At 42.9% G+C, this 144,179-nt stretch overlaps 2 protein-coding genes across 7 annotated transcripts; both read right to left on the bottom strand.

The window, feature by feature from the left end:
- Positions 1-12,520: 12,520 nt before the first annotated feature.
- Positions 12,521-45,664, bottom strand: LOC142496018 (dihydrofolate reductase-like). 6 transcript variants are annotated; one of them, XM_075602248.1, is made up of 9 exons: positions 45,481-45,580; positions 38,587-38,721; positions 24,870-24,950; positions 22,550-22,664; positions 19,090-19,139; positions 17,887-17,992; positions 15,994-16,120; positions 15,021-15,136; positions 12,521-12,639 (listed from the first exon to the last, which is right to left on the bottom strand). In XM_075602248.1, exons 4-9 carry the CDS (start codon positions 22,654-22,656, stop codon positions 12,546-12,548), a joined length of 600 nt encoding a protein of 199 aa, XP_075458363.1. In that variant the 5' UTR covers positions 22,657-22,664; positions 24,870-24,950; positions 38,587-38,721; positions 45,481-45,580; the 3' UTR covers positions 12,521-12,545. The 6 variants fall into 6 exon arrangements, with proteins under 6 accessions (XP_075458363.1, XP_075458361.1, XP_075458362.1 ...); XM_075602246.1 differs by having other exon boundaries at positions 24,870-24,968; XM_075602247.1 differs by lacking the exon at positions 38,587-38,721 and having other exon boundaries at positions 45,481-45,585.
- Positions 45,665-58,855: 13,191 nt separating this feature from the next.
- On the bottom strand, positions 58,856-90,378 carry CRY1 (cryptochrome circadian regulator 1). Its single transcript, XM_075602252.1, has 14 exons — positions 89,789-90,378; positions 78,505-78,613; positions 78,100-78,242; positions 77,443-77,627; positions 74,713-74,801; positions 73,067-73,207; positions 69,490-69,801; positions 66,981-67,132; positions 65,556-65,758; positions 64,915-65,013; positions 63,371-63,466; positions 63,139-63,207; positions 60,538-60,642; positions 58,856-59,491 (listed from the first exon to the last, which is right to left on the bottom strand). Exons 1-13 carry the CDS (start codon positions 89,944-89,946, stop codon positions 60,542-60,544), a joined length of 1,857 nt encoding a protein of 618 aa, XP_075458367.1. The 5' UTR covers positions 89,947-90,378; the 3' UTR covers positions 58,856-59,491; positions 60,538-60,541.
- Between the last annotated feature and the right edge of the window lie 53,801 nt (positions 90,379-144,179).

Genomic DNA, 144,179 nt, shown 5'->3' on the forward strand with positions numbered 1-144,179 from the left:
GTGGCGAGTAGATTTTTTGGTTTGCCGACGAGATTTTTGGGTGATTTGTCGACCAGTGCCTATAAGCATAAGCCTGCCGTATTACACAACTTTCCAGCACCGCTTGGGTTAAAGAAGTGCATAGCCAGTAAACCTACTCACAGACAGCTGTTTAGACCTTTTGGGTTTCATTAGTGCGAGGTTGGTTGCTGGCTTTGCAATGTGAAGCTGGTGCGTGGGCTAGGTATGACCAGTGAAGTAGAAAGCTAAACCTCTGAGAAAGCAGTACAGAGATTTCCAGAGGGAAAATAAGCAGAGGAATAGTACAGTGATGTCATTATGCCATCTAGTGACGACTTTGCTACATAACAATAGTAAATACAAATAATATGCAGGCCTGTCATAGGAGACCAGGTTATTTACAGCTTTTTACCGGGACCATTCATTGAGCAAAACAAGGTAATAAAATAAATTGTAATTTATTCTGCATAAAATCGCTTACACAATGATACACAAAATACAGGCAAAAAGACACACTTACTTTTGGACTGGGGTCGAAAACTAGACTTTCCCAGTTGCAGGGAACTCTAAATAAGAGTTTTACCCTGACCGGGACTTAGCCCAGAATCTCCTGGAACCCAAATTGGCATAAAGTTCCATACGCCAGCGCTACATTCTCATCTGAGAACTTGGTCCCTCCTGGCCGCAAGTTAGTCCAAATCTCCTGGAACTCAAATCGGCATAAAATCCCAGCTGCGTCCGTTACGATAGTTTCTGTGAACTTGGGCGCAAAAGTCAGGACTTAGACTCTGGCGGGCAAGCTTTTCAGGCTCAAAATCGAAGTTGGTTGCTCCGCTATTCGCACAGAAGCAACTTTGAAAAGCCCGCCCGCGCCCTTACTACCGGAGACTCCGTATCTGATTGGCTCATCGAGTTTTATAAACAAAAACAGACAGGCCAGTGCATCATACAAAATGACACAACATATTGAGCAACATCGAGTTTTATAGTATTTTCAGTTTCATTCACAAAACTGAACAGCCAATCAACGCGTGGGAACTTCCCAAGCAGCCAATAAGAGCCAAGCCGGGCCAGCGGGAAATCCAAAATAGCCAAGAGACATGCACAAGCCTGACACCTCTCTCCCTGGCTATCTCAATGCCACCCTGCTGGGCAGGCTCCACCAGGTCTGGCAGAACAAGTGGCATCCCAGAGGACTGCCATTGATCTCCAGGCCTGGTACTCCGCCTTTCCCTGCTGATCAAATGCTATTCACACCTCTGGGCATCGTCTTGCCGCTTTGAACTCCGGTGTCCAGCAGATTTACCGGCGCCTATGGGTTAGCTCAGCCAGCCTTTTGGACATCGGTTCTGAATGTAAAAGGCGCGTTACATTATATTAAAGTATATTTTAATACCCTTCTGAGTCTTGGGGGACAGGGGAAACTTTTATTTCTATCTGCCTTATTCCCCACACACTTTCCCTTGGACTCTCAGAGACCCCCCTCAGCCTTATATACATTTGGGGCACCCACAAACCCTATACTGGTGGTGGGTCACCTTGGCACTAGCTGGGGTTCCCCATTTAACCTAGGGATTCCCTCAGCTACAGGAATACATGTTTTATCACTGTGCCTCATTCTCCTTTCTGGGCTGTGCTGTAGCAGGGTACCCTATTGGTGAGTCGCGCTTGCGTTTTCAAGCGGCGGTATTGCTGGGACAATATGCCTACATGTATCCGAGATTCAGGCATGATTCCAGGGTACATTTATAAGGGAACCGACAACTCCGGACCCCAACCTCCTAGGCACATTCTGTCAACGGTTCCTCTGCACAAAAAAAAACCCTTGAAACTCATACCCTAGCAATCCCTGCTTGATTGCATGCCCGGAAAGGAAAAAACACAAAACATACTTTTAATACATACAGTATAACACAGTGATTCAATGTTACTGGGTCCAAGAGCTGAGTCTTCGGGATCCTTATACACGGATCAGGGGTAACCAAAACAGGATTGACCTTTATTAGAGAGCCTGGTTATCCCCACCCGTCACACCTCCCCCTTCAAGATGAAGGCTCCAGGACAGTCACCATATCAGGTGGCTTGCTGAGCCTGAAAAAAAGTTGAGGTTCTTGGGGTAGGACAGAGTCTCTCTGGCTGGTAAAGTCCTCCAGCATGGTGGTATTCCTTGCCCGCTCTATGGTCCACATCCATCAGGGCACTGCTCCGGTGTAGCAAGACACTTGTCCCCCCCGCCACCCGAGGTATTCACCCCTGGGGTTGGAAACACTGACCACTGGGGTCACAAAAGGCTGCATGGGCTTGGGGCTGCTGACTGCAGCAATGCAGGACCATAGCTCTTGTACTGCCAGTCCATCCTCTGAGGGCCAGGCTGCCAGCACCCATGCCCTCTGGTCGGTCATCTTAGTCAGGGGGTCTGTCAGGACATTGTAGCGGGTCACTAAATCCCTATAGTACTGCTGTGTGTCCCTGTTCTCCCTGTCTAACCTTTCCCTCCCCATCAAGACACTGTACTCAGACTGATGGAGGTGCTGCTGAACCCCGGGGTCTACTGGGCTATCAGTCCACTGGGTCCCGCTTGGCTCATCCATAACAGGGACACTGTCTCCCTGATACGTCTCGCTTCCACTCCCAGAGGGGAGCTGTGGAGCTGTCTCCCCCCGCTACGCAGAGCCTTCCCTATACTTCCAAGGAACCACTAAGAGGTCCCTTGCTGCCTCTGTGCTAGCCGGAGCTCTTGGGGCTGAGACCCAGACAGACCCTTGTCTGCAAGCAGATCGGCATCTGCCCGCACCACCTCCCGGTATAACGCACTGAGCTTTGATAGTTCTCTGTCTGTCACACAGTTTTAGCAGAAGTCACAATGGGAAACATCACATACATGGGGGACACTGGTTAGGCATGGTCTGACTAAGGCTGCGTCCATGGAAGGACAGGCAGCGCTGAGTCGTGCAGACGCTCCGCGCTGAGCCGTGCAGATGTTCCGCGCTGAGACCCGGCATCCTCAATGAGGATGTCTTGAGAGGGGACTCACGCGAGCGTCCGCAGGCGTGCTGAGGAGTTGGGTTTTTCAGCCGACAGCCAATGCTGTTTTTCAGCGCGCTGTTGGCTGAAAACCTCCAATCACAGCAAAGCAGCGTCAATGTCACAGCGCTGTGATGTTGACGTTGGTGCGTCACGGGCTATTGGCCTAGCGACGTCACTGCCCCGCCTCCTGGTCGCGCACGCTGGCTCGCCTGCCAGTCCATGGGATCGCTGCTGACCGGGCAGGCGAGCCTCAGCGTCAGCGCGGAGGAGCGCGGGCTGAGGCTCTATGGACACAGCCTTACCTGCCTGATCCCTTCGAGGTCCTCTGCATGTGGAAGCTCCAAAGGTAGGGGAGCGATGGTCTGTGGGTGGGCTACAAAAGTTGGGGAGCATAAACTACCTTGGTGGGCAGTGGTGCCGACTGCACCTCTGCCTGGCAACTGCACGCTCTTGGCTCTCTGTGACTGGGGTCACAAGACCATCCTCTCCAGGTAACTTCACCGGCATCCCCGTCTGTGGGTACCGGTGCCCTGGGCAGACCCTATCAAACTGCCCCAGGGGTACCTTGTCGCAGGGGACCCCCAGGCTGACTGCCTGCCTATTGCCTGGGACCCATGGGTGCAAAAGCAAAACTTTGGGGACTGACGGCTGTATCTTTGCCTGAAGCTGCTGCACAGCTGCTGTCTGCGCTATCTTGGGGTACAGCCTCTCACAAGACATCCATCCTGTAGCTGGGGAGCGTTGCTCCAGACTGGGGTTACTGGACTCCGCAGGGACCTCTGGATCTGTTGGTCCCAAATGCAGGGGGACGGTGACATCCTCAGTGGGCAGGGGTACCAAAGGCTCCCCTGCCTGGGCAAGTGCCCTGCTTTTTCTCCTGGTGATGGCTGCTACCGGAGCAGTACCCTCCAGAAAGGAGCAGATGAGGTACCCTAGGTCGTTACCGATGTGGCATCAATATAAGTAAGTTACATTAAGCTATTTTACTTCAGTTTTCGGAATGCCAATAGGAGGAGATAGGGAGAAGCAAAGCAATGCATCTATTATATTGTGGCATATCTAACGGGTCTGTCCCTTTCTAGTGATCCGTGTCAAATAGAAAAATAAACTTGGTAAGCTTCACATACAGGGCAAAAAGGTGTGGGGTTTTTTTAACTACTAATGCCATTTTTAATGTTATGATCATTATTTGCTTTCTACAGCAACCATGTAGAAAATCATATTCACTTCCTCTTTTGAAGCATGCTCAAATACACACTTTTTTTTAGCTCTGCTCTTTGGCAACAAAGTATCACAAACACATCTGTTGCGGTTTTCCAAACAGCAGACTGTCTATTACTCTGAAAGCTTTAACAATATTGTGTTACACTAAGCAATATAATGTTACATATCAGATGCAGCATTTCACAGACATGAGCACAAAGTTAGAAGGCAGCCATTTCGTTGGGCACACAATCAGGATTTTTACAGATTTATAACAGGAGAACCAAATGATTGCCAGCTTAGGTAAGAATGTACAATTAGACATTGTCACATGCTTTAAATATAAAAAATAAATAAAAAAGGGGGAATATAGTATTGCTGCTTTAAAGCAAACTTCTTTTTTCCCCAAGTGAATGGAAGTTGCTTAATCGTTAACCGTTTGTTACCCCTGCTTCTCCAATGAGTATTAGGCCGCGCTTATAGTGCAGGCGACGGCAACACGGCCGATGACATCACCCGTCGCCACCAGCGAAAGTTATAATTTTATTTTCAGCGACGTTACGAAAGGGGGCTGGCCGCGGTCTCTCATTGGTTTAGAGACAGTCACATGTGGCGACTGTCTCTAAAAAATCAAATAGACCCGGCTTCAAAATTTTGGATCGCTCCATCACCGTCGCGCTTACTATAAGCGCCTGCAACGGAGCCAATGTATATGATTCGGAGCGACGTCGCGTCGCCTTCGCCAGGCACTATAAGCGCAGCCTAAGGCTTTACTTCTTTGAGGGCTGTGAGACACAAATAACAAAAATGGCATCACTATAATATGTACACCTAAAAAGATAGAGGCATAAATGAGACATGAGTCAAAAACCATAGTAAGTGTACTGTGTGAACAGTAATCATTTCATCCCATGGACTTCTTGTGTGGCATATACCTACTGTGGATCTGGGTCCCTTAGAATGTACATGAGAAAGGAATATCATCAAAAAAAAGGCTGGACATCTTTTTAGAACGGAAAGGTACAGCTCAACCCCCTTATAACGCTGTGCTTGGGGTCCAAAGAATCACATCATGCTATAAGCGGATCGCTTATATTCATAAATACAAAAATTGGGAGCCACGCTTACATCGCGTTATAAGCGGATTCGCGTTGTAACGGATCGCGTTATAACAGGGTTGACCTTTATATACCAATCAATTAAACATGGGAAGAATGTTGATCCAGGGAGAAGTCTGATTGCCGTGGTTGGAGTCAGGAAATAATTATTTTGTTCCCTTTATGAGACATCATTGAATGATGTTTCACTGGGGTTTTTTTTGTTTGCCTTTCTCTGGATCAATAAACTGCAAATAAAAAATATAGGATAAGGTATATGTCGTCTAAATTTAACACAGGTTGAACTCGATGGACGTATGCATTTTTTCAACCTCATCTACTACGTAGCTATGTAACTTTCTTGGGGGAAATTAGCTGTAGGGCTATTTAAGCCAGGTAAATAGGAATCCATATACAAATAAACAGTTCTAAGAATCAAAATGATCTGAGCAGGCTGTGAAAGTCCGGTGTCTTTGAATAACACCGATATACCCTCCTGAGATATTGAGAGGATTTCTCCTTAAGGAGGGGGCAGTGTTTGCCTTTTTAGATTTGCCCCTCACATGTACACAGGAATCTCAGGAACAAGGTTGGGCACCTTTATGTGTTACCTCAAACAGACTTTCCATGCGTTGACACCCAAACGGAACAATCATACAGTACATAGCCCTGGTACAATATGCAGTTCTCTGCTATCCTTCTAGCGAGGGAGGAGTAGAAGATAAACAATGGTTCAGAATATTAACACAGACCTACTTCTGTCCTCACCTCCCAGCAGACTGCCTATGTAAAACAGGGTAAACACTTTATAGAGGGGTGCAGCATAATGAGCTCTGTGTAAGGGCAGAATATCTTCTGGGTCATCAATTATGTGGAAAATAGCACAGGCTTCTTTCTTGTATTTGGGTCATGTGTTCTGTTTGACCTGATTTGTATAGAGTGAGTCTCATGCATTGAAAGTATCATTTATTCCTATCAACAGTCTCATAAACTTCCATAGTATCGCTCTCATTGCAAGGTGCATTCATATTTTAAAGCAGAAATCCTACCTACCCGCTTTTTTTAATTCTTCTTTTTTTTTTTTTAACAGAACTGGGGGGTCCTCTGAAGCTGATCCGTGCTATTTTTTAGCTTCAGGAACCCCCTGTTGCTGAGATACTTACTGGTTTATTTTGCAATGTTTTCTTCCCCTGCGGAAATCAAATTGGTCATTACATCTCACTGGCCAATAGGAAGTCTATTGGGGAACCGTTTAAATGTAACACTGGCAAGCAACTAAACCTGTAAAAACCTTGTGAAGCAGGCAGGGTCGTCTTAACAGCATTATAGGCCCTCGGGCAAAGCACTGGGCCCCGCCTGCACCACCCCAGCCGTTAATTGCCTCCTGCGAATCCGTTACAATATTCTGCTTCCATAACATTGCAAGCAATAAAAACGGCAACATTTCTCTCGCGAATGCAGACATGCCAACTCTCCGCTGCAAGTCGTAATTTTTCTCCTTTTACCGAGTTAGCGGGAGATTTGAATGTTGAGGCGGGTGAACGAAAAATGAGTGTTAAATTCTGGTCTGTGCATAGATTAGCGTGGGGCCCCCGGGCAACTGCCCAGCGTGCCCATGCGTTAAGACGGCACTGGAAGCAGGGGTTCCCAGAGTGACAAATAATAATAGCATGTTCTTGTATAGCGCTGCTAGTTTTTTACATAGCGCTTTACAGAGACATTTTGCAGGCACAGGTCCCTGCCCCGTGGAGCTTACACTCTGTTTTTGGTGCCTGAGGCACAGGGAGATAAAGTGACTTGCCCAAGGTCACAAGGAGACGACACCGGGAATTGAACCAGGCTCTCCTGCTTCAACCTCAGTGCCAGCCCGTGTCTTTACTCACTGAGCCAGTCCTGCGCTTTTTGTTCCCTGTTATATAATGGAAAAAAATGATATTGAACTTTGAGGGGATTTGCTGCTTTAAGGAAATCGAGACATACTAGAATGAGGGGCAACGTAATGAAGACTGTTCAGTGGCATCATGCCTCAAGGCCTCAGTTCAGTCTGCATTGAGAATTAATAGCATAATTAGAGATTTGGAAAGATTTGGAAAAGGAGATTGAGCCATTCTTCCATGTCAGAGATTACTGAAATTAAAAGTATTGGGAAGTTAAATGAAGGCTCTGATCACAATGTCTGAATAAATCTAAGGCGTTGGGCCATAAAATGAGGCAATGGAGAATTTGATGTCAAGAGCTATGCATATAAATGTAATTTGGTGTAAGCGATTAAAAGGAGAAGTTCGTTCTAAATATAGCCTTTAGGAAACGAGCGAAAGTAGTTGTGAACCAAGTTCTGTTACGAACACAAAATGATATCTTTAAGAAAATAATTGGAAGTTCAAGGTGAATTTGATTAGGTTAAAAAATCCCTGCTCCCTGCTCCGTGCTTCAAAACTCCTTCAACCCTGCTACAGAACTCGGACCTCCTGCAAGACACCCTCCTACAGAACCCGGACCTCCTGTAAGACACCCTCCTACAGAACCCGGACCTCCTGCAAGACACCCTGCTACAGAACTCGGACCTCCTGCAAGACACCCTCCTACAGAACTCCGTCCTACTGCAAGACACCCTCCAACAGAACTCTGTCCTCCTGCAAGACACCCTCCTACAGAACTCTGTCCTCCTGCAAGACACCCTCCTACAAAACTCTGTCCTCCTGCAAGACACCCTCCTACAAAACTCTGTCCTCCTGCAAGACACCCTCCTACAGAACCCGGACCTCCTGTAAGACACCCTCCTACAGAACCCGGACCTCCTGCAAGACACCCTGCTACAGAACTCGGACCTCCTGCAAGACACCCTCCTACAGAACTCCGTCCTACTGCAAGACACCCTCCAACAGAACTCTGTCCTCCTGCAAGACACCCTCCTACAGAACTCTGTCCTCCTGCAAGACACCCTCCTACAAAACTCTGTCCTCCTGCAAGACACCCTCCTACAAAACTCTGTCCTCCTGCAAGACACCCTCCTACATAACTCTGTCCTCCTGCAAGACACCCTCCTACAAAACTCTGTCCTCCTGCAAGACACCCTCCTACATAACTCTGTCCTCCTGCAAGACACCCTCCTACAAAACTCTGTCCTCCTGCAAGACACCCTCCTGCATAACTCTGTCCTCCTGCAAGACACCCTCCTACAGAACTCTGTCCTCCTGCAAGACAGCCTCCTACAAAACTCTGTCCTCCTGCAAGACACCCTCCTACAGAACTCTGTCCTCCTGCAAGACACCCTCCTACAAAACTCTGTCCTCCTGCAAGACACCCTCCTACAGAACTCTGTCCTCCTGCAAGACACCCTCCTACAAAACTCTGTCCTCCTGCAAGACACCCTCCTACAGAACTCGGACCTCCTGCAAGACACCCTCCTACAGAACCCGGACCTCCTGCAAGACACCCTCCTACAGAACCCGGACCTTCTGTAAGACACCCTCCTACAGAACCCGGACCTTCTGTAAGACACCCTCCTACAGAACTCGGACCTCCTGCAAGACACCCTCCTACAGAACTCGGACCTCCTGCAAGACACCCTCCTACAGAACTCTGGCCTCCTGCAAGACACCCTCCTACAGAACTCGGACCTCCTGCAAAACACCCTCCTACAGAACTCGGACCTCCTGCAAGACACCCTCCTACAGAAATCGGACCTCCTGCAAGACACCCTCCTACAGAACTCTTTGTCTCCGCCTGCAAAACTGGCTCATCTTACATTTATTTTTGTTTTTACGGTGGAAAACCAGTAATGAAACAGTTACCGCCTTTTCTGATTTGTCAGTCATTAAAATGATTGAAATGAATTACTTTAATGACATTTTCTGATTTTTCATTAATTAAATTAAATTGCATTTGTCAACCTTAAAGCCAGGAGACTCAATCAATGCTTCGATCAAACATATGCAGAACCGCGAGAGTCACGGAAAGAAAAGTTGTATATCTATAAATCTAAGGTATGTGGAAGACAGAGTTTTGTAGAAGGGAGGACGCAATTTTGAAACAGGGAGTTTTGCAGGAGAGAGGATGGAGTTTTGTAGGGGGGAGTTTGGCAGGAGATATTTTTAGAGGAGGAAGGACATAGTTTATACCAAGAGTTTAGGAAATGGGAGTTTGGGAGCAGGGAGTGTGGAAGATGGATTTTTGCAGGAGGGAGGACGGATTTTGCAGGATGGAGGACAAAGCTTTGTAGGAGACAGAAGGGAGATTTGAAAGTAGGAAGCACAGAGCTGGAAGTTTTGCAGGGTTGAAGACCGAGTTTTGCATGACGAATGAGGATGTCGTAATATGTACACCGAACTTCTGACCCATTAATCTGAATGGCCTGGCAGGAGTCTTATGGAATACCCGAACTAAATCCATGGTAGCTAGCAGTGTTCCTGTTCGGAGGGGGACAATGGCATTAAGTTTGTTTAGCAGGTCGGTGGTGTCCTGGATATAGCTGGGTGTGTTCCTGACATGTGGTTTTAGAATTCCTTCCACCCAGCCAGAAATATTCTTAGTCAGTGTGCCAGATCCAGAGATAATAGGGCGCCCAGGGTTACCCTCTTTGTGAATTTTAGGGAGCATGTAGAAAGTGGAGAACAAGGAAAAGAATCCCAAAAGATGCACTCACTGGAAATTGGAACTCAAAATAAATACATTTTAATGATATCAAGAACAAAAATCCTAATTAAAACCTAACACAAGGAGCGCATGTTTGTCACAGTGAAGTATGGAGTGCTAATTAAAAGCCTGTTCCTGGGTAAGACACTGTATTAGTGATCCAGGCAGAAGGCATAGTAGTGGTGACCTGGTGGTAGTGATGGTATAGGATGGTATCTGCTCAGGTAAGTATGGTATATACCTTCAGAGGTCAAGGAAAAGCCCCACTCTTTATCAGTTCCCTTGTGGGAAATAACGCAGACCATGAGAGGCCACAGTTACACAGAGGCAGTTGGACGTCACACGGGACATCATTGGCACGACCGACTAGGTAGTAGTCCGGTCAGTTTGTTAATCACAGTGTGGAGTGCAATTTTCAGTTTTAGCTAATATTGATGTGAGCCAAATGCGGATCCCACTAGCTAGAAACAGGACTACCTGTGTCACGATCTGGTGAAGGATTCCTGTGTGATTTCACCCAGCGCTTCAGGTACTCTGCCAGTGATGTGTTCCGGGGTATGAGGGGTTCTATGACCTACTGCCTCTGTGTAACTGTGGCCTCTCATGGTCAGCGTTATTTCCCACAAGGGAACTGATAAAGAGTGGGGCTTTTCCTTGACCCTATCTGTACCTGCATGCAGCAGAGCTAGACGCCTATACTGCTAGCAGGTAATAGATAACAGCAACACTACGGCTGTAGTGTCGGTTAACATGCTCAACACCTGTCTCTCACTTGAACAGAGGGTTTCTTAGGGCCAACTACATTGACCCTCCTCTTCCCTGAGGGGGAAGTGGCACTTCAGCACTCAGTTCGGCTCTGTGCACCTGCCCCATTTTTGATCTAGTGTGAATACCTTCATGAGTACCTCTGAAGGTATATACCATACTTACCTGAGCAGATACCATCCTATACCATCACTACCACCAGGTCACCACTACTAAGCCTTCTGCCTGGATCACTAATACAGTGTCTTACCCAGGAACAGGCTTTTAATTAGCACTCCATACTTCGCTGTGACAAACATGCGCTCCTTCTCTTAGGTTTTAATTAGGATTTTTGTTCTTGATATCATTAAAATGTATTTATTTTGAGTTCCAATTTCCAGTGAGTGCATCTTTTGGGATTCTTTTCCTTGTTCACCAGTATATGCCTTTATCCCTGATAGCACCACTCCAGTCTCTACTGTCATATTCCAGTGGCTGAGCGGGGTTATTCCACTTCTCTCCCCCTCCCCCCAGTAATTAGCATGTAGAAAGTGCCAGGTTTTGGGTTAGCTGGTATCAGGTCCAGAATTTATTCTCTTGTGCGGATCGGGAGTGTTTTAATGATCCTGTTGAGTTCTCTCATGTATTTTTTAGTTGGATCCTCCTGCAGTTGGGTGTAATACTTTGAATCAGAGAGTTGCCTGTGCACTTCCCGCAGGTAGTCTGTGGTGTTCATTATGACCACTGCTCCTCCCGTGTCTGCAGGTTTGATTGTTATGTTGTGGTTGGCCTTTAGCGATTCTATGGCTCTCCTCTCCATCAGTGTCAGATTATATGTTTGTTTCCTTACTTTGTCCAGAATGGTGGATTTAGCTCTGTGTCTGAAGGTTTCAATGTACGGTCCATTGTGGGGTTGCGCCCAGTTTGTGGGATACAGTTGGATTTTTGCTTCTCCCTGCTCATGTGCAGTGGCTCTCCTTCTGCAGTGTTGGCATAATCTTGGTTGTGTCTGTTGTGGAAGAACTCCTTAAGACGCAGCCTTCTGAAGAATTCTTCCAGGTCACTGCACAGCTCAATCTTGTCCATAGGCTTGGTAGGGCAGAATGTGAGACCCTTTGATAATACTGAGGACTCTGCTTGATTAGGTGTGTAGTCTGAGAGGTTAACAGTGCAGTCCTAATGTTGGTGACTGTCAATGTTTGTGTTATTAGTGGTTGTGCTGGCTTCTGGAGAGTATCTCATTCTTAGCCTCAGTCTGTGAAGTTTCTTTTCCTTGATGCTATTTAGACCCTTCAGGAATGTTTCATGGAATGTTAGGAGTCCTCTCCGTGTGTCTGTGTGTATTTCTTGTGTGTGCAGAATACTGTCGATTGTCACCTTTGTCTTTCTCCTGCTGCTGTAACAGATGCTAATCAGATGGTTCCTTAATCTTTCAGAGCTCCTGGTGCACAGATGTTGGGAGAAGTTTGTGTTGTATGGGTTCGGAAATGGGTTTTTGAGGAAGAGTAATTTTTGGGATCAGATGCTCCTTTTTGCATTTGCTGAGGAAGATGATATCACTGTCTAGTGATGTGACCTGACCAGCATGCGAGCCCGGCGTGGGACAGTACAGGAGAGAGGCAGGCAAGCAGCTGGGGAGACGTCGGGCCCGTTGGCAAAAGAGGCCCGACCAGTGCCGTCCGGGCTCACCCACAGTCAACGGCAGGATAGTGAGGGAGAGAGAGCAGCTAGGGGTCGGCAACATACAGAGAGCCACAAGTAGGAACGGAAAGAGCCGCATGCGGCTCGGGAGACGCACGTTGCCGACACCTGGCCTAGTTGAACATGTTACTATGAATTTTATTGGCTTTGGACATTTACATCTCTTTGAAAGACTTGAAATACATATTTGATCCCATTTTCTTCCTGAATTCCAGAGGGAACTCCAGGATACCTGAGAAGTAGAAATCCTCAGTTAGCCATGCAATTTGTAACAATATGTTACACATATATGACAAAACATGATTAAATCCAGCGTGGTTCTGACAGACTTATTTGGGAATAACCAAATACAGAAATCTGCACAAAATATTAAATTTTAGAGACATTAGACTAAAACATATCACTACCATATAATATCAGGTAATGTCTGGAAATGTCAGCATTGTCGCTGATTGGTAGGATCATAGATTTCTCTTAAAGAGGCAGTACTGGCAACACTTTTTTCTGAGGCGCGCTGGTACTTACCAGTGAGCCCCTACAGCCGCAATGAGAGCGGCTTTAGTAGGGGCTCGCCTACGCTTCCGCAAGCGCGCGGAAGTGTAGGTCTTTAGGAAATTTTAAAATCAAGCGCTTGCCGGAGCCCAGATGGGGCTACTCGGGTCTAACAATATAGCGGTGACATCATTCTTTGCAGCTTCTTATTGGCCCACGTGACACGTGACATTTAAACTGCGCAGAGATAATAGAACCCACTCCCGACGCAGGGAGTCCACGGCGCTGAAATTAATGCTGTTCAGCGCCCCAGATCCCCTGCTTCAAGTCATCCCAACAGGTCAGGTTTTCAGGATATCCCTGCTTCAGCACAGGTGGCTCAATCAGAGGCTCAGTCGAGCACCCCTGTTCTAATCCACTGTTTTCTCCAAATCAAAGCATTATTTTTGTTCTCTGCTAACAACTTGACCCACCAGCAGATTTTTTTTTAACAAGTGACAAACTGATCTATATTTACATGCGTTCCTCTCTCATTACCTTCATTATTTAATTGAGACACCGTTCCCTCTCTTAAACTCATTTCTGCCACAAGCATTTCTTCAAAAGAACACTTAACCTAAATTAACTGCTGCATTACTATAGCTACATTATTGCAATGATTCCATCTCTTTTTATCTGCTGCATGCCTTACAGCAGGGGGGCACAATCTTTTTCCCCTGCACCCCCCTGCTGGCTTTTCCCCTCTCCTCACGTGCCCCCCCCCCCCCTCTTACCTTGATTCAGACGTCCTGGCATCATGACATCCCGTTGTCATGGCAACGTGATGTCACATGACTCCACAGCGTCATTTGACACCGTGTTGCCATGGCGACACGTCACCAGGAGCGTCTGAATCAAGGTAAGTAATGTTTACAGAGGCCCTGCAGCTCCCCCGGCATTAATTTAAATGTCTTCGGGAAGCGTGCGCGGGGCCTCTGTAACCCCCCCCCCCCCCCGCAGCGCTCCTCTGCCTTAGAGACCAGTGGTGCTCAATTCCAATCGTCAAGCCCCCCACCCCCCCAACAGGTCAGGTTTTCAGGATATCCCAGCATTCCACTGAGCCTCTGGACCACCTATGCTTAAGCAGGGACAGATTGAGCCACCTGTGCTGAAGCAGGGACTGTTTGGGCCACCTGTGCTGAAGCAGGGATATCCTGAAAACCTGACCTGCTGTTACCACCTAATATATTGTAACTTTTTGGTGTTTTGTAACCTACTCTGTACAATCAGTGAAATGGGACATGGTGTGGGATATATGTGACAGCATAAAGCATAAAGCATTTTCAATACAAAATAAGGTTACCATTACTTAGTTGTCAATGGTCAGACTCATGGTAACTCAACTGCTCTTGTGTTACCATAAAGTGGATTTAGATCCAACGTGTAGTCTCTAAGTAATATACATTGCACAGTGATCTGGGAGAATGTTGAACAAGCATGGCCTGCTGCTTCCCAAATCAACAAAGTTCCACAGTCATTTCCATTTCTTTCACATCCCCCATTTCAATATAATGAACAGTAGGGTAATGCATGGCTAAAGATGGAGTCATTTCCATTCACTTGAATGGAAGTTAGTGCATTGTTAGCTGTGCATGACCCTGCTTCGCAGTACATTAAATAGGGACTACGGACTCCAGTCTAGGCCAATCCTCAGAGATGCTCAAGTGAGAGATGTGGCTCCTAATAGAGGACATGCCAACTTTGCAAACTAACCTCTGACCTAGCTCCTACCATACTTCATACTGGTTCTACCCACCAAACCGTTTTCACGTTCCAAATCTATTCTACAAAGGACATTAATGAAAGCCATAGTAGTTAAGGCTGATGTCATTGGGAGTCTGGGCCCCATAACCGCCTGCACAGCCTTTTCAGACTCTATTGAATCAGCCCCAAAGTGTCTTTTGTCAATATTATAATGGCCATATTTTAATGGCTGTGCCGCCAATGGCGCCCGCCACTGCAAAGCAATATTCTGCCGACAGAAAAGTTAACCTTATATTACTGAATGAGTGATATTGTTACATACTACCTTTGGCATTATTAACATGTTTATTTTGTGAAGAATAAATAAATATAACTTACTCTTCCATCAATTTAAAAACCTCTCGGTCAAAATCTGGGAAAAAGGTGTCGCAGTCAAAACGTGCCATGATTTTAGTGAAGTATATCTGATCACACCACGGATGCTGCATCATTGCCTGTGAATATAAAGAACATCAAGAGAAGGTCTATAGGAGAAGACAACAAATACCTATTTAATGGACCCATATAAATCTGAGATATTAAAGGTGCAGCTCACATAGCCAACCAGAGAACCTTTTATTAAAATAATTTAAAGGGACAGTTCACCTTACCCCTTTGTTTACATGGATAGGAAGCATGGGATCCGCAGATCTAACCCTTCCATGGATCCTGAGATACTTACCACCGAAAGTAGCACCGGTATGTAACCCTTCCATGGATCCTGAGATACTTACCACCGAAGGTAGCACCGGTATGTAATCCTTCCAGGGCAACAGAATGGAGGCTTAGATATCCTGTATCACGTCGGCCAATAGGAAGTTGCAGATTCCTATTGGCCCACGTGACGGGTGATTTAAACACAAGGAAGGACCGGTGGCACCTTTCCAAAGTATATACAGTATCTTGGAAACCAGGGGTTCCCCCTGGCTGAAATTATCGTGATTCAGCTCAGAAGACCCACTGCTTCCCATCCATTTAAAAAAAGGTGTGTGTTTGGGGGAGAAGAAAACTGTTCCTTTAAGTCTAATTGGCTTCCCTAGCCATGTCTAACCATGTCAAAAGCATAGATTTTGCTTTCAGGTTTTTTTGGGTAGTTAATTACAAGTTCATTTTTTTAGAGCTCTATTAAGTCTCCGTGGCCCCAATTTAATATGCTGTTAGACGTCTTCCTCCTAGTGGAATTCAAAAGAATGGAGTTTCCAAGCACTTGCCCCCACTTATTACAAATTCTATGCCTAGAAGTTCTTGTGACCCATTTCTCTATCAGAACTTCCCAGCCCGTAATATCAAAACGGCAGTGCTTTGTACTTACTTTGTAGGACTGAACACCTCCTACAATCCATATGGTCTCAATTTCGTCCCTGAGTGGTGGAACTGAGGCGAGTTTTATTACTTCTTCTTCGTCGCGGCATATATACGTTACATGCTTTGGCACTAAACTAGATATAATATTAACACAGTATTCCGTATTATCAATAGGTTATATGACACTGTTGTACATGTTAATGTTATGTGGTAAATGCAACAGTAGCATATGCATTATTTGAAAGTGTGAATGTCAATTACTACATTATCAGATTAATATTCAAAACCAATTAGATGACCTTGTGGAAGTTGTCTCATAATTTTTATTCGGTTAATGCATTGATTACATAGGGGCGGCTTGATGGCGGTGCAATCGGTGTGACTGCATCGGGCCCCTCGCTTGGAGATGCCCCGTGCTCTCCCCCGGGATGCCACCTGTGGAGTGGTTCCGGCGGCGGTGGTGGAGGGAGCCCAGCTTCAGTGTAAGGCTGCCGCAGGTGGTCTCCTTTCAGCGCCACCACAACTGCCCCACAGGAAGGACTCCGGGGGGCGTAAGAGGACCAGCACTCACAGTTTGCACCGGGTCGCCAAGACTTTCCAAGCCAGTTCTGCTGCCTCTCATACATGCAATTCTATTCCATACATTGACCCAAACATAGTCACAAATAGCACTGTAACACAATGATGTTACCAGTTATATGCACACTATGGGGGGCGAGACTAGACAGAATCATTATTTTATGGGACAACAACAACATGCATAGAATTTCCCTATAGAAGTAATACATTTAAATTTTCTTTGAACGTAGGGGCAGATTCATCAAGCGCTGGTACGGGAAGTTAATGCCGGATCAGCTACGTTAACCCATAAGGACGCTTGAAACTGTCCCATCTGCCTGGTGGGTGGGGGATTTAGGTATGGGCTCGTATGGGTCTATTGTGTGGGAGATTAGTTATGGGTAGGGTGAACATAAGTCCCGGTTTAGCTAGGACTGTCCCAGATTTTCATTAAACGTCCCGGTGTCCCGAAAATGTTCTCAAAATCGTTCAAATGTCCTGGGGTTTTTTTTTTAGCTGTTGCCTTCTTGGATTCACTTAATACTCTTAAACCCATAAAAATAAACACTGCATGTTTTTATGTGATCGATCATATCAAAGAGTAAGCATATCAAATACATTGGTAAACTCAAATTAAAACGATGTATTAATATAAAACGAACCGTCATTTTTCTAAACTCGAAAGTTTGTGCTACGTTAGGAAAATGGAAATATAATAATAATACAGCATAAATGGGGACACTATTAGACAAATACTATTACAATATTTATTTTTAAATTATGTAATTTGTTTTATAATTATTATTTTTAATATGTCCCAGTTTCTACTTTTGAAAATCTGGTCACTCTAAATATGGGCTCTGAAGGGTATAGGCATGGTTATTAGCTGTGAACCTGGGGAAAGGGGTGGGAGTATGGGCATGGGGGTTATATATGGGCCGTGAAGGGTATAGGCATGGTCATTAGCTATGGACCTGGGGAAAGGGGTGGAAGTATGGGCATGGGGGGTTATATATGGGCCGTGAAGGGTATAGGCATGGTGGGTGGGTGGCTGGGATTACGTATGTGCCCTGGAGGTAGATGGGTCTGGTAAGGTACAGGCCCACAAAAGGGTATCGTCCTGGGAGGATTAGGTGTTGTCCCCGGGAAAGGGGGGGGGGGGTATGGGCCTGGGTGGCATTAGGTATAGTCCCGGTGTAGGTGAAACACTTGTCCTTGCTCGTCCCCTCCTCCCCCCCCCCCATGTCAGCGGCCCTGGAACAATATTTTTGAGGTAGAATCACCAAGCTATTTTTAGTGGGAGTTATTTTTGTCTCTGTGCAGGTGTTGATCAGGTAGATACCTTAGCTCTCTGCTCAAAAGAGCAATGACAGTGTTTGGAAGGGGTAACATGCTCTCCTCGAATGATTCAAATGATCGTCGACCCCACACAATTACATTTTTCTTGCCTGCATACAGAATAATCAATAGCGTTAGGGTAATATAATATATTTGTGCACTGTAGCAATGGCATAAATTCTATGGAAAACAAGGTTCAACAGCTCATGTCTTCATAGCGCTATGAACTGTGGGTGAATGCTAAGACAGATGTCAATACAGGAGGGCATTTCCATATTTAATCCACTTTTGTGCCAGAATAAGTTGCAAACCATCGCAAATTATTATTACATTGCAGACCCATCAGACAATAAAGGGGGGGGAAACACCATATATGTATGTATGCCTCTCCGTATCTGTACAATGTAATACAATGTACAATGCACAATTTAAGAGAAATTCATGCAGATTCCTCTGCACATAAGTTAATACAAACAACAAATGAATGATACAGTTTGAATGTGCTTTAAAGCACATCATAGTAAGCTCCCTTTCAATATACAGTAGGTCATTATGGGAGAAGCTGCAGATTTATCCCTATGAGGAAGATTTGCTGCATGATCAGATCACAAAGCCACCTTGAGAAAGGCCCCACTGGAGGACCGAAACATCGTTTTTTGTGTCTTCTATCAAATATAGAAAATGTATGATCTACTTACCGGCGTGCTGTCCCTTGATGTCGTGTTGCAACCAGTATCGTATGGTGTGTATATATATATATATATTTATGTATCTGCAGGGGGGGTCCACCACAGCTTATTGGGGGTTCCCCAATGTCTGGGGATTTTCTGGTTCTGGAGAGGTAAGCCTGGGGTGGAGGAGGGATTCACCGGGTAAACTGGAAAACAATATGGCTGCCAGGGTCGAGGCTTTCTTGACGACCAGTAGAAAAGCAGCAACATTAAATTGGTGACCCTGGCAGCCATGTTTGTAGTCCATCATATTTGTAGTCCTTACAGATAACGATGAACACAATTTCCCCTCACAATTTTGAGAGCATTACATTGTTTTGAATGGAGCCACTCCAAAATATTGCAATTTGTATTACAATACAATGTATTGTGCAAATACAATTTTGCTATGTCAAACTTGATGCTGAGGAAATTATATAATATTAAAATTCACTGATACATTTGAAACTTTTACAATGTTGTAATTTATAACTTACCAGGTTGTGTGACTGAAGTTATTTTGTCTAAGAAATATCTGAATTCTTTCCTGCATCAAAGGTAAATTACACATTGTTAATGTATATTTTGGTAGGGGTCCTATGTTTATACAGTATGTTTAAGAATATATGCTCCATTTTTGTCAGCTCAGGTACAATGTATATAGCTGTAGGGAAAAAGTATGGGAACTCTGTTTTAACACAGAGACCAGACGTCACTTCTAATACAGTTGCTCCCTGCTGAGATCAAGCCCCATATATCCTGTTTGACTGGAATCCTAAAATATTCAAACTGTGCTTTCAGCAAAGTACGATAGCCACGGCAACTGGGGGTTAGCTGAGAGAAAATGGCAATGTTAAGGATAACTATAGCAACGACAGCTGGGCTGGGTTTAAACTGAAAGGAATATGGCATTGTTAAGGATAATTATAGCAACAACAGCTGGGCTGGGGGGTAACTGAAAGAAATATGGCATTGTTAAGGACAACTGACTTCTGTTAAGTGTACATGGCAACTTGGCAACCTGAATGAATTACATATATGTGACAACGCCCCGAAAGGGCTATAAGAACTGATGCATATGCCCATTAAAGCAGACAGTGAATGAGAACGATACTGTGTGTGTCTAAATTATTCACTTGTCTCCAGACGTCTGTCCAGCTATCCTGTCCAGCACATTGAACCTGAAAGGGACCTCCCGGGAGGCAGCCTTGAGTCCACGGGGTAGACCTGCTACAGTACGGCAGAAAGCAAACCATATTTTCACACATTATTTCCTATGGTTTTTTTTTTATTAACTATTTATATGTATTATCATGAAAGAATAAATGTTAAAAACGTATACACCAGCAAGCCCTTGAAAAATGCATCATTGATACTAATTAACCTTTATTTTCTTTATGATACCAGTTTATGAAACTTCTTAATTCCACAACAAATATCTTGATACACTGAAGCTAAGGGAGGAGATTTACTAACTTCTTTGCACCCAGCGATAATTACAGGGTTGAACTGCTCATAATCTAGAGCATTAGTGGGCAACGGGCGGCCCTTGTGGTGTTTCACGCGTGGCCCCCAACCACTGGCCGCTCCAGCAGCCCACTCTCCCTCTGTGTAATGGAAATACCATGGAAATATTCAGTATTTTAATAAACTGGGACATTAACTTGAGCTCCAGGTTGTCTTAAAAATAACGAAAATTGGTATTACGGTAGGTCAAGTCACTGACCGTGTCATTTTGTTGTTGATCCCATTTAATATGTTTTTTATGGTGTCAAAATAAATATTAAAAAAAAGAAAGGAAGTAGACAAAAAGGGGGGTGTTTACTAAAGTCTCCCAGCTACAAAACTGGAGTAAAAATAGTGCAAAAAAACAGGTAGAAAATAAACAGGTAAATATTTCTTGTAGAAAAATATATATGTGAATAATAAATATATTTTAAGTGGCCTTAGTGAAGAGTATATACTGTACTGTATATAAAGTATATATTTTTTTATGTATTATTGCACTCACTATGTGTTGATTCATTTCCATTGACAACCATTTACTGTCCAACCACAAGAGGGTATACCCCTGATGAAGTCGCATTACGCGACGAAACGTGTTGGGTAGTCCTAGTCAGGATGTCTTTTTGGTAACAGCACTCTGTGATGCTGGAAAAGGGGTGCAGCCTATCCACTGGGCACCGTATGAAGTGAACGCCATAACCAAGCAGAGTGCTGTGAATCCTGAACAGGGTGGAGCTTTTACAGATGCCGATACAGCACCATTCTCCTCCTGGTTAACATTGAATCCTTGGATCTCCCAATCTCTGGTTACTATACGTCAGCTGGTATGCTTGAGCTGATACGGATTCTGCGACCTTTTTAATATTATTATTATTGTCAGTGTATCTCTTATCCTTTTAACTCTATTTATGCTTCATTAAATTATTAAATTGTTTTACACTATGGAGGGGGCACTCTTCCTTTTTATGTTATTTATATATATATATATATATATATATATATATATATATATATATATATATATATATATATATATATTGAAAAAAGAAGCTGTGGGATGTTTCTTGTAAATAAGGTCCAAGGGAAAGGCAGAGGGGGGTAAGGGAATGGTCTCACCAGGTTCATCACGTTTACACTCATCTGGTGAGACCGTTCCCTTACCCCCCTCTGCCTTTCCCTTGGACCCTATTTACAAGAAACATCCCACAGCTACTCACGGCTATATCTACCTTCACATTTGTTATATATCAGAGTCTCGCTACTCCCCACTGTTGCTTCAATCACCATCTTGTCGGGCAATCAGTTATTTATTTCAATCGAGTGCTAATCCCTCACAATACAATTTCTGGACATTTTTTGGACACTGTTTTGGACATTTATTTGTTCCTCTATTTTGTATTCATATGTATATTGATATATTGTTTTATTGTCATGCTATTTCTGTATTTGTGTCATTTATACTATCAGTAACCAACCTTCATTGCCTTTATTAAATTTTCCCTATATTTTTAACAGCTACATGGGATTGCGCTTTTTTCTTTTTTTCAATTCTTTAGGATAGACATATCTCTTTAGAGATGCATCCTATGTTACATTCTCCTGACCAGTGCCTGATATTCTTTACACTATATTATTATATTATTATCACTTATTGATTTACTTAGTGCCATTTCCAGCGCTGATTTGTTTTTTTGTTTTTTTTAATATATATATACACACACACACACATACACACACACCAGATACGAATGCCAATGATAGACTATGGGGACATAGTATATGGCACGGCATCCCATAAACACCTTGGCAAACTAGACACCCTCTACAACTCAATATGCAACTTTGTCCTGCAATGTAATTACAACACACATCACTGTGAAATGCTCCAAGAACTAGATTGGCCATCCCTTGAGTGCAGACGCAAAGTAAAAATTTCCTGTCTCACCATCAAATAATTTCTAGGTAAGAAACCCGCCTACCTGAATAAGCTCCTCACCGCTACCACACCCAGCACTTATCATCTGAGATCTGACTCCAAACGACTGTTCACAGTCCCAAGGTTCAACAAGGAATCCGGTCGCTTATCCGCTTACCATGCACCGCACAACTGGAACAATCTACCAGAGACTCTCAAAAATGCCTCCAGTTTAAGTAATTTCATAACATTAGCTGTCTCACATTTTAATCTGGTCTGTAACTGTTATATATATGCCCATAATCATACCTTATCTCTAACGCTCTTGAAATATCTGTGAATTGAATGTATGTCATTTAACGTAACCATGTATTGTCATCATACCTCCGTGCCGTGCCCAGGACATACTTGAAAACGGAAGGTAACTCTCAACGTATTACTTTTTGGTAAAACATTTTTTATAAATAAATAAAGAATTAAAACGCTCACTACGTTGGTGCTATGTAATTAAAAATACGATGCAATGCAATACTTACGGTAAATTCCATGGCAAATTCCCATTCCTTCCGATTCCCATGTTGCTACAAGCTGCGGTAATGAGTCTTACTGGCTTGGGAACATTCGTTTCTTCTGCTTTACTCATGTTGGTTACTAACAAAGAGTAATTCACAGAATAAAGAAGAATACATGCGAATTGGAGAGCTCGATTTCAGCACATTTTCTAGATCAATCCCTGTAAATAAATAAATAAATAGTTCATACGGTTTTAATTTCTTCCTAATATTTATATATAGCACACAATTATGTAGAAGAACCATTTCCAGAGGAGCTATTTTTCCCATTCTATGAATCCTGAAAAGGTACTTAACTCTAACTGGTATCCTTAGGATTCAATCATCCTTAGGCAAGGTCCCCACTGGCTACTGCAGCGCTCGCTATGGCGGGAGCTGCGGGGACAAGAGCCGCCCCTCAATGGGGCTGGGCCTGCTGCGAGGGGCGGCTGCCACGCTGCGCGCTCCGTTTTCCGGGCAGACAGGGAAATTGTGATCAGCTCTAGTGACGGAGCGCTAGGCCACGCCCCCCGGCAGTTCAGCCAATGAGGGCGAACCTGCCGGGTGATGTCATGGCCGCGCCCCATCACGCCCCCCTCTGTCTTACCCCCTGCAGCTCACTGCAGACCGGGGGACTCGGCTACCCGCACCGCCAGCCTTGCAGGCGCGCGTGCAGCGCAGACACTGGAGCCATAGCCTTACTGTCCTTTTAGACAGTAACATGCCTTTCATTTCTCTGGGTCCTCTGAAATTCATGCTTATCACTTCCATACTTATTCTCATACTTCATATGCATCTGTTTGGCTAATGATAGTGCATAACCATTAGGCCTACTTTAAAGGTGCAATCAATGCAATTTCCTATGTGTTTTAAAAAAAATCAGTTTTTTAGTATTAGATAATACTTCCAATTTTGTTTTTTTTTTATTCAACTCAACGCCATTTTTAAAGGGTTTTAAAGAGGCAATCCAAGCCCTTTTTTTTCCTTTCATTTTTTAATACACGTTTGAAGCAGGGTTTGTCTGGAGTTGAACCCCATTCATTTCAATCCGGGGACCCCGCGTTCACTAAATAGATGCTATTCCGTTTCAATCAATCCTTTAATCAGTGTAATGCCGCATGTATTCTTATATTACTTAGGTAACATTATCTATTGTTACAGTTTGCAGCTCAAACTGCTGGGAACATTTGCAACAAATTATCAGAAACAGGAAAGTGTTGCAAATATCTTGCATTGCTGGGGAGGTGGGCTAAAACCGCTGACTGCCTCTCCCATTCCTTCAAGACGTCTGTGTGTCTCTGTGTCTCTCTGTATGTGTGTGTGTGTGTGTGTGTGTGTGTGTGTGTATGTGTCTCTCTGTATGTCTGTATGTGTGTGTGTGTCTCTGTGTGTGTCTCTGTGTGTGTGTGTGTGTGTGTCTGTATGTGTGTGTCCCTCCATTCTCTCCCTCCCCCCTTCCTTCCATTCTCTCCATCCCCCTTCCCTCCATTCTCTCCCTCCCCCCTTCACTCTCTACCTCCCCCTCCATTCTCTCCCTCCCCCACTCCCTCAATTCTCTCCCTCCCCCCTTACCTACATTCTCTCCCTCCCCCTTCCCTCCATTCTCTCCCCCTTCCCTCCATTCTCTCCCCCTTCCCCCCCCCTTCGCCGAGCGCCGCCGTACTTATTGGGTATCACTGAAGTTATCTCGCCAAGCACGCTCAGTGGCAGCGTGGCTGCAGCATAAAGTAGTGCAGTCTAGTGTAGATACATGTAGTGTAGATAAATGTATGCTATTGTCTGCTAGTTAAAAATAAGTTCCGCACATTTAATATAGTGGGGGTTTTCCCCCCAATTTTTTTTATTAAGTCAAGGGTGCGTCTTAGAATTGATGGCATCTGACAATTGAGGAAATAGGGTATCATTGTATGGATTGTATTGATGTACATATTAAAGGGGGGAAAAATAAAAAATAAAAAAATGGCAACTTGGACTGCTTTTTTAAACGGTACCTAACTCCCTACATGTAATATATTAAACAAGATACTGTCCTTAGTTTATTTTGGTCTTAAGTGATTTCGCTCCCCTTATTGCACTGTCAAAATTTTATATTGGGACGCTTTCCGGAGTTACCCTTCTTCCCTTCTCTAGGTTTTTTTGTCGTACTTTAATTAACGTGGGTTAATAATGGGTAAATGCAACAGCCAGATGCCAAGCTAAAACCAGCAATAGCGCATTTTTTCACGTAGCGTATTTGTAAACGTACTTGACTTAAGTAAGCCCCAAATATTGTCACTCTTCATAAAACATTTGTTTTAATTCTTACCTTTTGTGGGTTTCTCGAAATGTTTGTTTTCCTTGAAATGTGGTATGTACAGCGTGTCAGGAGCATCCGCATGCGAGTCAGCTGAGGAGGGGAAGTGAGCTACAGATGTTTGACAAACGGTTTATTGCACAAAGAAGATGTCCCAAAGACTTACAATTGAGCATGTGTGTAACTGCACGTCTGAGAAGTTACACTGTTCTGAGTTATCACAAAACATGTGCAGCTCATAAAAAGACGAAACTCAGTGTCTGTTTTTAACTGACTTTAATGAAAACCTGATCTTCACATTATACTTTATTAGACTGTATAGCATAATGGTTTCACTGGAATACTTATTTTGCTACAGACGTTTGTACAGTAGGCGGGGGAGGTGCAAGACCCCCGCTGATAAGCGGAACATAGCCTTTTGACTCCCATACTCATGCATCATCTCTACTCAGAAGCGAAGATTCACGCTCTGCGGCTTACTGTGAAAGCAATTCTGCGCTAACACTCATTGGAAGTTGGTTTCGGTCTTCTTTGCCGAAGCTGGAGCTCCGGTGTATAACTAGACCTGGCGGAAGATATTTGTGGTGGTACCGCAGGTGAAGGTTGCCCAGTGCACAGCGGGACATCCCGGGGCTGCTGTTTTTGTCATGGTGACCTCATGATGGCGAGTTACTGCAGAGCCGTGCAGGTAAAGAGAGCCAGGACATAACACCCAGCAATGTGATCTATCACAGCAAGTGTCTCTCTCGTGTTCTGCTGCAGGCCATATTAGCGGAAAGCTGAGAAGCGGAACGCCGAGAAGAGGGGCCCTACTGTATAGTGACCATGACTTTAATGTCCTGGAGATATCTCTATTGTTTGTTTTCTTTGTGGAGAAAAAGAAAATGATCAAAGAAGAATATGATTTTATATACTCTGTGACACTCAACAACTGAGTTTTGTGTTGTCGTTTTGCTCAAACGCTAAATTCAGCGATGTAACCTTTCTAGTGACAGGGAAACCAGCCCTAAAGGGGTTAATAAAAAATTCTATCTAGTGTTTACAACAAATAGCACACCAACTTGAAAATAGCTAAGTTATAAGGAGGCTAAACATGGAGCAATATCTCTGTACATTCAACAGGTCACTCTAAGGCAGGGATGGCAACTCCAGTCCTCAAAGGCCACCAACAGGACAGGTTTTCAGAACATCACTGCTTCAGAACAGGATTGCTCAATCAGTGAGCCAATATCGGCGTTTATCGGACTCTCCTACAGCAGGAGTGTATTAATGGAACCTATTCATTCTCTTTCTTAGCAATAATATTTGCGTTTTCTATATTGTGTTTTATTAAATGTGTATTTTATAACTACCAGTCACCTGTCTGTTCTCAGCATTTGTTGTTTGTATTGTGATTTTGTGTATGTGGGTTTATTTGATTTGTTTATCATACAGTATTATGCTATGTTATTTCATTTATTTTCATTCCATGTTTGATCATCAACACGTGGAATACTCCATTGGATCTACCAGTGCCATCAATTCTGGTTGTATATATCCTTTATTTATGTGTTGATATATGTGCTGAGCGCCAGGGATATAACACTCTTTCCACTCCATCTTTTTGACCTGGGGTCAGAGTTATATCATAGGTAACCAGCCATTCTGTTTTAGAAACTAGCGCTACCTTATTCGTTTTTCTATTACTGAGTGCATGTTACAGGGGCTGTTTTCCCAGTGCCTACTCTCCCTCGTTGGAGTGTTGCTAGGGCCCTGGCTTCTACATACTTGTTTGTACGTTATTTCCCCTAGTGTACCCTGATCATTCTATAATAGTGGCTGAGCGGGTATCCTCTTTCTATTGCTTAAAGCAGTGGTTCCCAAACTTTTTCGGTTCAAGGCTCCCAAAGGCGATCAAGATTTTTCCACGGCGCCCAAAGTGAAAACAAAGTTGTATATACATACCTACACACTCTCTCTCACACATACTCTGTCTCTCTCTCTCTCTCTCTCTCTCACACACTCACACACTCTCTCTCTCTCTCACACACTCACACTCTCTCACACACACACACACACACTCTCTCACGCACACACACACAAACACTCACGCACACACACACACGCACTCACGCACACACACTCACGCACACACACTCACGCACACACACTCTCTCACGCACACACTCTCACACACACACACTCTCACGCACACACACACACACTCTCACGCACACACACACACTCACGCACACACACACACACACTCACACTCATGCACACACACACTCTCACGCACATACTCACACACACACACACACTCTCTCTCTCTCTCACTCTCACACTCTTTCACGCTCACTCACTCTCTCTCACGCTCACTCTCTCTCACTCTCACTCTCACTCTCACGCTCACTCTCACGCTCACTCTCACGCTCACTCTCACAGACACTCTCACAGACACTCTCACAGACACTCTCACAGACACTCTCACAGACACTCTCAAATACACAGGGGGCCATCAGAGTAAAGGGGGGAGAAATCAGAGCGGGGGGGTGGGGAGAAATCGGGGCGGGGGGGGCAGAAATCGGAACAGGGGGGGTAAATCACACACACACACACTCTCTCAGACACACACACACACTCACTCAGACACACACCCATTATCTCCTCACCTCAATCCTGCCCCCCTCCCTCAACCCCCCCCATCATTTTTATCTCCCCAGGCTGGATGGTGGCCCCCATGCCCCATCATTTTAATCTCCCCAGGCTGGCAGGCTGGCCCCCACGCCCCATCTTATCCCCCCCCCCATCATTTTAATCTCCCCAGGCTGGCCCCCACGCCCCAACCCCCCCAAAGAAAAAAAATAGTCCTTACCTTATTTCCAGCAGACGTCTCTGACTCTGAATCTGGCTTCGCCTCCGTTGTTCTCTCCTTCACTCGACAGACAGCGCCCGGCCACTGTCCTCAGGTTAGCTACAGCATACCAGCTTGCACCTTCCGCGCTAGCCCCCCCCCCCCACACGCGCTCGACTCCCCACGTGCTCGCCCCCCCAGACGCGTTCACCTGCCCACCGCTTGGCTTGCCGATGGCCGCCCACAAACATTGTAATCATTTTCAACTGGACAGGCATCAGAATTACCGGTCTGTCCGGTTGAAATCGCGGTGCCCCTCTAGCCAAGCCACGGCGCACTAGTTTGGGAACCACTGGCTTAAAGAAAAAGTTTAATGATGTTTTTGCAGGGAAAATGTAGAAGATAAATGGGCAGTCTGTAGGAGGACGTGCGCAGAGGTATGCAATGGAGACTTTTTTAAGGTGAAATTAAATAAGGCTTTTATTGCGCCTGTTTCTTAAACATAAGAAAATCATCCAAAGATATGCAAATAAGGGGTCAAACAAAGCTTCTGTTCCAATTGGGAGTATTTCTAGTGAAACCTATGCAGTCCACAACTCCCTTTAGATTAGCATGTCTCCCAGCCCCAAACATATATCTTGATATGTGCAGATATACAAAAAGTCTTATAAAGGAAAGTCTTATCTGTTTCTTGTAGTTGGAGGGAAAGTCTTCTCTGTTCCTGAGTTGCTGCCTTTTTCCTCAGGCTATATCAGCATTCAGGTTTAGAGGTGCTTTCCCCTGTGTCTTGCAGGCAGCGTGCAATTTCTTCTGGCAGGCTCAAGACATCTGTTCCTATGGTCAGTCCCACAATTTGTGAGACTCAATAAACCTAATCAGCCAGGTGGTGTTGGTTAATTGACCATCAACAGTTTACCACCACACTGCTGGATTAGAGGCACATTTCCTGAACAGGGATAAATCCCGTTACATACCTCCCCTGTTTGTGGGAAGCTCAGGCTTGCCACGGCCAAAGCCCATCCTTCCACTCTTTCGAGATATATCTGTGACTTGAATGAGAGTGGATGGAGGAAGAGAACCCTCAGTCCCACTGGGATTGGAGCCCTTTCTCCAGTTTTTTCGTGTCTCCTCCCGAAGGTGCTTGAGATCAGCACTCCTTAGTCGCTCGAGGAGGACTTTTTCCAGGTATAGTCTTTTTACCGCGTGCGCGGTCATGAGATTTCCCTCGCGTCGGGTGCTTGTCTTATTGTAGGCAGACTGTATAGCAACAGTTGCAGAGCGTTTAAAAACAGCCCTTTGAGTTTTCCGCTCTTGAAGCTGTCTCTCTGCACTTTTTCCACTCAATGGAGTTGCTAGTTCAGCTTCTTTGGGATTGAGTTGCAATTCCACATACACTTCCAGAGAATGTCCCATCTTTTCAGCTTCATCAGCTAAGGATTCTTCTGGTTTTGATTCAGCACGTGTACCTTTTTGTGTTGCCTGTTGGGTGGCTGAAGGTTTTGCTAGTGCTTGTTTAGGTGGTTCAAATTTTGCAACCTTGTTTTTCAGACGAGCGGTATTCCCAGCTTTCACTGTACCCTTGTCTTCATGGGTTTTTGTGGCTGTGGGATACTGACGCTTAGTCAGGGTCAATACTTGTCCTTGTAGAACTGTAATCTCATCCGTGAGAGATCCCTGTTTTTTGAGTGGGTCTTGCAAGTCTCTTCTCAGGGAATTTATCTGCACACTTTGCTTTCTCTGAGCTTGCTTCCACATTTTCATTGTATTGTGAAGCACTGTGAATTTCTTTGCTCGGGCCACAGTTACTTTCTCAGTTTCTGGACCTTCTTGTGCTCCCTTTTGTGCCGAGTCACCTGGGTTCTAAGCTTGGCCTCTAGCGATGCTTTGGTGATGCTCAGGGTAGCCTTCAGTTTCTCATGCTGCTTTGCGGGGACATACTGGGTAATCAGACATTCCTGCAGCACTTGTACTTCTTTAGCAGCCTGCAGATTGTCTTTCTGCAGAGTTTGCTGCTTCTCCTCGGCCTTCTGGAGGTGCGTACGCAGACCTTGCAGTTGGTTCTGCAGTCGGTGCTCTGCTTCAAACTTCTCATCTTCCAAAAGTTTATTTAATTCTTTAAGCTCTTGCAGCTTTTCATTCTTTTCCTTGACGTAGTCTGTCAAATGAGAATTTTCTTCTTTCAGTTTTAAGTTTTCTCTTTTTAATCTTAAATGTTCTCCTTTTTCAGTCTCTGTACTATTCAGGGCCTCCTTGCAGTCCTCCTTCCATTTACGCTCATCTGCTTTGAGAATGACAATCTCCTGGCGTGAGATTTCCTTCTCTAGGTTGAGGGTCTGAAGCTCCTTCTGAGAGACTTTGAGATCTGTATTAAGATTGATAATAGTTTCTTTAGAATTGTCCAGCTCCTCAGCGAGACTGTGTAGTTCCTTTCTGGAGACTTCCAGTTTTTTGTGGCCGCTGTTGATCTCATGCTGTGAGGCATCCAGTGCTGCGCGGAGTGTATGAACCTCCTTCTGGGATACGTCCACCTCTGTCCGGACACTGTTGACCTCTTGTTGTTAGGCATTCAGTTCTAGGTGAAGACCGTGAACCTCTTGCTGAAAGACTGTAATCTCCTTCAGTGCATCCTCATACTTCCGCTTCAGCTTAGCCATCATTTTATCGGATTGGCTAAGCTTTTCTGCCATGGTGGCATTATTAGTGTTTGCAGCATTTAGCTCGGACTTGAGATCATTCAATTCTGTTCCAGATTCAGAGTACATTGCGAGCATCATCTACTGTAGCTCAGCATTATCTTCCCTCTCAAATTTCAATTGTTCCCGGAGCAGATCACAGTCACGCCTGGCAATTTTCAGGGCGTCTTCAGGGCTGGTCAAGGGATCGTCACTCACTGGTTCCGGCTCCGCTTCCCTGGGATGGTTGATTGAGGGTTCCTCACTGTTGGCACCGGACAGACACTTCTTTGGGTTACCCGACTTCTGCCTTGTGCCCTCTGGATATTCAGTCATCCGCATGACGAATCCTCCATTTTCTCTAGGCTGCAGGGCATCTCGGTCCCCCTTTTTCTCCGCGGGATCTGCGGACGTCTCTGTTCCTTCCACGGTACGTGAAGAGCCGCTTTTCTTTTTCCGCCTTTTTGTTTTGGATGACTCCATCCCATCAGGAATACTGGGGTCTCCTTCTTTATTTGATACTTCAGCAGCTTCATTATATACGCCAGGCTTTTCTTGCAGTTGCTTTAGCTGACAGAAATATTTGGTGATCTGCTGTTCCCGCTCTTTCTCCTGCCAATCATATTCGTCATCATAGAGAGCGGTCTTTTCGGTTCGTGGTGAGTTCAGGCACCCCCCACCATTCTTGGGGTGTTTTGTGGGTGTGACTCGGTTCGGGTTCCCCGTAAGAGATGTCTTCCTCTTTATTGGACTGGAAGGGCCACTCTTCCGTGGGGTAGGGTTCATTACAGGAACGCTGCAACTTGTCCTCCGTTTTGGGGCTATCAGGTGTAATTTTTCTTCCTGACCTCAGGAGGCGCTATTGCAGCTGTTGCCACTGTATTTGCTAGAACCCCCAATTGTGGTAGTCCGACAGGTGGGTATATTTTGCTTGTAGAGGTCGTAGCTCTCACAGGCATCTCTGTAGACTTTTTTTTTCTTTCCTTGGGTAAGTTTTACAATATCAGCAGTACTGTGCACGCATTCTCTCTCATTAGGTGTACTGGATGTGCAGTTGCTAGGTAAAAACTTCTGTTTGCTTTACACCATTTACGTGCTAGGTGCAATTCCTCCGCTTCAGCCAAATAATGTGGTTTTCTGCTTGAGTTCAGTAATTTTCAGTCTCAACTTTGGGTATTATGGCATTCACTCTTCACACTTTGGGTGCCTGTTTTACTCTAAAGATACATAGACAGACATACTTGCAGAATTTTATATTCTTTGCAGTGGAATATTTCTTTCACTCCCGGCAGGGCAACTTAACACTCAGCAATTGGCTTTGGGATACCTTTTACATAGCTCAGCAATTCCTTTTTCCCCAGTAGGGCAATTTTACCCTCAGCACTTGTTTACTGAAAATTCCCCTGCTTCAGCACAGTCTTGCATCAATTTTCACACTTTTCTGCATATACTCCATTCACATCTGGTAGTCCTACGCGGTGTGGCAGCCTTTACTTGCAGAATCAGTACCGCTCGTGGGTCACCATCTGTATTCATTGCTTCAGCGAAACATTTGAAAACAACAAACGCCTATCCCTTTTAAGGGCTAACTTACTTCTTGAACCCTGGCTACGGCTGGAAGGCAAAACCCCTATTTCAATGACCATATTACACTTTATTGTGATAGGCAAATAAGGTTTACCTGCTTCAGCACAGTCTCTCTCTCCTCTTGGAATCGGGGAAAAGAGTCTATCTGTGGTTTTGTGGGTTTCAGTGCAGTGTAGATTTCCTGCCTGGGTGTGTATCCCTTTAACTCTGGTCTCTGCTGCATGAGATCTTTGTTTATGTTGCTCAAGCTGTTTGTAGGCAAAAAGCACACAAAAAAAATTTCACAGGCAATCTCCAGGGCCCCTTTTAACTTCAAGGGCAACCTCAGTCCCAATTCTGACACTATATGTAGGAGGACGTGCACAGAGGTATGCAATGGAGCCTTTTTTAAGGTGAAATTAAATAAGGCTTTTATTGCGCCTGTTTCTTAAACATAAGAAAATCATCCAAAGATATGCAAATAAGGGGTCAAACAAAGCTTCTGTTCCACTTGGGAGTATTTCTAGTGAAACCTGTGCAGTCCACAACTCCCTTTAGATTAGCATGTCTCCCAGCCCCAAACATATATCTTGGTATGTGCAGATATACAAAAAGTTTTATAAAGAAAGTCTTATCTGTTTCTTGTAGTTGGAGGGAAAGTCTTCTCTGTTCCTGTGTTGCTGCCTTTTTCCTCAGGCTATATCAGCATTCAGGTTTAGAGGTGCTTTCCCCTGTGTCTTGCAGGCAGCGTGCAATTTCTTCTGGCAGGCTCAGGACATCTATTCCTATGGTCAGTCCCACAATTTGTGAGACTCAGGAGAATCTCCCTTCCTGCCTCAAAGGCCGGATTTTCTAATAAACCTAATCAGCCAGGTGGTGTTGGTTAATTGACTATCAGCAGTTAACCACCACACTGCTGGATTAGAGGCACATTTCCTGAACAGGGATAAATCCACGGTTACACAGTCTTTAAAACATTTTTAGAAGAGCACACTTATGTATCAGTGTATTCCCTTGGGTAATAAGTATAAAAGAAATAAGTCAAAACCAATGTGGCTAAATAAACAGGTAGGGGAGGAAATGGAAAAGAAGAGGCAGGCGTTTAGATTCTTGAAGTCAGAAGGGACGGAGACATCATATCAGAATTATAAGTCTTTGAGAAAGCCCATACTGGGTGAAACGCGTTAGGCGCAGGGGTTTGTTCCCCTCCTCTTGGTTTTTAAATCCATGTTTCAATAAAGTATTTTTATAGCCCAGTCCAGCCTTTTGCAACTCTTTCCTGCACAGTCGTGCCTGCTGATCCACCTTCCCCCTCGGCAAGGGTGATTTTGTTTGCATCCATACACAGCAAGGAGCACACAGATCCGGATGGAAAATGGACTTATGTGAGTACATCATGATTATTATTTGAAAGTGGGAGCTTCCCCAGGTTCACTGGATCACATAGTTGCTGGATTTATATAAGGGGTCTGGGTGGGTCTCAGGACTTCCCCCAGACACCCCTTTTTATCCTAGCCAGACAGTGTTCCAACTAGGGGTTAATACACACAGCTCCACACAGCTTTTCATTATAACAAGTGATCCGGATGCAGTATTTATTTATTTTCACAAGTGGTTCAAATGCTCTGTAGCACTAGCAATTGAGGGTTCTACCTCAATATTCCTCAGAATTATAAGGAATGAAACAAAAATTGCAAAAGGGCAATTAAATTAGCAAAAATGGATAATGAAAAAATGGGTTGCAATAGAAAGTAAGATCAACCCTAAAAAGTTATTTAAGTACCTTAATAACAAAAAAAAATGAGAAAAGAAAAGATAGGAGCCTTTCAGTGTGAGATGGGCAGGCAGATTATTGGAGATAAGGCAAAAGCAGAGCTATTAAACAAATTCTTTGCCTCTGTGTTTACCAGGGAAGAATCAATTTCAATTGTAGTGCCCCAGGAGGACACCACAACTCTATATTAATGAACAATTGGTTAACCTAGGAAGAAGTTCATGGGCGGCTTGAAAAAATTTAAGTAAATAAGGTACAGGCCCCGATGGCATACATCCAAAAGTTCTCAAGGAGTTAAGTTCAGTAATAACCAAACCATTAAATTTAATATTCAAAGACTCCATTTCTACAGGCTCAGTACCACAGATTGGCGTAAAGCAGATGTGGTGCCTATATTTAAAAAGGGAGCTAGATCACAAACGGGGAATTACAGACCTGTAAGCCTGACTTCAATAGTGGGGAAGCTACTTGAAGGTTTAATATGGGATAGACAACAGAGGGCTCTCATAAATGTAACTTTTTCAGGTTTGGATAAAGTCGTGAGTGGAGTACCTCAGGCATCGGTACTGGGACCCCTGCTTTTTTTTTTTTATAACTTGTATTTTATTGAAATATTTTTTTGCGTAAGAAATACAATAAAACATACATTACATAGTTACTTTGTGCATCTTAGTAAAATAAATACAATCTTTGAAACATTGTGCTGTATATAAAGTGGGGGTTCCACGACTTTTCGCGCCCTACTGAGCCGTGGAAAATGGGGTTGAACCGGGGTTGAGGGGGGAAAAGAGGGGGGGGAAAAAAAAAAAAAAAGGGGGGGGGGAAGGTGGGGAAGGGGGAGGAAGGTTAGGGAATGGCAGGGGGGATAGGGAAAGGAGGTAATTGATTACTAGATGTTGGTATCGCCGGGTCACGAGAGATACTCCAGTTGTCAGTCGTAGAATGAGTAAGCTGGTGCCTGAGTGTTGAAGTATATAAGATAGAACGGGATCTTTGAAATCGCTCACTCCTACAGGAGAACGCATCTACCATTATCAATGCCAAATTGTGTTACGCTCAACCCCGGGGATGTCTGTCTTTGCTAACCAAGGCAGCCAGACGTTTAGATAATTGTCACCAGTGTCGTTAACCAGACTCGTTAACTTTTCCATCTGGCAGATAAACCATAATCGATTCCGAATCTTTGGGATGTTTGGTATGTCGGGGCGTTTCCATAGTGCTGCGATCTCACACCTCGTTGCAATTGCAAAATGAGAAATTAATTTATTTTGGGATTTTGTTAGATCTTTTAGAGGTCTGTTCAGGAGGAACAGCCAAGGATCTGGGGGAATAGTGAGGTCAAAAATCCTCTGTATCCAATTTCTAATCTTGTCCCATATTTGGGCTATTCGTGGGCAAGACCACAGCATATGTAACAAGTCGGCCGTTCCTCCGCACTGTTTGGGGCATAGGGGGGAGGAACCTGGCACGAACTTAGATAATTTGAGTGGGGTGAGGTACCACCTCATGAGTACTTTATATGCGTTCTCCTTTAGTGTGGTGCAAATAGAGCTTTTGGCTGTGGCTAAAAATATGGTGTTCCAATCGTCCTCCTCTAGAATCTCTCCTAGGTCCGTCTCCCAGTGGTTTCTAAAAGCAGGGGTGTGTTGGTGTGATGCTGAGAGATCGACTACTTCTTTATATATCGTTGATATAAGTCCCTTAGTGTCGGTTTCTGCCCGACAGAGCTTTTCGAATTTAGTCAGGGGGGGGTATGGGGCCAATTTGTTGTAGAATGCTCTTATCTGGAGATATTTAAAGAATTCTGAGTGGGGGATATTTTGTTCTGATCTGATGTGTTCGAATGTTTTAATTTTAAGATCAAAACCCTCTAGGTCCTTGATCCTATTGTATCCTTTTGATCTCCATACTGAACAATTACTGCCTATTAGACCAGGTGCGAACCTCGGATTATTCCATATGGGGGACATTAGGGAGTTAACTGATGTAAGAGAGTTCTTAATTTTGGAAGCTTCCCAGATCGACAACGAGTTAGTCATTGAGGTGAGCGGCAGATCTATGTGTTTTCTTGAGTTTTTAGGTAGCCAAATTAAACTGCTAAGGTCCAATGGGGAACTAGCAGCACCTTCCAACTCCACCCATCTTTTCAATTTAGGGTCGGAGTGCCATTGTATAATATGACTTAATTGAGCCGCTTTATAATACGATAACAGGCAGGGTACCGCCAAGCCTCCCGCTAACACAGATCTTTTCATATTTATTTTATTGACTCTCGGTTTTTTCCCCTTCCAGATGAATTTGGATATTTCAGACTGAAGTGAGAGTATATCCTTTAGTCTGAGTGGCACTGGCAGGGTTTGGAAGAGGTATAGGATACGGGGTAGTAGGTTCATTTTGATGCTATGTATCCTACCTATCCATGAAATTTGCTTGGAGGCCCATCTGGAGAGGTCTTTTTTTAAGGAACGAATTAGGTTGGGATAATTTGCGGAATAGATATTTTTAGCGTTTTTTGTAATTTGAATACCTAGGTATTTTATGGATTTCTTTTGCCAATTAAACTGGAAGTTGAGCTTTAACAATTTCTCGGTGTGACTAGGGAGATTAATGTTTAGAGCTTCTGATTTGGATTGGTTGATTTTGAATCCAGAGACTTTGGAAAATCTGTCAAGTAGGTCAAATAGGTTTGGGAGGGAAGTGAGGGGCTTTGAAATTATTAATAAGATATCATCTGCGTACAGGGCCGCCTTATGAGTTTGTGAATATACGTTTAACCCTGAGATATCTGGGTTGTCTCGGATGTGTGCCGCCAGAGGTTCAATACATAGGGCAAACAGGAGAGGGGATAAAGGGCACCCCTGTCTCGTGCCGCTCTGAATCTGGAATGGGAGAGAGGGGAAACCCTGATGTATAACCTTGGCTGTTGGGCCTGAGTATAGAGACATAATTGCTCTGCTCACCTGATCCCCGAATCCAAATGCTGCGAGCGTTTCCTTAAGATATGGCCAGTCAATCCTATCAAAGGCTTTTTCTGCATCCAGACTTAATAGCATACTTTGGGTGTTATTTTTATTTGCCAATTCTAGCAGATCAATAAATCGTCGGGTATTATCCGCTGCCTGCCTTCCTTTTATGAAGCCGACTTGATCTGGGTGTATTAGTCTGGGTAGGATTGTACTCAATCTGTTGGCCAGGAGTTTAGCGAATAATTTGATATCCGTATTGATTAATGATATAGGTCTATAACTTGTACAATGCAACGGATCTTTCCCAGGCTTATGTATGAGAGATATAGACGCCCGCAGCATATCTCCGGGGATTGGGGCTCCCGCTAAGATAGCGTTGAACATGTGGAGCAGCCTTGGGGCAAGTAATTCTGAGAATTTCTTATAGTAGAGCCCTGAAAAGCCATCCGGACCTGGTGCCTTTGAAGATTTGAGTTCTTTGATAGCCTGTGACACTTCTTCCAATGTGAAGTCAGTACACAGCTTGTTGCTTTCGCTCTCTGTTAATCTCTCTAGTTTTGAGCTGGCTAAGAAATCTCTTAGAGCCTTGCTCGTTTTGCTGTTATGTGCCACTTTCTTCCCATCATATAAGGAGCCATAGAAAGAGCCAAATTCTTCTACTATCTTTTGGGGGTTGGATGTGTGGATGTCAGATTTTAAGCGTAAAGCTTGGATATTAAACTTAGATTGTCTATCTTTTAGCGCGCGGGCTAGCATCGTATCCGGCCTGTTAGCTTTTTCATAAAACTTCCTCTTTGACCAGCTTAGTGAGTTGTCGGCCCTGGAAGTTAATAACATGTTTAGTTCAATTTTGGTATCTTTTAATGTCTGAAGTGTTTGTTTGTTTGGGTGAGACTTGTGAGATACTAGTAGAGAGTGGAGTTTGTCTTGGAGAATAATAATTTTAGCGTCTCTCTCCCGTTTTCTTTTAGCGGTGATGCTGATTAGTAAACCCCTCAGTGTAGCTTTGTGAGCTTCCCAAAGAGTAATATGGGATTCCACAGAGCCTGTGTTAAGTTTAAAGAATTGATCAATATCTTGACCTATAGCATCACAGAGTGCAGGTATCTTTAGGATTGATTCATTTAGTTTCCAGTTCGCCCCTGGTCTAAAGGCCTGAATTTTAGTGCACCGTAGCTCTATAGGTGCATGGTCGGACCATGAAATATCATGGATCTCAGAACGAGCGACCATAGGGACCAGTTGACCCGAAATGAAGAAGTAGTCGATTCTGCTATATGTTGTGTGTGGATGGGAGTAAAAAGTATAATCCTTACTCGTCGGATGTGTCTCTCTCCAAATGTCCATTAATTGGTTGTCTTTTAGGTTTTTAAGTAGGGAGGAGTGAGCTTTTTTGTTGTCTGAGTCCTTTCCCCCTGATCTATCTAGGGAAGCTTGTATTACTATATTGAAATCACCTGCGAGGATTATGCTGCCTTGGGATATTGAGCGCAGAATTCGGAAAAATTTATTGAAGAATGCAGCATCTTGTACACATGGGGCATATAAGGATGCTAAGGTGATATGTTGTTCGTGTATAGTACCTACAAGGATTAGAAAACGTCCTTCCGCGTCTTTTTTCACTGTTTTGGCTACGAATGGAGTTTTATTGCTAAAGAGTATAGCTACACCGCCTTTTTTGGTGGGCGCCGAAGCTGTATAGAACTGGGAGAAGCCCTTGTCTAGGAATTTAGGTGTATTGTTTTTACTAAAGTGTGTCTCCTGGAGGAGCAATATTTCAGCCTGTTTTCGTCTATAATCAGAGAAGGCTAGTCTTCTTTTAATTGGGCTATTAAAGCCTTTAACGTTGTGTGAGATTAAGTTTAATGCCATTGTGCAATAGGGAGGAGGTACGATGTGTCGTATGATGGGTACTTACTGTTATCAATGCCCGAAGTGGTCTTAGCTTTGTCTTTTTCTGCCCGCGTCTGGAGCGTGACCCTTGGATCCTTGAGTCTTAGGAGTGTGGTTGGGGGGGGGAGGGGGTGGGGAGAGGTTGAACATACTGGGAAAGCTACATGGGGGAAAGAGCAAAATAAATTAAGTACTGTGCAACATATGCAAAGTAAAAAAAGGTAGGGGAAAAAAGGGAAGACAAGAGCTCGCCTCGGGGGCCCCCGAGGACGGCTCCTGCGCCTAGAGGGAGGGACTTCAGGTCTCATCACCTGGATGAGCCTGCCTCCAAAAATGGAGTCAGATCTCCCTAGGTCTTGAGGTTGGTCCCGTAAACTAGGGGACCAGGTTAGAGAAGGCATATGCCACGACGAGGCTGGGCCCGCCGGCACTCCTCTATTGGGAAAACAAATCAAACTTGCGGCAAATAGCTCGAACATATTAAACAGGTATTAAACAGATTATATACCCTAAACTGTGAACTGTAAGTACAGAATTTTGGCTCTTTCTGTAGGTGAGTATAAAGCGTATTGCGAAAACCGCCCAGATCCCGCCAGAGTCTTTGAGCCCAGACCTCCTACAGCTATGATTAATCCCGATTGGGAGAGTAGCCTAGGTAACTGGAGAATGTATTAAAGTATATTGTCTGTCATCTGGCTCCGCCTAAGTATACATAAACCTACCGCTGGATAAACAAGCATGTGTATACATACTAAAGTATGGGGGAACGAACGTGAGGGAGGACACCTAAGGACTGAATATAGTGATAGCTGCTTATTGTGGGATCAGTATAGATAGTAAAATTTCCTGCAATAGAAAATGTAGTTATTGTGTAAGTAATGAGTTAAGGATTGGATTATATATTTTGGAAGCCTTGGGGAGTATAGTTCATGAAGAGATTCCCAACCCATCTGCGATGCAGTCGAAGAGAGAGTGTGCCTCCTCGGATCTCTCCCTGCTAGGTAAAAGCCAGATGTTTCGGCTATATTGTGGTGATGAGCCAGAATCAAAGTATATATCTATACATATATATGTGCATAAATGCACTCTTACATGCACACATACATACGTACATACGTATCCACATATATACATCACACATATCCCCGAACATACAAACTCACACATATATACATACATCTGTACATATATATTCATACATAGGCACACCTACACATATACATATATACTCACACATACATATACATACAGACATATAAATGCATATATACGCTCATGTACATACATATATATATACATATCCATACATGCACACATACACACATACACAGGTATATATATACTCACACATATATATAAACACATATGTGCACATATACATACACACGCACATATATACAAACACATATACTCATATATACACACATATATACATATGCATAAACATACACGTGCACACATACATACATACATACGCACATATACATAAACATATATACTCATACATATACATATACATACATATGTACAAATGCATACATACCCACGCACTCATACTTATATACGAACGTATATATACATACACCCATATACACTCATATGTATATAACTATGTAATGTATTAGATTATTAGTTTATTAGTTTGTTAGTGTGTGGTGTACAGTGTAGGTGTGAGTGAGGTGGATACTGGGGAGAATGCCGCTATGTTGAATTTCTTCTTCTCTCTGCCCGTCTGGCATCCGGCTTCCTCCTTTCAGCTTGGGCTCTTCCTGCATCCGGGTCCTCGATGACATCAGCGGCATCCAGCGGCAGCCATCTTGGTGGTGGCGTCGGATCCCTTAAGGAAACTCCGATCTCGCGAGACCTCGATGACGTCAGCGGCAGCCATCTTGGTGGTGGCGTCGGATCCCTTAAGGAGACTCCAATCTCGCGAGTCCTCGGTGACGTCAGCGGCATCCAGCGGCAGCCATCTTGGTGGTGGCATCTGATCACTCTAGGGAACTCTGATCCCGCGAGAGGGAGCAGCGCGACGGCGACGTCATACCTGGCTTCGCGCCATCCTCACTGCAGCTCCCGCGCCGGACCAGGGAGGACCAGGGAAAGATGGCTGCCGCTCGAAAGTGGTGTGCGGCTCAGCTCCAGGCGGCGATCAGGATTTTGAGAGCGTAGGTAGGTCGGGACAGCGGCGGGGAGGGGTATTCTGCGCCAACAGTTCAGTATTTGTATCAGGAATCAGGGAAGCTGGTTTATTCTGATCCTGATGCCTCAGGGGCAGTCATCCCCTTAGGTTTGTTGGTTCCCACTTTGGACCAGGAGGGGCTGGTAGATGTGGAAGGGGGGTTTGGTAATGGGGAACCCGGTGTGCTTCGGGTGGTTCTGGGGATGCCTAATTTGGTTAGGAAACTCTCCCCATCCTCCGGATTCTTTAGTGTATGGGCTACTCCGTTCTTGATGCTAAGAAGGGCACAGGGAAACAGCCACCTATATTTAATGTTGTTGTCTCTCATTACACGTGTGGTGGGGGCCAGGGCTTTTCTCTTCAAAAGGGTAACTGGGGCTAGGTCTTGGTATACCTGAAGCTTAACTCCTTCAAACTCCAGTGACCTGGCCTCTCGGGCAATTCTGCACACTTCTTCCTTTGTGCGGAAGTGGTGAAATCTGGTGACAATATCCCTGGGGGGGTCCCCGCTCTGCGGTTTCCCACGGAGAGCTCTGTGGCAGCGGTCTAGCCTTAACTCTGCCTCCTGTTTGTCCGGGAAAAGGTGCTCTAGCCACCTGAGGGTGAAATCTTCTGGGTTATTGATGCTTTCTGGCACTCCACGTAATCTAATGTTGCATCTCCTGTCACGATTCTCTGCGTCTTCTGCTTTATCCTCCAGGAACTTAACTTTGTCAGTCAGAGAGGATATTTGTTCTTGTGTATGGGAGATGGCAGCCATTGATTCATCAGCCTTTGTTTCAAGAGTGTCAGTTCTTTCACCCAGGGCATCAATGTCTTTCCTGAGGGCCCAAAGTTCAGATTTGAAAAACTTTTTCATATGTGAACAGAATTCTTTTAAGTCCTTTCTTAAGTCCTTTCTGCGAACCACTTCTTCATCTCCTTCATCTTCCGTGAAGGGATCTGCCTCTGGGTCATCCATAGCAGGGTGGGGGGGAGACACCATTTTATTCTGCTTATCTGCTGGGGGCACTGCTTTCCGCTTGAAATATGTAGAAACTGGCTGGCTTTTGGTGCGGGCAATTCTGCCTGAGGCCATCTCTGCAGGTTTATAAAACTTTTGCTGTATAGTGAGCCGGGGAGTGATTGAAATTGCCGCTTTTATTATGTTTAAGAATGCCGACGGGTGAGGAGCTCTGGGATCAGGACTCCATTCACCTCGGTGTAGCTCCGCCTCCCATCGGGACCCCTGCTTTTTAACTTGTTTATTAATGACCTTGAGGTTGGCGTAGAGAGCAAAGTCTCCATCTTTGCTGATGACACTAAATTGTGTAAGGTAGTAGAATCAGAGCAGGATGTAATTTCTCTTCAGAAGGACTTGGAGAGACTGGAAACTTGGGCAGGTAAATGGCAGATACGGTTTAATACAGATAAATGTAAGGTTATGCATTTGGGAAGCAAGACTAAACAGACGACTTACAAATTAAATGGGGATAAATTAGGGGAATACTTGATGGAGAAGGATTTAGGAGTGCTGGTAGACAGCAGGCTTAACAATAGTGCCCAAAGTCATGCAGTAGCTGCAAAGGCAAACCAGATCTTATCTGGCATTAAACGGGCAATGGATGGAAGGGAAGTAAACATAAATATGCCCTTTATAAAGCATTAGTAAGACCACACCTTGAATATGGAGTACAATTTTGGTCCCCGCTCCTTAAAAAATACATTACGGAACTAGAAAGAGTGCAGATAAGAGCCACCAAATTAATAAAGGGGATGGACAATCTAATTTATGAGGAGATTCTAGCTAAATTAGATTTATTTAAATTAGAAAACAGGCGTCTAAGAGGAGATATAATAACATATACAAATATATTCGAGGACAGTACAAGGAGCTTTCAAAATAACTATCCCAAGGACAGTACAAAGGACTCAGTGTCATACCTTGAGGTTGGAGGAATGGAGATTTCACCAGCAACAAAGGAAAGGGTTCTTTACAGTAAGGGCAGTTACAATGTGGAATTACTTACCCATGGAGACTAAGATGGCAGATACAATAGATTTGTTAAACAAAAAAGGTTAGACATCTGTCATGGTAATGTCATGAGGTAATAGGTATTTTAATCCCTCTGGTGCTTAAGAGGTTAATGAGCTACATTTTGAGTTTAAAATACACGTGTGGTTGGTCTTTTCAGAAATCTGGGGGCTTCAAAAGGCCTTAATTGAAGTTGGGTGCCTTAATTGAAGTTGGGTGTGAAAAGTACAAAGAGTGGGTTTATTGCATGTTAACACCTTTTTGCAGGTAGAGACAGATAAGGGCAATGTCTGGAGATTTAGGTGTAAAATATAGCTTCTGTGACAACGTTCTGTACATCGGAGACCGAGCTTCAAAGCATTTCTTGGCAGGGGGTGTATGGATGGCCCTGGGCGTGGCTACAGAAGGTTTCAGACTGAGTGACCTTATTAAATATGAGAATATCATGAGACGTCCTCTGCTGAACGTGCAAAAAATTACATGTGTGTATCCGTGGGACAGAGTCGCACATAATGATTACAGGCACGTGAGGTCCAACAGGTACTAAGAGACATATATTAACATTTCTCTTAATTTTAGGATTATACTGTTATATTTAGTCTCATTGTGTCCGCCACAAGGGCCTGAATGCATTAATGTGTCTTACGTGTGAGTAAATATTACAGAAGTGAAGTTATGAGTACATTTAGATATGGAAAGGGAGTTTTAAACGTCCTTTGGTGGGAGGTGTTTTACGCTGTTGTAAGACTGTCAATCTCACCACTGATTTACGACAGGGGCTGGGTTTAGGTTGTGTTCAATAGAAAATAATGTATTTAAGTCTGGACAAGTATTATGAAAATCAGATGTCCATAGAGGAGTATTTGAGACCAGATACAGGATCTTTCATCGTTTCTTACCAGTGACGTCTCTGGAGAAGTGGGGGGGATCTATGGCATTTGGTAAAGTATAGGTTCCCTTTTTATGGTTTCTACTTTTATTTTAAGAAGCTCTTCCGCCTATATTGTAACTGTATGTTTTTTGTAATACCTTTTCTGTAATCTAAGCACTGTGTTTTTATATATATTAAAACATTTAATAAGTAATGCTTTGGGCTCTGAATGAACTGATTGCACGCTCTGGGGCGAGAAATCATGATTCGGACACATTTAGCTACAACTGATTTAAGTGTGTTAAAGTGCATAGTTTTTCTATAATAAACAGGGACCTGAGGCCCTGGCAAATATTTGAGTCCGAGATCTTGTATCATATTTGCATACCCCAGGTGATGGCAGTGGATAGTTATGATTTGCAGTTGAGTAGGGGTTAATATTAACTTGCTGGTTCCTTGCAGAGGAGAAAGGGGGGTTGGCTAGAGTAGCCGTGTGTATTAACCCTGGTTGCATATCTAAAGTCACGTGCTCACTTGTGAGCTGTTCGTGGCGGTGGTATTTTGGGACGGCTTGAGGAGAGATACAACTCATTTGAGGGACATTTGCGGAGATGAAGAGTGGGGCAGCTTGCGGGTTGTGTATTGATCCTTGATCCTGTAGAGGAGAGATACAGTCCATTTGACGGACCTTTGCGGAAGTGAAGAGTGGGTGCGATTGCGAGCGTCAGTATTAACCCTTGTCCCATATCCAGGACGCGTGCTAGCTGGGGGTCGTACGTGACAACATCTTTTGAGAAAGGAAAGGTATACAGAGATATATAAAATAAGTAAACATGAGAAGCATGTTGATCCAGGGAGTAATCTGATTGCCAATTCTGTAAGTATAGATATAGGATAAAGTATCTGTTGTCTAAGTTTAGCATAGGTTGAACTTGATGGACACATGTCTTTTTTCAACCTCATCTACTACTGTATGTAACTATGTAACCATGTAACGACTCAGCACTTAAAAGGTATTAATTCAATTTTTCTGATGTTTGCTTCTGAACAGTTACAGGATACATGACAAGTGAATGAAGAATATTTACAGTAAGAATTTATCTATTGGATCTGCCTATTTATCTTTTGGGCTTGAATTTCACGTCAGTTGACAACTTATAGTGACTAGACGCGTGGTTACTGTCTCTGAAAGAAGCAATCCCCCAAAATGAACCCCCCCTCCTCCTGGTCTCTGAGATACTGGTGCAGTTACCGTTATTACTTCCTGGTTTTTAAAGGCTAGGCCTGAATAAAATATCACATGGCTGCTCTGATATTGGGAAGTCTGTGGGATCTAAGAAATAACTAATAAGGTGGTGGTGGAGGGGGTGGGAGGGGGTATTAGGCCATAAATCTGAGACTTCAGCACGTGGCTCAATCAGTTCCTGCTTCCGCACAGGTGGCTCAATCAGTTCCTGCTTCAGCACAGGTGGCTCCATCAGAGGCAGGAGCCACCTGTGCTGAAGCTGGGATATCCTGAAAACCTGACCTGTTGGGGGGGGGGGGGGGGGGGGAGGTTTGAGGGCTGGAGTTGAGCACCCCTGGTCTACAGTACTGACAACCCTGATTTAAAATGATCCCACCTACTATAAAAGGGTGATACACCTGGTATAGTAGACAACTTATTTTGTGTTTTTAAGCAGACCTAATATTTTCAATAGTATTGTAGGAATGAACTAATTTACAAGATGAATAATTCAATAGCAGATTGGTTTTTTTTTCCTACTGAATAACTTTCTGTTTCACTTTGTGCCCTCCGACACCAGATACAACATGTCATATACCACAGCAGAGTCACAAAGAAGTTTCAACTTACCTCTTGTTACAAGTCGAGTCAGGCAGGGATTGAGTTGCCTTTTGAGTTGTTAGCCTCACCCCATGAAACCTGTAACTTATGAACCGATGCATAAAAAAAACTTCGTGCTAATGATTAACACAGAAAATGTTAGAAGGCACCAGCCTGTCTCCTGTGATAATAGAGCAACCAAACGCTACAATTCCATACAATATTTGCTTGGAGTCGGCACTTGGCAAAACCTTTATTTTTATGGGTTGTTTTTGTCTTTATTTTTATGGGCTGCTTCTGTACACAGGGTTTATTCTTTTTTCATTAGTCTTTTTGACTATGACAGATGTAGTCTCTGCCAAATCTCAGTCTCATTTCCTCTGACTAATGCCTGCACTCTATGTAACATCATCACCTCTTTATGTTGTTGTGATATTTGACAGCTTTTGCAAACATGCATCACTGACCCCTTTCAAGTTTGTCCATCCTACTAAGTTGAAGACTGTCTGGAAGTCTAAATCCATTTTTCTTTAATGTTCCTCAGTTAGATACGTAAACAAAGTGAACAATGGAAAGACACAGTGTGTCTGCAGCTACAGGGGAAGAGATCAGATTCAAGATCTTGTATGAATCTCAGTGTTTTGATAAACAGCGTCAAAGTCATTTATTAAAGCTGCAGTTCAAGATAATAGGTAAAAAATGGTTTTAACTACAGCTCAACCCTGTTATAATGCGATCCATTACAGCGCGAATCCGCTTATAACGCGATGCAAACATGGCTCCCAATTTTTGTATTTATCAATAATTTACAAGACGATTATTGGTGTCTTAAATACTTTATTGTACAATGCATACAACTGTACATTATTTCTAACGCGATCCGCTAATAGCGCAATGTGATTCTTTGGACCCCAAGCACAGCGTTATAAGGGGGTTGAGCTGTATTAATGTCATTGACTTCCAAGGAAGGATCTGTTCCCTGTAAAGTATAATTTTCAGTTATCTACATCCATCAAACGAGTAACCTTTTATTTCCGCCTGGATAACAATTAGCAGAGCACATCAAAGCATATACCCTTAACTTTAATTTTATTTTTAATCTATATATGCTGCATCACTAGCCAAACAAAAGAACAAAGGAAACAAAGATTGGATTGAGAGGTTACCTACAATATCTATAGTTTACAGCAGCTTAAAAACAGCGTTGTCACAAAAATGATTAGGTGAAGATTGTAAAAACACTTCAAAACATTTGATTACTATTGGGACATTAAAAGTATAAAACATTATATTATATTATAGCCTGGAAGGGCTTGAGGTAAGATGATCCTCCAGTTTTCTGTTTTTGGAGGAATTTTTTTTTTCACTTGACCCTTTTTAGTTGCCCTGGGCCAATCCATAGGGTCTGATATTCAGACCGTCTGTACAAAAGGGCCCATGAGTATTTTCAAGGAGCTCTTCAAGTCCAAGAAAGACTTGTGTGCCTGGTGTCTAGCCTTGACCTTGTCTAAACACTGAGGCCCAAATAGATGTGTTTTCGAGGTTGGGAAACCCAAGTTGGACAAGTCAAGGGAATTTAACCAGTGGGACCTATTGGCACTAGTAACATATTTAAAGCTCTGACCTATAATTAGTGTGGCCTTGCTAACTTGCTTCAGGAGAACTACCTTTGATTCTAACAGGACCTTCCTAGATAATTGAGGTCCCTGGATACCTTCCCTCTCTGCATTGTCCAACATAAATAGGAGTGAATCAGCAGCATCAGATATTTTGAGTTGAATTGTCTGCAATAACTGGTCTGACCTGTCACAGGGAAGGGAGGAGTTACTCATAGCAACTAAGGCCTGGTCTGTCTCTAGCATTATTAGTGCCTAAATATCTGGCATGCCTGTATGGCTTGTTAAAACTAGATCATCCTGTTTGACAAGGAATAAACGGATTGCCAGACTGTTGTCATACAACTCTTGACTCGGTGTCAATAGCCCATTGGGTGTTATGTACCGTTGAGGGAAGTGTCTTCCCTGTGAGACTGACTGCCACCATCTGGATGTCACTCCTTCTGCCTCGTTCACTAGAGGCAGTGGACCTGGACACTTTTGCGGAGTCCCAGTTAATCATCACTGGGACAAGAACGAGGATGAAATGCCAGCTATGGGCTCCTTTTCTGGAGCATTCCGTTAGGCAGCACAGCGAGTCCTGTGCCAGCTACGCGCATCTGCTATTTTTTTTAGCTGGTGATTTTTTGTTAGGTTTAACACCAAAATGGGAAAAAAATCTCCTCTTCTTCCATTACTATTTTTGAACAAGTTTTACAGGATAATTCTGCTCTTTTTCAGAGCTGCGACTCCTCAAAATCATCCGATGAAGAGGATCTTAAGGGCCTTCAAAACACTGTTTTCTTTTTAATGGGTATTTGTCCGCATGACCTGGTGTCAGAAGAACATCGTGTTTTGGGGCACTTTTTACATTTCTGTGTAGAAGAAATAGAGAGAGACTCCCATTAACGTGGGCAAGCAGCCACTACAAAAGCGGCTTCTTTAACCGTTTTCTTCGGGTGGCCTGCGTTTTCATTAGCTGTTGGCAAGCCTCCCAAAGAACAAGTGGTGTTTCCAACTTTATTTCACCCAAAGCATTTCGAGAGCGTAACTCACTTCATCAGGGGTATGCAATAGCTGCTCTTTTAAGAGCATCCTAGTAAAAACTCCATATATAAAAGACTTGTATGAAATGTAATATGTAAATGTATTGATATGTTAATAAAATAATGGAATAAAAGGGTTCCCACACCAGTTAATTGCAGGTCAAACATACATTTGAATTTACGACCGTTGCATGAAGTGTCTGCTTACTTAAAGCCTCATTTTAGACAGATCCCTTCCTCTTATATCGATAACTGTGTTCTGAACCTAATAGGGTTAGACTAAATTGATATTTATCTTTGATGTTGAAATGTCTGAAAACAAAGTGTGTCTGATTATATTTCTTCTGTGTTCCACGACCTCTGCTGTAATGGTCTAGTAGTTAATCCAATAAATTAGAGACCATATGGGCATTGTAGTAGATGATAAAGTTAGTGCAGCAATTGATAAAGAATCTAATTGGAAAAACGTTGCCGTGATTGATTTAAATGGTTTGCTTTTTTGTACCATATAACATACTTGCATGTGTTACAGATGTTACCCAGTATTATACATAGAACAGAGGGTGCTACGTAACCCAAATGTGAATAAATATGAGTAACAAATTAGTGTCTAAAGCAGGGGTGGCCAACTGCAGTCCTCAACGGCCACCAACTGGTAAGGTTTTCCGGATATTCCTGCTTCAGCACAGGTGGGTCAATCAGTGGCTCAGTCTTCGAGTTAATTCCAACTCAAGGCCCAATTGTCATATCTCATATTTCTGTAGAGAACTTCCCAATGGCAATCAGGCCTGCTGACAGTGGGGATCGCAGGGACATTTGTCCCAAGCCAAGCAGTCTGAACCCAGATGTTAGGCCACGCTGGCAGTCTGGCCTGACTTCAGTTTTCCGTGGGTATGACCTGGACGGACCCTGCATGACAGGTATGGCCAAGGGGTAAAAAGCAGTGGGAGAGAGAAGGGGGAGAGTGAAAGGTGGGCGGGGTAAAGGGGTGGTGAGAGAGGTAAAGGAGAGTAGGACAGAGGGGGAACATGAGAGAGGTTTGGTAGGAGGCAAAAAGAGAAGGAAGGGCATGAGGTTGAAGGGGGTAGAGGGTGAAACAGTAAGAGGTGGGAGAGGGTGAGTGAGGGGTGGAGAGAGGGTGGGAGAGGGTGAAAGAGTGGGAGAGGGTGAAAGAGTGAGAGGGGGGAGAGGGTGAAAGAGTGAGAGGGTGGAAAGAACGTGAGTGAGGGGTGGAAAGAGGAACTTGCAGGGCCGCTGACGGGAGGAGCGGACATCCCCCTTCCCAACAACCCGGTGCCCGTGGAGACTCATGTACTAGGTCCCAAGAAAGCCGTTGGCGGCCCTAATGAAATGAGATGTGTTATAATTAAAAAAAAAAAAATAGCAATCAAATGTAACAATGTCAACACCAACACACATTTTAGTGTTCACAACTTATATCGTTATACTTAGTCGAGTGTCTTAAGGCATTGTTCCAGTTTTTAAATCAGAAGCACTTTGCAAAAATGTTGTGCTACACTAAAATGTTTAAGGCAGGGGTTTAAAAAAAATAAATAAAATGAATTAAATAAACCATACTACTGAATTAGCTCGTGTATCTTAATATTTGACCTATTTTCTATTTCACAAAGAAATGGTTTGATCTTCAGCTGGCCTAGTTCAGCTTTTATTGCATGACCCACAACGCTCAAAACACTTTACCTTGTAAAAAGATACTACAGAAAGAAAAGAAAGGCAGTTTTCACAGCACTTAATCTGCAGGCAAAGTGTTACCTTTGGTTGCCTTGGTATTTTTGAAGGCTAGCATAATAAAGATGCCCTACTGTCAACCCCCCTACAAGGTGTACCCTAGCCCTAGGCAACAACATTTCTATCATCCAGGTAAAACTTTGCACAAAAAAAAGGTGAGTTAATAAAACCTGTAAATACCTCTACATTATCAATTTTGTGGGGTTTTCCCCCCTTTCCTCTAGAACTCCTATACTCTACTAACAATCTCCTGAGGTTTCCCTAAAACAGCTTTTTAAAGCAGCATGTAGATTTTAAAAGCCCCTAAAAATATCTTAAATGGTGAAATAAACACCCACATTGTAGAAACTGGTGTAAATGGATGTACAAAATTCAATGACATCTTTAAAACCACTTACAGCTCGCTCCATCATTTTCAGTGCTGGTCGGTCAGTGGTCTTATTACATATCCCGGGATTCAAAAAGCTCTAAGAGGTACCCGAGCCAGATCCAGCGTTAGCCGCTATTGATTTGAATGGCAGTCACAGCCGCAGTCCGCGCTGATCGCGAATATTTATTTTGCATTTTTTTACTTCTTCTTTGCAAAGCTTTATATATAATGTGTGTGTGTGTGTGTGTGTGTGTGTGTGTGTGTGTGTGTGTGTGTGTGTGTGTGTGTGTGGACTTCGTTCAGGAGTTATAAGCATTTGAAATATGAAGTGTACGGGAGGTTAAAATAGAGCTCCGAAGGTAAAGATTGAAAACATAGTTTTTAACATTGTAAAAAAAGCAGAAGTTTTATTTATAAGATGTTTTACCAGGAAGTAATACATTGAGAGTTGCCTCTGGTTTTCAAGTATGTCCTGGGCACAGAGTTTTGACAACAAGACATGGTTACATTAAATAAACAGAGGTTATACATTCAATTCACAGACATTTTATGGAAAGTTAGAGATATGATTATGGGCTTATGTAACATTTACAGACAATATTAAAATGTTAGATGGGGAGGTAGGATAGGCCTGCAATGAGTTAGAAGACAACCTGCCTCAAGGAGCTTACAATCTATGAGGCCACCAGATACATTGACATAAAGTAACATTGGATTACAGGGGATAAAAGGGCTGGTGAGATTCAGATTGAAATAGAGCAGCTTTAACATTACCAAACATCAGTGAACGGCTCTCACCCTTTGGTTGCGCCAAAGGCTGTCCGCCTTTGATGCGATGCAGATGTAGACTGAAGGGTTTCAGATTAAATGCAGCTGCTGTTTCAGAGTCCTTTGTCATGAACATTCCAGTGGGTGGGGTTGACAAAACACAGCAGTAAGCAAACACAGATGTTAACCCTTAGCATGCTTTTTCAGTTGGTTAAGAGCACAAGGGTCAAAATATTCATATTATACGAGTTAAACTCCGACTTCTGGAAGGGATTGCAGCTTTAGTGTGGGATCAAGTTCTGATGCCCCTTATTGCAGCTTAGTGAATCTCCACCACAGAGTTTCCAACATAATGTATGTCACCGTGCCGCAGTTATCATCTATTGTTGCAACTTATAAAACACTGTCACAACAAGATCTGTGAACCTTTAGTTTTATAAATGCATCCAAGTCACACGGAATTATACATTTTCCATTGCGTGAGCATTTGGGTTATTTATGTTACAAGTTTGTTAAGATAATTGCAACAAAATCTCAAGATATAATGTACGTGGGATTTAAACAAAAATGTATGACGTAAATGCCTGCACCTCCCAACCTCTTCCCCAGATATTTAATAAATGATTCACTTGCTCTTAAAAATAAATGAGGATATAACATTTTAAATGTCACTGTAACTGTAGACACTAACATTGAATGGAATACTAAGCATTATTACATCTGAAGCAGTGGTTTTGGGATAATTACACTTATGCAATTGGTCATTTGAAACGCACACTGCATGTTTTTGTTCAGGTGACCTCGATACACGATGCCATGCTGTTTCTTACGAACAAGCAACATTATAAAAGACCAACATATAACCACGCTGACCTCTAATGACCACTAATGACCTCGTGTTAACATGCATACTTACCTCCTGCTTGATGACTGTACATTACACGTGCCCGTATCTCCAGTAACCCTGCTCTCTTCAGGTGTGTGAGAATCTCAAGTCTTTTGGTTATATTTTTTTATTTTTCTGCCTGGCTATATAAAATCTGTTACAGAGTCCCAATGAACACAATATTGTCAATATACAGTATGAATACTTTTCTGTACCATAATATATTAAAAGCGGATTCAAAGTAACCTTTTTCTTTTTATTAAAGCAGCAAGCACTGTTGTTCCAATAAAAAATATATCTTTTTCCATTGCTACTCTTTCAAAACTGCCAGCCTCATTCTATTGAATTTTACATGTAATCTTCAGAGATCTTGACCCCGAATAAATCACTTCCTAAGAATGGATGAAAATTGCCACAGAAACCATAATTAAACAAAAAAAAATATTTTTAATGGGGTAACAAAACTGAAAAAGGTTATGCACTGAACTAAGGATTCAACTGTAATATGAACTGTACTTTAAATACATTTGAAAGTATAAGTTCAGAAAGCTTTGAACCACATGGACTTGCATATATAAGCATTACAACACTATACAGATGTAGCCATGCTCGCCCACCCCAGAACAGTGGGACAATGCTACAGGGAAGACGAGAGTCGCATATCCATGAGCCGGGCTGGTTTCCCTGCAGTAGAGCATTGCTGAGGTCGGATTGCTCCAGCTTTTTAAAGCAATCTCATACGTGCAGTCCAGTCCTACGTCTCATACTTGGGCTTGGCAAACCATCTTGGCCAAGAACTGCAATATAGTGTGCCTACACCTTTTACCTCTATTAAAGGAATTAATTCTCGTTGACCACTACTTTTCATTCTGGTAAGAGCCGCAAAAGCATTTAAAAATGTATTGGAACCTCGTCAAGATGTATTGTGGTTTTGTGGAAAACCAGCCCCCTTATCCTATGTATTTCAAAATACATAGGCTGTGGAAGATCTGATAAATATATATCTATCAGATCTATCTATCTATCTATATATATATATTTTAAATAAACAGCTTTCTATAGTATAATTTAGATTACAATGACAGTTACTTAACACACACATTCCCAGCAAGCTCAAACCCCAACACCCACCACATCAAATTATATATATATTGTGGTGGGTGTTGGAGTTAGAGCGTGCTGGGAATGTGTGTGTTAATGTAGTTCCCGACTGGCAACAGTCGCTTGGAGGTAAGTGGCCCCTCCCAGAGTTTACCCCTCCCCACCTTTTTAACTTGGGAGGTTCTAGCATTTTGCTGAATGGACAGGACTCACTTTAGTTGTTTCCCCTCATACAGAGGTAAAAGGAAGGGCTCAGTTTAGTGTTAGGACCTGCATTAATTTTGGTTACCTTGACGTGGTATGCAGGCTTATGATGCTTTGGCCAAAGGGCTTAACTAAATAACCAAGTAAATATTATTATTGAAGTATTGAAACTTTATACTTATTACTTTATATGTAATTGCAATTGGATGTAGCATTGGGCACCCCTGTCTTTTGTTTAATTACAGAAATGCCATATTTTTCCCCATGATAAGCTTCTTGAATCAAAACTAGTCTTTCCTTAAATATCCAATAGGGTTTATATTAGCCAATTCCATGTCTTTTGAAATAGAATGATGTATGAATTAGACAAACAATGAGTAATTAAGAGCCAGGGTTATGTGCAAAAGTAAGTAAAACCCTGGTTTTATCATATATATTAAAGGGGATAATTAAAACCAGGTGTTTAAATAATTCGGTAGATCTTCAGGTGTGTGTTTGGGAGGCCCAACCCTATATAAAGCTCAGAAACTTTGTGAGTTTGGTCTTCACCATACAGGTGAACAAATGGAGAAAGATCAAGACCACAGCCACTCTACCCAGGAGCGGTCGTCCTACCAAAATCTCTCAAGAACAAACCGGCAAATCACCCAGGAAGTCACATAGAACTCCAGGAGTAACATCCAAACATCTGCAGGCCACTCTCAAAATTGGCTAATGTGAGTGTTCATGACTCAACTATCAGAATGTAATGCCTGTATGCCCGCAGACCTGGCCAGTCCCCAGTACTGAGGTGGGTAAGGTTATAACACGCACCCACAGCAGTGAGGGCATGCCCGGAGTGTGGTAATGCATTGCCGGGCCTGTTGAGAAAGGATTAACATATACTTGCAACGTCCAGGATGCCAGAGTTTTGATAGTAATGTCCGTGTGCCAGAGTTCAGGAGTAATAGAGAGCAGCGTGGTGATGTCCGTAAGCCAGTGTTCAAGGATGGGCGAAGGCAGCGTAGTAGTATCCGAATGCAGGGTTCAAGGGCAGGAGAAAGCAGGGTAATCCAATTCAAAGCAGAGTTCAAGCCAGGGAGATCCAAAGGTAAGCAGGGACAGGAACCAGTGCTGAAATAGACAGGAGAGCCAAGTATAGAGACTGCACACACAGGGGTCACAAGAAGCTATGCAGAGCAATGAGCCAGAGGACAGACAGGGATTATAAAGGAGGGCGCACCAATGGGAGAAGGAGGAGCAGAGGGTTGAGTGAGAGGTTGCAGGGATAGGTCAGAAAGAGCAAGGGAGGAGACAGGTGAATCACACAGGGATATGGCTTGTACGCTATGGGAGGCGGAGCCAGAGCTCTGGGAAGGCCTATATCTGGAGCGTGTGCGCGTGCCCTCTGTAAGGATTGGATGTGCGCGCACAGTGTGTGCCAGGGAATGTGAGGAGCGCCGCACCGGCGCTCGCCAAGGAAGGCGAGAGAGCAGGAGAAGAGGCAGAAGGAGGTAATGTGGCAGGTGGGGGAATAGAGAGACGCCGCGCGCTGTGACTGCCGCGGAGGGGATCGGGTGTTTGGGGGGGTGTGCGCACCTTGCGGGGAACGCGCGTGACCGCTGGACGCGCGTCTGGGCATGCCGCAGAGGAACGGGTGCGGGAACAAGAAGGGACAGATGGACGAGTAGGCAAGGTCAGAGGCAGAGGGAGCAGGGGTGACGGGGACACATTGGGAAGCACGAATGCCCTGAACCGTCACACAGAAAAAGACTGAACAAGAATGGTGTTCTTGGAAGGATAGTCTGAAGGAAACCTCTGCTCTCTAAAAAGAACATTGCTGCCCATCTGAAGTTCACCGTAGAGCACATAGATGATCCACGAGACTTCTGGAACAATGTTCTCTGGACAGACGAGTCAAAAGTAGAACTTTATTGCCTCAATAAGGAATATTATGTTTGGCTAAAACCAAGCACTACGTTCGAACAGATTAAGATAACCTGAACAGAAGATCCTCTTCCCAAATGTCAAGCACGGCGGTGAAAGTGTGATGGTTTGGGACTGCTTTGCTGACTCAGGACCTGGATGGCTTGCCATCATTGACACAACCATGAATTCTGTATTATATCAGAAGATTCTAGAGGAGAATGTCAGGCCATCTGTCTGTGAGCTGAAGGGAAAGTGGGTCATGCAGCAAGACAATGATTCTAAACATACAGGCAGATCTACAAAAGAATGGCTGCAGAAGAAGTCACACATTTTAGAATGGCCTAATCAAAGTCTGGACCTAAACCCCATCAAAATGTTGTGGTAGGACCTGAAGCAAGCCTTCAAATGTCACAGAGTTGAAGCAGTTCTGTGAGGGGCTTAAATTCCTCAAAAGTGATATGAGAGACTCATCAGCAGTTACAAGAACCACTTGGTTGAAGTCATTGCTGCTCAAGGGGGTGCCACCAGTTACTGAATCTAAAAGTTCAAATACATTTTCACACAAGGATATTGAATGTAGAATCATTTGTGGGTAAATAAATGTTGAAAAAGTATCATGTTTGATCAGGTTATCTTAATCTATGATTAGAACTTAGATTAAGATCTAATAACATTATAGGTTTGAAATATGTGAAAATCTTAAGGTGTTCAAACTTTTTCTCACCACTTGTATTTTGAAAAGTACTCGCTTTATTTGGCAAAAACGCTTTGCTTTTCATTATGACATGATTCATTGTGGAATTGATAGGTAAAATGTTCAGTTTCATATTAAAAATGGCAGCAATACTATCCACGTCTCCTTAAGATACTAGCAGCAGATCTCAAAAATTGGTCCAATTTTAATATCTCCAGGATAGGACGGGTTCAGTCGGTAAAAATTAACCTCCTTCCCAGGTTCCTCTACCTATTCCAAACTCTTCCTATACCGATTAACAACTCGGATATACTAAACATTCAATCACTTATAAATACATTTATTTGGAACAAGGCGGCAAGATTAAATAAAGGAATTCTCACCTACGCAGCGAGGGCAGGGGGGCTGGATCTACCCTGCCTGCTATCCTATTATAAGGTGGCACAAACAGGTCACTTGGTGGCTTGGCACACGAACCCTGCCTTGAGAAGGTGGGTAGCACTTGAGTCAGCACTGATACATCCAGTAGAGATTGCCAATATACTTTGGCTACCCACAGATAATAGTCCACCTGCTCATAAACTTCCCCCGACAGTCACGCACTCCCTGAAGATCTGGGACAAACTCAAATTTAAATAGTCGGCATCCAAAAACTCTCAATTACCCCCCTTTGTGGGGGGAAAGACACGTTTTCCCCCGGGTCAGGACAGGCGGTTCTCCAATTGGGTAAAGGTGGGAATAAATGGACTATGGGATCTAAGTAAAAAGGGGTAACATGGTAGTTTGATCAAATGGTCTTGGAAAAGGGAATTCCATCAAGAGAAATATTTTGCTTTCTTCAGATTCGAGCTTTCTACGCAAAGACCAAACCGCCTGATTCTGAGTCAAAGTTCGAACGGATGGGTCTGGAGGCGGATAAAGAAGATTAGTCTTTCTGGACTTTGCTGGTTCGCCAAAAGAAGATTTTCTTAATTAAATTCAAAATATATCAAATAGTCCACTGCATGGTTTTTTTCTTAATTTAATCAGGGTCAAAATAGAATACATCTTTCACAGCATAATTTCAGTTATCAGATTTCATCATTCAATTTCAGGCATAGAGAATGTAGTTATTGAGTGGAGAATCATTAGCTTGGTGTTCTTTGCTTGGATAGTAAAGTGATTCTGAATTCCATAAATTCAAATACAATCTTTCTACTTTTCTCTCAAATAGTCGAAACATAGGAATCACTGTTTTTCTCGCAGTCAACTCAAAATGGTCTTGGTTAATTATCAATTTTAGAAGACTGTTTCTTCATTTAGCAATATTTACTGTGACAGAAGAAACTCTTTGTTCTGTCTAATCACAATTAATCCTATGTTAAGACCTAACTCCATTGTATTGTCTTTTACTACTAGCTATCTATATTTAACAACCCTTTGAATTCAAGCTCAAGACAATATACTATACTATTCAGCAAACATTTCCACATCTGCCAGTCTTAAGACTGATTTTATGTTCTTCTCATTGCAGCTAATCATTTTTCAATATAAATTCTAATACTAAATTAACTAGTTACCTGCTGAATATACATGAATATAGCATAATGAATATTTAGGATTGAAATCATCCTATCTTCAGCAGAGTCAGAGAGTGGTCTAGTTTCAAAATTATATGGGACTTTCTCTGTCCCTGGTGCCCCGTCACAGAAGAAACGCAGTTATATTAGACAGTGGGAAAGAGACCTGAGCGGGGAGCTGGAGGATGGAGTGGCTAGCCGCTCCATCTGTACAACTGTGAAAGAAAACGCGTACAAGGTGCTGCTGTGGTGGTATAGAACCCCTATAGCCATGTCCAAATATATATACCAGGATACTCCCCCTTATACCTGTAAAGGTGGGGAGAGAGAGCCACATTTATTCACATGTGGTGGATCTGCCCCCGAATTGCTGAATTTTGGGTTCAGATTCAGTTGGATACAGGAAATTCTGGTAGTCGAAATACCATTGGATCCATGGCTGTTTCTCTTGAACAGATCCTTTTTGGGTCTTTCAAGGGGGGAAAACAAAATAATAACCCAAATAGCCACCGCCACCAGATGCAAAATTGTGTATAGATATGGATACAGTGTAAGGATCCTGCCATTTCCATTATAAAAGACAAAATATGCTTTGTGTGTCAAATGGAGAAGTTGACCAGTCTTAATGATACATGTGCTAATTTTCAGAAAACTTGGAATCCATGGTTGTTATTTGTAGATAATTTAGGCATAAACTCGACCACAATAATGTTGTAATTCAGACCAGGCCCATGCTACCTAAAACAATGTAAAAGTAGGGGCCGTAATAGTTCGAGTTTTGGCAGACAGAAATGTTAATTTGGTTGAATGAATATGTTCCGTACCAAACCCCTGCTATTTTTGTTTCACCATTTGTGTTCAGTTTCCCTCCCCCCCATCCCAAAATGTAAAAGAAATGTATGTAAAATTGTTATAAAAACTGTCAAAATACGAGTTAAAAAAAAAATATGGCAGCAATTGTTACATTTCTCAGAATGGCTTTAAACCCCTTCAGTGTGCCAAGACAGTTTTGAAATGGGTTGCAATTGCAATGCAAAAGAATTAGGTGTGTCACAACCAAACCATAATTAAATCGAATTACTACAGTATTCCTTACATGTAGGGTGACCAGATTTTCAAAAGTAGAAAACCAGGACACATTCCATTTATAAAACATTACATCACTTAAAAATAATTATAATTGTATTTGTCTAATAGTGTCCAGTACAGTGCATTACAGTATTACTTATAGCTACCGATAATTCAAGTTTACCAATATACAGTATTTAAAATGTTTACTCTCTGATACGAACGACCACAGAAAACATGAAGTGTCTATTTTGATGGTTTTAAGTGAGTCCAAGCAGGGAAAAGCTAAAAACCCCGACATTTGAACAATTTTTAGAGAATGAAAATCCGGGACTGTCCCAGCTAAACCGGAAATCCGGTACGGTCACCCTATTTACATGTGCACATTTTCTAAATACACATTCTACTGGTACACTATACAAAGAGCTAAAAAAAACAAAAAAAACACAAACTCAACTTGTTTATTCATTTTTATTAGGTTAAGTTTTCACAAAAATGAAAAGACAATGGTATGTACAAATAAAGGGCAGTGCAAATACATGACAATTGCAGTAGTTTTAAGGATAAATTGACATGCATGCAATATTTACAACTATGATGAATTCATGTTAGACAAATAGATCTGAATAATACTAAAGCAAACATGATGAGGTGCACGTTTACAATACCAAGGTCCACAAAATAGTTTTCAAAAACTAAACATGTAGACTACAACTGAACAAAGTCTTAACCATCAGAACCAAGAATGTTTCCATGTTAAAAGTCTTCTTTTTTTCTTTTTTTAACATACATGATTTATTATCAAAAATATATTAAAAGGATTATATATCTAATTCATAGATATTTATATTTACAAGCTCGTAAGCAAGCATCACCACTTACAGTAATATGTACAAAGCTTACTGAAATATTTAAAAATAAGGTGAAAACCATATAAAGTCAGCTATCAATTAAACTTTCACAAACTGATAAGCTTACAACAATCCAGAAGAGTTTCTTGGAAATGCTGTTTTCTTAATGCATACATTTGACATTTACTTACAAATTCAATACTGGGAAACTAATAGAGTATTTTCTTTTCAGTTACCAACATCTGTGACAAAAAGAAAGAAAAATATTTAGAGAAATCAAATTCTTCATCATTTTGTATACAAAAAGAAAAATATCACTACCCCAAGCATTATTACAAACATATCAATACAATCATGTTTAATAATATGAAGAACAGAAACTGAAAGTCTGTAAGGAACGATGTGTCATGGCAGTGTTTTTCAATCAGGGTTCCTATGAACCCTTGAGTACCTGGGCATCCCTAAAGGGTTTCCTGCTATTTACAGTTCATTTCAAAATTGTACTAAATACAGAAGAATTTACAATGCACCTGAACTCAGACGCGCTATTAGAGAGGGTTGGGGTTCCTCAGAATTTCACGTAGGGTTCCTTAACCAAAAAAAAGTTGGAAACCACTGGTCTATGGTAAAGTTATGCTTCGCTATGGTAAAGCCAGTGCTTGCAATGGCCCAGCAACAAAAATGGATTAAGGAGTACATAAAAACTAGTACATAGATGTATTGTACAGGTCCCTTCTTAAAATTAATCTTAATGAAGATAAGAAAGCCTTTTCAGGACTTTGTGAGAGAAAGCTGTGTGCGCAACAGATTTAATCAGTAAGCGCTCCACATACCACAAAGAATTGTAAATAGCGTATTTTTAAAGGTAACCATGGTTTTCTGTTAACCAAGAAGCCGGACACATTTAAACATTAACTTTACTTCGCTAGCTTAATACAAAGATTTGAAACCGTCCCCTTGGAATATATTCTGTGAGAGGAGAATATTTATAGGAAGAAATGAAAGGCAGAAGTTGTTTGAGAAAGAGACCTAATGCATATTAACCTTTTTCTATCATCAATAATGGTTCATTAATGGTTCAATCAAAACATGTATATAATAGAAATAAGAAAAAAAGTGTGGTCAAGATTTAGTCTATCAAGCTACCAAATAAAATTGTTTCAATGTGCAAGTTAAATGGCCTTTTCCAATTAATCATTATACAGTAAACACATCTAAACCATTCAAGATATATATTCATTCTATATAAGAGGATGTTGCGGTTATTAATTCGCTGACAAAACCTTACCATATTAATAGCTGCTTTGCCGTTGGACTTTAGGTCCAATGCTTTGCGTCTCTTCTAGGCTTGGACGTTTGCTAGATGATACCGCAGAGCTCATGGTGTTCCTTGCTATGAAACAAGGTTAAAACAACATTGCTTAGTTATGAATTTACATTAACAATGCCCAACTGGAGCTCAATGTGCATTATGCAACTGCTGCTATTCTGGTCTGCATGTAATATTACGAAGGGGTGAGGACTGGAACTCGTTTGACCTAGTACAGGGACATACCATAAAGTGGAGCAGATCCTACAACCTTTTTTAATCAAGTCTAGTATTCGTAGTACGGTTATAACCCTATATCCAAACACGTAGCTCTGATTATTTTCCTACTAATCTTTGTTTAGACCAAGCGTCAATGAGGTCACAATAGCATGTTTATTATAAAAATGAAAAGCTTCAATTGCTTTTACTGATCATTTAAATTCTATGTTCACATGCATATATATAGGGGTTTTTGCAGGAGCTCAAATGCTATGACCCTTAACTTTCATAGTCTATGCAGAGGTAACCATACAGGGGACATATCATGATTGAAGAATTGGTGCTCAAAATCCAATAATACATGAATTAACACATTAATCCCTTGGTGAAAATCTCATCCATTCACCTCTCCTTAGGGCATTCCATAAAACATGAGTACTCACTGTTGGTCCCCTGCAGGTCCTCAAGCGTGCAACCACATCCAGAATCCAGGAATATGAGATAAAGTATTGTATGGTGCACAGCAACAAGACCAGGTCATGTGGCAAATAAAGTTATATATTTATTTCAACTGCATTAAAAAACCGTAAGAGTACAACCCTCCTACGCGATTTGTGCTTTTGCCAAAAGCACGAAACGCGTTGGAGGGTTGTACTCTTACCGTTTTTTAATGCAGTTGAAATAAATATATAACTTTGTCACATGACCTGGTCTTGTTGCTGTGCACCATACAATACTTTTTCTCCTATGTTCACATGCACCCTATTTACATGATTTATACTAATGGATGACAGATTGAACACTTGCATCCTTTTATGGTTAAAAATAATAGACTGCAACATTACAGAACAAAAATGATCATGTCCTCAAGAAACGCCAACTACATGCACCAAGCTCAGCGGAAATTGCTTCTCACGACGGTCGCAGCACGTGATGTCTGCAGGTCCTGGTGTTACTGGTCTGCGTCTCTTTCTCCCTTCAGGTGGGTATTGCTGATCTTCTCCAATGCTGCACAGAGTATGACTCACACAGAAGACCTTTGTTCAAGCCCCAGTGTCTCACCCACAGGGGCTGGATGGGTGACAGTCTAGTTCTTTAGGCCGCGCGTATAGTGCCTGCGACCGGCGCCGCTAGCGAAAGTTATATTTCGCTTTGCGGCGGCGTTGCGGGCTTCCAGGCATTTTATTTGTTCAGGGGCTGTCATATGAGGCGACAGCCCTTGAAAAATCAAATATTCCCGGCTTCCAAAGTCCGCGACGTCGCTCCGTCGCACTTACTATACGCGCACTTGGCAGCGGCAATGTATTTGTTTTTGGGCGGCGTTGCATTGCCGTCGCGGGCACTATACGCACGGCCTTAGGCTTGTGCTGCAGCAGGAACTGTCTTGGGTAGAGTCCGGCAGCGAGGTGAGATAGCCTTCTCTTTTAAATCGTTCAATCAATCCAGGGAAGAAAAATAAATAAACCTCCCACAGTACCCTATGGGTTTCATGGGTCACGCCCACTTCCTCAGAGACTCTGTCCAAGACGGACCCCGCTTCGAAACAAGTATAAAGAACTGGACTGTCTTGCGCATCCAGCCCCTGCAGGTGAGAGGCGCTGGGGCTTAGACTAAGGTCTTCTGTGTGAGTCATACTCAGTACAGCATTGGAGACGATCAGCAATACCCACCCGAAGGGAGGAAGAGACGCAGACCGGTAACTCCTGGGGCTGCAGACATCAGATGCTGTGACCGTCCTGAGAAGCAGTGAGACCGCTGAGCTTGGCGATGTGTATTTCAAGTTTTAATATTGTAAGGACATCGTGAACTTGAATTTGTACTTTGTCTAGTAAGCTGTAAACACACGATTGTATCTCTTGCGCTTTTTGCTTCGCTTTCCATTCTTCTATATGCAGGTTAAAGAGCAACCTGGATTTAGAAGCGAGACACTGTGTATTATGAAAAAAACAAAAAGCATGGATTAACACGTGCAGGGCTTGATAGGGATTTCCTTGCCCAGAAAAGATTTACCTTTTCTTCATCACTAAAAGATTGTGCTTGGACTTCTAGGTAAGTTACTTTTTGACAAGAGATAAACTAATTGTGTATAACTGTTTTCGATGCACATTTTCACTAATTGAGTGTTTATGAATCAGTCTTGTATGAACTTTTTGGGTTTTTTATACAGCACACGTTTTTTGTATTTATACTTTTATATTTGAGATATATTTACCTTTACCCACTATTGAGAATATCATGTTCAAATTCAAATTCACAACCTAGATTTATAATCCTAATTGAGCGCACTTAAAATACTTTATCACATGATGCTTAATAAGCAGTTTGTGAAACACATTTTATTTTAAAGATAACATGAATTACCTTGCATCAAATAAGATTGCTGACTGTCACTGTGGCTATAATGTAGAATACTGCTCCCTTGCCAGTAACCTAGAAACAAATACACAATTAATTTCTATTTACACAGAGGCCATAAATGAAGTCTTTTATCTAAACAAATTACATTATTGATGTATTTGACCCCTTCAATGCCTACAACAAACTATAACATAATGGACTATTCGTGGGTTTTAAGAAAGAATTGCAGTAATACCTTGCTGTTGAATTCCACCTGCCTCTGGATGGGATTCTCCCTGGCTAGTATTCTGACTGCTGGCAGAATTCCCTTCACTGCTTCCCATCGGAGCTCCTGATGGGGAAAAAAAATACAATTACTGTACACATCATAGTAATTATACTGGATCATGCAAATATAAAAAGGCATTTAATTGCTGGATCTATGAAATAATAAATCCAAAGTACAATTAGCAAACCAAGAGACTCTGGAATCCAGTCATCTAGTAAACAAAACAAAAAGTTTTTTTTTTTGCTTAGTATTCCCTTATGTTCAAATAAATATATATATATAATTAAGCTCGGCTAACACTGTACAGATACTGCGTGTGTGTGTGTGTGTGTGTGTGTGTGTGTGTGTGTCATATATATATATATATATATATATATATAGACACACACACACACACACACACACACACACACACACACACACACACACACACACACACACAGTATCTGTACAGTGTTAGCCGAGCTTAATAATCAAAACCGAATAGACGATACCGTTCTGTGGCTAACGAAATGCTTTTATTTGTGCGTGCTTTCGAGGCACACTGATCTCTTCTTCCGGCGATGTTACAATGGATAAAGCAGAAAAGGTTTAACTTAAAAACACTGCATCTTGGAATGTTATCTGTGACTGAAGCCTATCCCTCCCCCTTTGCTGTATGCGATTTATGACTTGGTGTTAAATGGTCCCTGAATGTTAGTGATGTAAGAGTGTGTGTGTATAAATTTATAAAGTGCCCACAGTGTATACAGCGATTTACAAAAAGGTGTGTGTGGAGTGGGAGTGTATATCAATGGTGTGGGTAGGTGTGGAAATGTAAGAGGGTGTTGCATTACTAAAAGTATGTGTAGATACTATGTGGTCCCTATTGGTATATAAGGATAGAATTACATAGTGTATTTGTATATATATATATATATATATATATATATATATATATATATATATATATATATATATATATGTGTAATATAGCAAATGGATATATTACTGTATTACTGTATGCTTTGATGTGGAGAGTTTGTCACTTTTTTTACCCACCATAAAACACACACACACACACACACACACACACCAAAAACGGTTACATAAATATATATTTTTTAATTACAAATGAATCCTAAACAGGTAGAAGTTCTTTGGCGTGTAAATATAGCAAATCTTTTCAAAATGAGGTAAAGACAAAAGGGGTTTATCATATAATCTGCCGAAGAAATTCCCCATTAAAGTCAATTGGTCACTTCGGCAGATATAGAAAAAGCAGCAAAGTGTGCTTTAAAAACAGCCCTTTTAAAGTAAATACAACCTTCTTCAAAAAGGACAATTTTTTTTGTGTTTGTGAAAAAGAATAATAGCACCATTTAATCCATTGTAAATAGATCTTAATTTCCCATAACCAGCTATGCCAGTAATATTTTCCATTAACCCTTTACTTATTTTGAAGGTTATTCTCAGAGCAAATTCTGGTGGAAATCAATGTAAATAAATTCCCAGGAAGCCATTTATATTACCTCCTGTGTTGCTGCAGCCAGGCACGCCGCCGTCTGCTGGTGAATAACTCATTAGCCCACCATTCCCATTTGGATTTGAAGGCACTGATGCAAGAAGTCCTGCAAAAAAATGACTTTTTAATTAGCATGGTTTCTAACCAGGATATATCATTCATGGCATGTATAAAGCCCAAGCTACTAAGGAATTATCTGCTTTGGCAGTGGGGCCCATAAACATTTGCTGATATCAACTAAGCAATCAAGCATTTGTCAAAGTATTTTCACGTAAAAATAGTAAATTGCTTAGCCAAAGTCTTTTACAGAATTCTGCAAGAGTTGACCATTACATTGCTGTTTTCATTGTACAACAATTAGAGCTCCTCGTCAAATGTTACCGAGATGAGTCCAGTCACATGTCAAGACTTCAGAAATGGACCAATGCTTTGAAATGATCGTTCAAAGCTCCATTGTGTGCATCAATAGTCAAATGTAGGCGCCTAGTGTGGCTAAATATGCAGCTGTATAAATAGAAGATTAAAATAGATGCTAAAATACTATACGGTACTGAAAAAAGACAGAGGCAAAGCAATTTTTTTTTACACTGAAGATAGACAGCAAAACTACTGTTAGATATAAAACATTTAACATTCTATACAACATACCTAGCCCCCTGTATCGGGAAAGTTGTTGATAAATCTGCTTCATCCTTTCAATGTTCAGACGGCTTCCCTCAGCATGGTTTACCATAGGTTTAGGGTAATTAACGCCTACAATACATTTTGCAAGTTTCTGAACTTCCTCGGGAGCATTCCATGGGTCATAGATATACTTCGGAGGGAAGCCTTTCAAAATAGGCAAGTACCGTCTTTGCATGGGAGGGAAACAAAGGGAGAAAACAAGGAGTTATGTTTCTAAGCTTCGTTACCAGAAAAATACAGCAACCACAACACGAGCAGAGATCGTAATAGTTAGATCACACTTGTTTTTAACCCCTACATTAAGATGCTACAAATGTTGGAGTGCTGACGAGTGTTTTCCACATTTACTGATAAATATGGAGAAAATAGATTTGTAAATTTGAAGGATAAGTGAGCTGAATTTTTTTTTTTGAGCGGAGCCAAAATTGTTTTTTTTTTTTTTTAGTACTTTGACAGGGGAAGGAAAAAACGAATTTTTATAAAAATGGGTATGGTTGCAAAATACAAGGCCTGTCCCACATTAAATGAAAAAGCATGAGATTAGATTGGACAAGATTTGAAATATTTAATTGGAAAACTCACATTCCATGAAGCTAAACAATGAATATAAACAGGCAACACGGAATATGTTTTTACTTCCACTACATAATGTCGATAGACTGATTAATACATAGCCTCTCAGGTCTTTTAGTTATAGAATAAAGGCAACGTTCACACCAATATTTCTTCTGTAAGCACTCATTTAAAATTTGTTTCATATTACAAGAAATTGGGGGAGTCAAGATATAAAATTATTATCTCAATTAAAGCTGCAGACCAAGCAATATCCTACATGTTTTTTTTTTTTTTTTTAAATAATAAGTTCTGTACTGTGAGCAAATACTTGTAGCATTGTTTTTAAACGACTGAATTACATTTCTAATGTATTATAATGTAACAAGCACTTTGTTTCTATAGCAACCATTTACAAAGTCATATCCCCTTCCTCTTCTGAAACAGGCTCTGGCACACCCCTTTTTGAGCCCTGCCCCCTCTCGAGCAGTGCTCCAATTATATCTAGTGACTGCCTGGCCACATGACTTCCCCACAGAACTTTGCATCTTTGGTCCTCTTCTGCTGCACTGACGGCCATTTAGTGAACACCCCGAGCCGAATCTTTGACGATCGATCACAGGAGAACGGATCAATCGGTAATTTTGCCAATTACTTATTGTGTGGATTGTATTGATGCACATATTAAAGGGGAAAAAATAAAGAAAATGTAATAAAAAAAAAAAAAAAAAACAGCAGCTTTGACTGCTGCTTTAAGTGGTCCAATATATCTGCGAACCAAAAAAAAAGGAGATTGACCAAGTACAAAAGCAAAAAATTGATAGTATATCTAGTTACCGGATATAATCTCCATTAGGGTCAGTTCTTCTTCCAAACCCCACAGGACAGTAACAGTGAAAAAACTGCTGAAAAAAGGAACTGCAAGACAGCCACATCCAACTTCCTGCATTAACACTCCAATCAGCATCAAGCAACAGTTCTTCAAACACCTGTAGATGATAGAAAACATTAAATATTAGACTGCTTCTCTTTGTGAAGATATTAAGTATTATATATACACAACGTCCTTATAACAAAATATGAAATCAACCTTAAATATACTTAAGTCATTAGCGTTCAGCATCATTAGTTCTGGCTTTATAAAGAACACGTTCAATATAGAATGAAACCTTATATCGCTCAACCCCATTATATTATAACGCGGGACGAGTGTGGCTCCCGATTTAAAAACATCTCCATTTTTTTTTACATTTTTAAATAAAGTTTATTTATAGAGTCAGATTCATCACATCAACCCTGTGGTGTAGCAGCTAGAGAATTGCTACTAGCATATGAAGCTCATGGGTTCGATTCCTGCATGTGTATTATATAAAATGTATTCACTGTTGGGCTGCCATTGGTCAGAGAAGGGTCATGTGACCCTCCTCTGCGCTCGAAAGTCAAATTTAAAGCTGCGCACGTGGACACAGGGAGAGGAGAGAGCTGCAGATGCCGGGTAAGTCCTCGCTGATCATGGCAGCCATTTCACGATCCCGGTTATAACGTTGTCTCATTATGTGGACCCCGAGCACCGCGTTATAACGGAGTTCAGCTGCATTTGTTTGTTCTCTGTCCACTATTGTTTTACAATATTGAATAACTTATGTTTTAACTTACTTATATCATATACATCACTTGGGTTTGAGTGCTAGTTGATAGGAGCATCTGTCCCTTGCACCTGCAAGCTTTACTCTTTTGATGCACTATTGCTCCTGGCACCTACCCGCTTCTAGACTGTAGCAAGAGCAGCTACCATTCCGCCATTTGGTCACCAAGGGTAGTAAAACTTGCCTTGAAATAGTTCTCATATGTACACATTTTACTTTCATGACATTTAATGAAACAAATAAGCATTCTATGTTTTGTGCTGTTGAGACAAATCTTCTATACTTGACCTTTTAACATTTTAAAATTCAATCTGAAATCACAAACCTTTGGTTTGATCCTTTTCTGCACGATATATTTCTTACATTATTTGGAATCGGGCACTTAGTACCTAGTTGATAAGATTTTTCCCTCGGTTTTATTAATAGTAAATTACAAATGAAACCCCTTTTGGATTTCCTTCTTCTACGGGCCACCGCCATGTCCCCTTCCTAGGTCATTTAAAGCCCGCAGTGCCACATAAAGGCCAAGCTTTCCAGGACAACATAAACGTAAGCCAGTTGCACTCATTTGAAAAATATCTAGGTTACATGAAAAGGAGTATACGCATACAGTATACAGTAAACAGATCTTGTGAGCCAGGTCCATTTGTAGCATCTCTGGCCTGGTATTAACTATTCCTACAGTAAGAGGACAGTAATGATTCATATTATCAACTTATATCCACAGACCTAAATTATGCTTATTCTTGGACTTAAAAGCATTATTTAGAATATTACTCTGTGCATGAGATATTATTTATTTCTAAAATGTTTTAGCAGGAAGAAATTGAGAGTTGCCTCACGTTTTCAAGTATGTCCTGGGGACAGAGTTATGATATTAAATGAACAGGGTTATACATAATATATAAAGACATTGCATGAACAGTTAAAGATAAAATATGTTATAGGCGTATGTAAGTTACAGACCACATAAAAATGTTAGACAGCTTTAGTTTTGAAAGAACTTAGACTGGTGGCAGCTCTAAGAGCCTCAGGTAGATTGTTCCAGTTGTTGGGGGCACGGTAAGAGAAGGAGGAGTGGCCGGATACTTTTAGACCGTTGGGACCATAAACAATCTTTCGGACTAGGTTCAAATAATAATTGTGAGTGAAAGAATGAACGTGCTGCATTAGTATTTGCCTTTATACCTCCCAAAGCTTCTTCCAAAGTGTGGAGGGCTCAACTGCAAAATGGAAATTGGCACTTTCATCATTCGTCACTCAAAAAAAGGCACCTGCCGCCTGAATATTTGATCAAGTCTATATATTTTTTTTTAAAGCATGATAAAAATAGTAACTGTTTTCTAATTGAAAATGCAGCCGATTAGAAAGAGAAGGAAAAAGCTGCAGGACGATTTAGGATAACAAAATGAAAATTGACCACATACAGCAGTAGAGGTTTCTGTTAATTTAAATCAAACTATACATACTAAGAACCCTTTGACATTTTGAATATATTTCACAAGCCTATATTTTCTATCAAGGCATGTTAACTTGGAGTCCATAATAAAGTGTTTCTTGATTGACAGGGCGGTGTGGTTCCATGCAAGTAGGTTCTGAGGGTACACACCCCAAGCGGGGAAATAGGCCTTAGTTATACCTTTATCGCATCCATGTGTGTACAAAATTTGAAACTGAAAGATTTCAGAAAACAAGCCTACCTTCATTCCTTCTTCCCAACTAATCCACAGGTCCCCTCTGGTGAGGAAGCAAGCCACCGCGTGCCGTGCCAGATGATGGATCCACCCTTCTTGACGTAGCTGTGTCATGATCGCATCGATCCAAGGAAAGCCTGTTCGGCCTTCGGCCCACTTGGCCAGAGCCTCTGGATTCCTATCCCAAGGAATCTGAACACATATGGGATTCCCATCCATCTTATCAAAACGAGGGTTGTTTGTCGCCGCAGTGTAGAAAAATTCCCGCCACAGGAGCTGTCCGTAGAGCGAGAGAGGCGGCGAGCTATTCTTCTTTACCTGGATAAAATGTTCAGCGAAAAAGAAAATACATTATTTAATAACATGTATGTATGTATGTATGTATGTATGTATGTATGTATGTATGTATGTAAATCTTTATCATAGCAGTAATAATACATGTGACATAATATAAATAACAAATACAAATAACACATAATGGAAATAAGCGCTTCAGACATAAAAGTAACATTAGGAAAAACAGTCCCTACCTCGAAGAGCTTACATGTACGTTCAGTAGCTCTGGATTCAATTACATTTGCTTAAATGGAACATCGGTGTAATGCAGCAATTCCAACATTTCTCTCCCCCCCCCCCACCCCCAACACTATTTATTTATTTTTTAAACGATGGAAACTGGGGGGTTTCCTGGAGCTAACCCGCTTTATTTTCTTACTGGTGAGGTTACCGGTGTTATTTTATGTTTTTTCAAAGGGGGATTTAAATGGCTGTCCAATAGGAAGCTGCAACCAATGGTGTTGGGGCTTCCTATTGGCCCTCGGGACCCATGGGATTTGGCAGCCATTTTGCTTCCCCTGGAAAGAGATTTAAACTTTACTAAAAAGTATCTCAGGGACAGAGCAGGGAGGAGTGGGGTGGGGTGGGGCTTGGGAAGGTTCTACTGTAATTACAAGTAATCAACCTTTTCTTTGTCAGAGGATCCAGCAACATATTGCTTAAAAAAGGAAAATAAAGCTGTAAATCCTTTTTAATGTGTACAGCAAAGCATACAGGGTCCTTGCAAATGCATATCAATACTTTTATATAGAATGATGTCTGTCTGTTATACATAAAAAAAAAACAAAGCACATGCTCCATAGCAGAAAAATTTAATAAAATGTGAAAAATTCAGAGTCAGGATGAAAACCCGTAGGGCCTTTGCTAGTAGCCTTCATTAAAAAAAATTAAATAATAATAAATAAAAAAAAATCATCGCTGGGCCATTTAAATCGCCTTTTTTGAGCATTGCTATCACGGTATTCAGAAAGTCTTGATTACCTGTGATAGCAAAATTCCCAAGACGGGTGAGTAGCTAGAGGCGTGATGATCACCTCTCTGATAAGGCCTTACCCAGCGATTTATTTCAGCTGCAGAGAGCGGCCTCTCCCTGCGCAAATCTCGGTCGAAATTAATGTATTTTAATAAAAAATGTAATACTAGTGTAGATGAGCAGGGGGTCTCCGGAGAACCGCATTAATTTCAGGTCCGGGGACCCCCTGCTTCCTGTATTGAATTGCTTGTTTGGCTAGTGGTTTTATTTCTTGAATAGTTAGCTTGGCTAAGTGTTTATTGAATTGTATTCTTATGTTTTGGAATAACAATTTTTTTGATTATTGTGTGGTTTTGGAGATGGATTAGTTATTGATGTGGCTTACTATTAGGCTTTTTAGTTATTTTATTGTTGGGGTGTTTCTTGTGTATATATTTTATTATTGTGTATTTTTAGCCTTGAGGCTTTTTTATTAGGGTGACCATTGGCTGCTATAGTGGCTTATATTATATGGGTATGATGTACAACTATGCCAATCAATGGGTACAGGGTGGATATAGTGGTCCCGGGGTGGGTGGTTAGGCCTCCCGGGGGGGGGGGGGGGGTAATCGGGGGACAACCCCTTAATTACTATAGCGGTTATTAACCACTAAGGTGATTAAGGGGTTAGGGGCCATTAGATTGTATTTTTTCATGTATTCTTGCTGGCATCGGAGAACATGGACCTGAAGTATGCTGATGAGGACGCACTTCATGGCGGCAGGGGTAAGTAGAAAGATTTATTTACTTTATTTATGCTGGCTGTTTAATTTTATAATGGGTAAATGAACTATTATCCATACCTGCCCATTACTGTACTGTATGTGTTGTGGGGAGAAAGGGTGTATTTAATTTAATGTAGTGGGAAAAAAATTTGGCCACAGAATTGGTACCACAGGCCAGCGGGAACCACCCAAGGGACCCCAGACACCTTTTAGGACCACCTGAGGATTCCCGGGCACCTGCGGGGACCACCCGAGGGCCCACAGACAACCACGGGGACCACCTGAGGACTTCAGGAAACCCGCGATCTCTGGTATCAATCATGTGAGTGTAGAAGAGGTGGGTATTAGTGTTTATTGTGGGTAGCAGGGGGTATTTGGCCCGTGGTGGGTAGCGGGAGGGGTTAACCCCTTCATTGCCTTAGCGATTAGCTGCTACGGTAATGAAGTTTCCTGTAAATGCATTTTTATTGTATGGGATTCATGCCGGGGGTCTCTGGTGCTGATATTAAATGGATATCAGCTCCGGAGACTCTTGGCATCAGTGCGATGGAGGAAAAAGGCATTTTTTTTCTAAGTTCCGTCTCGCTGTCTCAGCAGCCTCATGCCAACTTTTCCTGGCGTGAGGATTTTGGGAGAAACTCGCCATTCTAGAGCCGCGATTAACCTGGATAACCTAGAGCTCCAGAGAACTGAGTGCTCATGCTGGTTTCATAGACAGCATGCACGACTGGTTGAAGTTTGCCTTTCCTTTCAGATGCTCTGCAGAGCGCTCCTTTTACATTTTCAAAGTCCCCAGCTGATCACAGTTGCTGTGAAACATGGATTACACCTTAGAGGCATGTCTATCCTCTGTGCTAGAGAGAAGGTTTTCAGCCTCAGGACCCACTTAAACATCGGATCTTCTATTACAGCTATCATTTGGGGGGCATACTCCTACCTGTAACATCTCCATGGAGTTTATCATTCTGCATCGATTCTCAATTTCCTATTTGGATTTATGCACAAATATTTCATCTTTGCACCATCTGAACCATTCATTACAGTGGGACATTCAATCAAATCATCATTCAACAGGACTTTGCTCACAGGACTCACCATTGGTAATATTTTAATTGTTCCATTCATATTGAATGTTTTCGTCCTGCCGAAGAGTTTTTCCCTTTTTTATTAAATATTTGTGCTATGGAGCACGCGCTTCTGTTTTTGTTATCTAGTACTGTTTGGAACTCCAGTTCCATGTGAAGCTGCTACGTCTCCAGGTTCCCCTACCTTTTAAAAAATATATTGTTTATATTGACTTCAGTTTTTATTCTTATTTCACGTTTGCACCACTTTTATTATACTGTAATTGTTTTCATTTACATTATACATTATTTTTAGTGAACATTAATCATACTTCACTAAGAATATTAACATTCAATAAATAATATACACATTGGTTGACCCTCTACATATTAAGTGAGCACTGTAGCGCTGATAACACACACACACACACACACACTAAATGTACCTTTTTGTACAAATCTGTTAACTTGAAGTAGAAAAGACGGCAAGACAAACATCCAAACCGCAGGTAGGGGCTAAGTCCAGTAGTACTTGCAAGAAGTGAATTTGCGTTCATGCGAGGCCTTTCAAAGTTTGCTACCCATGCCTACAATAGAAAATGAATCAAATCGTTGCAGTTAATTCCCAGCAGAAAAGTTGGTCAGACACTGCAAGCATTACAGCCTCTCGTTCTATTTTACTTATTTAAATTTTCTCTTTTTCCACCAAAATCTGTTCATAACTGCTCTTTCAAGCGCTGTATTTATTTGCATCTTGTGCCATTTGCACAACAATTTTCTAGATTTACACTTTACATATGGCAAGTTTCTTGAACTTAAGGGATCAAGTAAGCTCTTGTTTTATTAGGAAATCTTTCCACAAACTTCTCGTTCTCATAATAGCCATTTTCATATCCAATATAGGAGCTTAGGCCTCGTTCAGGGTGCCAGAGGCAGGCGTTGGAGGGCGGGCGTTCGCGAGTGCGGGCGGCAGTCTGCTGGGCGATGTGTGTTCATCCTCCCCAGCAAACTTTTTCAAGAGTTGAGGAGGCGGGGAGGAGGCGGGGAGGAGGTGGGGCTACAGACAGCAGCTTGGGGATCGAAGTTGGTGTCTTGAAATCATTCCCAAGAATGATTTCATTGGCTGCCGAGGTACCAGTGACGCTGCTGCAGCTTCAAAAAAACAACTTGGGTTGTTTATTGAAAATGTAGCCAGCGTCAACTCCGTACTTCGGAGACAGGGCAGCTGCTACCCTGACAACCACAATTAACTTTAAAATACATTGTTTCGGACGGCCGCCTGCACGTAAGCACGCCCTCCCTCCGAAGCCAGCACCCTGAACAAGGCCTTAGAGCACATAATCCCTCGTCCAATCTTTAAAACCCTACGTAATGTGCCTTACTAAAACTTACAAAAGTTATGAAGTGCAAGATATCCCACTCTTTGGAGTTTCTAATAATTGTACGAAACAACCTAATAAATACAAATAAATATTATATTGGTTTCTGGGTTAATTTAACATATTCCATTGTAACTTACTATGCTACGAAATGTTACATTATTTCATGAACAACAAGCTGCACTTACTAAGGCCGGGGCCATAGAAGGTTCAGCAGAGCGGAGGCGCGCTGACGCTGAGGCTCGCCTGCTGAAGTCAACGCAATTCCATTGACATGCAGGCGAGCCAGCGTGCGCGAAGGGAGCCGGGGGAGGTGGTTGGAGGCGGGGCAGTGACGTCGCTGGGCCAATCGCCCGCGACGCACTGACGTCAACGTCACGGCGCCGTGATGTTGACGCTGCTTCAGGCTGATTGGATGTTTTCAGCCGACAGCGCGCTGAAAAACATCTTGGCTGTCGGCTGAAAATTCCAAAGCCTCAGCACGCCTGCGGACGCTCGCGTGAGCCACCTCTCAAGGCATCCTCATTGAGGATGCAGGGGCTCAGCGCTGCTTGTCCTTCTATGGACGCAGCCTAATGTTGCAACATTTATTATGGGAGACTCACAAGCCCAATATCTATGATCGAGGGTTAAATGGTAGTTTATGCACAATCTCCCCCTATAATGCTTACACATTGTTATACAACACAATTTTCCAAATACTATAAGTTTACCTTTCTTTCCAAGTGTCTCTCTAGACGAGTGAGAGCTTCAGTTTCTCCTCCAGGCCAAACAGCAGACGGCAAACCCTCAGTGTCAAAGCCTAAAGGATGATAAACAATGATACTATTCTTACCTGTATACCTACAGTGGCACAGAATATATGTAGTGCAAATCAAATATACATATTCCTTGCTAAGCATGAGAACAGTCGTTAAACTGATTAAGGTCCTTGATATGGATCAACACATTCTTCAACTCCTTGTTGCTAGCAGTCGAGGTCAATTCAATTTCTGGTAAAATGATGCACGCGAACAAAATTTCAAACTCAAGGTGTGTAAGGATTAGGATATAGAGCAAGTTTGACTATTTTAATAATAATATCTTCAGAAGAGATTGTTTACCAACAATAGATGTACAAAGTTGGAACCTAAACTGGTATAATACCCAGGACAAAAATAAATAAATAATGCTAAAACAAATAATTTAACTCTTCAGGATTTGAAAGTTACAAATCTTTTTTCTCTTCATAAGCATCAAACAAACCTAATTTAATCTGGAACAAGTAGTATGTCGTTAATACATTTACTACCTATGGTATTGGCTAACTAAGATCAACAAGCTACCAGAAAAGTAATTTATCTGTGCAATGATTTGCCCGACTTGATAATTACATAGGATGCCAGTCCTATATGATTTTCCCCAAGAAAGATAAGGTAATAAATGTATTAACCAGCCTCCTATACTCTGGTATATTAAGTCTTGCCCAACTAATAACTTCAAGTAAGCTTTAGACGTTATACCTGGGCCAAAGGGGCAGATCTGCCTGTTTTCAGCCCAAATTCCCCATGGACTTCAATTGGGAATTTCAGCCAAAAACTGCCTGATTGGCCAATTCGGCACATATAGAATCAGCCCCTAAATCATTTATGTGTGCCAGTAAGAAAAATAGTCTCCTCAAGTTTGTCCTTGTGATGCAGTGTTGAAGAGCAATCACATGGAGACATTTTTTATCTGTGCCCACCGAAATAATGTGAATTAAAGATTTATTTTATTTCAAATGGTATGCTGGTGTTCCCCACGTCCTAAAATTAAAATGTAGATGGAAAATATAGCTTTAAGAGAGACATTTTAAAGGAAATACAAGCGTCCAACACAGACAATGGTCACATTAGCAAATAACCATTGCATTGTCTTATAGGTTAAATGGTGGAACAAATCACGCTTTTATCCCTTTTTAGTTTTTAACCTCATCTTAATTGATGGTACCAACAATCTATTTAGTCTTCAATTAGACCAGTATTTATAAATATAAAATGAAAATAAAATGTGATTGTGGCATCTGCAGTTCATAAAGATTAGATCTATGTAAAATATATCTCTGTAGGCAAACTAAGTAAAATATTTTCAGCCTACAGATTTTCGGATCTGTATACAATTAGTGAATTGTCCATAATGATGCATTTTTACATAAGGTTTACTTGGTATACTGCGGGTTTACACAACCATGTATAAACTGAAGATATTGTGCTAATCTGATTTGTACCACCCTGCAAAGCCAAACAGCAAGAAATAAAATTGTAGTTAAAGGAACACACCTAGGGACCATTTTTTGTATTTAAAAAAAAAAAAAAAAAATAGGATTGGGGCAGGGAGTCTCCGGAGATGAACCGCATTCATTTTAGCTCTGGGGACCCCCTGCTTCCCCAGATAGTTACCTCCGTAAGGGGTGCCGGTATCTCTCGGTTTAAATGTCCCATGTCACGTGGGCCAATAGGAAGCTGCAAAGCCGCGGGAGCTTTAAAGCCGCGTATCTTGGGAAGCAGGGGTTCCCAGGAGGTTCAGCTCTGGAGACCCCCTGCTTCAAACCTATTAAAAACAAAAATGGTCCCCAGGGGTGCCTCTTTAAGTATGATAGCAGAAACCAGGGGGGGGGGGGGGGAGTTATAGGCTGCCAATATACTTCTTTCATTTTTAACATGAGCTTAATTAAGTGAAAATAAAATAAATAAATAAATAATAAATATATATTTATATTATTTTATTTTTAAACAAATAGGGAAGGGTTTTAGAATTCATTCAGAGCCTGTGCAGTAGAAAATAAAAAGATGGCCACAAAAATATAACCGAATGGCTCAAATGTGTGCACTATTTTAATAAAAAATGAAATAATTCATGTTATTGAGAACGTCAGCCCTCTAAAAATGGTACTTGGAGAACCTTTATTAAGAAATCCCGAAACCAAGAAGAACACACACACAACTGTTAGCCTGGGAAACCTAAAACGGAGGAGTCATGAACTGGTGAGAAGGCAAGTAACCTGCACATGGGACAGACAAAATCCTCAACACAAAATGCAATGGGTACTCGGCAGCAGGAAGATATTAGCCCAAGTATCCTATACCAATATAGATGAACCTTATGTTGGAGGAGAGCAGAAGCATTTGGAATAATTTATTAAAGCGTTTGGGGGACACGATTTGTGTTGATTCAAACATTCATGAACCAGTAGAAAGAAAACTACTTTTAAATTGAGAGTGTTGTGCACACTGGAATAAGTTGTTGACCTGTAGTTACCTCACCTGTTTCAGTAAATATGGATTTCTAGATGTCCGTAGCTCCATGTACTATGCCATTTACTTGACATTGTTGACTATACAGTTATGTCATAAGAGATTTTGATCCTAGTACCCACATTTATTTTTTTCTTCAACGGAGTTACCAATAACTATACAGTAATATACCTAGTTCTTCCAGGGAAGGAACGCCATATTTCTCATCATGATCGTCGGACACAGGAGTAGTACACTTTTCCATTACTTCAGCAGTGATGGTCTCTGCCGGAATCTCAAGCGGTTCCATTTTGCTGATTAATGTCTGGAATCTTTTGTAAGTCAAAGGTGGCTGCCCACCATTTAACTCTATGATCCTATAAAATATGCAGAAATATAAAAAAGTTACAAAAAATATATATATTATTATATAAACATACACACAGACAAAGATGCAGCATATTTCATTGTCCCCTCGGGTGAGTTTCATTGTGATATTCTGCACACAAGCATATATACAAACACACAGCGACCTGCAATCTTTGGTTTTGAGTGTTGCTAAATTCCCAGCGAGAGAATGGGCGAGTAAACAGGTTTGGGTTACGCTTATAGTGACGGCGACGGTCGCTGGAAAAAAATCAAATAGAGATGACTTCCAGTGATCGCAACCAATCCGTTGCGCCGTGCTTACTATACGCGCACAAGACGTGGCAATGCATTTGTTTTGCCGACGTTGCGTCGCAGTTGCTATAAGCGCAGCCTAAGGCTGCAACGACATGTTAATACCATTTTATATAAAATCCCGCTGTAACAGGTTCAAACAGCGATATTATTAATGAAAATGCTTACTTGTCCAGATCATATAATGTATGTGAAATGCGGACAATGACCTCCACTCCAGCCTCACTTGCAAGCTTCCGAATTGCTGCATCTCTTTCCTTTCCAAATGGCTCAGAGTCGTATTCAATTGACAACTTTGAAATGTCCCATTCCTATTTAAAGATCAAGAAAATATGAAAGAATAGTACATTGCACTCTTGTTTTTATTTTATACTAATTGGCCGTAGGAAAGACATACTGTACAATCATAGAAAATAAAATCGATTTGAGGACTACATTTTCCCAGTAACCGTAGGGATGGAATTACACATAAATATATATCAATTGTTTTTTCTTCTTATGTAGTACTGAAAAGAAAATGCATCAATAAACAGTCTTGTATTAAGAGGGAGGCGTATAAAAAAAAATACATACTTTGAAAAGCCTAGGAAATACATCGGCAGGTTGTCCACGGATCACAAATAACCGGGAGTTTAACTTCCGCAGATTAGCGTCAAGATCCTCAAGGCACTGCAGTAGAAATCTTAAAAAAAAAATAAAATAAAAAAAAAGTAGTTACATTAGATAAGTAAATATAAAGACTTATTAAAGGCGTTCATAAATTTCTTTTGAAATTCAGTATTTGGCGAGTCAAAATTACTTCAAAATCAACATTTGTGTCAATTAAATTAGAGTACATACTGTATACCTACTATATATTTTCTTTACTAAATAACACTACATTAACCAAATACTCGAACATTTACAACCCGGTAGCTAGCACAACAGACAAAGAACTAACTCAGAGGCCATGGATTATTCAAACTACAGTACATGATACAGTTGATGACATAAAGTAGTAAACATTGTTAAAGAATTGCTTTTCACCAACTGAGAACAAAAATGTGATAAAGATGGTTTATAGAAATCAAAAGCTGTGCAATTATACACACGTATATGTATGTATGTATGTATGTATGTATGTATGTATGTATGTATGTATGTACAGGCATACCCCGCTTTAAGGACACTCACTTTAAGTACACTCACGAGTAAGTACATTTCGCTCAATAGGCAAACGGCAGCTCACGCATGCGCCTGTCAGCACGTCCTGAACAGCAATACCGGCTCCCTGCCTGTACCGAAGCTGTGCGCAAGCGGGGAGACTATAGAGCCTGTTACAAATGCGTTATTTACATCAGTTATGCACGTATATGACAATTGCAGTACGGTACATGCATCAAAAGTGTGAAAAAGGGAGTGCTTCACTTTAAGTACATTTTCGCTTTACATACATGCTCCGGTCCCATTGCATACGTCAATGCGGGGTATGCCTGTATGTATGTATCTCTCTCAAGTATCCACAGTTTTTTTTTTTTTGCTCGCGCGTTTTGTCTCTAGGGGTGAGGCGATTAAATGCCCTCTGTTAATTACTGTAACCATGCACTGTACCACTTTACGTATATTAAAATTAAAAATGTAATAAGTACTGTCTGTGGGCACTAATTGAACCCAGTACCTTTTTGAAGAGATTAGCCGCATTTTGAGACACATTTTGCTATATAGGGTTTTTTGTGTTAATCGCATCTTTATCTAGTCAACAGAGGGCCAGGAGCTCCTGAGGGTGAGGCATTAAATTATTCCTGGTGGTGGCAGTGTAACTGAGGTGTAATGATATTTTTTGTGGATATGTATAGCTCGTTTTGAGTGCCCTGCAGGGAGGGAAGTTAGCTGGATGGCTGCAGGTTTTCCCATACATAAGTCATGTGCACACAGGTGTGGCGTTCGTGACACACAACCTGAAATTATTCACCAAGCCTGTAAATAAGAACAGTCTGACCTACAAACCCATTTAATGTACTTTCGGGAGCATAAACTTCTGCTCCACAGCATCTACAACTTTATTAATGACACGACAGTGCATGCAGTCTGATTTTTGGATTTGAATAATGCCCTTTGTGAAAAAAAACACTTATTTAATGATCCGCTCATCAGCTAAGAATTGTATTACCTGGTCTGCAGTTTGTCAAATACTTTTACATTACATGTTTCACAAAAAAAATATATAAGCTTGTGAACAAGACATGACTATTAATTCACTATCAAAAGCTGTCTCTCTGATATTACCTTGTAATATGTATTGGATGTAAGTTTGAAAGCAATCTGCAATTAAACATCTCTATCATACGGTTGCTTCACTATAGATTGAGATACCACTTTGGGTACTAACATTAATGTTTCACAGATGACACTACATGGCTTTCAAACCCCATTGAAAACTTAAAGAAGAAGAATACTGGAATGTTTTGAAAGCTCTATACACTATAATTTAATCGCTCTAAAAGAACCATAATGTTGGAACAAAAAAAGCATTACAACCTACAACTAATCTACTTTCCGCCAGGGCCGATGAGGCTACTAGAACTTTGAACAACATCACCCGGTACATAATAGAAATGGTTGTCGAGATCTACAAATGTTCCCTTAACATAGTCCATAGGAGTCCCAGGTATGGTGATACATACTGCTTGGACAAAGAGCATGAAGAATTTTATTATCCACAAGAAAAAAAAAAGAAAAAAGGAAAGTAAAATAAAAATAAATAAAAAGTTAGACAGCTCCTCAAATTCCATAAACATCTTTATTTCCAAATAATTTGGACCGGGCTAATGACACCGTAATGTATACAATTTTGTGTGTAATTAGTAGACTGCGGATTTCAAACTGAAGTAAATTTCACATGTAAAACAAATGTGGATGTGAATGACTACAAGGGCGCAAGGAAAACATTACTAGCTCCTGACAATAAATACAGCAGCTACTCTCCTAGTCAGATTATTATGCCTTCTCTATCCTTCCACACCGTCAGACAAAAACCTCAACTATATATTTTTTCTAATATTGGCTATACCTACTGACTAAAAGGTTTGAAGGGACATGTACAACGCGCAATAACAATGTAAGCATAGTGGTGCTCTATAGATTTATGCTTTGTTACATGTAATTTTTTCCAAGAAGAAGCGGTTGAAAAGAAGTGGTGTATACTTGTTATACAGCACCATTTGTTCAATTTCAGAGTACTGTATTTATTTTCTTCTGACAAACATGAGTCTTAACGTACAAATTAAACTTGCATGCATGGTTTCTAGGTCAAAATAGAATTGTACATAACATCTAAAGCTGTCTAAATCCGATCTACAGTATATGTAATCTTCTTGCAGTTCCAGAAAAAACAGCAAAGTTACAAGTATTCTGTACCCATATGACTATACAACAGTGTGAGCGTGAGTGCGACTGCGGTTTACAAGGCATTCTTCTTTGTAATATAGAAACAAAGAAAAAGTCCCTTGTTAAATAAAATAAAAAGTCTTCTCTAACATTTAAGATTGCTTTCTGTGTGTGACCCTAAAGCATTCGTTTATATAACCAGACATGGTCTTGTAAAAGTGATGCCTTTGTGACGTAAAGGAAGTATGGTGGCAAGTAGACAAGCCTGAAACAATATTGTCACAGTCGCAATATAGTAATATGTACAGTTCGGACTGAAGGAAACCAGAGTACTTCTAAAAATGACTTGCATTTGATGTATAACTAAACATTTACTTGTAATGGTCATTAACGCAGAAATGATTGCATGCCATGTAGAGGGGAAAATGTATGCGTGAATTTTCTTTTATTTTTAAATCTTTCAACTAAAAGGTTCCTCTAAACCAGGGGTGCACAAACATGGTCTGCGCCCCCCCCCCCCCTTCTCCCCCCATACCTTTTCATTCCATTTGACTCTGTTGCCATTGCGACGCGTCACCAGAAGTTGCCGGTGACAAGGTAAGGGACTTAGAGGCCTTGCGCACTCCCCCGGCATAAAAGGATCACAAGCTAAATATTTCAAGAGTGATCCATTTACTAGGACAGTGATATATATTCATTGCAAATACACCCACAAGCAGACTGGAGGCAGCTGAAAGTGTCGGACCGGGACATGAAGGGATATAGATGGAAAAATATGAGATATCATGTCAGACTCCGCACGCACTGCCTACCTCCCTTCACACACCTAAATCCACCCTCAGCTCATTTTGCCGTGACCAAGTATGAGGTCTCTGTGCTGCTCATCATTCACCCCAAAACTTGCCCCCTTGATCCTATTCCCTCCCTTTCTGGCATTCTAGAGCCTTACCGCAAATCACCTTTAAACCTCATCTCTGGCACACTCATCTTCCTTTAAAAACATCCACTCCCCTATTCTAAAGTAACCTTCTCTTGACCCAATCTCTCTATTTCTCTTCTCCTGCTTGACTCACTTTCTCTTCTAACTCTGCAATCTGCTCTCTGTTCTCTCACTCCACTGAGACAGCACTAACAAGTGGCCAATGACCTACTCACAGCTAAGTCCAAGGGTCACTTCTCCTTACTAATTCTCTTAGATCTCTCTGCTGCCTTCAACACTGGTGATCATCCCCTTCTCTAGCACAATCTCAACTCTACTGGCCTCCGTGACAACGCTCTTCTGGTTCACGTCCTATCCATCCAACTGCTCTTCCAGTGTTTCCTTCGCTGGTGTCTCCTGCTCTACACTCCCTCTTTCTGTTGGGGTCACACAAGGCTTGGTTCATGGCCCTCTGCTATTCTCACTCTACACCTCTTCTCCTGGTGAACTAATACAATCTTTTGTCTTTCAGTATCATCTCTATGCCAATGATACCTACATTTACCTCTCCCCCCGCTTGTTCTATGTTACCAACGGACTCTCCGCAATCTCCTCCTGGATGTCCCACCGTTACCTGGAGTTTAAAATGGCCAAAAAAGAATGAATACTGCCCACTGCTACACCCAAACTCTCCCTCACGGTCAACAACATGAATATCTTATCAACACCAAGCCTGCTGCCTATGGGTCATCTTTGAGTCTGCCCTCTTTATTCCTCATATTCACTCCCTCACCAAGTTCTGCTGTCTCCACTTCCAGAAATAGCGCTAGGATATGTCCTTTTCCCACTCATGACGCAATTAAAATCCAATTCCCTCTCATTTTGTCACGCCTTGACTACTGCAACCTTCTCCTAGTTGGTATTCACAGCTCCACTATGCAAAAACCTACACTATCTTCCCATTTCCTATAGAATCAAATTTAAAGACCCTAGTTCTGACATACAAAGCTCATGTTTTTTTTAGTGCGCTGACTACCCAAGTGTTTCACAAGGGAGATGTGAGGGGGCAGGGGAGTGGGTGACATAAGAGATGGAGGCACTACCGCCATCTTATCCCAGTGAACAGGGAGCAGCTGCAGGTAGCTTTACTCTGATCCTTTGTACCGATTGGCTGTTGTCATGTAATCCTTTTTCTTCTTAGCAGGGCCTTTTTGGAGTTGTAGCTATGCTCCTGTTCCACTGTTTGAACTGATAAAAATGCAGCACACAAAATGCTCCTTTTCAGAATGTTAATACTGTGGGTGCTAGAACTTGCATTTGGAGCATTATATGTTTGTCAGACCTTAGAAGAAGCTAGCAAATAATGTGTGCCAGCTCTTGCAAGAACACTAAAATGTGGATTTATACAAATCTATACAGATTCTAAAAATCTTACCCATTTGTCCTTTGTGGACTAGATTATAAAAACAGAGAGGGCTCTAGGTAATAGCCAGGAATGACTATTTAGAGTGAAACAATTATGTATTATTTTCAGCCAGTTTGAATGCACCAAAGTAGCTACCTTCAACAAGCAGCAATGCCCAGATTTAGATAAAAATCACCACTACAAACCCTTTGTTTTCTTGAATTGTGTAAACTTTCACCATGTACTGTAGCAACAAAGGCAATTTCATAAAAGTAGGTCATCGCTCTAGCAACCAGTAAAGGGCAGGGACTACTTCCCTGTACAATGATCTACTTGGCAGCTTGCGTTAGTACACCGTGTACCCATACTTCAATATTTTCCTTTTGTATCCTTAAACGATGCTACGAGTTAAAATAAAAAGACAATGTTACCATGGGCTTTAGCCCAACTAATAAACTTAGACAGAAATGTAGCTAAATAAGGATTTACAACCTGAAGCATTTTGTTTTCCAATGCAACACAAACTCCACCCCAGCTTTAAATACAAAACTCACACATTTTTATTTTAAACATGTATGGCAAATTTTATTTAACGGCTAAAGGAATCATATTTTGGTCAAAGATCGTTGATTATGATTCAGAGAGTGACATCCTTTCTATCAAAAATCAAGATGAATATAGTGTTATTTAGTTTCAAAAGCTCCCTCAGCTCCCCAAGAGCAGCTGGGAACACGAGTAGGCATCCCAAAAATCACACGACGGTCACAGAACTTAAAGTGAGTAGCAAGCCAACAATTGTGACCCTAAACATTAGTAGGACACTAGGAGATCACAGACCATTTATTCTTCCACACATGCTTCATTTTGTAGGTGTCTTTTACTCTCCTCTATCCAAAACATACAAGAGATACTGGTCCATTGTCACACCTTCACCACTGCCTCTCACCAGCTAACTTTAGATTTCCAAGTTTTCCCTTCTTACCACTGAAAGTCAAATATTTGTAGACTTTCTTACTCACTGTTGAATTGAAGGCAAATGACAAAACCCACTTTCTGACTTCATAAATTCTTTGGAGTCACCTTAGACCCCCTCTTTCATGACCAATGTCCTGACCTATGTTCTTGAATCTGTTTGTAGAACATCCGGAAAATGGTGCATCTTTTGGAGAACAACTGTGGCACAAAGGGCGGGACAAAGTGCAAAAGCCCGCACTTGTGAAAAATGTCTCATTACCATAGATTAAAGCAGACTCAACATGAAGACAAAATAAAATGTGGGAGATGGTCGCTGTAAACACATTTTATAGTTTAACATTTACCAAACTGAAAACCTCCAAGAAGGCTGGGGAAAATGTTTTTTTTTTTTTTAAATGTGTAAAGTCTCTAAAAAAAAAATAGTCCGTAATAAAACAAAGTTGTTCACAGATTTAGCAACAGGCAGTTGCTAAAGCGGGTGCTTTCCCTGGCCTTGCAGTTGCTTGCCCGGCGCTCCGTCAGGGGGCGGGCCAATTGCGTCACGGAGCTGGTTCGCCCTCATTGGGCCTGTCGCGCCGGCAAGCGGGGGAATTCTAAATTCCCCTAAGACCTACGCTTCCACGCGCTTGCGGAAGTGTAGGCGAGCCCCTACTAAAGCCGCTCTAATTGTGGCTGTAGAGGCTCAGTGCTGAGCGGGAGCGCGCCATATTTTGATATGGATGCCTTTATGATGGTTACATATTTTGTGATCCCTGCTACCCGTTACATTACCTATTTTATTGGCGTCACTATCACATTAAAATATCTTTTTGCTTGAATCATATTTTTATTTCATTTATAACTTTAATTCTAAATCCCTTTTTAAAAGGTACTACTTCTATTGGTATTCTTTTCACAGTTATTATGGCTATTATCAGTGGTACTTGGGTGCTGCCGATATTCCGACACCAACAGTATTAATATACCTCAATGCAATACCTTTGTATTTATTTTGAAAAACTAATAGTTTTTAAAAAGTTCATCATCAATATTTGTAAGAAGCAATCATTGTATTTTGCATTTTTAAAATCTAGATTATACCCATCACTTGAAAACCGCATTGATTGCATGTTCCTTGTATCATGAAACAGTTCGAATTTTGGCAGCTGATAAGTTAACTAAACATACTTTATATCAGGAGGAGCACTTAATAACAGGTTAAATGTTTTGCACTCATGCATGTCAATTTTTTTCCCCAATATGAAACTTGTTAGCCTGCAAAGATAATAGCTGTGATTCGTAAACTATGGCACCGAATTCAGGACATATAGGATCAAGGCTAATCCCAGCTCTGTTACAGACCTTTATGAAACTGTGAAAGGTATTTTCTTGCAGTGGTTTATAAAAAAAGAAGTCTCGCTCTATTGCCTTCCTTTGATTCATTTAAACATAATCTTCTTACAGCATCACTACACCTCAATTTGAATGTCCTATTCTGGTATGGTGTTAGTTTGTGTCTGTTTCCAGACAAGTTTAATTCATAATGAATGCTGTACATGACACAGCAGAATGGTGAATAAGATCTAAATCTGTGCATTAAAATGTTAATCAATCCATATATTTTTCTAACATGGTTATCAATCATGCCAAATACTATATAGTTATTGCAATCTGCTTTAAAGCGGTCTTCTGTACTAGCGAATAGCCCAGCCTTACTCTGCATTCTTACCCTCCCCGATAAACATCTTTGGGACTCTGGGCCATATTCCGACCTGAGCCACACCCAACCCTACAATAAGCAGCCACCTTAACCTTCTTGTTTCAACATTCTCCCTCCGTCGCTCTAGATTGCAAGCTCTCATTACCTCTTTGTATCTGTATGTTTGTCGTCACTTGTATTTAACAGTTTATCAAATATATAGAACTTCACCTCATTGTACCGCACTGCGAAATAGGCTTCCGCTTTACATATAAACAATAATAATAATCCATAGACATGTTAGATTAAATACACGGATATTGGCAATCTGAGTTTAAAGGTGAGACAGGTTACAGAAACATTTCATATCAACACAATTTCACATACAATTCATTAAAATATATGCTACAAAAAGCAACAACTGGGGGAAGATGTGCTCTGTAATAGAATACATTAGTTTAATCACATTAAACATTCAATTAAAAAAGAAAAGAAAAGTCTCAACTTCAACAATATTATTTTAAGTGCTTCAAACACGCACAGCTTAGAGTAGACTAGGCTGCAGTCTTAAATTAATACATGTTTTAGCTGTGTATTTTGGAGTTTCGATAATGCATAAATGTATGGACGTTTGTTTCAGAACAAAGATAGATAAGGTGATGAGAAAGTCACAGTTTTACATTATTTTTCAGCAGAGGTGTGAGCCATTTCTTTAAAAATTGACAACCCAGGCAAAATGTACCATTTTTATTTGCAAAAAGATTCAACCTTCACAAAAAACATTGGCCATTTATTAAAGTTGGATGTGGCAAGGATCCAGTGTTAAGGATTTTCCTGACCACTAAAAACTATATTGATTTAAATTCCTTTACAGCAATTTGTATGTATTACTGATGTCTTCAACAATTAGAGGACTTAAAAACATAAGGGCAGGAGAGAGCCGTCTCTGGTCCGCAGGTGGAGGGTACCCTGTTACCGGAAAGAGAACGTCACAGATCGCTCCACGCAGAGCTGGCTAGCTCTGGCCACCAAACATACGTGGATTTCAAGCAAAATGCACGAGGACAGAAGAAGCTTATAAAAATCAGGTTGTCTTATTTTAAAGTAAATGTGCATTTCCTCTACATTTAGAGAATGTATGCATTTTTACATTATAACAGGGGTCCCCAACGCAGTGCCGTTTATACATACTTTACATTAATGGATTATGTTGGTGTGAGCACACCTCCCCTCAGTACATTTTAAATATATTACTGGGATTGTTCAATGAAACGCACCTAATTTTCCCTTAGGCCGTCTTCAGGGTGGCTGCTACGCAACTTGCGCGCACACTTCCGTTGCAATTTCGGGTTGTTCGGTGGGAGTGTTGAAACTGAAAACTCCACCGGTGGCAAAGTGCAGCGTTGACGCCGCTACATTTTGCCGCTACAACCAAAAATTATATTTGGGGCTGCAGTCGCGTCACGTGAGCTGGTTCAGCGACCCAGCTCTGTGACACATTCGCCCCGTCCCCAAACGCCACGACCCAACTACTGCAGCCTGAACAGATCGTTGGGCTGCAGGACAATGCAGGGGAGGCGCGCACGGACGCAAGCATCCGTAGCAGCCACCCTGAACTCTGCATTATTCTCATAAGCGAGCAGGTTACATTCCACTCTGAAGATATATATATGATCCATTTGCTTGGGCGTTTTCAATACGAGTAAAAGCAGCGTTAGTGATAAGCAAACAAAAATGTGTTTGTAACTAAAAGGTCGGGTTTCCTTGTATAGTTAAAATTTACTCTGCACATGTAAGCAGTGAAAATACAAAGCTTTGGATCTGCTTTATGAAAGTAATGTCGTTACACAATGTAACATCCTCAAGCAGGACAGCCAATCGCTTCTGCTTGGGCAGACGCTGATGTCACGCCTCGTGAGCGCGTCTCCTCAACCTGGCCGCAGCCTTAGTCTACGGCCCCAGTCCTCCCTGCTAGACACGCGAAACTACTGCCGCGATCGTCGGTCTGTAGGGGAGCTCTAGGGAACGCGGGGCCATGACGGGCATATGTGCCCTGCCATTGGCTGTGCGCCGACCACGTGACTGCATCGCGGCATAAGACAAAATTATTGTCCTCCCTGCCAGCGGACACGTCACAGTGCTTTGCGCGCCCACACACAGCCACTCGGGCCTGCCCAATAGAGGGCTGTGCGGTGGTGTGGGTGCGCCACCGTGACCACCTAACATGGCATATCGCTGTGCATCAACTAATTTTTTTTTTTTAAAAGTAAGAAAAACAGGCAGGAGAGGCAGCTATTTGATGAAGGTCTTTATAGCAGCAAAAAGGTCAAGGATGCATAAGCATACTGAGCTATAATTACACCTTTTACATAACAGACCACATGTCCCCTTCTCCAGCACCAAGAATAACACAGGCAGCAGGGGGAGAGTGGTACGTCTGGGCTTATGTCCATTCTCATGAATGTATGTATAATTGTATTTCAATTGTGTAAGCAGCACTTTACAAAATTACATCACAGGTAAAACAAAAACCAAGAACAATGGGGATAAAATCAGCACATAAATTAGATAAGGTAGAGGAAGACTACCTCAGAGGCTTACAATGCCTTATTTAATTAACCCATTCTGGCAGTATCTACTTTAACTGAAATGCTGAACTCCAGAAAACAGTTGTTAAAAGTACCACATTATACCTCATGCAATTATTAAAAAACACTGAAGAATATTAGTTACCATACCCAACGCATCTCACAGGAAGAAAAAAAAGTTCCACATTTTACCCACAGGATGCTCTTTAATAAGGAATGGGGTTCATAGTCTGGAATAGGGTGCAGGTTCTAATATGGGTTTGGTGTGCACTATCCATTCAATAAAATAAGGCACAAGTTTAAAACCCAAAGACCATGGCAGATAACTAGTTATAAAAGCCCATGGGGAACAAAATGAGCATCTATTAACCCTTTAAGTTGTAACAAAAGGATATTGCTGGGCTGAAACATTGAGTCTTTCCTATGGTGTCAGTATGTTAGATTTTCTTCTAAACTCTGGTAAGAATACATCTTGTTTTATGGATTAATAAACACAAACCTTTTCCACCCCCACTAATTTTGTGGTCAGTGCTGGTATTTTGTTGTACACCTCGGTGTCCATCTACAAAAATCACGATCTCTCTCTACACACAGGCTATTGTTCTAATTGTGTATTATACTGTTCTATCCTAAATATTAATATTGCTCAATGTACTAATGCTGCACACACACATTGCTGGATCACAAGTCAATTTCCCTGTTGTGATCACCGTACAATGTGATGGCTCTTTTCAATACAAAAGACTTTTTGAACATCAGGTGGGATTTTGCTACGAGTACATAATTCTTCCTGTGACTTTCAGTTTCTTGCCATTGATATTACATGTATCCAGTGCACTACACTAGAGAGACACACACACACACACACACACACACACACACACACGTCCCAAAGTCAAAGAGGGGTGGGGGGGGGGGGTCCTTACCTCCACCTGTTGATCCCCACATTGGACGATCCTGCAAACCACGGATCCAGGATGTAGACACACCTGACGGTGTCGGCCCCTTGGATGCACTCCCGGAGCGCCGGGTTATCGTGAAGCCTCAGTCCCTTTCTGAACCAGTGGACAGCGTTCACCCCCATCTTTTACCGCCGGTAAAACCGGGGATACCCCCCACAAGATAAGACACAAGGAAAGAAGCTGCCGTGTAACCCAGTAGATGTATTGGATCTCCGCGTTAATGAGCGGTGTCTGCAGATAGATGATCGAATCTGATTTCCACCGGGGAGGGGGTGGGGGGTAGGAATAAAAGAAGTGAGAGAAAGAAGGACGCAGTGACAGGAAAGAAGCTGAATCCCCCTCCCCCCCTTGGAGACTTTGGGGTGTTGAGTAACAGCGCGTCTGGTCCTCCAATTCTGGATATCAAGTTCAACAGAGAGATTTTTTTTTTAAAGCAATGGTGAGGTGACGCAAGGAACAAGTTATTGAGCCCCAGCTCACACCGAGGACCCGAGACAGCGGTGACAGCTCCTGCAGCCAGCTCCCTGCGCACTGCACTGCACTGCTCTCCACATCGCCCGGCACTGCAAGCGAAGCCCGCCTCGCGCCACCTCTGCCTCCTGATTGGTCCTCGCGCAACCTCTGCCTCCTGATTGGTCCTCGCGCTGTCACGTGGTCTCTGGTACTCACGTTTCTCTATGTGTGTACTGTACTACGCGGGTGGGGTTTTTCTCTTTTCTCTCTCCTCTCTATTGTGGTGATGTACTTGCCGGGCTATGATTGGCCGCCTGGCGGAGGGGCTCGGATGTGCACGCGGACAAGGGGAAGGCAAGCGTGTGACAGAGATTGCCGCACGTGTGCTGCGGTAGCTGAACTCCAGTCCTCAGCCCCCCCTCCCCCCACCAACAGGTCAGGTTTTCAAGATGTCCCTGCTTCAGCACAGGTAGCTCAGTCAGTCCCTGCTTCTGCACAGGTGGCTCTGTCAATCCCAGCTTCACCACAGGTAGCACATTCAGTCCCAGTTTCATCACAGGTAGCTCAATCAAAGGCTGAGCCTCTGAGCCACCTGTGCTGAAGCAGTGACTGAGCCACATGTGCTAAAGCTGAGATATCCTGAAACCTTGACGGTTGGGGGGGGGGGGGGGGCTTGAGGACTGGAGTGGAGCACCCCGAGTTCAGCTACGTCCATAGTCGTTCACTCGTGCCAAATACAAACTAATGGGGGCCATTGCGCATGTCCATAGTTCGCACGTGAGTGCCGAGGCGGCCGATGCGTGAGGAGACAAATTGGTTTGAATTTGCCGTGTGACTGCTGGGTCACGTGCGCAGTTCAACCAATGAGGGTGAACCGCTCACGTGATGTCACGGGCACGCCCCCCCATCACACGACCCTGCAGGACACAGATCTCGGCAAGTACAGGCGCACGTGACGCCACTATCCCGGTCACGAGCGTTTGCGCCTTCTATGGACCTGCCCTTAGAGCGATGCTAGTTAACCTTCCTCCTCAGAGAAACGTTATCACCGGCCTGGTTATTCTCTCTGATATGTCTAAAACAGTGTTTGAGTCGGTATAACCAGTTCCCACCCCCAAATCCCAGACAGTGAATAATCCAGAACTACATATGACCACCGTGTCCTCATTAAGTAGCTCTCAGGCTGAACGTTATATTCGTTATACGTTACATGAACGTTATATAAGGTTGGGTTTTTTTTTTAACATATAATTCAGGAGACGCCTGAACTATTTTTGGTACCAGCTTTGCTGTGAGCTGGTGATCTACACCAGGGGTGCGCAAACTTGCTCTCCGCCCAACCTTGCTCGCGCCCTCCCCCCCCCCCCCACCCCTCCTTACAGCTCTCTGGCTTCGGCGGTGTCATGTGACGTTGCGTTGCCATTTGACTCCGCACCGCTTTGTCATGGCGACGCTTCGCCGAAGAGCCGGCTGAGAACAGGTAAGAGGGAGTTAGGCTGCGATTATAGCGACGGCGTGCGCGAACAACTTAGCTCTTCTCTATGAGGCCGCACATAGAGCGCGCGACTGCGCGAGCGATGAAGCGCGACCACACACACAATTCTTGAGAAGACAGGATTTTGTCTTCATGGCCACGCCTCGGACTGCAGTGCAGGTTTCGCGCGAGTGGTAGGCAGGCAAATCAACTTCTAGCAGCAGCACTAAGAACCATTGTCCTACACCTATGATAAGGAGCCAAAGTGCACAACTATTAATGTATACAAGTAGCAGCATGACTATGTAAATACATTGACATAAGAGTCTAATATAACAGCCTACATCTGTATTCAGGTGAGGCAGTGACGCAATGTAGCAGCATAACCGTGTTGGTAAATTCAAGTAAGAATCACTCCCATCGGTAAGGTACCCGGGTACACATTTAATACTTAAAGGTCATCCCCAGACATTAACCCCTTCTATAAGTTTAGTAACCCATAAGGGGGGGGGGGTGTGGTCACAGGAATTTGTAGGCCTGTTTTTTTTATTCCCACTTGCTTGTCTGTTAACACCATCGTATAGGAGAATTGAAACACGGAATTGAAAAGCTTAAGAAAGATTAGTCTGGATCAATACAATGTTAGCTTGGAATTAGTTGGCAGATAGACAATGGATTCTTGTTTCTTTGCTAAAATAAAGTGGGAAAAATTCAACAGCGTTTCACATTGATACATAGCCTTACTCATTAAAAAAAACACCTTATAGATCACTGTCACTATGCAATATATGCCATTGGCGTTGTAGGATCCTTCTTACCTCTTCCCATTGGGGTTCTAGCTAGAGATGAGTCTGACAACTTCTTTACTTTTGATTTTTGTTTTGGGGACCAACAATTAATCTCTTGATGTTACTTTTGCTCTCTTGTGGGCTGTTTTAATATGCCTCCTGCTATATCCTCTATCTTTAAAGAGTGTACCCAGTTAATTGGCTCTCTCTGTGAATGTTCTGTTATCTGAGCAGTTAGATTGTGTCCTTGGAAATGGCCCTGCAGGAATCCCCTTCAAAAGGGTGCAGTAAATTGTTAGTGGCTGTTACTTTAGGAGGGTCCGTGGAAAAGTGGGAAAGACGTAAACTCACTCTTAGTGCTTATTTGCATGTCATTACCCAGAGTCCCTGGATGCAGTGGAAGCACTATTGCGAGATAATGGGGAAGAGCAGAGTTGCAGACCTGTCTGAGACGTGAATGTGCGGACAAGTGAATTAAAAGTGATCTGATGAACTAATAAAAGTGTTTCCCATAAATGCCTATATAGATACAATCTTTACACATTTGTGAAATGTAGCCATTTTGTGCTTTTTGAAAAGTAGCAATATTATTTAAGAGAGACAGAATGTTTATGAGGGTTCAAATGCATATCCATGACTTTATAAATAGTTTAGCAACATTTGGTAAATTTTTCAAGGGTTTTGGTGAATTTTGCTAATACTGTGCAAGTTATATTTGGTCAAAAAATGAACACGAAGTAAGTTTGTTAAAGCCTACCAGACCTGTGGTGTTTTGTTTTCGTAAGATTTATCCCCACCTAAAAAGACTCACTTCAGTTAATGAGTCTGATAATATGGCTAATTTTCTATCGCAGTGCTACAGTATATACTACTGTATTTGGTTAGCAAAGTGATCAATTTGACTGGTGGCAGTTTAACCACCTAGATATACAGTACTATGTTTAATTTGTACATTAATAGCGGATCAAGAGGAATGGATATGTCACTTCCATAGGACAAATATGAGCAGTTTGCCTGGATGTGCGTCACCATACAGAATACCCACGGGGCATCAAGGGAAAGAGTTCTTTTCAAAAGCAATGTCGCAGGAATCCCCACAGTTCATTTCACATCTACAGTAGAGACCACGTTTTTGTTTTTTCATTTAATGACATTGCACAGTTATCTTGAAGATTATGACTGGAGTCTTTGTATTTCTTTGTACTGATATGAAAACTTACATTGGCACTTCTCTTTAAAGAGCAAAATATTAAATATCCAACGGCAACGTGTTTTTTTTTAAAATCAGTTCTGTAGTATTAGATAATACTTACTGCGTTTAAATAAAACACATTTTTTATGAGTTTGAATATACTGAGCATCCTTTGATTTCTGCAGCAGGTTTTAGCCCTCCTCCCCAGCAGAGCAAGATCTTTGCAACACTTTCCTGTTTGAAGTGGCAATGCCTTGAAGTGAATTCACGTGTCCATGCAGCATTCTCTGATTCTACTGTTTTTAACATTATGAAATGATTTATAATAATTAGCGTTATTTGCTGTGGACCATGTTTGAAAATACTAAGAGGTATTGAGTATCACTACTTTTTTTTATTTTTTATGTACAAATCAAGTATCATGTCTTTTAATATTTGGAAATATTATTTTCAGAAAGACTTTCTGATTGTACAGCATCAATATTGTGTAAGCATTTGTAAAATATAACCCCAATGTTCAACTGGTTCCCAATTTTTGGAGGTCTACTTTTTTTAAGTGGCTTTGACCACTGTATATGTTTCATTATGATGGCTGTTATGAGAGAGCTTATTAACGCTGCAAAGATCCCAATAACCCAGAAATAAGAACAATGTTAAAATGTAAAAAGGCCGGCCACGATGCCCACGTGTCTACAAAATGGGTAGCTGTTGTAAAATGTCAACTAGGCATGACACGGAGATTATGGTTATAAATATTTAGCACCTATTCAACCTTATGGGTTTGCAATGCATTACAAAGCAATATGTTGGAGAACTCACACGCAGTGAACAGCGGGGGGGTGGGGTGGGGGAAGATTATGCATCAATGGCTTTATTAACAAAGGATTAGGTCATGTGCTACATATCAGATTTGACTGAACCAAACCATCCTAATCTTTTCATGTTGCTTGTCAAAATGCAACAGTATGGTGATTACATACGGAATATTAATAAATGCTAAGGACATTATGTATCAAGTAGCACATGTTTGCGGTTGTGCGCTGACGCAGTAGTGTAAAACAATATAGCTTTTATTTCTGTCTGAACCCCAACTTGTTTATGAAGTATATTTCTACTGTTTTAGAATTTGGTGCATACTGTGCGCTAGTATTGTAATATGCAAATGAAATTCCACCTACTTGCTCCATCAATCCCTCATCTCGTCGCGGGCGAGAATGGCGCAAGCAAGATTAGTATATGGATGCTGTCGGTCGCATTCATTTTTTAGCGCTGGTTGCAACAACATAACGACTTTGCGCCAGAATGTGCCTTTTGAAACATAGATCCCTAAATGTATTTGGCCTTTTTATAGTTCTTGATATGAATTATAAATACCAACTGAAACCTTGAGTGGAATCCGGCTATCATCACTCACATGGCTCAGGTCAGAAGTCCGGGCCCTGGGATGTGAAGCAGTGAGGACTGGAGTGTGTGCTTTGGTGGGCCTGGCGGAGAACGGGGGCCAGCTAATCACGCAACTTGCATCTGACTGCTGGTTGGGCCCGACTTCGCCACCGGGCCTGGAGTAGTTTTCCCAGCGCTCCTCCGTGCCTTCCTATACTGGGACCAGAACAGGAATTCTGCGAACCGAAATATATGAACACAATGGTTTAAGGGTTTATGTAGTCAAGCTTGTGATGTTGTGATGTTGAAAAGAAGAACAAAACCCAACTATTGATCTGTTCCCCTTTTGCATATTCTGTGGTTCTGTTGCTAATACACCTCTGTCCCGTACATTCTTGAAGTCCAAAGTCAGGTTTGGGGAGCGCAGATTTCACCGTATGTGAAAAAAATAAAAATAATATAGTGCAATCTGTTTTTAAATATGAGACATCATGGTATCAGCAGAAATGGGGACTCACACTTTCCCAGTGATTAAACAGCAGTGGATATCAATAGCTATCTCAGCTCAGGAAGATCCCACGAGATGACCCTCGGTGCAAAACAGAAAAGTACACACTTAGTGCAACTTTGTATGTTCAATACTGCATTGTATTAGAATGAATGGTATCACACATTCTGTTAGTGTGGCGTGTACACATAAAAATTACAGGTGGCACAGATCCTCTGGACTCTCCGACCGCGTCGCGTCACTTCCGGCAACAATCTGCGTGACTTCCGGTCACGGATCCTCCCGTTGTTTGGAGCCGCGGGTGCCGACAGTGCAGGGCAGTTTTGGGAGCTTGTGTAGCCTTCTTGCTTAGACTTTACGCGTTTCGCTCATAAAAGAGCTTCATCAGAAGTCGTATTGCCTCATAGAGGAGTGCCTTAATCGCACCTTTTTTGTGTTAGTCCGTACATTCTTGAACAGATAGGGACAGTGTACTGGAAAAGAATAAGTTTTATTAGAAATATTACTATTTTTCGATGGTACTTGCATAGATAAAACTGGACCGTACTCTTATGGTTGGAATGAAAATGTCGTTTTATGTCTATCCTAATGATTGGGATTTTTTTTTTTAAATTACCTATTGTCTTAGCCTCCCAAAAAAAGGTGGTAAAGGCTATTTCACAGACCCACTAGCCTCCATGAAGAAGTACTTCCTCACATTCCCCCGAGCCTGCCACCCTGCAGCTTCTACAGCACGACCTCTCGTTCTAACATTTCTCTTTCTCTGATGTCATTTGCGATACTAGAAGGCGGTGCATTGACATTCATCGCTAATCGCTCTATTTAACAGAACAGCACAAACCTGCCTTCCTGATACGGTATGAAACATCGGGCGAAGAAGAAAGGAAATTGACAGGTTTTTTTTTTTTTATGCTTAGAAGAAAAACCCAAAGCCAGATGGATTAACAATGAATCTCGAAAGCATGTCATGCTTCAATTATCATGAATGACGTCAAACAAAAGTGGCACGCTGGTAGCTCCCGGACTCTCATAAAGAGGCAATGTAATTATTTAAGCTGCCAATCGATCCATTCTCCTGTGATCGATCGGCTAAGATCCTGCTTCCCAGGGAACCCAATATGTCTGCCTGTTTCAAAAGAGGATGTGCTGTGCTTTTATAAATAGTTGCTACAGCAACCTAAGGAAGCATAATACATGAAAACTCATGAAAAGAGTGAAAAAAAGATGCAGTAAGGTTTATCTAGTTATATAACCTACCCAGCACCAGACAAAGGTCTGAGATACTGAGCAGTACCATTGTATATAACCAATTGGATGTGACATCTTTTTTAAGGGATTTATTTTTTGTTTATAAAATATCTTACAAGGAAGCGCCCCCCTAGCCATCAGCGGGTGGTCTCCTGACCGGGGGGCTGGTCTCCTCACTGACCCGTCCCCACACCTCCCTCCCCTAACCAGGGGTGGGGCTACGGAAGGCCTATTTAATTAAGGCCCTGCTGGCGGGGAGCACAGCCTGGGGTTGTGTGTTTGTTCATTTCAATTTTCAACTGGTATCTGTTGTTTGGAAGTTAGTGGCCCCTCCTCCCAGGGTTTAAGCTCACCCCTCCACACTTTGTAAAGTAGGGAAGGTGTTTTCATTTAGCTGTATAGACAGACTCACTGCGGTCATTCTCCCTCCAACAGGTAAAAGAGAAGTTTCACAGTTTTTAGTGTTAGGACCTGCAAATTTGGTTATGCCTTGGCGCAGCTTGCAGGCTTATAACGCTTTGGCCAAAGGGTTTAACTAATGACCCTTACTCATGAGAATATTATTATTGTAGTATGTAACTATATACTGTTTACTATATATTTTGTCACATTGGATGTAGCATTGGGCTTTTCTGTCTTGTCAGATGGACTGAAGGAAATTAAATTTCTGGTAAGCTAAATGTGATCTTTAGTCTTTTTAGGTTATACATTATAATAATAATTGCATGTTCTTGTATAGCGCTGCTAGTTTTTTTTTGTAACAATTTTTTTATTGGTCACAGTCAAAGATAATTTTACATACAATAGTGTCGTGGGCCCACAACATTTCTGCTCGTTACTTTCAGAGAAGGACCAATAACAGTTTTCCGTTTTCAGTGGGAAAAAGAGTAAGGGGAAGAGGAGGGGAAGGGGGAGACAAACATGGGGGGGGGAGAGGGAGGGAGGGGGGTATGTGGGCTTGCCCAGAGGTGTCCCGGTGTAGCTCTCCAATTGTTTGGGGGTGGTTGCTTGACCTAGGTGCTTTGAATTTTTGGGGGTTTATCTCTCGATCCAGGGGTCCCATATGTTCCAGAGCTGGGGCATTTTCTTTTGGAGCATGGCCGTAAGCTTCTCCATAGTCATGACCTCATTAACCCTTCTCACTACTGTGGCTCTCGAGGGGGCTTTAATCTGTTTCCAGGCTGCCGCTATAGAGCATCTGGCCGCTGTCAGCATGGCCCTGATCAGCCGGGACATTGGTGGGGGGAGGTCGTCAATGGGTTTGCTCAGCACCATGGTCAGAGGGTCCATGGGGAGGGGGGTTCTAGTGATCTCGTAGATAAGTGTCTGGATCTTGGTCCAGAACTTCTGGATCTCCGGACATGACCACCAAATGTGGGCCATGTCTCCCTTTTGACCACATCCCCTCCAGCAGAGGTCCGGTGTGCCGGGGTAGACCTGGCTCAGCCTAGCCGGGGTCAGGTACCACTGGAATATAATTTTATAGATGTTTTCTTTTATTGTCGTGCAAATTGAGGTTTTAGGGGCTTGCTCCCAAATGTCCTCCCAGTCTTCCAGGTCTATTGGGAGACCTAGTTCGTTCGACCATTTATGCATATGGCGGTGTTTCGGAGGGGTCTGATGACGGTTCCATGCTCTTGTAGATCTGTGATATCAGGCCTCTCTGGTATATGTCTTTGAGACATAGGGTTTCAAATCGGGTCAGCGGGGGGATTTTGGAGGTTGGGGACAGTGAGTGTAGGAAGTGCCTAAGTTGTAGATATTTAAATAGATGAAGGTCTTGGATCTGGCATTTGTTCTTTAATGCCTGAAAAGTTAGGATCTCTCCCTTCTGCAGTAGATCGGCAACCATCCTAATATTGTGACCCTGGAATTGGTCAAATTGTCTTGTGGAACACCCAGGTGGGAAGTTGGGGTTCCCAAAGAGTGGGGTGAGCTGGGAGGGAGAAGCTAGCAGACCATACTTCCCTTTGCTTTTGAGCCATGCGTCCCATGTGCATCTCATTGCTCCGAGGCCGAACCTCTGTGGCCCACTCCCTCTCCCTCCTGTGGTCCAGAGTGCCACTTGGATGGAGTGAGGCTGTGCGTAATGTGACTCTATTGCGAGCCAACAGGCCGAGGCTGGGTCGCAATTCCAAACTACAGCCAGCTTCAATTGTGCTGCGAGGTAATATCTGACTAAGTCGGGGACCCCCATGCCTCCTCTTGCTCTTGATGAGAGCATCACTGACCTTGGGACCCTAGGTCTCTTATCGTTCCAAATGAATCGGAGTATTAGTGACTGGATGTTCTTTAGAGCCGGCCGTGGCACTACGATGGGGAGGGTTTGGAAGTAATATAGTAACCGTGGTAGGACGTTCATTTTTACGAATACTATTCTTCCGAACCAGGAAATTTGGTGTTTTTGCCACGTTTCCAAGTCTTTTTTAATCTGATCAAATAGGGGGGGGGGGGGTAATTGTGTTGATAAAGGGAGTTATACGAGTTTGAAATTTTGACCCCCAGATATTTTATATAGGTGGAGCTCCACTTGTATTTGTAGTGGGCTTGGATAAGTTTCCACGTCTGGGGTGGAAGGGAGATATTTAGGGCTTCCGATTTGTCTATGTTGACCTTATAGTCAGAGACCTGCCCAAATTGAGTCAGATGCCTTTGAAGGCTAGGAAGGGAGGAAAGGGGGTCATCGAGGGTCAGAATCACATCATCCGCGAATAGGGAAATTTTGTACTCTCGGTCCGCAATTTGGATCCCCTTGATACTTTTTTCGGCTCTAATTTTGGCCGCAAGAGGTTCAATGGTTAGGGCAAATAACAAGGGGGAAAGCGGGCAGCCCTGTCTGGTCCCGTTCCTGATTTTTATTGGATCCGAGAAGCCGCCTGATAGTTTGACATACGCTGTTGGGTTTTGATAGAGGGCTCTCACTCCCTCTAGGAAAGGGCCACTGAAGCCGAACCTCAGCATTGTTTGGTCTAAAAAAGACCATTTGATTCTGTCGAACGCTTTTTCAGCGTCGAGGCTCAGAATCATTGCTTTGGATCCGGTGAGATGCACGTGGTCTATTATATCCACGATTTTGCGGGTGTTGTCGGAGGCCTGTCTTCCTGACACAAAACCTACTTGATCTATGTGTATGAGTCTAGGGAGAATTGGATTTAGCCTGTTTGCCAAGATCTTACTGTAGATTTTGAGATCGGTATTTAACAGGGAGATGGGCCTATAGTTGCCGCAGAGGAGCAGGTCTCTACCCTCCATGTGGATTATAGCCAGATTTGCCGCTGTAATCGTGGCGGGGATTGGTTCCCCTTGGAGGAAGGAGTTGTACATATCTAATAGGTATGGGGAAAGGATTGGCATGAACATTTTATAATAAGAGTTTGAGAAACCGTCTGGGCCCGGTGTTTTGGCTAATTTGAGTGATTTAATGGCTTCAGACAGTTCCTCTTGGGAGACATTTTTATTTAACTTCTCTACCTCTTCCTGGGATAGGGTGGGCAAGTTACATTGCTCTAGGTATTGTGAGATAGTGTTAAGGCTAACCGGGTCCTGGGTTGGGGGGTGAAGGTTGTAAAGGTCCGAGTAAAAGTCTGCAAATTCCTGTGCTCTCTCTTTTTCTATGTGTGTGGTCTGTCCGTTTCGTGTCTGTATGCGGGCTATCTGAGATTTGACTCTCGTGCCCCTGAGTTTTGAGGCTAGAAGCCTGTCAGCTTTATTGCCTTTATCGAAGAATTTTTGCTTCGACCACCTTAGTGCCTTCTCTACTTCCTCGAGTTGGGTCTGTTTGAGGGCAGATCTAGCTAGATTTAGTTGTTTAAGCGTTTTTTTGGATGCCGTGGTTTTATGCTGCTGTTCTAGCTTGGTGATCTTGTCTAAGATCTCTTTTTGGAGCTTGAGTTTAGTTTTCTTTTTGTGTGATGCGATTGAAATCAGGTCTCCTCTGATGGAGGCTTTATGGGCCTCCCAGAGCATGGCTGGGGCGGAGACTGAACCTGCATTAATTTGAAAGAACATTGATAGCTTTTGGCGGAGTACCATTTCTGTGTCAGGGCAGTTTAACATGGAATCATTTAATTTCCATCTGTATTGGGTGTTTTTCACAAAGGGTATGGATAGGGGTAAGTTCAATTGGTGCATGGTCGGACCAGGTGATTGGGCCTATGTTTGACTGGGAGGACACCTGGAAGATGTTGCTAGTACCTAGAAAGTAATCGATCCTCGAGTAGGATTGATGAGGGGTGGAGAAGAAGGTATAGTCCCTCTGACCCTGGTGCTGAGCCCTCCATATATCCACTAGAGAGTATTCCTCTATGATGTCACTACATTTCTTAGCTTTCTTATGGGATTGGATGGTGTATGGAGTGGGAGAGGAAGGGAGGAGGGTGGGGGCGGGGTTCGATTTTTCTAATTTGTGTGAGGCCACCATGTTAAAGTCACCTCCGATAATCAGAGATGAGAAGGATTGCTGTTGGTTTTTTTTTTTTTTTTTTTTTTTTATGCCTTCATTACATTTCCCTACTCATCCTTTCGGCTGCCCTGGGGGGGGGGGGAGGGAGTGGGGGGAGGGGTTTGAAGGCTGTGTTACCCTTTCTGTTGGTTGGGGAGGAGGGTTAGGAGAAAAAAAGGGGGGGGGGGAAAGGAGGGGGGGAAAGGGGGGGGAGGGAAGAGATCCATACCACAACATTTTTAACATAGATGGAAGCATTTTCATACATGACATTGATAGGTTCTCTGTGCGTCCTGTCCCGTGATATTTGTCCTGGGTTTTGCCTCCCTTTGGCGTGGCGGTGGATAGTGGGTGGGGGGGAGGGCTGGGGGGTAGGGGGGAGTGGTGTGTGTGGGGGGGGGGGGGGCTAATGATTTGCTCGCTATTTCAGGGGTAAATAATTCTTCTTTTGAATTGTATGGGAGCTGGCGTGGCGATGAGGACCCAGGTCCGGGCCCCTCTGGAGGGGAGGGGGTAGAGGGGAACGGAGAGGGGGGGAAGGGGATGGGGGGCAGTGGTGGTGGTGGAGGGGCGGGGGTAGGAGTAGATTGGTGGCATATCGGGGTTGGGGAAAAGGGTGGATCCAACCTGATTGTTGCGGAACCCCTTGGGTTAGGGATATAGTCTGCATAGTCCTCTTTGATAGCCAGGGTTTTCTCTCGGGGGGCTGTACCACGATCGCCGGGGTCGGAGGCCCCAGGTTGGGGTCGTCACCCTCCGACTCCGGCTCCCCCGGCTCTGGTAGGTGGTGGGAGGAAGGGGGGGGGTCGGGAGGGACAGGTAGGGGAGGGGGGGTTCAGGGGGGGGTGGCTCGGGGGGGAGTGGTTGGGGGGGAGGGGAGAGGGTTGGGGGGGTAGGGGGGGGAGAATGAGGGGAGAGAAGGGTTGTGGTGGGGGGGGGAATGAAGGTTAGTGGAGTGGCTGAGTTCAAGACGGCAGTGTGCTGGGGGATCTGTCGCTGATTGTCTCAGCGTTTCTCCACTGGAAATGCTGTGCTGCGGCGGCAGTTGCCGGGATTGGAGGTAGCTGGATCATCAGATGGGTGGGTGGACTTGGCCTCTCTTCGGGGGGGGTTCCTCTGGCGGCCTTCCTCAAGTCCTCGTCGCTCCCCGGCGGGTCCGCCGCGGCAGTATGGGCTGTAGGCAGGTTTCGGTGGGGAGCTGGCACTCTCGGCCCGTAGCGGGAGGTGAGGTTAGTTGGCTCTAGTGTTGCTTCTGGCTCGCCCGCTGTTCCGAAGCACAGGTGGTCTCAGAAGAGGCGGGTTTGTTGGCCGCTCTTGGGGGAGGCTGTTGGGTTTGTGGAGAGGGTATTCCGAGAGCCTTAAGGAAGTCCTGGATATCCTCTGGGTCCACAATGGTTAGAAAGCGTCCATTTCTGGGGACCACCAGTTTGAAGGGGAATCCCCATCTATTTATTTATTTATTTATAAAATATTTTACCAGGAAGTAATACATTGAGAGTTACCTCTCGTTTTCAAGTATGTCCTGGGCACAGAGTAAAACAAATAATACATGGTTACAAGTACAGTTACATAAATGAACAAGGTATACATTATATACAAGACATTGCGTGCACAGTTAAAGAAAATATATATTATGAGCGTATGAAACAGTTACAGACCAGATTAAAGTGTAAGACAGCCTTAGATTTGAAAGAACTTAAGTTGGTGGTGGTTATGAGAGTCTCTGCTAGGTCGTTCCAGTTTTGGGGTTCACGGAAGGAGAAGGAGGAACGTCCGGATACTTTGTTGAGCCTTGGGACCATGAATAGTCTTTTGGAGTCTGATCTCAGGTGATAGGTGCTGCATGTGGTAGGGGTGAGGAGCTTGTTCAGGTAGCTGGGTAGCTTGCCCAGAAAGTATTTGAGGGTGAGACAGGAAAGGTGAACTTTGCGCCTAGACTCTAGTGATGACCAATCTAGTTCTCTGAGCATTTCGCAGTGATGTGTGTTGTAGTTGCATTGGAGAACAAAACGACAAATTGAATTGTAGAGGGTGTCAAGTTTGCTAAGGTGGGTTTGAGGAGCCGAGCCATATACTATGTCTCCATAGTCAATAATTGGCATTAGCATCTGCTGTGCAATACGCATTCTGACCAGGAGACTTAGGGAGGATTTGTTCCTGTAAAGTACCCCTAGTTTGGCATAGGTCTTGGTTGTCAGGGTATCAATGTGCATCCCGAATGTTAAGTGGGAGTCAAACCATAAGCCCAGGTATTTAAAACTAGTGACAGGTGTTAGGCTGGTGTTAGCGTTGGTTCTAATCAGGAGCTCAGTCACTGGGAGCTTTACAAATTTAGTCTTGGTCCCAAATACCATTGTTACAGTCTTGTCAGTATTTAAAAACAGTTTGTTTTGGGAAATCCAGTTTTCGAGTCTCAAAAAGTCAGACTGAAGTAGGTGTTGAAGGTCAGAGAGGCTATGGCTGTGTGCATATAGGATTATGTCATCTGCATACATGTGTATTGAGGCTTCCTTACAAGCTGTGGGAAGATCATTAATGAACACTGAGAAGAGTAGGGGCCCCAGAACAGAGCCTTGCGGGACACCACAGGTGATATCCACAGGGTTGGAGTTAGAGCCTGAGATGGACACATGTTGGGATCTTCCTGATAGGTAGGACTGAAACCAGTTTAAAGCATGTTTCCCTATTCCAGAGCTCTGGAGTTTGTTAAGCAGGATAACATGATCAACTGTGTCAAAAGCCTTTGCAAAATCTAGGAATACTGCACCAGTGAGTTGACCCCGTTCCATTCCACACTGGATTTCATTGCAAACTATAGCGGATGCCTTGAGCCCTCAGTATAGTAGTTAAGGGTTTCATGTCTTTGCGTTTGTTGATTGTGTAAGCCGACAGGTCAGCAAAAATCTGCAGGGTGTCTTCTCCTATTTGGATGTCACCTACCCCTCTGCTAGCCGCCATGATTCGCTCCTTTGCGGTATAAGTATGCATTTTGACTATGATGTCTCTGCGGCGGTTGGGGTCTGGGGATTTGGGACCCAGGGCACGATGGGCGCGGTCCATCAGTAGCTCATGCTCCTGCAGATCCGGGACAAGCTTCAGGAAAATCTTGTTCAGGTAAGCTTGTATGGCGTCCGGCAGCATTGTTTCTGGCACATTTCTGATGCGGATGTTTTGTCTCCTCGGTCTATTTTCCTGGTCGTCGAGGGTGTCCCTTAGCTCGTTCACGAGGTTACCAAGCCTGTTCACCTCGTCCTCTGTTGTCGATTGAGTGTGGCAGACCTCCTCTACCTTTGCTGCTAGTGTGTCAGCGCGTGCGGTGAAGCCATCTACGTCGGATCTGAGGCCTTCTATGGCTGAAGCCAAATCTTCCTGGAACCCCCTTCTGATTTTATTAAATAGGGCTTCAAAGAAATCTTTGTGCAGTCCATGTTCAGGGAGTTCAAATTGGATCTGCTCTGCACTTATCCCGGCGTGGTCGGGGTCCGCGACGCCATCTTGGGTCTCGGCGGCTGGCTCCATCTGGCGTTGCGCGGGTGCAAAGAACTTAGTGACCGTGTTTTTGGGTCCGCTTGTTCTTTGGCAGCATTGCACCTGCTTGGGGGGACGTCACCTGTGGTCTGACAATCCCCTCTTTATTGTTTTTAATTGAGGAGGGGGGGTGAGAATGTTGCAGTCCTTTTGGGGTGTTTCTGGAGCCACTGAATAGTTATTTATTTATTTATTTGGCTCAGTACATTTGCTGGGGAGGTAGAGGATTGTAACACCCTGAGGCTCAGGCAGCAGGGCCAAATTCTTGGTGATTGGGATAGCCAGCCGTATAACCCTTTAAGGGGAGATGATGCCTCCTCTAAGATGGCTGCCTCCTCCTCTGCAGCCTCGTGGTGTGACTCGCAGTTGCTTCAGCCAGGGGGTACTCTCCCCTGCCGGGATCTCCTGATGGGGTATGGAGCTTGATTTATTTTTTATTTATTTATTTAATTGATTCCGTCTCGGGGAGGAATGGGGGGGCAAGCGGAGAGATGCTGCCCAGGCTCTCCTACGGGGCCGCGGGAGGCTTTAGACACTGCGAACGTGGGTGGGGGGGATCCCCGAACCCCGCAGTTAGACCGGACTCCGCCGGACACCCGTAGCCTAGCCCCGTTGCTTCTCCTACCTCCCGGCCCGCTCTTACAGAATCCTCCTCCCATTTTGCGCGTCAGTCAGGTGGGGACTTCCACCGTGGTTCGGGACTCACAGGAGGCCTCCCAGAATGCCGGCAACCCCTCTCCGGAACGCAGGCAGAGGCCACCCCTGAGCCCAGCTAATCTTTGGGGTTCAGGTATGTTAGGTTTGGTGGGGGATTTGTTTATTTGAGTGCTTAAGCTTAAGTTATTCGTTGGAGGGGGCCCTGGAGCAAGTCTCTCAGGCAGCCATTCCTCTTGACGTCACAGGAAGTCTCAGCGCTGCTAGTTTAAGTAGCGCTTTACAGAGACATTTTGCAGACACAGGTCCCTGCCAATCAATAGATGTTTTTGGTGCCTGAGGCACAGGGAGATAAAGTGGCTTGCCCAAGGTCACAAGGAGATGACACTGGGAATTTAACCAGTTTCCTCTGCTGCAAACACTGTGACAGTCAGTGTCTTTACTCACTGAGCCACTGTGATTCACATTTTGCTGGCCTACAATTGTGGGTATGATTTACAGAAAGTGCTAGGTGTCGTTCTTACATTTAAGGATGCAGGTTGCGACAGAGGTAAACAGTTTAATGTGCATCAAAATAGGACCTTCATACAAAACTCCCTTTCTGTGTGTTCTGGTGAGTTGAGCAATATTATATAAACCAGGACCAGACTTACCCTGTTGCTTATGCTGTTTTAAAAACATCAAGAAATTGACAGCATGAATTGGTAATTTTTCTTTAATAGTTGAAGTCATAAGCATAGTTCTGGCCATTAAATACAGATTGTAGATTTTCATGAGGCTTCCAACCTACCCAGCAATTTCTGTTGCCTTAGCAATTACAACGTCAAATGATACGCACTTTGGCTACTGTCTATCTGAGCACTGAAAAACAAGTACTAGAATGGGTACTGTCGTGTGCTGCAGATGTGAGAATATTACTGAAGCATACACATTGTCCAGCATTCGGCATTTTGTACATTCAGATAAAAAAACTTTTTGTTTCAACAAATGCAGAATTATATGAATTTACTTATAAATTATATATTTCATATATTCTAATGCAGGGGTGTGCAAGCTGGGGGTTCAAGATTTTTTTTTGGGGGGGGGGGGGGGGAGTGGCGCTTACAAAGGCCCCGTGCTCTTCACCAAGACATTTCAAATAAATGCCGGGGACCACGCGAGGCCTCTGTAAGTATCTCTTACCTTGAATCAGACGACGCGTTGCTATGGTGATGCTGCGGGGTGACGTCACTATAGCAACGCGGTGTCAAATGACGCTGCGGGTCACGTGACGTCACTTGACGCTGTAGGAAGCTAGAGGGGGGCGCGAACACGGAGGCCGTGCTGGCAGAGGGGTGCAGTGCCAAAAGATTGCACACCCCTGTTATAATATATATGTTCTATACCAGAATTGAAATTAAATAAACAAATAAAATCTGCAGAACTGTTTTTGTACCTGACGAAGGGAATTGTGCCACACAAAATGGTGTGCACTCATCATTGTATGATGCTGTTAAGAAAAATCTGTAACTTATTCACCCACATCTGGACTCCGTGTGTGACATTTTTTCTGTTTTCTAAGCTGCAGGTGTTGGCGATGCCCTGCTAAAAAAAGTCGACATTGTTTATATAGACTTAATCCCTAATGGAATTGGGCTGAAGGAGTGGCTCAGTGACTCTGAAAACAATGACACTGGCTTTGAGGTAGGAAAGCATGGTTCAAATCGCAGTGTTGGGTATTTGTGACCCTTAACCAGTTATTGTATCCGTCTGCATCCCAGGCAACAAAATGACACTGTGAGCTCTACAGGCAATGGCTTCATTGTGCCTGCAAAATCCTATGTACAGTGTTATAGAAGGAAATCAATTACATTGCATTGTGTGCGAACCTCCTTCTCATCTACAGTACTTATCTATACAAAGCATTCTGTAAGGTACAACACGTGATCCTATTGATTTTCGAGCCAAATGTATGTTTCATATCTTATGCTATTACATTGACATAATCTGTTATTGTGCTATTCTAATTATTACACCTTTCTGAGCAAGGTGACAAAGAAGACACTTATATATATATATATATATATATATATATATATATATATATATATATATATATACACATGTAGCCCTGTTTCCCCTTGAATACAGAAAGGCTACTAATGCTGTTAATTTGTTGGCTCGCAGGACCTGAGCCTCTGCCACGGAGAGCCTGGGGTGATATGTTACCACTACTTGATGCAGCGCCTCCACCTGGGAAGAATCCCAACGGAGTGGGAGTTGCCCCTCACAGGACACCAATACAATGATATACGTACAAACTTGATGTAAAATAACAGGTACCTTTACTAACATTGACAGAGGATGAGACACGCACTCAATAACAAGGGTAATAGAGGTGGGGTACTTAGCTGCCGGTGCACTGGTCCTGGGGAGCTCCTGTAGTCCCAAATGTTCCGGTACAAAGAAGACGAAGCAGGCACACGGTCTTACTCAAAAGGAGGTTTAATATGCCATAAAGTCCAACGTTTCGGCAGTCTAATACTGCCTTTCTCAAGGTGAAGGCCTTCACCTTGAGAAAGGCAGTATTAGACTGCCGAAACGTTGGACTTTATGGCACATTAAACCTCCTTTTGAGTAAGACCATGTGCCTGCTTCTTCTTCTTTGTACCTTTACTAACATACCACAATATATGCATAGACATCCCCTACTCTTTCCCTCTAGAGATACAACTACCCAAAATGTTATAGTTGGTGCACTTGATGTGTGTGGATACCTGCCGTGTGCTCCTGCGCTCGGGTCAGCAGACAATCTTCTAAAAGGATCCGCAGACACGCGATCCCTTCTGCGACGTCCTTCGCGAATGTAAGTAGAATGTCAGCTGTTTAGGGAAAAAGAGGAGGCAGTGATAGGACTTTAGAAATCATTAGTGAGCCTGCGCATAGCAGCTCTGTGTGTAGTTCTGGAGGCCACATTAAAAAAAAAATACTAAAAACAAGATGATGTAGGGTTCACAGTTAAGCCATATAAATAAATTTAAAAAAAATGTAATGTACACAATGGAAGACTGGGGAACAGGGCTATACTTTCACATTTTTTAAGGATACAGATAAGGTAAATGAGGGAAGTATCTTTCAAACAAAAATAAACACAAGATCAGGGGCCATGCTTTAAAGTCAGAGGGTAGTAGTATTGGAGGAAATTTAAAGATGTTCTCTTTTTACTAAAAGAGTAACAGATGCTTGGAACAGACATCCAGCATGAGTATGGGCAATAAACAGTAGTCAATGAACTCAACATTTTTGGGATAAACACAAGGTGATCCTCCTAACTAAAGATATGTGAAGCTGCTGAGATTCACGTTTCACTTTTTCAATCAAACTTTCCAAAAAGTAAAAAAAAATAAAAAACCTGCATTTTGATCAGACACTTCTGACTAAAAGTTCTAAGGAAACAGCTCCAGTTGTTTAAAAATTTGCTCTTTCACTTTTTTCAAGTGTTGAAATAGTAGCTGTGGGACTTTTTACACATTTATTTGGTAAACGTAAGTGGAAATGAATCGCACATGCAATGCCCATTGTTTCTCGCGAAGCAAACTTGTTGCAAATGTTTGGATTGAAAACAACGTTTTTTTTTTGCTGAACCACAAAGGGTGAAACTCGCAAAGTTCACCATCGTGTGTGAAAAGTTTAAATGTCTCAAATCTTAGGCCGAGCTTATAGTGACGGCGATGCGACCGGTGACGTCACCCGTCGCGGCTAGCAAAAGTTGTAATTCGCTTTCCGGCGACGTCGCGGGCGACCGGGTATTTGATTGGTTCAGAGGCTGTCACATGTGGCGACAGCCTCTGAAAAATCAAATTTGACCAGCTTAAAAAATTCGCGCCGCCAGCATCGCTCCGTCGCGTCGCGCTTACTATAAGTGGTTACGATGGCGACAATGCATTTGTTTTTGAGCGACGTCGCGTCGCCGGCACTATAAGCGCAGCCTTAGGATGCGGTCCCAGTCACTGCCACAGCGCACGGCTCGGCGTGCGCTGTACGTGTAAGCACCGCCCCTCAATGGGGAAGGGCCCAGTACGCACCTTCACGCTGAAGGTGCAGCCGCGCCGTACTGCAAGATTTTTTAAACTCAATGAAATTGAGTTTAAACCTTACGACGGAGGCGTGGCCACGCCCCCACCGGCAGTTCACCCAATGAGGGCGAACCTGACGCTTGACGTGATGGCCACGCCCCCGCAAATCCCCGACCACGCCCCCTCCCATCGCAAGCTCCCTCTTCTCCTGGAGACTGCAGATCGCGGTTAGCGCTGTGCACGCGCCGCTCCCCCCCCCCCCGCCAGGCGCGCGTGTTACAGTTATGACTGGGACTGCAGCCTTACCTAGGTAATCGGTAGTAAACAAGGTCATAGATTAGGTAAACTCTGATGTACTAGGTTAACACAGATACCCAGCAAGCTCAAACTCCCACGCCCACCACAAAGTGAATATATATTTATGTCAACCAGAGAGCTACTGAGCGTGGCAATTGTATATAACAAGAGACAGGGGGTGCCCAATGCTGCATCCAATTGACAAAACATATAAAGTAAAATACTTCAATAATAATAATTGGTTATTTAGTTAACCCTTTGGCCAAAGGCGTCATAAGCCTGCATACCAACGTCAAGGTATAACCAAAATAATGCAGGTCCTACACTACACTGTGAACCCTTCCTTTTACCTCTGTGAGAGGGGAAATAACCATAATGGGTCTTGTTCCTGCAGCAAGTGAAATGACCTTCCAAGTTAAAAGGGTGAAGGAGGAGGAGTGAGCTCTGGGGGGAGGTGCCACAGCCTCCAAAGAGACATAGGTTAACACAGATACCCAGCAAGCTCAAACTCCCACGCCCACCACAAAGTGAATATATATTTATGTCAACCAGAGAGCTACTGAGCGTGGCAATTGTATATAACAAGAGACAGGGGGTGCCCAATGCTGCATCCAATTGACAAAACATATAAAGTAAAATACTTCAATAATAATAATTGGTTATTTAGTTAACCCTTTGGCCAAAGGCGTCATAAGCCTGCATACCAACGTCAAGGTATAACCAAAATAATGCAGGTCCTACACTACACTGTGAACCCTTCCTTTTACCTCTGTGAGAGGGGAAATAACCATAATGGGTCTTGTTCCTGCAGCAAGTGAAATGACCTTCCAAGTTAAAAGGGTGAAGGAGGAGGAGTGAGCTCTGGGGGGAGGTGCCACAGCCTCCAAAGAGACATAGGTTAACACAGATACCCAGCAAGCTCAAACTCCCACGCCCACCACAAAGTGAATATATATTTATGTCAACCAGAGAGCTACTGAGCGTGGCAATTGTATATAACAAGAGACAGGGGGTGCCCAATGCTGCATCCAATTGACAAAACATATAAAGTAAAATACTTCAATAATAATAATTGGTTATTTAGTTAACCCTTTGGCCAAAGGCGTCATAAGCCTGCATACCAACGTCAAGGTATAACCAAAATAATGCAGGTCCTACACTATACTGTGAACCCTTCCTTTTACCTCTGTGAGAGGGGAAATAACCATAATGGGTCTTGTTCCTGCAGCAAGTGAAATGACCTTCCAAGTTAAAAGGGTGAAGGAGGAGGAGTGAGCTCTGGGGGGAGGTGCCACAGCCTCCAAAGAGACATAGGTTAACACAGATACCCAGCAAGCTCAAACTCCCACGCCCACCACAACGTTGGTATGCAGGCTTATGACGCCTTTGGCCAAAGGGTTAACTAAATAACCAATTATTATTATTGAAGTATTTTACTTTATATGTTTTGTCAATTGGATGCAGCATTGGGCACCCCCTGTCTCTTGTTATATACAATTGCCACGCTCAGTAGCTCTCTGGTTGACATAAATATATATTCACTTTGTGGTGGGCGTGGGAGTTTGAGCTTGCTGGGTATCTGTGTTAACCTATGTCTCTTTGGAGGCTGTGGCACCTCCCCCCAGAGCTCACTCCTCCTCCTTCACCCTTTTAACTTGGAAGGTCATTTCACTTGCTGCAGGAACAAGACCCATTATGGTTATTTCCCCTCTCACAGAGGTAAAAGGAAGGGTTCACAGTGTAGTGTAGGACCTGCATTATTTTGGTTATACCTTGACGTTGGTATGCAGGCTTATGACGCCTTTGGCCAAAGGGTTAACTAAATAACCAATTATTATTATTGAAGTATTTTACTTTATATGTTTTGTCAATTGGATGCAGCATTGGGCACCCCCTGTCTCTTGTTATAAACTCTGATGTACTAACAACTAGGAAAATAGAAAGTCCCAAATAACCACCAATGCTTATTTTCTATGTTCCTCTAAGAGTCTTTTCCAATTGTATGGCAGCTCATTTTTAAGTTATATCATAGCTATTAAGAAGTATATATAGTATATTATAATACCCTAGGTATATTGAGATCTGCTACCATTTTTAAGATGCTAGAGATCTAAACAATGTTCTGGGTATGTAGAAGGTTTTAAAGCTTTTGATTTAGTCAATTTGTTTTTATAACTCTTGTACAGTAAATTGTGTCCCCAACTAATTAAAACGGGTTACACGTTTTAGCCTTTTTTATTTTTTATTTTTAAAGTATCAAGCCCTTTCTGCGTCTCTATGCTGCTCCAAACTTTTAAACAGCACCATTTTCAATGGCTCACTTTGAACTTCAAAGAAACGATTCAATACAAAATGAATGTATGAGCCATATACCTCGTTACATTGTACTGTCCTCGTTACATTGTACTGTGGCAGGATATTAAAAATCTCATTTCAAACTTGTTGCAAAATTGAACTGGTTTCACAGCATTGTTGGGCGAAGGTTTAGAGCCACCATTAGTCACTAACAATACAGTCACATTTACCAATTTTTTACCAATATTAAACCTGTATGTACAAGAGAACAGACGAGTCTTTCATGTCACCTTGTTTATCGGTACGTACACTAGTGAGTATTTTCTAAAATGAAGTGTAATTTATAGTACTCGGAGATGACAAGTACCTCCCAGGTTGTCAGAATGTATTGTATTGTATTGTATTGTAAAAGTGTGTTTTGCTTAAAACAGATAAAAACTAATTGTTTGCATGTTTCTGACCTACAGTAATTTAAAGAACAACCTCACAAGCACTATATACTGTATAGCACACTATATAATTATTCATCTATATAGAAAAAAATGATATATCATCATCTTCAGCTCTTCTCAATCCACTGCTGGATGAAGGCCTCCCCAATGATTTTCCAGGTATTTCGGTTACAAGACTCTTTTCTCCACATTGTTCCAACAAGTTTTCTGATTTCATCCTCCCATCTTACTTTCGGTCGTAATCTTGGCCTTTTGTTTTCCCTTGGAATTCAGTCGAGTACAATCTTTGTCGAGCGATGATCATTTCTTCCCGCGATATGTCAGGCCCCCTGTCATTGTAATTTCTTCACCTGTGTGATGATGTCACATACTTTTTGGGTGGTTTTGAACCCATGTAGTCTTTTTTCCTGTCTCTTCTGGTATTACCAAACCTACATCTCTCCATACTTCTTCGAGTTGCCCGAAGCTACAGGACATACTTGAAAATGAGAGGTAACTCTCAATGTATTACTTCCATGTAAAACATTGTATACATATAAATAAATAAAGCTTCTGAATTATCTTCACATTTACAGATGTAGGCAGACTTAGGGCCGTTCTATACTGTGCGCGTGCATGTGGGAGTGCGTGTGCACGTGCTGCATGCTTTTCGTGTGTGTGAGTGGAGATTGTGAGTTATGTTTTAAATAATATTTTTAAAATAGGAAAAATATTGTAATAAAAATAATTTTTATTTATTTAACTTTGACACACACACACACAGACACACAGACACACAGACACACAGACACACAGACACACACACACACACACACACACACACACACACACACACACGTACACACGTACACACGTACACACGTACACACATTACAGGGCCGGTAGCGGCTCGAAATCATTCATTTCCTCATCTTCCTCGTCGGTCCGCTCCAAGCTCCCTGCCGTGCGCGCACGCGGCGCCATTATAGAAAGGCTGACTAACGTCAGCCAACTATAAATGCCACCCGCGCGCATGGCGCAGCAAGTGCAGGCACTATAGAACGGGCCTTACTGTCCTCGGTACCACGGTTCTGTACGGCTGCAGCTGCTGTTCCCCGCAGCCATGAGACCAGTGAGCTGCCCAGAAGGATTAACACTGCGGGGTACAATGCTTCTGAATGGGATCCTGCAGCGTTAATCCCTTTGGGCCATGTGCAGAGAGAAAATACTGACACTCGCCTTCCTGATGAGCTGCACAGCCGCCTGTAGCTGTGTCGCCACCTCTCTGCCTGGAACTGTGCCCCCGCAGCACAGGTAAGATACAGGGCTGTATTTCCTTCCCCCTGGATGCTGTCTGTGTGGCCATGGAGGGTTTTGTGGGTCCTCGCATTTTTCTCTGTGGTTACAAGGACAGTAAGTCTGACCAAATCTGTATGGTCCATGTTTCACATCCATACGTGAGCACAGGCACAATACACTGGTCGAAAACGTTCCTCTTGAGGCACAGTGGAAGATTCCCTTGTTTCTTCCACGTGTTCCATCCCATCTTCATTCTTCTATTGATTTAATTCAGAAGGTTCCCATCCATTGTTACTTGCTGGCCAAAATAGACATAATGTAGGTCCTTATTTTGTCAGGTGGGATAAGTGCAGATGATGTGCTGTTGCAGGAAAAGCCCCATTAAAGACAATAGTCTTTTCATGTGATGGCACATCTGCGCTTAGCCAACCTTACAGAATAAGAGCCATAGTCTTCAGCTAGTTCTATTCCATTTATTTTGATCTTTAAAGAGTTGACACATTTGTTGAACATCATTTCAGTCTTCCTGAGATTCATATGGGGGCCATGTGCAGAGGTACGCAATGGCGACAGTTTAAAGTGAAACTAAAATTAGGCTTTATTGCGCCTGTCCCTTTAACACAGCTCAGTGCTACATCCATTAACACAGATACACGGTACAGTGCCTAGATATATATATCTTACTCTTTGGCCAAAGTGTTGTAAGCCCTTGAGCCCCTCCAAGGCAGACCACACATCTCAAGGGTCCTAACACTAAAATAAAGTGTTACTGCATACAGTTTGATTGCGACAAATCTAATTCAGAGTGCTTTCCTGGTAATGTACAGGTTAATAAGAGCTTCAATCAGACTTAGAACTATGCAACTAATTTTGACATATTTATTATAAATCATTCTTCCTGGTAATGTACAGGTTATTAAGAATTTATTTTAGTGTTAGGACCCTTGAGACGTGGTTTGCCTTGGAGGGGCTCAAGGGCTTACAACACTTTGGCCAAAGAGTTAAACTAAAAGACCATTTTATTCAAAAGATATCTATCTATCTATATATATATATATATATATATATATATATATATATATATATATATATATATATATATATAGATATCTTTATATATATATATATATCTATATATATATATATCTATATATATATATATATATATATATATATATATAGGCACTTTTTTTTAAACCCAAAAGATGTGATTAGGTCACCTAGAGAGAGTGTGTAAAGAGAAAAGAGAAGGGGTCCCAGGACAGAGCCTGGGGTACCCCCACAGAGAGATCGATAGAGGAGGAGGAGGTGTTAGCAAAAGAGACACTGAAAGTATGATGGGAGAGGAGATCCAGGATAGAGCTTTGTTCCGAATACCAAGAGTATGGAGAATGTGAAGGAGAAGAGGGTGGTCCACGGTGTCAAATGCTGCAGAGAGGTCGAGTAATATGAGCAGAGTGTAATGACCTCTGTCTTTGGCAGCATGGAGGTCATCAGTTATTTTAGTGAGGGCTGTCTCAGTCGAGTGAGCAGTACGGAAGCCAGATTGTAGAGGGTCTAGAAGAGAATAGGTGGTAAGTAGGAAAAACTTGGGACAGGTGTTAATAATAGCATGTTCTTGTATAGCGCTGCTAGTTTTTATGTAGTGCTTTACAGAGCCCTGCCCCGTGGAGCTTACAATCTATTTTTGGTGCCTGTGGCACAAGGAGATAAAGTGACTTGCCCAAAGTCACAAGGAGCCGACACTGGGAATTGAACCAGGTTCCCCTCATGTGCTAGTCAGTGTCTTTACTTACTGAGCCGCTCCTTCTCCCATGTGTTCTGGTAAATGTGTCTGCAAGTGGCCAAGGTCAATCCATGAGATGTATAGTATCAGCCATGGAGTTTCCCATATTCTTCATTAAAGAGGTGTGTTTTAAGATGGGTCTTAGAGGTGGAGATTCACTGTTTTAAAATAATGGCAAAGGAACATGTTTACTAAGTACTGCTCAATTACTACACACCTTCTAGCACTGGAAGACACCTTGTGGCCCATTTACTTGAATGGGCTGCAATGTGTCTCATGGTGCCAGGAGGTGTATTATGGAATAGCACCACTTAGTAAGTATGGCTCAAATGCCAGGATTCACAAACCTCCGATGAGGAGTTTCAGAGCTCAATTGGCAGCTGCAACTGACTGGAATGGCAGTAAATGCTGATTGAGCTCTAATACCCCTTATCTGAGATTCATGAATTCCCCCTCAGTACCTTGATAGGCGAATATTAAAAACGTTTATCCGAGTGACAAAGTATTGCAGATGCTAAAAGTGGCACTTTATGTGCTAGATAGAACCCCTTTGTGAGCACCTGCTTTTGGCATTTAAATGATCGGTCTTGTATTCCCCTCCCCAATTGTTTATAACATAGATACGGAGCAGGGGATCTCCGGAGCAGAACCCCATTTATTTCAGTCCTGGGGACCTCCTTTACTGGGGAAGGTACAGTCCACTTTGGTGGAAACAAAATGGTGTTTAAATCTTCCGTGTTATGCAGGCCAATGGGAATCCATGACTTCATCCATTGCAGCTTCCTATTGGTCTAGGTGATGCGGACATTTAAACAACCATGAAGTAACTGGTGACACCTTCCCGGGTAAAGATCTCAGGATGCAGGCGGTTCTTGATCTCATTATTTTTAGTGTATTTAATAAAGGTTAGATTTTATTGATTTATTGTCTACATTATTAGGGATCATATCAATATAGACCAGGAGTGACCAACTTCAATTGGTCCACAAGTGGACCGAAACGTTGGTCAATCTTTAATAAATCCTTTTGATTGTATTTTTCATCAAGGCCACTTGAGTGCCAACTTCTTATTCTTCTGGATTGTAGCTGGAATCCACTATGATCCGGGACCCCCTTTGCCGAGCACCAGTGGCAAGTATCCTATTTTTGTGAGTGCACCACGCAACAGTTATCATTGTTTAGCAAAGATGTTTTAACCTTACATCCAATATTATAGTTTGAACCATTATCGTTCTATTACCTTTTTCACAGTTCCAAATTGTGAGTTGTTATGGCAGCCCAAGATATTGTCGAATGTGTGATTATTTTTAGCCCGTATTGACGAAGTTGGGTTGTTGACAGGAAGGACAGCAATTATAGGGGAGAAAAAAACAACAGGAATTGCAGAATAAACCGTTCAATTCAAAGCAACCACACTTTCCTGAGTTTTCCTGCACTTTCATTGATTTATACAATTATTCACTCATCACAGCCCCTAATATAACTCATCTGCCCTTTCTCTTTTGTTTTTTGCAGCAAGTTGAAGGACTTCCCGTCGGCGTCTTATCTTCTTCAACTAATGTGTCGTTTCAAACACTGCAACTATCCATTCCGAAATAATCCACTCAGAAAATCAGACTGGTTCAAATGCTTTAAATAGAGCCCAACAATGTCATTCATGTTTTTCTGAGCACTTGTGTTACATTCAGTACGTAAAACCATCAGATGAAAATTGCTCCGATGCTGTGGTTTCTCCAAGTCTATTACACACTTGCCGCATTGCAGGAAAACTCCCAGCTGTGACCAGTTGGGAAATTGCATTTTAAGCTTTCATGGTAAATATTTCAGGTGAATAAGGTCAAATACATCTAAATTGCACATGCAGGGGATATAGACAAGCACACGGCCAGTCTATAGTTTACAAATGCTGTACCCCAAATGTCAGCAACATCAAAATGTTAACGCTTTAGTGGAATTCCCAAAAGTTTATTAGCTATAAATACAACTTTACAGATGATAAGAAGCACGTTTATTTTTAGGTCTGAAAACACTTCAGTTTGTAGAAAAGTCATGTACTGCTGTGATCACTTCCCCATTTGTACAGCTCACACGGTAATTAAATAAAGTTTCTTAAAGAGGTAGACAAAAGATAACGGCTGCAGTAACATATTTGCAGTTTGTGAAGAGCTACATACAGTATACTATTATATATATGCTAGATGTGGGGTAGCTAACTCCAGTCCTCAAGAGCTGATCTGTTGTTAGCTGTTGAGGACATGAGTTGACTACCCCTGTGCTAGATTCACTAAAGCTGTGGTAGGTTACATGATAAACTTCAAGGGCCGCATGGCCATGCATTACCCACACACTGTACATACAGTATACCACGTATTCAGGAAAAAAATCCCCAGAGGAAGCTGTAAGATAAAAGTGAAACGCGTTGGCGGGGACGGTTGGAGGGACTGTGTACTAGGTGGCACTGAGGTTAACTGCTAACAGCACAAGGAGACCTTGTTGATTGAGCCACGTGTGCTGAAGCAGTCATATTTTGAAAACCTGACCTTTTGGTAGTCCTTGCGGACTGGAGTTGGCCACCCCTGGTTTAAATCTATTGAATGGTGCTAGAAAGGGAAATACATATTCTTGTATATTCCATACTACTTGTATTACAAGATTTTCTCAAGCATCTCTTAATATTAAAACATTGTTAAATTAGCATTGAAATATACTTGCCTGTGATCCAAATTGAAATAAATATATTTCCTCCATAACGCAAATGATCATTAGGAGAGCAAAAAATGTAAAAAACTGTGTAACACCAACTAAACGGAAGAAACAGGAAATTAAAACCCTTTTTTTGGCTACCAGTTAAATCTTTAGAAAAAGGAGTCTCGGGTTAACGGGGAGTTAGAGAGTTAATCCTGGTAATGGTCCATAGATAAATGTTGCAAGTAGCAATGATGCAAATGTTGCAAAGTGATAAGGCATGTGCTTAACCACTCCGTGTTTCTAGAATATGCTGGAAGGGTCACCTGATCTAGGGTCTCAGCATAGGCTAAGCTCATCCTTATTCTACCCAGTTACAGGGGTAGGGAGAAAGACCATAACTAGGCAGGGAGAGGAATTGCACCTTGAGAGACCAGGAGGAACCAGAGGAAGGGATCTCACCTGTAAATATGTTTTATAGTAAGTAACTAAGAAAGAGGCCCATTGCTATTTTTCAGTGAGGGAAAAGTCACAATCTGTTTCAGGGTTCCCCTAAATGGCCCTCAGGCATGTCCTACCCACAATAGGGGATGGCAAGGCACTCCATCATAGGTTCCTTAGTGATAGGGCCTTAGAGTATCACCCCATAGCTGCCAGAGGGATGGGTTCCCAGCTGCCCTTAAAAGAGGGGAGCAGAAGCTATGTTAGGAGGATAGGGTGTGCAGCCTCAAGTGTGAGGGCACCCTGCCAATGGCTCCAAGTGGAGGTGGGAGCGGCCACATTCGCAAAGGCAAGAGCATTGCCTTAAAGTGACCAGAAGGTAAAGAATTGTGCCACTATGGGGAATGCTGCATGAACACCGCTAAATAAGAAGTATTTAACTGTTCAAATAAAGTTAAGGAAAAGTTCCTGGCGCCCTCCTTCTTTCAAATGCCCAACGCACCAGCCTGCGCGAATGCCAACCCCTGAGAAAGAAGCTAACGAGTTGCTGAGCATCTCATACACCACCATACAGACATTGGTTCACTTTGGTGTGGCACAGGGAGGCCCGTGAGATAAGGAGTGTGACCTTGCTCTAACGAGATAAGGAGGGTATTAAAGTCAAAATAGAATTAAAAAACCCCAACATCAATGGAAAGGTGGTGCTCACTGGGGAAGGTAAAGTATGAATGAAAGAGATGGAGAATATCCCCTTTGAATGTGGCACAGTAGACACCTAAATGTAAAACTCGATTTTATTGAAATAAGTTAAAATAGTGTGTAAGGGATTGTGGACAAACAAAACAAACAAGTGAACATATAATAAAATGATGTGGAGAGTGATTTGCACGGGTAACTGGGGAGTAATTAAACACTTGGAAGATTATTATATATAAAAAAATCTAACCACAAAACTGTGGTTGTGTTGGTTTGTACTCCAGTTGTCCTCTAAGTGGAAAATATTCCCTGTATTGCTAATGGATCCCTTGATTAGTGGACCTTCTTGTATAGTATACCCCCCCCCACAGACAGCTATAGGGTGCAACCAAATGCCAGATGATGGCTAGGTTGCATTTCCTCTGCAGTATATTTTTTAAACTGCAAGCTGATGAAGTATATTCGCTATAGCTCTATTAATGAAACCTAAACTCCATAAGTGGGTGGGTGTAGACACCCCTCCACCACTAAGCATAAAATGGTTATATGCCTAGTTAGATTAAACTGGAAATAACACATCAGACAAATACTCAATCTGAGGTGCTGTATCCAGTGTCCAGCTGTATATAGCTGTTTCAAGGCTTGAATATATATTAGCACTGTGGTTAATACCGTCTAAGTGCATGAGGGTATAGTATAGCTATTGTCAGAGTGTTTTTGCTGTCCACGGCCACAGGCTCTGAAACGTTCTGACTAGTAGGACTCCCTTGCCTCTCCGAATCAGCCGACGTCGCTAACTATGAAGATGGAGAGATATACCCACAGATGGATATAGAAGATCCCTAATTATGGCGCACTGCAGACCTTAATATTATTTTATAATGCGGTCAGAAGTAGTGAAACAGATGGCATAAATAAAATCAATTTTATTAACATAATAAGTGTAATTTAAAAATAGACATAAAGCCAAATGGGGGTATATGTTTATACATGTGTAGCCGTGACCCTTGATTCACACCAAAGAACGGGAGGTTGCACTTGCAAAGAATCGTTGCAAGAGCCCGCGAAGGAGGAGAGTGCATTTGGCGGGAGAGAGAGCAGTCCCTTGACCCAGCAGCCCTGCGGGGAGGGTCAGGTGAGCGAGTCTAGCCTATGAGTGGAGGAGTTGCCAGAGATATAGGCAGTGTTTGCGCGCACGTGGAGTCAGAGCTGATTGGAGAGGAGAGGAGACGGAGAGACTGTGAGGGGAGGTTGACCCACCCTGGCGCAGTCCAGGTGCCCCAGGCCCAGCTAGCCATGAGTCACCTTAGAGACAAGCTGAGCTAGGGATCGCCTTAGCCAGGTTCCTGCCCCCCTAAGTACTGTTGGTTTTGACCGGGACTATTCTATCGAGAGGGAGGTCTGGGATCAGACCCCTTTGGAGTTGCCAGAGTCCGGGTGGGAGCGCCCCGGACCCTAGAGAGAGAGAGAGATAGAGCGGTGTCGACGCACCAAGACCTTTTTTGAAGATCCAAGACCTTTTTTGAAGATCGTGGCAGTTTGGAGCCCCGGAGGGCTCGGCAGGTATTTCATCAAGTGCACCAACTATATCTTTCATTCACCCGAGACATAGTGGCTGCGCAGTCACCCATACACACACACAGGGCCTGCTGTGAGCGGGAGGACTAAGCAGTAAGGATTGGACACGGGGTGGGATCACCCGGTGGCGGGTGTGGGGATTATTGTTGGCGTCCGCCGAGGCGCAAGTTGTGGTGCATCCGCCGTGGCGCCAGGAGATGGTGACGTCCGCCGTGGCATGTTATATACTGTGTACCCGTATACCGGAATGTTATGGCATGTAATGTACCGTGAGTTTAACCTGCCAGTAAAAGAGATTGGTTTAGAACTTGACTGTGTAAGTGTAATTCTTGCATATACGTCCTGCGAAGACTCACTCCCCCTTTGGCGGGATCTGTCGCAGGTGGAGGCGCTGCACCCGTTAGAGATATTGCGCGCACCCCAGGCTCTCCGTGGCAGAGACTTAGGCCCTGTGAGCCCGCAGGTAACACAGCACATAGTAGCAGCTTGCTAGTGATAGGAAGCAGGGCTACACATGTATATATAGTTGTGAAGTTTATCAGTTATTCGCACCCCATTGTGATGTACTGCACCGACACACTTTATTCGAGCAAATACCCGGTATGTACCTGGCAGATACCTGGAATGCGCCGCTCCTCACCTCTGACAAGCCCCGTTGCATTTGCCTTCCCAGCCTGGGTTCATGCCTGGCTGATGGGCGGCTGATCTGTTAAATGATAATGATTAGGATTTAATAGGCTGCAATGCTTCGCATGTCTACCAGATGGCATAAATTCCTGAATTGTAATGCAGTATATATATATATACTGTGCAGTATTGCAGCCAGCGGGAATAAAATGCTTCAATCCCTGCCTGGAAAATAACCCAATGCACTCGGGCAGAAAACAGTCACAAACCTCAATACACCCGGGTATACCCGAATTCGTGGGACTAGCCGAGCTCGAATAAAGTGTGTCGCCAGTGTATACGTTGGTTATGAAAATGCAAGTTAACAGCTAGAGTGTTGGCCCTGCTTGCTCTCTCTAGTTTCATATGGTTGGTAAATAACTGATGCCAGCTGATATACACGGATGGGTGGAGATATTAATCCTGACTATGTAATAGCTCAGCCAAAATTCCTTAATACCAGGAGAGTGTATAGTGAATTATACTATTGTCCCTGATGCATATATCCTTTCCCTGGTTCAAATGTTCATATCCCACTCGTCTTAAAAGTATATCCTGTTGTTTGGCTCAGAGTGGGGGGCAGAGCAGTCACAGCATGTACAGGGCTTGATCTCTGAAAGGATAGATAGATTAAACATCAGGCTTACAACACGATAGTTTGAGTCATAGATTTATTTTGGCTTCATTTGCCTTGTGGCACTACCCATGTGTTATGGTTTGTTTGAGTCTCCACCTCTAGACTTCGTGATTTCACTGCACATGAGTCCCTTTTGTTCTCATACTGTCTCGAGATACTGATATGGGAATGAGGCAAGCAGGAGAGACCACCAGAGTAGGTATAGACAGAAAACTAACTGATATAGTGTTTCACTTAATTAGTTTGATGCTTAATTCCTGTTCTTTTAGTTCTGTTTCTTATGCCACCCTGTTATACTCAGTATGAATTCTCTTTCCCTAATCTCAACGGTCTTATTGCGCATGCGTCATTTTTGTTTACATATTACCGGAGTACTGGTAATAGAGTGAGGCAAGCAGGAGAGATCACCAAGATAAGTACAGGCGGAGAAATGATTGATACACTGTTTCACTTAGTTAGTGTGATGCTTTCTATTTTTTAACTCCGTTTCCTATATCACACTGTTCATGTCTTATACTCTATGTACATTCCCTGTCCCTAGTTTCAGTGGTTTTACTGCGCATGCGTCATTTTTGTTGACATAGTTTCATAGTGTATTCACTGAGGATTGCTGCAGACAACACCACTTGGACAGGAGGAAAATGGAATACTAGAACCATAGATTATTTCTGATAAATATCAGGTTGTGGGTCATGTATTCATCAGTTTAAATATAAGCTTCATCAGTGTACCCCCCTGTGCCTGTGTGACACCCGATATTGATCCCCTATAGGGAAAGACACCGGAGTAGGTATACATAAATTGTTATAGGGGTAGGTAGATATTTCTCATTTGGATAAGGCTAGTGTGAGATTGTGAAACAAAAGTTCATATAGTTTGAGTGTTAACTCCGTAGGCACATTTCTCCTGAGCACGCATAGTATACAATTTCAATTACTCCTAATAGTATTATCTGGCAGACAAATATCACTCTGTACAGATTAGGGTGGTTTCCCTCCTAGCCACAACCGGACCACGCTACTCTAAGTATGCTTCCCGAGGGCGATTTTGTCAATGTTTGTAAAAGTATAGCCTATTAGCTAAGATAAACTTCAAAATATATATCAGATTGTCGGCAAAGACCCGACGTATGGTACGTTTCGTTGCTAACTGCAACTTCTTCCGGGGTCTTCTACACAGTATTAGACGTCGCTAACTAGCTGACGTCACACGTACCCGACGTACGTTTCACCAATAGGCTTCATCGGGGGCTTTGGTGTGGCCAGCGACGGATTTGAAAATCCGCCGCCTCCTTGCTACCGCCCCCATCTCCTTCTGAACGTGACGTGGCACGGCATCGTGATGCCATGGTAACGCCGCATCATGATGTCATTTGATGCTGCAATGCAGCGTTGCCATTCGACGTCACGTTAGTCACGTCCGCTGCATCATTTGACTGAGGAGGACGGCAGGTAAGGAGGCGGCCGCAGCAGCTAAAGTGACTTCCCATCCGGACCAATTGGCCTGAAAGTGCGGAAAATGTATATGGGATGGACATTTCCCCCCCCCAGATTTTGCCGCTCTTGGCCCGGGGCCTAATTGGAAATCTACCAATGGGTGTGGCCCCTCTTCTGTTACCCGGGGGAAGAGGTGTTACACTTGGAATCCCAGCTAGATCCAATTTCTGCCCTGCATTTAGAAATCTGGGATCCGTATACTCCAGTAATATAGGGCAATAGCCGGTAGTATTCCTTGATTACAATATTCTTGAATTATACATTTTGATGCAAGATCTGAAGTTGCTATAGATGTAATTGGGGTAGCCATGTCTAAATTCCTCTTAGAGCTTTAGTCCTCATTCTATAGAAAGGATTGAAATTGTTAGAGATATCTGGTACAATATCAAGTGAATCCGTGGTACAAATCCGTGGATTTTTCTTATTTTTTCGTATATTTATGACATATCTTTGTTACACGACATACAATCCACCCGAGAATGGTACCGATGGATAGCTTAACTTGTTAGCTTAAAAAGAATATGTAATGTTTAGAGGTACATAAAAGTGTTTCCCAGGAATCATAGTTGAACAAATGTTTTGCAACATTTTGATAATGTGCTTGCCATGCAGGTGGAAAATACCGTAGGCAGCAAAAAGGGTTAAGACTCTAGACTAGTCTAACTACTGTCCATGTATATATCTTATTACACTTCTTTATTCCTGTGCAAGTAAAACGGTAAGATGTAATTAACATTCCAAGCTATGTTTAAAGTTGTCCCGTGAGCCAGTTATTGGACGCATACTTAATTGTGTGTGTTGCACCTGACTCATTTGTTCTCAGCACACTGGAACATTGTGTCCCGCTTCTTCCAAGAGATCAACCCAGTTATGCAAATTCATATGGCTATTTCCTTTTCAACCTTCACGAAAACTTTGGAAAAATCACAGAATATTTGATTGACTTTTTTGAACCAAAATACATACATTGTCCAAAAAAAAAAGAAGAAAGTATTCTGGAAAACTTGTGGACCTTTTATAGCGGTGAAATTCATCAGCAAACTTCGTTTTACCAAAGGTTGCTATTTCTCAAACCTAACTTTAGAAATTTAGAATGTCACGAAAATGAATGAATACATTTTGAATAGTGACATTACGTAACAGAAGACATGATTGCATTATTGCTTTGCTTACTTAGACCATATGACACCTGCAGATATAAATAGCGCTTTAGAATTACGGATCAGTTACTGTAGCAACGCAGAACATTTTTCTCACCCCCATCCCATTTTTGTATAGGAAACAAGGGGGTCTCCGGAGCTGAACCCCGGTAATTTCAGCTTCAGCAACGCCCTGATTCCCGAGATACTTAATCAGGGAATATGCCGCTGATTGCTACCCTGTAGGGCAGGGGTGGCCAACTCCAGTCCTCAAGGGACACCAACAGATCAAGTTTTCAGGATATCCCTGCTTCAGCACAGGTGGCTCAATCAATGAGGTGGAATGGCTCAGTGAATGAAGACACTGGGGCCTATTCTAATAGCTTTGATGCTATCACTTCCAAATTCAACGTTTTGGCATGACCCTACCTCACGGTCTGACATTTGTGTTATCGCAAGTCAGAAACCGCGCAGTAGGAAAATGCCAATACCGCTCGGGATAGCAGTGTATTTAGCTCTGACTTTTTCCAAGTTCTACCCTTGCGATCTGCCTCAGCCTGTAAGAGCTGCACAGAGAGAGCTGTACCTCCCTGCACAGCTCTTACAGGCAAATGCACTGTTTTTATTTGATTTTAATAACACAGTGTTGAAGCAGGGGGTCTGGAGCTGAACCGCATTCATTTTAGCCTCGGGGACCCCCTGCTTCCTGAGTTACAGGCTCCCGGCATGGGGTGCCGGTATCTTCCTTCATTGTTTAAATCTCCCACGTCACTTGACCGGGACATTTAAACTTTGCGGGGATACCGGTACCCCATACCGGGGGCCTCTAACTTGGTAAGCAGGGTGCCCCCGAGGCTGAAATGATTGCATTTCAGCTCTGGAAACCCCCTGCTTCACTCTGATGTAGTAAGAATACATTTTTTCTTTAGTCACATCGCGTATCCCATGTCGCCACGAGATCAGAACCTGCGAGTTGCAGCCGTGATGTGCATATCGAAGCTACCTGAATAGCGCGATATTTTTAAAAATGTGCGTTTGAGCATTTTTTGCGCTACTGCTCAGTTTGAGATTACGAGAGTGCTACCGATCGGGAAGAAGCAGTGCTCGAGTAAGTTTGGCATGTTATCGGAGCTTTCTGAATAGCAACACTTGCAAACTCGCTCGAGAAGTGCTCAAAACTATCGATAAGTCACTTATCGAAGCTATTAGAATAGGCCCCACTGACTGATAACAATGACATTGAGTTTGGAGCAGGGGAACCTTGTTCAATTCCTTGTGTTCGCTCCTTGTCACTTTGGGCAAATCACTTTATCTCCCTGTGCCTCAGAGACCAAAATCATAGATTTGAGGCAGTGGCTTGTACCTGTAAACATTACTATGAGCTGCGTACCGCGCACTCTACTGTAATTGTGACGCGCTTTGAGTTCCATTGGGAGAAAAGCGCTATATGAAATAAGGTTATTAGTATTAATAGTTTATTATTAACCAGGGAGTCCCAGGAGCTGAAATGAACGCGGTTCAGCTCCGTGCACCCCCTGCTTCCCACCCATGCTGAAAAAAGGGGGGCCTTTAATTTAGAATACTCCTTTAAAATCCAAATAAAAAAAACAAAGTGCTGCCAAATTAATGCATATTATGTTCATTTAATGTTACTTATGTGTTGGAAAGTCTCCATCTACAGGAGATCAATGGTTTTGTTTGGAGCTGTAACATTTTGGGAGTTGCTTTATTTCGGATTACGACATTAATGTGTTGTAGTATTATGTCACCTTTTGCTTCATGTCAATTTTAACATGGACCCCTATAAGCTTATGCCTGCCGTATTACACAGCTTTTCAGCACAGCCTGGGTTAAAGAACTGCTTAGCAGACCTGTCTGAGATGTGAATGTGCTCACAAGTGATATTTTTTATTTGCTGTTTTTTTGGCACTTTTTTACCCACCATAATTTATGGTGTGGTTGAAGCCACTTCAAGCTTCACATTACAAAGCCAGTATAACCAGCCTCACACTGATGAGACCCAAAAGATCAAATAGCTATCTGTGAGTAGGGTCACTGACTCTACACTTCTTTAACCGATGTGCTGAAAAAATTGAGTAATACGACAGGCATAAACATATAGGGGTCCATGTTAAAATGGATAAGAAGCAAAAGGTGACACTGTGCTCATGTGCATGTCATTACCCAGAATCCCTGACTGCAGTGGAAGCACTGCATGCTGGGAGATAGTGAGCTTTTCAGATATCAGTTATCATTTGACAATGCGTTAACGGCAGTTTACTCCTCGTTAAGTCCTTAACGGAGCTTTGTGGATCTGGGCCTGTTGAATTTACCCATTTTCCTAATACTGCATGCAAACCTACACATATCTGGGATCGATATACTCTAGTAATACAGGGAAATAGTCATAAGTATTCCTTTTCTGGGTTACATTATTCTTGAATGATACAAGATCTGAAGTTGGTATAAATGGGAAAAATATAACGACTAAAGTTTTCAGCATAGATTACCAGTTAGATATTTTTGTGAAAAATACACGGTAGCTGTGACAGTTGGGTCAGCCTGGCATGCATATTAAAGGTTAAGCCCACTGATTTCCCCTACCCGTCAAGATGGCGGCCTACCTAATAGGTTAAGCTGAGCCTGTATTTGTGTATTATGTTGCTTCTGTTGGCTCGGGCCTAAATAACCTCTGTTTATTTATAGTAACTCCTTTGTTCTGACTGGTGCTTGCAATCCCTGTGTAATTGTCTGATCTCCCATGAAAGTAGCCATGCCTACATTTCTTTCAGTGCATACTGTGAGAAAAAATATATTTTTGTGGGGGTATTTTTATGCCAGGGGATTGCTTTGCCTTGCCTATGAGAGGGTGCACCTTTTTGCATTCAGCCTTGAAAAAGTCAGACGACAAGACCATTACAAAGTCTTACTACATTGGGGCGGTATTTGCCAAGACTATATAGAAACCTATACATGCTGTATCTGGGTATAAATGTACTCAGGGGATACAGGGCAATAACATTTGCTCCTCATTCTATTGAAAGGATTGAAATTGTTAGAGATATCTGGTCCAAAATGAAGTGAATAAGTAGATTTTCTTATTTGTTCGTATTATGACATATCTTCGTTACACGACATACAGTCCACCCGAGAATGGTACCGTTGGATAGCTTAACACATGTGCTGAAAAAACAATATGTTATGTTTAGAGGTACATAAAAAGTATTTCCCAGGAATCATGGTTGAACAAATGTATTGCAACATTTTGATAATGTGCTTGCCATGCAGGTGGCAAATACCCTAAGAAGCAAAAAGGATTAAGACATTAGACTAGTCTAACTACTGTCCATGTATATATCTTATTACACTTCTTTATTCCTGTGCAAGTAAAACAGTAAGATGTCATTAACATTCCAAGCTATGTTTAAAGTTGTCCCGTGAGCCAGTTATTGGACGCATACTTCATTGTGTGTATTACACCTGACTCATTTGTTCTCAGCACACTGGAACATTGTGTCCTGCTTCTTTCAAGAGATCAACACAGTTATGCAAATTCATATGGCTATTTCCCTTTCAAACTTGGAGTATGCAGGGGGTGGGTGCTCAAATAGTCCCGGAATTATAATCGATTAATCTCCATCAAGATATCGTAGAATTAAGGCTTTTCCTACAAGGCGAGTAACAATAGTCTTACGGTTCTTAGGCTGCGTCCATGGTTAGTGATTGCGTGCTGAGGCGCGCGGAGGCTGAGGGAAAGCGGGTGCTTTCCCTGGCCTTAGACCGTGCGCCGTCCGGGGGCGTGTCGGGGGGCGGGCCAGTGACATCACGGAGCTGGTTCGCCCTCTTTGGTTGAACCGCTCACGTGACCGGCCCTGTGCTCCGGCAAGCGCGAAAATGTTACATTTTGCTAAGACTTACGCTTCCGCACGCTTGCGTAAGCGAGCCCCTGCTAAAGCCGCTCTCATTGCGGCTGCAGGGGCTCAGTGCCGAGCGTAAGCGCGCCTCAGCACGGGTCAGCGCATAAGCGCTGACAATGTCCGAGGCCAAAGGCCTCCTGAAGGTAACAGAAAAATGATGTTCTCACTTCGCCGCACCTCATTGGAAACAATATATATAGTAAAAGTCCAAAGAACTCACCAAAATTTGTAGCAAATCTTGTCATCAATCTTCAAAGGTCTTCATTATATCTTACCCACTCCTAGAGCCAAATAAATTCTTTGAAGGCGTGTCCAGCCGCAGATATGGATCAGAACAGCAGAGAAAATGCATAAAATGTACAAAGCAGCGCTCTGCCCAGAGAAGTAGGGAAACAAGTGGTATGTATGTATATATGTATGTATGTCTTTATTTGTATAGCGCCATAAAATGTACATAGCGCTTCACAGTAGTAATACATGTCATATAAATAACAAATATAAATAACAGATCATGGGAATAAGTGCTTCAGACATACTGTAAAAGTAACATTAAGGAAGGAGTCCCTGCTCCGAGGAGCTTACAATCTAATTGGTAGGTAGGGAGAACGTACAGAGACAGTAGGAGGGAATACTAGTAAGTGCGTCTGCAGGGGGCCAAGCTTTGTGTCATGTGTCCATGATTATCCAGTGCTACTCATATGCTTCTTTAAGCAGATGTGTCTTAAGGTGGGTCTTAAAGGTGGATAGCGAGGGGGCTAGTCGGGTATTGAGGGGAAGGGCATTCCAGAGGTGTGGGGCAGAAAGTGAGAAAGGTTTAAGGCGGGAGAGAGCTTTAGATACAAAGGGGGTAGTAAGAAGACTTCCTTGAGAAGAACGCAAGAGTCGTGATGGTGCATAGCGAGAAATTAGGGCTGCGATGTAATGAGGGGCAGAACAATGTAAAGCTTTAAAAGTGAGCAGTAGAATTGAGTGTGAGATACGTGATTTAATCGGAAGCCAGGAGAGGGATTTCAGCAGGGGAGACGCTGAGACAGATTTAGGAAAGAGTAGAGTGATTCTGGCAGCAGTGTTTAGGATAGATTGTAGGGGAGACAGGTGAGAGGTAGGAAGGCCGGACAGCAGGAGGTTGCAGTAATCGAGACGTGAGAGAATGAGGGCCTGAGTCAGAGTTTTAGCAGTTGAGTAACAGAGGAAAGGGCGTATCTTTGTGATATTGCGGAGGAAAAAGCGACAAGTTTTAGAAACGTTTTGAATGTGAGAGGAGAATGAGAGAGAGGAATCAAGTGTGACCCCTAGGCAGCGTGCTTGGGCTACTGGGTGAATGATCGTATTTCCAATAGCAATGTGGAAGGATGTAGTAGGGCCAGGTTTGGGAGGTAGTATAAGGAGCTCTGTTTTTGCCATGTTAAGTTTCAGTCGGCGGATGGCCATCCAGGATGATATTCCAGAGAGGCATTCAGAAACTTTGGTCTGTATAGCAGGTGTAAGGTCAGGGGTTGAAAGGTAAATTTGTGTATCGTCAGCATAGAGGTGATATTTAAACCCAAAAGATGTGATTAGGTCACCTAGAGAGAGTGTGTAGAGAGAAAAGAGAAGGGGTCCCAGGACAGAGCCCTGGGGTACCCCCACAGAGAGATTAATAGAGGAGGAGGAGGTGTTAGCAAAAGAGACACTGAAGGTACGATGGGAGAGGTAAGAGGAGATCCAGGATAAAGCTTTGTTCCGAATACCAAGAGTATGGAGAATGTGAAGGAGAAGAGGGTGGTCCACGGTGTCGAATGCTGCAGAGAGGTCGAGTAATATGAGCAGAGTGTAATGACCTCTGTCTTTGGCAACGTGGAGGTCGTCAGTTATTTTAGTGAGGGCTGTTTCAGTAGAGTGAGCAGTGCGAAAGCCAGATTGTAGAGGGTCTAGTACAGAATAGGTGTTGAGAAAGTGTAGCAATCGAGAGAATACAAGACGTTCAAGGAGTTTGGAGGCAAAAGGCAGGAGGGAGACAGGTCGATAGTTAGAAGGACAGGTAGGGTCAAGCTTGCTGTTTTTGAGTACTGGTATAACGGTTGCATGCTTGAAGGATGAAGGAAAGGTACCAGAGTAGAGGGAAGAGTTAAAGATCTGTGTGAGCATAGGGATTATAGAAGGAGCAAGAGGTTTTAGGAGATGGGAGGGAATGGGATCAAGAGGGCAAGTGGTAGAGGGAGAAGAGGAGATCAGCAGTGATACATCCTCCTCCGAGAAAAAGAGTCAAGAAAGACAGGAGGAGAGTTGGGAAGCATTGTGGGATGGGAGGAGGCAACAGATGGGATGTTCTGCCGTATGGACTCCACCTTTTTCTTAAAAAAGTCAGCAAAGTCCTGAGGTGAGATGGAGGAAGAAGAGGAGGCAGCTGAGGGTGGTCTGAGTAGAGAGTCAAAGACAGAAAAGAGACGGCGTGGGTTAGACTTGTGTGTGTTGATTAGTGATGAAAAGTAGGTTTGTTTAGCCTGAAAGAGGGCAGAGTTGAAACAGGATAGCATAAATTTGTAGTGAATGAAGTCTGCGAGCATATGAGATTTCCTCCAGAGGCGTTCAGAGGAACGAGTGGAGGAACGCAGCATGCGTGTGTGGGAGTTTAGCCAGGGTCTGGGGTTAGAAGGGCGAGGACGGCAGAGAGAAAGTGGGGCATGAAGATCAAGAGAGGAAGATAAGGCAGAGTTGTAGTTCCTGACCAGGTTGTCAGGGTCTGAAGCAGAACTGAGAGAGGAGAGGGAGGAGCGTAAAGTGGAATCAAGAGCTGGTAGGTTAATAGAGCGCAGGTTTCTGCAAAAACGAGGGCGAGATGGAGATGGAGAGAAGCGAGAGAGAGAAAATGAGATGAGGTGATGGTCGGAGAGAGGAAAAGGGGAAATGGAGAAGTCGGAGAGAGAGAAGTTTTTAGTGAAAACCAGGTCTAAGTAGTGGCCATCCTTGTGGGTGCTGGCTGCAGTCCACTGTTGAAGGCCAAAAGAAGAGGTTAGAGAAAGAAAGCGGGAAGCCCAAGGGAGAGAGGGGTCATCAATGTGGCAGTTGAAGTCCCCAAGGAGAAGAACAGGGGAGTCTGAGGAGAGAAAGAAAGAGAGCCAGGATTCAAAGTGAGAGAGAAAGGCAGAAGGGGGATGAGTAGAGGAAGGTGGGCGATAGATGACCGCCACATGGACCGGGAGAGGAGAGAAGATCTGGACTGTGTGAGCCTCGAAGGAGGGAAAAGCAAGAGAGGGGGGAATAGAAACTGTTCTGTAACGGCAGAGCGAGGAGAGCAGGAGCCCCACGCCTCCACCCCTGCCACCAGGGCGTGGAGTGTGGGAGAAGGAAAGGCCACCATAGGAGAGGGCAGCTTCCAGAGCAGAGTCAGACTGAGTGAGCCAGGTCTCAGTTATAGCAAAGAGATAATATAATTGGTATGGTAATTGGTATGGTATAATTTTTTTTAAATATATTGCTCAACCAGCATTACAAAAAGGAGGTGTAAACCCTCCTACGCATTTCACACAAAAGTGCTTTATCAAGGAGTAGGTCTTCTTCACAAAACTTTAGAAAATGGCAAAATATTTGATTGAACTTCGAACCAAAATACAGAAATTATCTAATTTAGCCAGAACACGTATTGTTGAAAAGATTTGGGCCCTTTTTCGCGGTGAAATCGCTTAATTCCTCACCTAACTTTTTTTTTTTACATTTTGCTATGTTTCAAATGTAACTTTTTCAATTTCACAAAAATGTATGAATAAACAATTAATAATGACATTCCATAACAGTGGGAAGACATTCTTGCTTTGTAGACTACTTAGACCATATGACGTCTCAGGATATTATTAAGGATCAGTTACCCCTGCAGAACATTTTTACACCCCCACCCATTTTTGTATAGAAGTATGGAGTCTCAGGAGCTGAACCCCAGTGACCCCCTGGGCCCCACGATTCTTACCAGGGAATATGTAGCTGGGTCATACCCTCTAGAGCAGGGGTGGGCAACTCTAGTCCCCAAGGGCCACCATGTCACGTTTTCAGGATATCCCTGCATCAGCACAGGTGGCTCAATCAGTAGCTTAATCAGCGACTGACTTAATAAAACAAAGTGCTTCAAAATGAATGCATATCATGTTCATTTAATGTTACTGTACTTATGTGTTGGAAAGTCTCCATCTACAGGAGACCAATGGTTTTGTTTGGAGCTGTAACATTTTGGGAGTAGCTTCATTTTGGATTACGGCACAAATATGTTATAGAATTATGTAACCCTGCTTCCTATCACTTGGCAAGCGGTTACTCTGTGCTGTGTTACCTGCTGACTCACAGGACCTGAGCCTCTGCCACAGAGAGCCCGGGGTGCATACAATACATATATATATATATAGGTTCGGTGCAGCGCCTCCACCTGCGACAGATCCCGCCAAAGGGGGAGTTAGTCTTCGCAGGACATCTATACAAGAATTTCTCTTACACGACTATGTTATAAAACCAATCTCGTTTACTGATAGGTCAACCTTACGATACATTACATGCCATGACATTCCGGTGTGCTGGTACACAACATTTAACACGCCACGGAGGACGTCCACATCTATGCGCCTCGGCGGACGCCAACAATAACTTTCCCCCAATCCCGCCACTGGGTGTTCCCACCCCGTGTCCAAATACGCTATTCAGTTCTCTCGTTCCCAACGGCCGTGTGTATGTGTATGGGTGACTGCGCAGCCACTAGGTCTTAGGTGATTGAAAGGGTAAAGTTGGTGCACTTGATGTAATACCTGCCGAGCACTCCGGTGCTCGGAACTGCTACGGTTCTTCGAAAAGAGTCTCTGAGGGTCCAACGCTACGATATGGGGCGCTTCTCCTCGACAGGGTAGTCCCGAATACGGCAAGGGTTAGGGGGCAAAGCCCTTACTACGGGTGTCCCTAGCTCAGCTTGTCTCTACGGTGACTCAGGGCTAACTGGGCCGGGGGCACCTTGCCTGCGCCTGGGGGTACAACCTCCCAGCGCAGTATCTCCGTCTCCTCGTCTCTCCACGATGCTCTAACTCCACGTGCGCGCAATCCCTGCCTATATGCCTGGCAACTCCTCCTCCCATAGGCTAAACGCTCTCACCTGACCCTCCCCGTAAGGCTGCTGGGTCAAGGGACTGCTCTTCTCCCGCCAAATGTACTCTCCTCCTTCGCGGGCTCTGCAACTACTCTTTGCAAGCGCAACCTCCCATTCCTCGGGGTGAATCAGGGGTCACGGCAACAATTATGTCAGATAACAGTAATCCTGTTACTGGGTCCAACTTCCATTTGACCGGAGGTGATGCTGCTGAGTCCCTAGACCGGTGCAGAACTGGAGCAGCACTGGAGACCTCCTCACCCCAAGATCAAATTATTGGGAGGGGGGTTGGGTGTGTGTTGGAGTGAGCGGAAGAGGGAGTGAGTGAGAAGTGGTGAGGGAAAGAGAGAGAGGGGAGACTATAGAGGGTGGGGGAATTGAGAGAAGGGGGGTGCAAGGGGGTGAAGAAGAGAGGGGGGAGTGTAAGAGGCGAAGAGAGATGGGGGGGGGGGGAGAGAGAGAGTGTTGGGGTTCCCCAGAATTTCACAATAAAATTCTAATGTTCCTTAACCAAGAAAACGGTTGAAAACCACTGCCTTAGATTGTAAGCTTTCGGGCTAGGGTCTGCCTTTCTAACACAGCATGCTATCATTTACTTGCTGCTCTTATCCCAATTGTTTTTACTTTATTTTCCCAGTACTGTAGCTTCGTACAGAGCTGCGTACACTATTGACGCTGTATAAATAAAACTATACGTACATACAGTATCTAAAATAGAATGGAACCTAAAACGGTCCACACACTCCGTGGTTATGCTATAGGGACACAGTGTGATTGCTTTATGAGTCACCTAGGGAAGCAGAATCGTTGACACAACATTGCCCAATCTATGAAGCTATATTAGGGGCACTAACACCTATATGTCTATGAATGTACAAGTGACAGGTCTAATACACATTTAGGGTCACTTGGCACCACCTTGGTCTACAGGCTATATCCCAACCTACTCTATACGTTATTATAGATTTTGGCGAATCAGCCTCTGTTTCAACACACTGATTACTTGATAAACTGTCTGATATAAACACAGTTCAAGGGGTGTGTTATCCCTTTACATAGACACAGCTGTACAAACACAAATTATCTTGATCACACACCCCCTTTTCCACTCTATACACTTATTAGTGACCTAGGGGAACTATCATTAGTGATCGTACCGTGTGTGTTAACATATCATCACATTTACTTACGTTTACCACGGTACATGTGACCTGCAAGACAATAGGCACCCTGTGTAGTTACGATACTACATTGACCAGAGCCCAGGAGCTCCGAGAGACGCTTGGCGGAGCTGTATAGACGTCACTGTCTATATTTTATTTGAGTATATGGTACTGCACTATATACTGTTTTAACTACACATTTACATTGTTTAATAAAATTTATTCTATTTACTACATCCACCCCTGACCGTCTATACTATAAAGGTCTGTGGTGCGCCTACAAGGGGATTCTTCAGTGTACCTTCTTTGGTACACATCCTTTTCTAACCTAAAACGTTACATTATTTTCCTCATGCAATAGATTGTGTGATGTGACAAGCAAGTGAATAAAACATCCCACTATGGAGTTTTGCACTGAGATCCCATCTTAACTGCATTCAAGTCAATGGCACAAGATCTAGCTGTGATACAATCTGCATAGGAGGTTAGTGAGTCCCAGCGGTCCTACATGCTGCACTTTCTAGGGTGGAATGTTTTGTCACTCCATTTACCCATCATACCTATATATTGTACCTAGTGCTCAATAACCGACAGTATAATCACCATCTGTCCTACAAAAGCTGTTTAACAATGTGACAACCATAGAGAAATGTTGACCAAGAAAAAGATAACCATATGGGATGGCTGTTAATCTCAACTCATTTATAGTGTGACTGAAGGTACAGTACAAATGATCACATCCATTTCCAAGTCAAACAGCTTATGTTAGCATGTTATTATTCTGATTGCCTATGACACTGTTTTTAATTGTATTATGATATATGCTGATGAGGATATATTGTATACAGTATTTACAGCATGCCTATACCAGAGGTCTATTGATTGCCAGTTAGTTAAGGATATATACCGTAGCATGCTTTTATTAAGAAGCAACAATACTAAAAGTTCTGCTACAAGGTTATAAATGCCAATCAATTTGGTCTTGTGGTACAAGCTTTAAGGCAGGGGAGCATAATCTTTTTTCCCTGCACCCCCCTGTCATCTGCTCCCACCCCATCCACACCCCCTCTTACCTTGGCTCCGGCGTCGGCGTCATGACGTCACGTTGCCATGGCAACATGATGTCACATGACCTCGCGGCATCGTTTTACGCCGCGTTGTCATGGCGACATGTCCCCAGAAGCAAGGTAAGTGCAGTTTACAGAGGCCTTCGTCGCTTGCCCAACACTTAATTTAAGTGCCTTCGGGAAGCGCGCGGGGCTTCTGTAAACCCCACGCCCCCCCTCAGACAATCTCGTGCCCCCCAGTTTGCGCACCGCTGCTTTAAGGGGCCTATTCTAGTAGCTTCAATAAGTGACTTATCAACAGTTTTGAGCACTTGTCGCGCGAGTTTGCATGTGCTGCTATTCGAAAGCTCCGATAACATGCCAAACTCACTCGAAAACTGCTTCTTCCTGATCGGTCGCGCTCCTGCTCAGACAAACTGAGTGATAGCTCAAAAATGCTCAAGTTATTCAGGTAGCTCCAAGATTCACATTGCGTCTGCAACTCGCAGGTTCTGATCTGATCCGCAATGTGACTCTGATGGAGAAATGTATTCTTGACCAAATTGCTGCTTGGGGTGAAATGAGACATGACAGCCGTTATATAAGGACAGTTACATCATATTTGAAGGACAAATTGGTGGATGTACCATGTGATGGCTTCCATTTTTTTTATAATTTTACATCATCTTAGAGGGAGGGAAGCCAGTCAATCAGGTAGCATATGCTTCCCTCCCTTTCAGATGGCTTCACTTCAGCAACAAAAAAAAAATGGAAGCAAATCACATTGTACATCCACCAATCAGATGCCTTTCCTTTAATGGAGAGATGTGATGTCACCAAAAAGGGAGGCAATGTTTATTGGGGGTAGTGGGGGTGGGTGAAGGTGGCATTTGACTGGTGGTGGGTGTGTAGGGGTAGGGGTTAACCCCTTCATTACCATAGTGGTCGTAACCGCTAAGGGAATAAAGGGGTTAACCCCTCCCACAACCCTCCTGGTAGGCCTAACCATCCACCCTAGGCAACTCCAACCTTCACCCACCCCCTCTACCCCTAAGAAACTGGGGACTGGTATCTAACCCCTTCATTACCTTAGTGGTTAGCCACTAAGGTAATGAAGCTGCGTATAAATTTATTTTTATTACATACACTGTAGGATGGAAGCAGGGGGCCTCCGGAGCTGATATAAATGCATGTCATCTCCGGAGACACCCGGCTTCTAACCAATGTAGTACAAACATTTGCCAAAATATGCATTGATTGTCACTTTGGTAAACCACAATATGGGCATGGATTTCCACAATGGCAATAAATGGACAAATTAAAAAAAAAAAACAATCACAAAATAAAATACATTACATTGAAATAAAAACAAACATTTACCCAAAAAATGCATTGATTGGAATGTGGTTATCTATACCCTCAAAGGGGCATAGATAAATACATTGCCAGTCAATGGGCATCCTAATTTTTTATATATATATAGATATATATATAATTCAATTAAATACAATGAAAGTGTTTCTTACCTTTCTCAGGATGAAGATTCCTCCTCCTCATCCAACAGCAACACCAACTCTTGCCCAACTATGCAATGATCCTCATCAGCATGATGCGAAGAAGTCCACGATACCCATTTGCTTGCAGAGGCGGCCCCGGTGAGTAGTTATTGGCTAGCCGCTAAGGTGATGAAGCTGTTTTTATTTTGATAACATAGTATTGAAGCAGGGAGTCTCCGGAGCTGAACAACATTAATTTTGGCCTCGGGGACCCCCTGCTTCCCGAGTTACAAGCCCATGTATGGGGTGGCAGTATCTCCCTGCATTGTTTAAATCTCCCGCGTCACATGACCGGGACATTTAAACTTTGCGGTTCAGCCCCGGAGACCCGACGCTTCAATACTGTGTTATTAAAATTAAATTAAAGCAGTGCGGTCACCTGTAAGAGCTGTGCAGGGAGATGCAGCTCTCTCTGTGCAGGGAGATCGCCTGTAAGAGCTGTGCAGAGAGATGTAGTTCTCTCTGTGCAGGGAGATCACCTGTAAGAGCTGTGCCGGGAGATGCAGCTTCTCTCTGTGCAGGGAGATCACCTGTAAGAGCTGTGCCGGGAGATGCAGCTTCTCTCTGTGCAGGGAGATCACCTGTAAGAGCTGTGCAGGGAGATGCAGCTCTCTCTGTGCAGGGAGATCGCCTGTAAGAGCTGTGCAGGGAGATGCAGCTTCTCTCTGTGCAGGGAGATCGCCTGTAAGAGCTGTGCAGGGAGGTGCAGTTCTCTCTGTGCAGTTCTTCCAGACTGGAGGCAGATCGAACAGGCAGAACTTAGAAAAGGCTGAGCTTTAGACACTGCTATCCCGACCGGTTTGGCATCTTCCTACTGAACGGTATCTGATTTGCGATAACTCTTTCTGAATACAGTGGTAGGTCATGCCAAGTTCGATATGGCAGTGATCTTATCGAACCTCAGGGTCAGTGATTAATGTGCTCCAGCGCTAAGTCCATGTAGTAGGAATGATGTAGGTAGGTATGGGGATTGGGGCTAGTGAGATTGATTGTGTGAAGGCCCATAGGAGACCTACTGTCCCCAGGTGTGGGGTAGGTAGCCAAGTCCCCTGTAAATTCCTCTGGGAAGGTCCCTGGACTCGCAGCATATGTAAATACACAAATAAGTAAAGGAAATGATACTCACATATGTTTGCCCCAATCCTGTAGTCTTGATAGGCGTGCAGCCAAGTGCTAGAAGTAACGAGGAGAGAGAGAAAAAACTGGCACGCATCCAAAGAGTGGGTCACCAACAAGTTAATGAAAAAATATTCCTTTAATAATCCATATGGGAAATTTAGGCAAACACCCTCCTACGCGTTTCGTATATAGGGATACACTTTATCAATACTCGTTATCTGACTTTCATGAATCCCCCGCAGTGTTAGTGCTTAGTTTTTGATGAACTTTCTTTAGTTTTTAGGGTTGCCAGGTGGCTTGTCCAAAAATACTGGACCCAATACTGGACCCCCACGCCCCCCGAATACATATAAAAAATACCCTCACGCCACCGAATACATATAAAAATACCCCCACGCCCCCGAATATATATAAAAAATACCCCCACACCCCTGAATACATATAAAAAATACCCCCACGCCCCCGAATACATTTAAAAATACCCCCACTTCCCCAATAATATAAAAAATATGCCCATGCCCCCCGAATGCATATAAAAAATACTCCCATGCCCCCGAATACATTTAAAATTCCCTCCCACCTCCCCCCATCATCATCTCATCCTGGCCACCATCATCATAATTTCATCTCCTCCCCAGGCTGGCCACCCATCACCATCTTATCCCCCCCCTCATCAAAGTCTCATCCTGGGCCCCCATCATCATTATCTCATCCTGGCCCCATCATCATCATATCTCCCCCAGGCTGGCCCATCACCATATTATACCCCCCCCCATATCATCTTATTTCTCCCTCCCCATCATCATCATCTCATCCGGGTCCCCCGTCATCCTCACTTTGCGTGGCGTGGTGGTGCGGCGACGTCTCCCAGCGTTCCCCCTCCAACTGCAGCGAACATGGCAGCGCGGCGTCAAATAACGCAGCGTTGCCATGGTAACCGGACGCGACATGACATCATGACGCTACGTGGCGGCGCGTTGCCATGGCAAAGTGATGCCGCGTAGCGTCATGATGTCACATAGTGTCTGGTTACCATGGCAACACAGCGTCATTTCACGCCGCGCAGCCATGTTCACGGCAGTTTGAGGGGGAAATTGCAGGAGAATAACGGAGAATGACGGAGACGCCGCCGCATCCCACAGCATCCCACCGCCACCCGGAGATTGACGACGGCAACCCGTAGCCCGGAGGTAAGTGCCCGAAACCCGGGCAATACCTTACTTGCTTACGCCTAGGGACGGGCCTGATATTTACGTGAACCCTGCTAGCCAAGCGGAGTGGCTGCCGGTACCCCCTACAGAGGTAAGTATCATGGGAAACAGGGGGCCCTCTGAGCTGAAATGAATGTGGCTCAGCTCCAGAGACCCCCTGCTTCAATCATATGTTTTAGAAGGGAGGAAGGCGGTATTGGAACAGACAAGTGCATTATTAGGTGTAAGTGAGTGCTAAACCTCAGCTTCAGACATACAGAACTTGGAAGTGAATGCTATTCCTTTTAACCAGCAGGTGGAGCTCCTACATTCTACAAACATTTTGACCACATTTATCTTTTGAACAGAGTACAATAAACATTCCAAACATTTGAAGTGTGCTGTGAGTACTCGGTGTAACTATTAATTGCAATATATAAATTTTCTGAGGAAAGTGTGGCACCTTTTCACAGGACTTAGGCCCATATACATAAAAGGGTGCTAAAGCTATATATTCAAATGAATGGGAGCTGATGTGTGCTAAAGCGTAGCCCCCTTTTGTGGATCTGGGCAATACTAGTTAAAAATGTTGCCAATACAAAACTAAACTAGTTATTATTATTTTTTATTATTATTTTTTGGTGTGTGTGTATGTGTAGCCATGTCTGTTTTTGGCTATTAATCTACCCACCCTGACATGCAAGCCTTGGTAACAGAGCAGGCAGTGTCAGGACCAATCCAGGGTTTTCCCCATCAGCAGCAGCTCCCTTGAGTGACAAGGGAGGAGGTGGGCTAAGGCCTGTGTTCTGCCCAATAAGGGGCTTAGACCTTGGACCTTTCTCCTCGGTACTTAAGGGGCTGCAACACTAAATTTAGGCAGTTGTCTCTCCCCCTTGAGAGAGACTGGTCTCACAGCCAGGTTGTTCAGAGCCCTGGCACTTTCTCACCCCTCCCCTTGGAGAGTGGGGTGAATACCTTACCTCTGGCTCTATTAGGGAGTCAGGGAAGAGTTAGGACTGCCCTTGGTGCCCTAGGCCAGGGGTGTAAGTCCAGGGGCCATCCTAAGGCTGGAGACCGGTTGTACTGTGAAGACAGATTCTGTTGTATGCTGTGTATGCAGACCGAGGAATAAAGATCTCTTCGTGTTATGAAATATACTCCTGCCTGGTGTGCAACCTATCTGGGGCAGCAGTGTGAGTTCTCCTGCAGGGATTGTCTCCACATCTCTGGAGCCTGCAAGAGATGGAGGCGCTGACACCATGAGGAAGAACCAGTTAATGCCCCAGAAGCTGTCCTTATATCCCCAATACCAACGGCGGACCACTCAGTATCCAGTGAGCCAGCAGGTAACCAGCACATGACAGTGTAGTTCACAGAGGGTGGGGGAAACACTGCTACATATGTATATATACATATAGTAGGAGATAGGGCTCTATATATATATACACCTGTACAAATGTTCAAGTAAAAAAAGCACAGATATATAAATGTCAAAGACAGAAAGAGCAAAATCTATAAATAGTTTCAAAGAGTTCAAAGTACCTACATCCAAATAAGAAGTGCTATCTTTCCCTATTAATGCCGCCCACAAAGGGCTTTAACCCCACACATAGTTGTGAAGTAATAACAGTTTGTAAGTTCCAGGTGACCTTGCTGCAAAAAAAAACAGAAACGAAATAGAAAAACAACCACATATCTTGTAGTATGTTGGAACACAAATGGCATATAATATCAGGTTAAGTAATGCACTCACATCACCATCACTTGGGTGTAGGCGTATCTGAATGATCTTTCCTTTATGTAAGGGGGAGATCCAGGACTATGTAAAGGAAAGATCATTCAGATACGCCTACACCCAAATGATGGTTATGTGAGTGCATTACTTAACCTGATATTATATGCCATTTGTGTTCCAACATACTACACCATATTTGGCACAATTATTCACATTATTGATACAAGTTTAGTTAGCACATTTTGTACTTTGTGTTGTCTGTGTATATATATATATATATATATATATATATATATATATATATATATATATATTAGAAAAGAAAAAAGAGGAAAAGCGCCTGATCCATGTGTAAAATTCAATAATGAAGGTTTAATATCACGAACAAAGACAAATGCATTAGACAAACAATGAGTAAAGTGAAACCTTGGTTTCATGAGCTAAATTAAAAGGGATAAATAGAATCAGGTGTTTACATAATTAGGTAGATCTTCAGGGGTTCGTTTGGGAGGCCCCACCGTATATAAAGGTCACAAACTGAGTGAGTTTGGTCTTCACCATATAGGTGTGTGGAAACATATCATACCATGATCAAAATAAATCTCTGAGGACACTCAGAAAAGCAGTTGTTGATGCACATCAGTCTGGAAAGGGTTACAAAACTATTTCTAAGGATTTGGGGCTCCCCCAATCCACTGTCCGACAGTCTACAAATAGAGAACGTTCAAGACCACAGTCACTCTAGCCAGGAGCGGTCGTCCTACCAAACGCTCCACAAACAAACCGGCAAATCATCCAGGAAGTCACAAAGAATCCCAGAGTAACAGCCACTCTCGCCTTGGCTAACGTGAGTGTTCATGACTCAACTATCAGAAAGAAACTGAACAAGAATGGTGTTCATGGAAGGATAGCCAGGAGGAACCCAATGCTCTCAAAAATGAACATTGCTGCCCGTCTGAAGTTCGCCAAAGAACACATAGATGCTCCACAAGACTTCTGGAACATTGTTCTCTGGACAGATGAGTCAAAGGTAGAACTTTTTGGTTTCAATGAGAAATTGTATGTTTGGCGAAAACTAAGCACTGCGTTAGAAAAGAAGAACCTCATCCCAACCATTAAGCATGGTGGTGAAAGTGTGCTGGTTTGGGGCTGATTTTCTGCCTCAGGACCTGGACGGCTTGCCATCATTGACACAACCATGAATTCTGCATGGTATCAGAAGATTCTAGAGGAGAATGTCAGGCTATCCATCCAACCGTGAGTTGAAGCTGAAGCATGAGTGGGTCATGCAGCAAGACAATGATCCTAAACATACATGCAGATCTACAAAAGAATGGCTGTAGATGAAGAAATTCCGCATTTTAGAATGGCCTAATCAAAGTCCGGACCTAAAACCCATTGAAATGTTGTGGCAGGTTCTGAAGCCAACTGCCCATGCAAGGAAGCCCTCAAATATCACTGAATTTAAGAAGTTCTGGAAGGAATGGGCCAAAATTCCTCAAAACCGATGTGAGAGACTGACCAGCAGTTACAGGAAATGCTTAGTTGCAGTGGTTGCTGCTCAAGGGGGCGCCACCAGTACTGAATCTAAAGGTTCACATACATTTTCACACATGGATATTGAATGTTGAATCATTTGTGGATAAATACAAGTTGAAAAACTGTCATGTTTTTGTGTAATTTGTTTGATCAGGTTATCTTCATCTATTATTAGAACTTAGATTAAGATCTAATAACATTTTAGGTTTGAAATATGTGAAAATCCTAGGGGGTTTACAAACTTTTTCTCGCAACTGTATATATACACACATCATTATTGGAGTTTAATGTTGGATCTGCATGCACCTAGTAATGCATTTACCAACTTTGAATTGATTTCAGGCCTATTGTATATTATGCATACTGTTTATATGAGGCATATATAACATTTTTGTTTCTTTATCATTTTCTCTATTGCTATTTCCTTGTTATTTATTTAAGAAGAAGACTGTGATATCAAAACCTCATGCGAAGCATCTGTGTAAGATTCGTTTAGTACATCAACATTTCACACACCCTGCAAATAATCTCTTTTTCATAATTACTACATTTAAAGTTAAAAATACAAAATAATAATTACAACATCCCATTATAAATAATTATTTTGTTCGTTGAATTTTTTTCTTTTCTTTTTCCTAATCATAAGTGAACCATGTTCTTAAACAAAAAAGCCAAAGGGTTCATTTATAGATAATTAAGTTATATTCTCCTTACTGAATTGCTACATCCTATAATTTACCGTATAAGATTAAATAGTTCAGTATTGAGAATATAACTAAACTGTGTCAGTAATTTCAATAAACGTATCTAACGACTTGAAAA

This window comes from Ascaphus truei, chromosome 5 (genome assembly GCF_040206685.1).
Source record: "Ascaphus truei isolate aAscTru1 chromosome 5, aAscTru1.hap1, whole genome shotgun sequence".
NCBI classification, from domain to species: domain Eukaryota; kingdom Metazoa; phylum Chordata; class Amphibia; order Anura; family Ascaphidae; genus Ascaphus; species Ascaphus truei.

Coding starts and splice junctions, on each gene's coding strand:
- LOC142496018 (XM_075602250.1), bottom strand. CDS start 22,656: ATGAGTAAAGCAGAAGAAACGAATGTTCCCAAGCCAGTAAGACTCATT. Junction 15,137..15,993: donor GAGGTGTTCAGTCCTACAAA/GTAAGTACAAAG, acceptor TTATATTCACAG/GCAATGATGCAGCATCCGTG. Junction 12,640..15,020: donor GTTTTTAAATTGATGGAAGA/GTAAGTTATATT, acceptor TCTACTTCTCAG/GTATCCTGGAGTTCCCTCTG.
- CRY1 (XM_075602252.1), bottom strand. CDS start 89,946: ATGGGGGTGAACGCTGTCCACTGGTTCAGAAAGGGACTGAGGCTTCAC. Junction 73,208..74,712: donor AGAGACACTTGGAAAGAAAG/GTAAACTTATAG, acceptor TTTCTATTGTAG/GCATGGGTAGCAAACTTTGA. Junction 65,759..66,980: donor CCTAATGGAGATTATATCCG/GTAACTAGATAT, acceptor TCCCATGCAAAG/ACGGTACTTGCCTATTTTGA.